The sequence below is a fragment of the Lampetra planeri genome, chromosome 13 (assembly GCF_965212315.1).
Source record: "Lampetra planeri chromosome 13, kcLamPlan1.2.h2, whole genome shotgun sequence".
Classification (NCBI taxonomy): domain Eukaryota; kingdom Metazoa; phylum Chordata; class Hyperoartia; order Petromyzontiformes; family Petromyzontidae; genus Lampetra; species Lampetra planeri.
The window spans coordinates 927,506-1,071,684 of NC_136119.1; the positions used below are offsets into that span (position 1 = coordinate 927,506).

The 144,179-nt window shown below is 54.3% G+C and overlaps 3 protein-coding genes across 5 annotated transcripts; 2 read left to right on the forward strand and 1 right to left on the reverse strand.

Annotated features, from left to right (window-relative positions):
* Positions 1-6,056: 6,056 nt before the first annotated feature.
* LOC144721879 (uncharacterized) lies at positions 6,057-25,745 on the forward strand. The gene is made up of 9 exons (XM_078599807.1): positions 6,057-6,228; positions 8,563-8,628; positions 9,584-9,782; positions 12,845-12,927; positions 15,321-15,555; positions 16,647-16,840; positions 18,050-18,243; positions 18,579-18,741; positions 23,645-25,745. Exons 2-9 carry the CDS (start codon positions 8,572-8,574, stop codon positions 23,897-23,899), a joined length of 1,380 nt encoding a protein of 459 aa, XP_078455933.1. The 5' UTR covers positions 6,057-6,228; positions 8,563-8,571; the 3' UTR covers positions 23,900-25,745.
* Positions 25,746-28,046: 2,301 nt separating this feature from the next.
* Positions 28,047-60,338, reverse strand: LOC144721877 (uncharacterized). 2 transcript variants are annotated; one of them, XM_078599805.1, is made up of 12 exons: positions 59,958-60,338; positions 49,601-49,648; positions 48,080-48,198; positions 45,761-45,924; positions 42,171-42,532; positions 41,453-41,577; positions 40,578-40,686; positions 39,063-40,437; positions 36,726-36,789; positions 36,226-36,460; positions 35,814-35,858; positions 28,047-34,612 (listed from the first exon to the last, which is right to left on the reverse strand). In XM_078599805.1, the coding sequence occupies exons 1-12, from the start codon at positions 60,165-60,167 to the stop codon at positions 34,511-34,513; spliced, it is 2,958 nt and encodes a 985-aa protein (XP_078455931.1). In that variant the 5' UTR covers positions 60,168-60,338; the 3' UTR covers positions 28,047-34,510. The 2 variants fall into 2 exon arrangements, with proteins under 2 accessions (XP_078455931.1, XP_078455932.1); XM_078599806.1 differs by having other exon boundaries at positions 36,289-36,460; positions 36,726-36,786; positions 59,958-60,337.
* Positions 60,339-105,691: 45,353 nt separating this feature from the next.
* On the forward strand, positions 105,692-123,914 carry LOC144721880 (uncharacterized). Of its 2 annotated transcripts, none has more exons than XM_078599808.1 (7): positions 105,692-105,845; positions 114,822-114,931; positions 116,243-118,042; positions 118,776-119,018; positions 119,599-119,790; positions 120,441-120,615; positions 122,249-123,914. In XM_078599808.1, exons 2-7 carry the CDS (start codon positions 114,866-114,868, stop codon positions 122,941-122,943), a joined length of 3,171 nt encoding a protein of 1,056 aa, XP_078455934.1. In that variant the 5' UTR covers positions 105,692-105,845; positions 114,822-114,865; the 3' UTR covers positions 122,944-123,914. The 2 variants fall into 2 exon arrangements, with proteins under 2 accessions (XP_078455934.1, XP_078455935.1); XM_078599809.1 differs by lacking the exon at positions 105,692-105,845 and adding an exon at positions 106,187-106,467.
* Positions 123,915-144,179: the final 20,265 nt, after the last annotated feature.

The window sequence follows — 144,179 nt, forward strand, 5'->3', positions numbered from 1 at the left end:
TTTACATTTAAAGCTTTTACATAAATAATTAAAACATTTAAATTACAAATTAACTCACAGCGGCCAAACGCCTACAGCTAGGCCTAAAGCCTAGAACTAGGCCTCACACTCTCCCTTCGTATCGTCCGATTCGGTGTAGCAACATCGCCCCCTACTGCAAACACTTGGCAGGACCCTACAAAAACCTTTACACTCAGTGGGGCTTTCCTGGCTAAACAAGTGTAATAATACATTATGTTTATATTCTTTGGTTATTCGTTCCTACCAGCCCACCCCGCAGGTTCCTGTTTATTTTATTATTTCATTTCTACGTGACTTTACCAAAAGAACCAATAATATCTCAACACCTGTTTTATTGGCAGGAAGGGGATAAACTATTCTTATTTTTTTCACACGACCTTGCTGATCTCGTCAAGGAACACAACCCATCACGCGAACCTCGATCATCCTCACAGAGACTTTTGGCTCAGCCATCGAACAAAGACGGTGGCCTTCGCATCGCGCGCTTTCAGATGCGCTTCTGCGGCCGTCTGGAACGCTCTGCCTTCCGAAATGAGAAAGCCACTGGGAGCTACGCACTTTTAAATCATCTCGATTGACGAACTTATTTCTTTAGAAAATGCGTTTGTGTTTAATTTGGTTGTCCTTCCCCCGCGCCTCCGAGTAGTGCGGTGCGAAAGAAGTTCAACAAAATACATAAACCACAGTCGTACTGTGGCCCGTGTTAATGGGGGGTGGCTATGTGACTTCATGGATATCCACGCGGGTGGTGTCACGACAGAGTGACGAGTGGGCGCCACCGCTCTAAAATATATATACAATATGAAATAATAATGGTTTTACCAAGTAAGGCCCACTGCGCTGTATAGTTCTCTTTCAGAAGCGACCTGGCTATTACGAATGACAGCTCAACGAAGTGGTTTATCGTCACGTGTAAATGTAGAGCAGTCAAATATTCTCAGCGCGTGATGTTGATTCTAAATGTGGAGGGGGGGGGGAGACCGTAGGAACCGGAGAAAAATCCACCCGGCCACGGAGAGTGAGAGAGGGTAGAGAGAAGGGGTAGAGAGAGAGGGAAGGGGTAAGAATGAGAGCAGAGCGTGAAGTATTTTGTGAAATTTTTCATTTAAAAGGGGGGGCACACAAAGCAAAGCATTGAAAAAATAAACAAACAAAACAATAAATGATGAACGAAGCAAAGTGCCGACTACACCGAGCATCTTCTTGTTTCCTCTGATCGTAAAATAAAAAAAGAGAGAGACATGCAAACTCCAAATATACAGCAGGCGGTCATGGATCGAACTCATGACCTCCTGTATACCAGGCGAGGTCGTTAACATCTCGCCACCGTGTGCTCGGTGTGGCACTTGGGGTCGAGAGGTCACGGGGAAAAACAACATGTGAGGACGCGAGCATAGATTGGGAAAGACGGGCCTTCATCCAGCAGTGGGTAGATCCTGGCAGATCTATCCAGCGGTGGATGGATCATCGACCCACCGATGGATGGATCAGATAGAGAGAGAGAGAGACTCAGATAGAGAGACAGGACGACTCAAAGAGAGAGAGGAGAACTCAGAGAGAGAGAGTGACTCGACAGAGAGAGAGCACGACTCAAAGAGAGAGGACGACTCAGAGAGGACGACTCGAGAGAGAGAGAACACGACTCAAAGAGAGAGGTCGACTCAGACAGAGAGACTTAGAGAGAAAGAGTGACTCATAAAGAGAAAGAACGACTCAGAGAGAGGACGACTCAGAGAGAGAGAGGACGGATCATGGACATAGAGGGCGACTTTGAGAGAGATAGAGGACGACTCATGGAGAGAGATAGAGAGAGGATGACTCAGAGAGAGAGAGGGGACGACTCAGTGAAAGGGCGACTCAGAGAGAGAGAGGACGACTCAGGGAGAGAGAGAAGACGACTGAGATAGAGGACGACTCAAAAGAGAGGACGACTCAGAGAGAGGACGACTCAGAGAGAGGACGACTCAGAGAGAGAGAACGACTCAGAGAGAGAGGGGACGACTCAGAGAGAGAGAGGACGACTCAGGGAGAGAGAGAGAGGACGACTCATAGGCGCCAGGAGGAGGAATCACAGACGAGCAGGAAAGCAGCAGCAGCCAATGGGTGAGTGGCCGGCACCACCAACAATTTCCCAACCTCTGCAGTCCTCTCTGTATGAAGGCGTTATCGATGTCGATACCCTGAACGGGGCCAAGGGGAAGGATGTTAGGAACGCCCCTCCCTTGCGGATTGTGTGACCATACCTCACCATTCTCGACAGTACGTGTTGGTTGCTGCAAGGACTGCTTCCGACGCGACCCGCCGCTCATTTTCAGCCGTGGCACGGAATCGAGGCCGTTCAGGACGCCATGTGGGCAAAACAAAGCGCAACGCGCTAACCACTGCGCCACCGCTCCTCCGCGAGAAGGCAGACGAGCAGATGTGATACAATTATAAACGAACAAGCGGGAGTCTGTTTCAATCGCCCACTCGGTCCGTATGAATCAAATAAAAATGTAACTCGTTGGCCAATCGGTCTACAGGGCATCCGGCCCAGCAGACGGCATTGATTTAAACCATTAGGTGGGAGCCCGCTGGCAAAACACATCCATCAGCTACTACCATGGTGACTGTTCCCGTGAACTTTACTCGCATCGCCACTTACACACATTGACCCACTCACTCAATCATTCACACACACAGACACTGACCCACTCACCCAATCATTCACACACTCACACTGACCCACTCACTCACTCAATCATTCACACACACACTGACTCACTCACCCGGTCATTCACACACACACTGGCCCACTCACTCACTCAATCATTCACACACTCACACACTGACTCACCCACTCACCCAATCATTCACACACTGACCCACCCACTCACTCAATCATTCACACACACACACTGACCCACTCACTCAATCATTCACACAAACCCACTCACTCAATCATTCACACACACACTGACCCACTCACTCAATCATTCACACACACACACACACTGACTCACTCACCCGGTCATTCTCACACACACACACACACACTGACTCACTCACTCAACCATTCACACACACACACTGACCCACTCACCCAATCATTCACACACACACTGGCCCACTCACTCAATCATTCACACACTCACACACTGACTCACCCACTCACCCAATCATTCACACACACACACACACTGATCCACTCACTCAATCATTCACACACACACACTGACCCACCCACTCACTCAATCATTCACACACACATTGACCTACTCACTCACTCAATCATTCACACACACACTGATCCACTCACGCATTCAATCATTCACACACACACACTGACTCACTCACCTAATCATTCACACACATACACACCCACTTATTCTCGAACCCAATCAGTGACACACACACATTGACACACAGCCACTCACACACACATTCCCACACAGCCACTCACACACACATTCACACACAGCCACTCACACACACACACATTCAAGCAAGAACCCAATCACTCACCACTCACTCACCACTCATTCACCCAATCGGCGCTCAGTCTTCCTCTCGCCCATCGCGCGGCGCCTTGCTAAGCAATCATCAGGCGCGATCAGCGTGCACAGAGACATTTCATTGTCGGCGGCGATCTCGGAGAGTGGGCTCGCAGTTTGGGTGATGTCGCGGAGGTTGTCACGGTGATCACAATGTTGCTGTTGTGTTGTTGTGTTGTTGTGGTTGTCAGGATAAACGGCCACGTGCTTGTGATTGATCGGGAATGTGTTTTTCGACAGATACGTCGGAATGGGGCGGGGGGAGGGACAGCGAACCAATTAACGTTAATGGGCAGCGTGTGTGGTGAGGCGGTTCACGTCACAAGGGGGGAGGTCAAAGCCCCCTCCTCACCATCCTCACCAAGGGGCCGTCCATAAATGACGTCACAAAGCTCTGCCCCCCCCCCCAAATAAAACATGCTTCAAATCGCTTTAAACTATTGTCATTGTAGTGCGTTTTTAATGTGGCGCTGTACTCCGATGTTGTAGGAGAAACATTTATTAAAAGTCTATTTAATGAAGTAGAACGTGTTGTCTATATTTATTTAAAGTTGCACATTTTGATGTGACGTCACATTTCTCAACCCCCCCTCCCCTCGTCACACATCGTCACAAATGTCTGACCCCCCCCTCCCCCAGGTGCCTGACGTCATTTATGGACGGCCCCCAATGTCTCAAGGTGTCCCGACCCAATGGGTCGCCGCTTTTCTATATCAGCACTGGGGGAGACAAAGGCGGCCGGGCGTGGAATGTGGATGTGGCCACACAACAGCACCACCGCCATCGTGAGCCATGTCCTGTCTTTGTAATAGGTGCTCGCTAACATCAGCTGCCCCCAACAGTCTGTTAAACACCATACGGGGGATCTTTGTCTTTGGGTCCGGTTCGCGTGTGTTCCCCCGTGTGTCGCAGTGTGTCTGTGTGTGTGCGTTTCCATGTGTGTGTCTGTGTCTCTGTGTGGCTCTGTCTCTATGTGTGTCTGTTATTTATCTGCGTCTGTGTGTATACGAGCCCGTCTCTATGTGTCTCAATCAGGGGCGGTTTCTTCATTAGGGCGATTGGGCGACGCACCACCAATGTCATTCAACCACAGAGTCACGCTAGCCGTCACTGTGCCTCTGGATATAGTCCAATCAGCGTCATGTCAGGTTCTGTGGAGTACCGCCTCTTTTTGGGCGATTTCCCTCCAGCTGAGAATCGCCCTGAGTGGTCCCATAGACTTACATTCAAAGATGTTTTTTTTCGAACGGGGGCGCTGCAATGCATTCTCTATGGCTTCCGGGAGGGCTCGCCCTAACGTGCTTACGTCATCATACGTGCTTACGTCATCATACGTAAGCACGTTTCATCCAACAATATAATTTGTCGCCACCTAGTGGAATCTTTAATAAAAGAAACTTGAGTGGTTTGTTTTAATAGTGAGTATAGAAACAAACAAGATGTATTGTAAGAGTCACTTTATTTTTCATTAATATTAAAGAAGTGAAGTTGCCTTTACATGCTTAAGCTGTTAATTTATTCATTGCATGGGTGGACCTTATCCTTATCAATCATCCAGACATTTGCCCCCCCTGAGAGATTTTGCAGGAGCCGCCACTGGTCTCAATGTGTATCTCTGTGTCTCTGTCTCTATGTGTGCCTGTGTCCGTGTCTCTATGTGTGTCTGTGTCTCTATGTGTGTCTCTGCGTGTGTGTCCGTGTCTCTATGTGTGTCTGTTATTTATCTGCGTCTGTGTGTATACGAGCCCGTCTCTATGTGTCTCAATGTGTATCTCTGTGTCTCTGTCTCTATGTGTGTCTGTGTCCGTGTCTCTATGTGTGTCTGTGTCTCTATGTGTGTCTCTGCGTGTGTCTCTGCGTCTCTGTGTGTGTCTCTGTGTCTCTATGTGTGTCTGTGTGTGTCTCTGCGTCTCTATGTGTGTCTCTGTGTGTGTCTGTGTGTCTGTTATTTATCTGTGTCTGTGTATACGAGCCCATCTCAATGTGTCTCAATGTGTATCTCTGTGTCTCTGTCTCTATGTGTGTCTGTGTCTGTGTCTCTATGCGTGTCCGTGTCTCTCTGTGTGTCTCTGTCTCTATGTGTGACTGTGTGTGTGTCCGTGTCTCTATGTGTGTCCGTGTCTCTATATGCGTCTGCGTGGGGAGCGGTAGTGCAGCAGTTAGCGCGCAGCACTATGAACTCTACGAGTTCGATTCCCGCTCATGGCCAACACCGGTCCTGGGCCTCCCCTAGGTCGACCCAGCCGCAAATGAGTACCTGGTGTGGTGTGTAAACATCGCCACTCTGGAGACAAAGGCGGCTGGGCGTGGTTGCGGCCACCCACCCCCTTGTGAGCCGTGCCGGCCTTCATAGGCGCTACCCCCCAACAGCACTTGCCCCAAGTCTGTTACAGGCTACACGGGGGATCTTTGTCTTTGTGTGTGTCTACGCGTGACCCTCACCGCCCCGCCTCCTCTCCCCCCGCCCCCGCCCCACCACGCCATCCCCTATATAGAGACCCCGTTGCGACAGGGGACCCGTTTCGCTGGGGACCTGCGGCGGGTTCCACACGGACACGGATCCCCTTTGAACTCCACCATCGGCGGGGTCAGGAAGCACCGCAGGAGGGGCCGAAGGGTTGCGCGGGGTCCCGAAGAGAGAGTCGCCCGTCTCCAGGTGGCGAGCCCAACAGAGGTGCGGCCGGTGCGAACACTTCCACCATCTCTCATCGTTCGTTTAGTTCGTATTTATACACACTAATCCCATCGTCATCACCAACATTATTATCACACCATCATCATCATCATCACCAACATCACCAACATTAAGCCCATCATCATCACCAACATTAATCCCACCACCACAATCATCACCAACATTAATCCCAACATCACCACAAAATCATCACTAACATTAATCCCACCACCACAATCATCAACATTAATCCCATCATCATCATCACCAACATCACCAACATTAATCCCATCATCATCACCAACATCACCAACATTCATCCCAAAATCATCACCAACAACCACATCTCATTCGACTCCACCACTCACCCGCTCCTCACCTCCGATTAGCACGGGTTGGCTACGTACGGTGCGAGCAGGAAGTTCAACATACATCATCAACATCGTTTTCATCACCACCAGGTATGTTCCATCCACTGCTGGATGACGTTCCTCCTTTCCCCCGCAAAGCCGTCGCCATCTCTCCGCGGCTCGATCCATGCGGCCGCTTGCACCGCGAGCTGATTCCATCCTCGCTCCATCTCCTCCGGAGCGGACGTCCGTCCTCTCGGACGCTGTCCGTTCCATTAGGGCGCCACGGTGGCTCGGAGATGTTCACTCCCTCGCTTGGTATACAGGAGGTTGTGGGTTCTATCCAGACCCTGGCGTGTCCCTTCCTCTCCCCGGTGGTCGTGTGGATTCTTCTGCGGGTCCTCCGGTTTTGTTCCCTCCACATTTAGAATGAACGTCACGCGTCTAGAACATCTGGCTGCTGTGAATTCCCACACGACGATACGCCGCTTCGTTGAGCAATCATTTGTGATCGCCAGGTCGCTTCTGAAAAAAAGAGCTACACAGCTCGGTGGGGCCTTATCTGGCAAAATAAAACAATAGATTCTCGCTTTATTTACCTGCCGCTCCGTCGTTAGTCTCGACCGCCGCTCGTCGGCGTCCCCTTTAAGCGTGGCGTCTCCTGCCGCCACCCACGCCCCACTCCACGAGACCCCACGTACAACAACAAAAATCCTCACGCAGTCCCATTGATCGACGTCTTGACCCCCCCCCCCCACCGCCGCCGTGTGGTTTCTCCACGTGCGCGCGTCTCTCGCGCTCTCTCTCGATTTCTCTCTCTCGATTTCTCTCTCGGTTGCAATTAACCGAGCGCGAGTCTGTCTCATCCACTCCTTCTCTGCGCGTGCATTCTCTTTGCGCGACCGATCCGATCCGTCCGATCCGTTTTCGTCACCTATCGGCGTCTCCTCCTAGCCATCGGGTCGATGTCGAGGGTTGTTACGCACCGATTCAAATCCAAAACAAACAAACAAACACACGCCGCATGTACAGAGAAAAGAAAATCTGCGACGAGGTGTCCGATTGTTTGTTTACGATTCCCAGATTTCGTACGGACCTTGGTTCACAAGCAAGGCGTTCTATGCGCGTTGCTGCTGCCCCAAACGTTTTGAAACCACCACGTGGCTTTTGTAACTCTTTTAAACGTCCAAAACGATTGAGGTCGAAACAAATTTCAAATGCGAATGTGAGTGATTGTTTTGGAAGATAATTTGGTTGTATTTACATAATATATTTTAAATGTATATATTTTATATCTTGGTTATTAACTCTGTCCGCTGGCAGAGTCACCCTCGAAAGAGAGCTGTCATACCTCAACGGGTTATTTACTCGGATATCAAACTGCTGATTTTGATTCAACGCTTTATTCTCTGGACACATCCCAATGTGTTTCTGACACAATGTCAAGTCCACCCTTCCAACCGCGCTCCAGCATCCACCGCGCTGTCGCCCACCTCTGGAATCCATCACTTTGATCCCTGTCTGCGTTCAACACCCGTCTGTAGGTACACAACCAGGGCACACGACAGGGTACCCCATAGGGTACACAACCAGGGTACACCACAGGGTACACAACCAGGGTACACCTTCCCTCGCCGTGCCTCCCGGTAGTGTCCCCGTGCCTCCCAACTTTGCTGTTGCTGCTGCGTCGGCAGTCGTGCACAAACAACAACAACAGCAGCAGCAGATATATACCATTCGTCAACAACAACAATGTGTGTGTGCGTCTTAGAGGAAAAAATAAATATATTAGGTGACGTTTCGGGCAATGGTCCTTCTTCACAGCGGGTGCTCCTCACCCGCTCCTCACCCATCTCAGACTCTCTCAACATCGTTGTTCACCAACCCACTCCTACCCCCCTCGCTCCCTCCAAACATCCACCTTTATCTCTCCTCTCTCTCTTCTCTCTCTCTCCTCTCTCTCTCTCTGTGTCGCGCTTCGCAGAAGGTGTACATGGAGTCGAGCACGGAAGGAGCGGTGATGCCGGCGGAGGAAGCTTTTAAGCCGAAGGTAAATCCCACCACCACCACCATCATCACCAACATCTCCAACATTAATCCCACCAACACCATCATCATCACCGTCGCCAACATTCATTCCACCATCATCACCAACATCACCAACATTAATTCCACCATCATCACCAACATTACCAACATTAATCCCACCATCATCATCACCAACCTTAATCCCACCATCATCATCACCAACATCATCAACATTAATCCCACCATCATCATCACCAACATTAATCCCACCACCATCATCACCATCATCAACAAACATTAATTCCACCATCATCACCAACATCACCAACATTAACCCCACCATCATCATCACCAACATCACCAACATTAATCCCACCATCATCATCACCAACATTAATCTCACCATCATCAATTGTCATCATTAAATAAGAATCATCATCACGATTCAATATTCATCATCGCAATCATAACATAATTTGTCATGAAAAAACATATATAGTTATAATCCAGGAACGTTCATAATCCATAATTATCATTCATGAAATCGATGCCCAAGTCCCTGGCTAACCCCCTTGGCGACCCCGCTGCCGGGTCCCCGTCTTCCCCCGTCGCGTGTCTCCTGTCCCTTCGTACACCCCACGGGGTACCCCTGGCGCGTGTCCCCTCGTCAGCCCCGTCCGTGTGCTCCCCGCTGACCCCAGTGTCCGAGTCCCCTGCGACACCCACGCGTGCATCGGCCAGCACCGGTGACGACGATGACGTTGACCCCCTGCGACCCCTCTACGACCCTCCGCGTACCCCCTCTGCGTGCAAAGGAACGCGCTGACCCGCGTGTCCTGACCGCCCCTGGTGGAGCCGGGGTCGCGCGTGCCGCTGGACCCCCTTCGTCTACCTGCGGCCGCCGCGACAATGTCCCCCTCTCAGCGTGTACCTCCTCCGTGTGCACCCTCTCCCTCCGTGTACCCCTCTGCGTGTAGGGGGACGCGCTGACCCGCGTGTCCCAGCTGCCCCTGGTGGAGCTGGGCTCGCGCGTGGCGTGGGACGCGTACGGGGACGCCAAGCGGAGGAACCGTGCCCTCTCCGCGCTCTGCGGCCTTGCCGAGCTGTGGCTCCGCGGGGTCGCGGCCCTCGCGAAGCGCACCGGGAGGCCGCTCGCCTCCCTCCTCGAGTCCCAGCGTGAGTACCCGGCCGTGCCCCACACCGAGCACCCGGCGGCAACCCACACAGAGCACTGGCATGCTCAATGCGAGTGCCGGGGTAAGCCAGCATGAGTGCCGTGGGGAATCCAGATCCTGGCAGCAGGGGTTCTGGATCGAGTCAAGGGGTCTCAGGACGAGTACCGCGATACCCGCAGAGAGTGCCGAGGATACCGCAGAAGTAGGGGGGGTGGAGTGGGGGGGACAGTCGATTATCAGGCGTCCTCTGTGACCGTGGCGGCCGGCGGAGGTTGGTCTCGATGTTTGGGCGGAGTGGGTTCACATTGGACACCGGCCGGCATCTCGGGGGTGCGGGATAGTGGGGGAGAGGGGGGGGGGGGGTCCTTTCTAACTGTGGGGGGCAAGGTGGGGGAGGGGGTCTCCGAATGTGGTGGACCGCGATGCTAACTGGAGAACTCGCGGCACGGCAAGTTGGTGACCAAGGGGCACACGGTAGACCGAGGGGTCTGCTGGGGATGAGTTAGAGGTTCTTCTGGGGGAGGGGGCGTTCTAAAGTGAGTGGAGGGGTCTCAGCACGGGGGGGGGGGTACAGGGGGTCTCGCGGCGTCATGTGACAGCTGCATCAGAGGCACGTGGCGGCACAGAGGGGTGAGCGCGCCCCCCCACACCAGGGGGGTACACAGAGGGAGTCAGGGGGGCACGCAAGTGGAACACAGGGGTCACAGGGAGACAAAGGGGATCCTGCGCCACCCCCACCCTCAACGCCACCACCACCACCCCCACCACGATGCCAACTCCACCACCACCCCAACTCCACCACCACCACTACGACCCCACCACCGCCACCCCAACTTCACCATTACCCAACTCCACCACCACCCAAACTCCACCACCACGATGCCAACTCCACCATCACCCCAACTCCACCACCACCCCAACTGCACCACCATCCCAACTCCACCACCGCCACCCCAATGCCACCACCATCCCAACTCCACCACCACCCCAACTTCACCATCACCCCAACTCCACCACCATCCCAACTCCACCACCATCCCAACTCCACCACCACCCCAACTCCACCACCACCACTACGATCCCACCACCGCCACCCCAACTCCACCACCACCCCAACTCCACCACCACCCCAACTCCACCACCACCCAAACTCCACCACCACCTCAACTGCACCGCTACCCCAACTCCACCACCGCTACTCCAACTCCACCACCACCCCCACCGCCGCCCCAACTCCACCACGACCACCGTTTGACCCGGTTACGAAAGTGGGGTGAGGCGGCGGCGCTGTTTGTGATTATTTTTTAATTCAATAAACGCGCCCCTCAATCTCCACCACGCCACGTGTGGTGGAATGTTGTAGGGGGGGAGGGGGGGGGGCACCCGTGTCGAGCTGGCAGCTGACGAGCTGGAAAGACGAGCCCCTGAGTCTCGAGCCAGGCACGCGAGTCTCGAACCAGTAGCACGAGGGAGCCTGCATTGTGTGGGGAGCGGTGGCGTAGCAGTTAGCGCGCTGCACTACGAACCCGGCGATCCGAGTTCAATTCCTGCTCAAGGCCACCAACACCGGTGACGATTATCTGAACCGGTCCTAGGCCTTCCCCTAGGTCGACTCAGCCTCAATTGAGAACTTGGTGCGATGTGTAAAAACAAAGGAGGCCTGGCGTGGTGCTGGCCACCCACCCTCTCGTGTACCGTTCCAGCCTTCATAGGCGCTCGCTAACAGCGCTTGCCCCTACAGTCTGTTTAGGCTACACGGGGGATCTTTGTCTTTTGTTGTGGGTAGACGGAGGGGTGACATGGATTGAACGTGCCGGGGATTTGTTTTGGATGAAGTTTCTGATCACCAATGTTGATGTTGTTGATGCAAATATAAAACAACAATACCCGTACAGATGTCACACGTGTCCCACCCATCACTACCTCCTCCTCATCATATTCGCTACCTCCAAGTTGCTTATCCTCCCCTTCGTCTCCATCCTCATAAGGCAACGTGCTCTTTATAAAATAGACGTTTTGGTCAATGGTGCCCTTCTCTTTATTCACCATACTTCTCTGGTCCCTCATTATGTGCCGTGAAGAAGGGCCATTGTCCGAAACGTCTATTATATGCGCATATATGTGAGCCGCGGTGGCGAGATGTTAACCACCTCGCCTGGTATACAGGAGGACATGGGTTCAATCCCGACCCTGACGTCTGCTGCTGTATATTTCGAGTTTGCGGTGTCTCTCTCCTCGTGGTCGTGGGGATTTTTCTCCGGGGTCCTCCGTTTTGTCCCTTCCACATTTAGAATCAATAACACCACGCGTTTCCAGTATTTGGCTGCTATAAATGTCCACTTGATAAGCCACTTCGTTAAGCTATCATTTGTGGCCAGGTCGCTTCTGAAAAAAGAGCTACATAGATCAGTGCGCCTTATCTGGTAAAATGATTTTTTTAAATAGCTGAATATAAAGAAAAACATAAATCCAGTTCCTTCCAACCAATCTATTGGTCCAAGCAGACCCAGCTCTGCTGAGTGTTGCTCGTGTTGAACCAATTGCTGCGGAGATTTTGCTCTACGAGAAGGAAGGCCGCGTGTGGCTGATGGGATGAGTCGAGAAACAAAACACGACGTTCACGATGGAGGAACTGATACGCGAGGGAGGCATATTGTCCGCTTGGGTATTCCGTTACCCGTCCAGTCAAATGCAATTTATGTCGGGACGCGCTGCACGCGCCTGATTATTGCCAACCCCGTTTTGCAATCTGCAGGTCACAAGTTTAAATCCGCGTTGTGGGGTCGACTTATAATCGTGTTCCTCTTTCTATGCAGATAACATGTTTACCACTTTGAGAATTGGGTTATTGTATGCACGTATGCATCTCCTCTTTCCCAGCGGAGATGCCTTCTTGGCAAGTGTGACCGTTTCAACCTAATGGGCATCTGTGAAGAAGAGCTTTATAGCTCGTCGGATTCCTCCAGTGTCTAAATAAACACTCCGATTCCGATCTTTCTCACTGCTGCACCCTCCCCCAACACCCCCGACTCATCCCGCCAATCACGACGCACCGCGCCGCAGTCGCCTTCGCCAATGACATCGCGTGCCTGGGCCTGGACGCCATCGAGGAGCGCGTGCCCATGCTGCACCAGACTCCTGACAAGGTGAGGGGGGCGGGGGGGCGGGGGGAGGGGATGAGGGGCGGGGGGAGGGCGAATGGGCCGAGGGTCGGGGGGGAGGGGGAAGGGGCGAGGGGAGGGGGCAGGGTGGAGGGGGCGGGGGGTGAGGGGCGGGGGGTGATGGGGAATGGGACGAGGGGCGGGGGGACGGAGGATGGGGGGCGGGGGGAGGGGCTGGGCAAGTGGCGTGGGCGATCCCATTCATCATTCTCAGCCATTGTCTATCTACTGCTGGATGAAGGCTTTCACCGCGCCGTCACTATCCACCGCTGCTACCATCTATTTTATATTTGACCTCGTAAGGCCCACTGAGCTATGTGGCTCTTTTTTTTCAGAAGCCACCTGGCCGCAGATGATAACTCAAAAAAATGGCTTATCATGTGGAAATGTATAGCAAGCAAATACTATAAACGCGTTTTTCTCAACGTGGAGGGGGAGAAACTGGAGGACCCGGAGAAAAATCCACGCGACCACAGGGAGAGAGACACGCAAACTCCAAAGACAGCAGGCATCGTCAGGGTCTGGATCGAACCCAAGCCCTCCTGTATACCAGGCGAGGTAGTTAACATCAATTTGGCTGTCATGCCGTCCCGAGTCTCGTCCATAGACCCCGTCCGACCATGTCCGTGCAATGTCCAAGTCACAAGTTTCCGCTCCTCACTCAAACCTCACTTATACTGGTAGGAACCTCCTGGTTACACCAGCCCGCAGGGGATTATTGTGTCCGTCCGTCCGTCGTGCAGGGAGGGGCTGGGTGGGGAGGGAGGGGCTGGGTGGGGAGGGGAGGGTGGGGAGGGGCTGGGTGGGGAGGGTGGGGCTGGGTGGGGAGGGGCTTGGTGGGGAGGGGCCGGGTGGGGCTGGGTGGGGGGTGGGAGAGGTGGGGCTGGGTGGGGAGGGGCTGGCCACCCCGTGGTGCCCTTATAAAACTCAACGTTTAACCTACTCACGCCGGCTTGTGCCCGCCCTCACAGTCGGGCATATTTGCGGAATACACCACGTTGACCCTGGCCATTGACCGAGCAACCCAACGTTCCTACCAGCTCCCTCCGCAGGAATGTGTTTCTTCCCTAGCCCACCCCACGACCCCCTTAATAACCCCCACTGTTCCCTCTTCATTCATCATCATCATGATCTACTCTCATCAATTTCGCTTTCACCGAATTCATAGATGTGCCCCCATTGCTTCCTCTCATCTGATTTCATTCACCTCATCTCCACAATGACATTCGCACGTAGCGCCGTCGTTAATTCGTTGCGACGGGGTTCGCGTTAGCGCCTTAACCCAGCGTCTTAACCAAGGCGCTACTATAGATCCCGTTGAGATGAAGAAGTCGCCCGTCTTGTCGATGCGACGTCCCTCCTCGATCCGTCGATGGTTGCGCGGCGGCAACAACCTGGGCAGCGCCTCCACCGAGCCGAGCCGACAAGAGCCCCCCCCCCCCCGTGTCTCCCCCCCCCCCGTGTCTCCCCCCCCCCCGTGTCTCCCCCCCCCCCCCCCGTGTGTGTGTTTGTGTGCGACCTTAAATAGGTAGTGGAGCAGTTAGCGCTACGAACCCGGCGACCCGAGTTCGATTCCCGCCCATGGCCAACACTTGTGACGATTATCTGAAACCGGTCCTGGGCCTCCCCTAGGTAGACTCGGCCTCAAATGAGTACCTGGTGCGGTGTGTAAACATCGGCATTGGGGAGACAAAGGCGGCCGGGTGTGGTGCTGGCCACCCAGCCCCCCGCGTGCCGTCCCGCCGGCCCTCATAGGTGTTCGCTAACAGCACTTTCCCAACAGTCTGTGAAAGGCTACGCGGGGGATCTTTGCTTCAAAATGACAAACATGTAAGAGGCGACGTTTCGGGCAATGGCGCTTATTCATAGCGCATCAGGGCTATTCAGAAGGGTCATTGTCCGAAATGTCACCTGTTGTATATTTTTGCTTTTTTTATGTTTCCATCTTGAGTGAGGAATGTGTTGGGGCCTGCTGTTATTTGTGCGCCACTGCCAATGTAGCAGCAGTATCGCCAATGAGTTTGTTCTCTATCAAGGCACTGAGTGATACCCTTACTCCAGTGACACACGAGTACTGCTACTACTACTACTAGAGTTAAACTGACCTACTTCGACTGGTCCTCAGCTGACAATTCTCATGTCCTTTCTCTCCACCAACCTTCTGCCTCACTCCTCTCTCAATCTCCTCCACCCATCTCCACCTACCTTCCCATCTCCTCCCATCTCCACATACCTCCCCATCTCCTCCCATCTCCCATCTCCACATACCTCCCCATCTCCTCCCATCTCCACATACCTCCCCATCTCCCATCTCCACCTACCTCTCCATCTCCTCCCATCTCCCCATCGTCCCATCTCCCCCCACCCCCCTCCCAAAGGTAATGGCACGCGCCATGGACGCGGGCTCCGTGGCCGTGGAGTCGGCGCGCGGCCTCGCCACGGCGGGCCTGAGCGCGCTGATGAGCACCAAGGTGGGCGAAGTAGCGCACGCGGTCGTGGAACTCACGCTGAGCCGTGCGGAGATGGCGCTCGAGTGCTACCTCCCCGACACGGGCGACGAGGAGGAAGCCGACGCGAGCAGCAGCAGCAGCCGCGCCATTGAGAGGCGGACAGGTGAAGGGGGAACGGGGGTGGTGGGGGAATGGAGGAGGTGATGGTGCAGGGAGGGGAGGGGGTGATGGTGCAGGGAGGGGAGGGGGTGATGGTGCAAGGAGGGGAGGGGAGGGGGTGATGGTGGAGGGAGGGGAGGGGGGTGATGGTGGAGGGAGGGGAGGGAGTGATGGTGCAGGGAGGGGAGGGGGTGATGGTGCAAGGAGGGGAGGGGAGGGGGTGATGGTGGAGGGAGGGGAGGGGGTGATGGTGGAGAGAGGGGAGGGGGTGATGGTGGAGGGGGGGGGGAGGGGGTGATGGTGGAGGGAGGGGAGGGAGTGATGGTGCAGGGAGGGGAGGGGGTGATGGTGGAGGGAGGGGGTGATGGTGGAGAGAGGGGAGGGGGGTGATGGTGGAGGGAGGGGAGGGGGGTGATGGTGCAAGGAGGGGAGGGGAGGGGGTGATGGTGGAGGAAGGGGAGTGGGTGATGGTGGAGAGAGGGGAGGGGGTGATGGTGGAGAGAGGGGAGGGGGGTGATGGTGCAGGGAGGGGAGGGGGTGATGGTGGAGAGAGGGGAGGGGGGTGATGGTGGAGAGAGGGGAGGGGGTGATGGTGGAGAGAGGGGAGGGGGTGATGGTGGAGAGAGGGGAGGGGGTGATGGTGGAGGGAGGGGAGGGGGTGATGGTGCAGGGAGGGGAGGGGGTGATGGTGGAGGGAGGGGAGGGGGTGATGGTGGAGAGAGAGGAGGGGGTGATGGTGCAGGGAGGGGAGGGGGTGATGGTGGAGGGAGGGGAGGGGGTGATGGTGGAGGGAGGGGAGTGGGTGATGGTGGAGGGGGGGGAGGGGTGATGGTGGAGAGAGGGGAGGGGGCTGAAGAGGGGGTTGGTTCATCACAACCAACTCAGATCGATCACGACCATTTGCACGGCCAGTCACGGTGCTTAGTCCACCATCACGTGACTGCTGGCAGCATGTATCTGTGTGTGTAAGGGGGCCTGGGATGGGGGTTGGTTACTTGTCGCATTCGGCGGCATGTGGAGATGCGTCCATCACCGTCGTAATTGGAGTCTCCTTCCTCATCTCCCCCCTTCCCCCGCGCGTCATTCCGTTCCCAGGGAAGGACGGGGTGGATGACTCAGGGGGGGGCCAGGAGGAGGGAGCGGCGCCGCCCCCGCGGCAGGAGGCGGGGCTCGGGGTGCGCGCCGCGGTGCTGCTCACGCGGGTGGCGCGGCGCGGCTCGCGGCGCGCGCGCGCCCTCGTCGTGCGGGGCGCGCGCGCGCCTCGCGCGCTGCTCACGTCCCTGGGGCTGGTACGTGCGCGTGCGTGTCGTGCGCGTGTGTGCGTTGCGCGTGCGAGTGTAGCGGTTAGAGCGCCGCGCTACGAACCTGGCGACCCGGGTTCGATTCCCGCTCACGACCAACACCCAGTGACGATTATCTGAAACGGTCCCGGGTCTCCGCTAGGTCGACTCAGTCTCAAATTGAGTACCTGGTGCGGTGTGTAAAGATCGCCGCTGGGGAGACAAAGGCGGCCGGGCGTGGTGTTGCCCACCCACCCTCTCGTGTGCCGTGCCGGCCTTCATAGGTGCTCGCAAACAGCACTTGCTCCTACAGTGTGTTCAGGCAATATGGGGGATCTTTGTCTTTGTTACATGCGTAGACAACAAAGACAAAGCTCACCCGTGTAGCCCACACAAGGATGCTGGGGCAAGTGCGGCACACACCACACCGGATTCTCGTTTCAGGCCGAGTCGTCCTAGGGGAGGCCCAGGACCAGTTCCCCACACGATACATACAAACGGGTACACGTGCACAGGGTTCGGCTACATTGGGATATCGCTGCATGATCCACCAACGCGCCGCATCACGGGTGCGCACCACCGCATCCACTACCACCGCCACCCTGCCGTGCTCGGTTCATAATGCGCTGCGAAGGGCTATTGCCCGAAACGTCGCCTCGTATATTGTCCTTTGAAGGCCACTGTGCTATTGGCACGGGAAGTGTTGAGTTGTTAACTGTGCATACTCTTTGGTTCTTTCGGTAAAGTCACGTACTGTAGGTGAAAAATAATAAATGAAAATAAGAATAAAAATAAAGAATACAAATAACTCAATTAAATTACGACGTTTCGGAGGCAACACAAGCTTCCGTCATTTATTTTCAACTACGTGACTTTACCGAAAGAACTAAAGAGTATGGATCCTTGCAGTCACGAAAACTTCAAATCCAGAATTTGTTAAATGTGCTTGTGCACCACTTGCAACGGTCTTCCTTACGATATTAGGAAGCCGCTGGAGCCATGAAATTTGAAATAATCGAGATTGAAAACTCATTTCTTTAGAACTGCTTCTTGTGTTCAGTTTGTTGTCCTTCCCCCGCACCTTCGATGGGCACGGTCGGCTACGTACGGTGCGAACGAGGCTCACCGCACGTGCAATTCAGCAGTAGCATCGCCCGAGAGAAGTGTTTCACAACAGCCACCTTGGCTCTCTCCACCCTCTCCCACCCCGGACCGCAGCACCCGGACCGCGGGGTGTGGCTGGTGTCTCGCCGCGCCGTGGGGGTCCTGCAGGCGGCGCTCGGCGTGGCGAAGGGGGCCGCGGGGGTCTGGCTGATTGCCACCGTCAAGACCTTCAACGCCTCCAAGGTGGTGCTGGGCATCTCCGTGGCCATTCCCCGCATGGCCCTGCGAGTTCAGATGGCGACTGTCAGGTCAGTCAGCAGTGGGGGTGGGGGGCACTCAGGAGGGTGGGGGGCACTAAGAAGGGTGGGGGCCACTAAGGAGGGTGGGGGGCACTCAGGAGGGTGGGGGGGTCACTAAGGAGGGTGGGGGGGGCCACTAAGGAGGGTGGGGAGCGTAATACAAAACGTGCCCATCAGTTACAACTGTCACGTGACAAACCTGACTAATTGCCTGTGCCGGGTGGTGGCGGGTTCAACGGCACATTTATATTCACGCGAGCTGACCCCCACAACAACTTGCCCCACGTACCTCACTCACGCTCCCCCCTTGCGTCTCTGCCCCGTGCCTCCCCCCCCGCCCGCAGGGTGTCGATGCGCGTGGCGCGCGTTTGGCTGCGCGGCGCCGGGATCGCGTGGGGCGCGACGCGGGGCGCCTTGGGTGCCGGCATGGGCGCCGCGCGCGTCGCCCGCCGCCTGGCGATCACCATCCCCGAGCACCTGGTGCACAACACCCCGCTCAGCTGGCTGGTAGGTCCGCAGTTCGGGCTGCGCAACGCCGCGGGGAGTCGCGGGGAGGCGCCCGGAGGAGGCGAGAGCCAAGCGCTCGCCTCGTGGGAGCGCGCCATGGAGCGAGACATCGCCATGCGCAGACGTTTCAGGGCAAACACCTTCTAGACCAGAGGGTGCGCCGGCGACAGCGGTGGCTAGGAGATGTTAACTACCTCGCCTGGTGTGCAGGAGGTCGTGGGCCGGATCCCGACCCTGTCGCCTGTTGTATATTTGGAGTTTGCATCTCTCCCCGTGGTCGTGTGGATTTTTCTCCGGGTCTTCCGGTTTTCCTCTCCACATTTTAGAATCAACATCACGCGTTTTAGAGTATTTGGCTGCTGGTATAAATGTCCACGTGATGGTGATGAGCTACTTTGTGGCCAGGTCACTTCTGAAAAACATTTGAGTGGACCTGATCTGGTAAAAAAAAAAGCTACGTTTTTAAGTTTGGTGTTCCATCCGTGATGACATGGGGGGGGGGGGGGGGCTGAGGGGCGGGCAGAAGGGGAGGGGGGTGTGTGGATGCGGCGTCGCGTTGACAGTCGTAAAGGTGACCCGGTGTGAACTTGTAACAAAATGAGCTGTCCCTCCACGTCTCGATCTGGAAATCAGCTCCACTCTGCCGCCCCCCCCCCCCCGTGTGCCACCGTTAAATCTAAAACTTCCATAGGGGGGCGGGCGGGCGGGCGGGCAGAATAAGAGGCCTGTTGGAAAGCACTTATGCGGCAGAATCCATGCGTACGCACGAATGTTCTTCCTTGTTGGAATGGATGTCAGCCTGGATGTTAACTGCATTGCCTGGTATACAACCCTGACGCCTGCTGTATATTTGAAGTTTGCGGTGTGTCTCTGCCCCCGCGGGTGCGTGGATTTTTCTCCGGGTCCTCCGGATTTTTCCCTCCACATCGAGATCGACATCACGCGTTCAGAGTATTTGGCTGCGATACATGTCCACGTGATAAGCCGCTTCTTTGAGCCGTAAAATAATGTCCAGGTCGCTTCTGAGAAAGAGCTACACAGCTCAGTGGGCCTTACCTGGTAAAATAAAACAGTTTAATAGTTACGTTCTAATAGTTTGGTGCAGTATAAACAGAGCACCATCAGCAGCAGCATCGTCATAATCGTTATCATTTGTAATCAAGAGCTAATGACAATCATAACACACGATAATTAGTCATATAATTATCAATAACTAGGTTCTAATTATCGCTAAGGCTACCACCACTGTATCTAATCAATGCAAATCACCATATCCACCACCAGATCGTGAAATCAATCCAAATCACCATACCCACCACCAGCTCGTGTAATCAATACAAATCACCATACCCACCACCAGCTCGTGTCATCAATACAAATCACCATACCCACCACCAGATCGTGTCATCAATACAAATCACCATACCCACCACCAGATCGTGTCATCAATACAAATCACCATACCCACCACCAGCTCGTGTAATCAATACAAATCACCATACCCACCACCAGCTCGTGTAATCAATACAAATCACCATACCCACCACCAGCTCGTGTAATCAATACAAATCACCATACCCACCACCAGCTCGTGTCATCAATACAAATCACCATACCCACCACCAGATCGTGTCATCAATACAAATCACCATACCCACCACCAGATCGTGTCATCAATACAAATCACCATACCCACCACCAGATCGTGTCATCAATACAAATCACCATACCCACCACCACCTCGTGTCATCAATCCAAATCACCATACCCACCACCACCTCGTGTCATCAATACAAATCACCATACCCACCACCACCTCGTGTAATCAATACAAATCACCATACCCACCACCAGCTCGTGTAATCAATACAAATCACCATACCCACCACCACCTCGTGAAATCAATACAAATCACCATACCCACCACCAGCTCGTGTCATCAATACAAATCACCATACCCACCACCAACTCGTGTAATCAATACAAATCACCATACCCACCACCAGCTCGTGTCATCAATACAAATCACCATACCCACCACCACCTCGTGTCATCAATACAAATCACCATACCCACCACCAGCTCGTGTCATCAATACAAATCACCATACCCACCACCAACTCGTGAAATCAATCCAAATCACCATACCCACCACCAGCTCGTGAAATCAATCCAAATCACCATACCCACCACCAGCTCGTGAAATCAATCCAAATCACCATACCCACCACCAACTCGTGAAATCAATCCAAATCACCATACCCACCACCAGCTCGTGAAATCAATCCAAATCACCATACCCACCACCAACTCGTGAAATCAATCCAAATCACCATACCCACCACCAGCTCGTGTCATCAATCCAAATCACCATACCCACCACCAGCTCGTGAAATCAATCCAAATCACCATACCCACCACCAGCTCGTGAAATCAATCCAAATCACCATACCCACCACCAGCTCGTGAAATCAATCCAAATCACCATACCCACCACCAACTCGTGAAATCAATCCAAATCACCATACCCACCACCAACTCGTGAAATCAATCCAAATCACCATACCCACCACCAGCTCGTGAAATCAATCCAAATCACCATACCCACCACCAGCTCGTGAAATCAATCCAAATCACCATACCCACCACCAGCTCGTGAAATCAATCCAAATCACCATACCCACCACCAACTCGTGAAATCAATCCAAATCACCATACCCACCACCAGCTCGTGAAATCAATCCAAATCACCATACCCACCACCAGCTCGTGAAATCAATCCAAATCACCATACCCACCACCAGCTCGTGTAATCAATACAAATCACCATAGCCACCACCAGCTCGTGAAATCAATCCAAATCACCATACCCACCACCAGCTCGTGAAATCAATCCAAATCACCATACCCACCACCAGCTCGTGAAATCAATCCAAATCACCATACCCACCACCAGCTCGTGTAATCAATACAAATCACCATACCCACCACCAGCTCGTGAAATCAATCCAAATCACCATACCCACCACCAGCTCGTGTAATCAATACAAATCACCATAGCCACCACCAACTCGTGAAATCAATACAAATCACCATACCCACCACCAGCTCGTGTCATCAATACAAATCACCATACCCACCACCAGCTCGTGTAATCAATACAAATCACCATACCCACCACCAGCTCGTGTCATCAATACAAATCAGCATACCCACCACCAGCTCGTGTCATCAATACAAATCAGCACCCCCGCGTGTAATCAACGCCGATGCCCCTCACCACGTGACACCCCCTCCTGGTGATGTCTGTGCTGTGGGTTCGCACGGGGGGGCGGCGGGGGAAGGGGGGGGGCGCTGCTCCTTCTGTCAGAATAAACCCCCCGCTTGCAAAACGCATCTCTCGCACCTGTCTCTCTTACTCCGCGAGGGGGTCCCGTGTGTGCGCAGGGGGTCCCGAGTGTGTGCAGTGGGTAGGAACCCGGGTTGAATGTCACACTCGGGATCCACGGAGTGAGTTTCACGGGGTGATGGATGAGCGATGATGACGCAGAGAGATTCGCTCGGTCGTTCCTCTGTCAATCAATCACGACACGCTTGAGAGCCTCACCTGAGAGCCTCACCTGAGAGCCTCACCTGAGAGCCTCACCTGAGAGCCTCACCTGAGAGCCTCACCTGAGAGCCTCACCTGAGAGCCTCACCTGAGAGCCTCACCTGAGAGCCTCACCTGAGAGCCTCACCTGAGAGCCTCACCTGAGAGCCTCACCTGAGAGCCTCACCTGAGAGCCTCACCTGAGAGCCTCACCTGAGAGCCTCACCTGAGAGCCTCACCTGAGAGCCTCACCTGAGCCAGACTCGAACCTGCAATACACTCACTCCCGACGCGTTCACACCGACTGTTACGTCGCCGGGTAGTGGTGGAGGAGGTGGTGGTGGTGGCTACGCGGCTGCACGTGGCTGCCTGTAACCCAGCGCCGCTGTCGAGGCAGTAGCGAGGGTTGGTGGATCACCGGATGAATGTTGTGAAACTCCCTTCCGTCGTGGGCGTCGCGAAGGAGCCACACATCTGGCTCGCGAGAAGGCGGTACAGCAAGTGTTTAGTTTGTTGTCCTTCCCCGCACCTCCGATTAGCCCGGTTGGCTACGTACGGTGCGAAAGAAGTTCAACATACATAAATCGCCATCTGTTTATTCCGTCTTGACGGGGATAGCGCGTTGCCCCTTCGCGCAAGGCGGTGGCGTTTCCTCCTCCTCCCACGTGAATAATAAACTAACACGACTCATCGTCGTTCATCGACTGAAAACATTCAAAAATAAAAACCTCAATTTAGTAGCAGCAGCAGCATCCTCCTGAAAAATAATCCGAAGATTCAGTGCGGCTTTCGTTGGGGGGGGAAGTAAATTATTAAATTACTTAATAATAATTATAAATTATATTGGACGTCTAAAGCAGTGCACGCTCACCCGGACGAGCGTCTCCGATGACCCCTCGCTCGGAGCGAGTCGTGCGACCCCAACCTGCGACCCTGGCCCGACTTGAAGCGCCCACGAGGCCTCCCCCGCGTGCTTGCCCCGGCGCGGTGCTGGCCACCACCACCACCCGCCCCGCTTCGTGTGCCGCGCCCGCCTCGATCGGCGCTACTCGCGAACGGCACTTGGCCCAACAATCTGCTTCGGCTATACGGGGGATCTTTGTCTGTGTGTGCTCATCCCCCCTCCCCCTCCATCCCCGTCTCCTGTCCGTGACTCCTCGTGTCTTGTCGCTTCCTCGCGTCCCCGTGCGCGCCCTCTCTCCCGTGCCTTGCCGTGCTTCCCCAATTCTTCCCGATGCGTCCCCGCGTCTCCCCTGTAACCCCCCCCCTCCACGTCTCCTCCTCCCCCCCTCCCTCTCCCCGTGTCTCCCGCAGCTCCCTCGCTTCATCGTCTCGCTGCTCACCAGCCCCGAGCGTCGCCTCGCCCTCGCCTCCCGCGAAGCTCGCGTCGCCCGCCGCAGGTCCCGCGTCTCCCGCCTCAGCGACTCCGAGCTCCCGGCCCTTGCCGAGTCCCAGCAGCAGCAGCCGCAGCCGTGGGGACCTCGAGTGGAGGGGGCCGAGGGGTCCCCGCGCCGGAGGGGGTCCTACGACTCCCCGACGCGCATGCTCATGCGCTCCTCCCGCGACTGACTCCCAGCTGGGTCCGGTCTCCTCGCCTCCACCGCTCGACCTCTGACCTTTCGCCTGCCTCTCCCGTCGATCGTGCTCTCCCTGGCCGAGTCGTCACCTTCCTGGGCGAACTCACTCCATCTCCGCCTGCCCGACCCCGTCTCGTACCTCTCCCCCCCACTCTCCCGCCTCTCGACGACGATCTCCTCCCGTCTTTACTCTCCCCTCTCGTGCTTCCCATCGTCGTCGTCTCTGTCGCGTATCCCCTTTCCGCTCTCCTGCTTCTCCTCCCCTCTCGCCTACATCGCATCCTTCTCTCCCCACCACGATCCGTCTCCAATACCTCAACCCGCCTCCTCTTCCTCGCATCTCCCCTCCTCTCCCTTGCCCATCTTTTCCTCGGTCTCCCATCTTCCCCCTTCCCATCCACCCAACATCTCCTCCCCTCCCTCCGATCTGCTCTCCCCACTCTCCCGGCTGTCCTCCGCTCTGCCCTATCTCCTGTCCCTGCTCTCTCGGCTCTCCCTCCTCTCCGCGCTCTCTCTCGGGAGCCGAAGCCAGTCCCCTGCACTCCGCGAGGTGGCTCTGCGCTGCGTGGGAGGCGATATAATCACCTACACATACCACGCGTAGTCACGGACAGCCGGAGGTGGTTAGTCACGTGCACCGACTGCACCGTCGCTTAATATTACAACAGTCACGTGCAGGAGGTGGCCATAGTTTGGGGGGGGAGGTGATCGGGCCCAGCGGCAGCGCGTTCGCCGCTTCCTGCGGCTCGAAGCGGCTGGCCGCACTGGTTAACACTGCGGTTGTATTAACGGCAAGATGCAACTTCTGCTACTACTGCGACGACGCGCCGTCTCCTTCGCAGCGGACGTTAACGATCGCGTGGCGGCCACTCGACTAGCGCAGGCCATTGTGTGCCGGCGTCACGGTCCGAATTCTAAAAATGACACTGCAAACATAACCCAAATTGGGATCACACAAACAGCAGCAGCAGCAGCAACATCATCGCCGCTACCGTGAAACTAACGCAGCGTCGTCGTAGTCTTGCGCTGTAGGAGCGCCAGCGCCCGGCGGCACGCGGACTCGACTCCAGTCACGCGCGCTCCGTTACGCATCGACGGCTAACACGCTCGCGATGGGATGTGGACCTCTGCGCCGTGAACTAATAATCGATTAATTCGCCATCGATCCGAGGTTCGAATCCCTCACCAATGAACGCTTTCTGTGAATGCAAATTTAATTCTGCCGATTCAGCTTTTTCTGCACTCGGCAGCCACCGAGTTGAGATTATTTTGAGCCTAATTCAATAATCACCACAATCTCGCACGTATCTATTACACGCTTGTTGCTGGCCGCTCTGCGTGTCGGGCCTTCGGGCGCTGTGGCTCAGCATGATTCAGTAAACCTCCTCGACTTACTAGCCGTGGAAATGGCCTCGATGAGTCTCAAGACATTTGTGCAGGAGGGCCATGCCAAGAAATCCACGAGTTTGGCTTCGTGTGGGGGTGGGGGGAACCCGCCAATCGTAAACTAGGGGTAACTTCAAACTCCACACAGATAGATTCAACGATTCACGACGAGGACATCGGACACGCGCAATACGAGAGTCGCCAACGCGCGCTGTGATCGGAGGAATTTGATGAACTCGAGACGTCCCCAGCGCGAGTTGTGTGTTGGTGCGCGGCGGAAGGCAACAGGGTGATGACATCATCACGGATGATAATGGCGGGTGAGGATGATGATGGAGGGGGAGGATGAAGATGATTTTATCAGAAACTGCACGTGTCGTGGAGCAGGGTGGGATTATGATGGGGATCGTAGTGATGCTGATGACTCATTAAAGCGATGATTATTATGACAAGGAGCGGGTGGAATTTTTCGTTCGGGATGCGATATGGGAGGGATGATGTTGTTGGCAATGATGATAATGTTGATGTACCTCGTATTCTCAGCATGCTCAAGTGCATAACAACTCATTCAATCATTGCGAGTTAAACGTGGTTGCCACCTATGTGCTATGATGGTGGACACTCCACATTATTATGGCGTGGATCAGGATATCCACAGGAAAAAAAAAACATCACCGATTCCTCAAAGTGGCGCTACCCACATTCATGTCAGCGATTTACACCAATTTCATCCCCGCCGTGCCACCAGCGACCCCGCATGGACCGGACGGAGAAGCCATTCAGACACCTCGGAAAGAATTGCGCCACCCGCGGAGGAGGGCATCTGAATTGCTTCAGAACACCTCCGATCCACACGAGCGACGCTGCATTTCCCCATGCGCTCTGCTACCGAGATCAATGTCGCGTCGACATGACCAAGCTACAGTCTACATTATAGACTGCCAGTACACTCACTCAGCTTAATAACCAGGCTACAATCTACATTATAGACTGTCAGTACGCTCACCGAGGTTAAGATCCAGGCTACAGTCTACATTATAGACTGCCAGTACACTCACCCAGCTTAACCATTGCTAGTCTACATTATAGACTGCCAGTACACTCACCAAACTTAATAACCAGGCTACAGTCTACATTATAGACTGCCAGTACACTCACCAAACTGAATAACCAGGCTACAGTCTACATTATAGACTGCCAGTACACTCACCAAACTGAATAACCAGGCTACAGTCTACATTATAGACTGCCAGTACACTCACTCAGATTAAGAACCAGGCTACAGTCTACATTAGTGGTTTGTTTTTTATTATTTGTATTCACTTGATTTATTTTCAATCTCCGTGACTTTACCGAAAGAACCAGAGAATTTGACCAGTCGGATCATCGTCATCAGAGGCACGTGGCTAAGGCCCTGTGACGTCACCCAGTGTCGCCTCGTCGCGGGAGATGGGCAACCTTCACGCGGCCCCACGCCGTCGTGAAAGCGATAAAATCACGACGAATGGCATCAAAGCGGCGACCGAACATTGACCGTCGAGCTCGGCCGTCTCCAGAGCGACGCCGCCGCGTTGGAGGGATGCAGCCTCGTGGCCTAAGGCTGGAACGGTGGCGTGACGGAGACGTTCTCGATCCCCTCTCCGCCCGTGTGGGTAGAAGCGCGGGAGAGTGTGCAGTGTGTGAAGTGTGTGTAGTGTGTGTGCAGTGTGTGTGTGTCGTGTGTGCAGTGCGTGTGCAGTGTGTGTGTAGTGTGTGCAGTGCGTGTGCAGTGTGTGTGTAGTGTGCAGTGTGTGTGTGCAGTGTGTGTGTAGTGTGCAGTGTGTGTGCAGTGTGTGTGTGCAGTGTGTGCGTCGTGTGTGCGCAGTGTGTGCAAGGGAGTCGTCCTCCGTTCTTGCGACCTGCCAAACAGGGCGGATGCGTCTCGAGCGATGTCATCGATGGGCAGGGAGACCGGGCTATCACCACAGCGATATTGGACTCGGTTTTTTTCTTCAGAATATCAGATATCACACGGGGCAGGCAATAGCACAGCAATATCACACAAAAGCCAATTCGTTGAGCTATCATTTATGGTCAGGTCACGTCTGAAAAAAGCGCTACATACCGCAGTGGGCCTTACCTGGTAAAACTTAAATAGCTTCGTTTTTAGTTTTAGTTAAGTTTGCAATCACGGATCGCGGAGCGGCCAAGACCTCAGCGGTGCCGGATCCACGACCTGACCTCCGAGTCACCCGAACCATCTCCTCTACCCAGAGCAAGGCAGTAGCCATGGAGTCAACATTGGGGGGGACCAAATCTTCCAGGGGGTCTGGGGATACCCCCCCCCCAGAAAAAAAAATAAATCTAAATTTGAAAACTAATTTCCTGCCATTTCCTGCCTATAATATAAAAAATCACTAACTCATGGGATGGACTTTTTATTTATTTTTTCAATAATGTCTAATAGTGTATCTTATTACATTGCTCTGCTTTTTTCTTCTTTACCTTTTCTTGTTTCATTGTATGTAATGGCAGAGATTAGGGATCAATAAAGTACAACCATAACCACAATCACATAAACAGAAATTAAATTTATAGCAATATATTGGGGGGGGGGGGGGGGGGACATTTTGAGCATATTTGAATATTGGGGGGGATATTGGGGGGGGATGCGTCCCCCCCAATATATAATAATTACGGCCTTGACCCAGTGTTGTATCCGGCACCACAGTGATGACGAATCATTTTACACGTGCGTGTTTTTTCCCCACGTGTGCAATTTGAATTTTTATTTCTTTGCTTTTGACGCGCGGCGGAAATGATCTCAGCACGCAACGCGACACCGAAAGACTTAACATAAACATCAAACAAAACGAGAACACAACAGCAGAACGACAATCATCGCGGTGACCAGTTTCCAGGGTCCACCCAGGCACATCGCAGTCCACCCCCCCTCCCCGCAAAGACAAAGATCCCCTGTATAGCCTTAACAGACTGTTGGGGCAAGTGATGTTAGCGAGCACCGCCTTCGTCTCCCCAGTGGCGATGTTTGCACACCGCACCAGGTACTCATTTGAGGCTGAGTCGACCTTGGAGAGGCCCAAGACCAGTGCAGATAATCGTCACCGGTGTTGGCCGTGAGCGGGAATCGAATTCGTGTCGACGGGTTTGTAGCGCAGCACGCTAACCGCTGCGCCACCGCTCCCCCCCCCCCCCCAACACGGCACGGGCAAAATGGGAGAAACAAAAGCGAGACAACAGTTGGTGGGAACGACTGCGGGAACAATGGAACTGAGCACAATGAGAATAACGGGACAATGGAGTCACCACGAGAACAAGATAGAAGCACAAGAACATAAGAGAAGATCAGTACCGTAACAAGGGAATCGGGGACAGAGGCGATAACGACAATGGAGATGGCAGGAACAATAAGACTGACAACAATGGGACAAAGAACAAAAAAAGCAGGAACAATGGGACAACTGAGAACAATGAAAACAAAGGGGCCAGGAACGATGGGGCCAATTTGGGACAAATAGGAAGAGAAAGAGAGGGAAATAAGAATAACACCTCGGGAATTGACACAGGTGGGAGAGGAGATGCCGTGGGTGAAGGCTCGTCACGTGTGGGGTTCACAGAGAGGACTCGACTCCGAGTCTCGCCATGGGAGAAGAATCCCATTGAGCAGCCGTGTGGGGAGGAGGCCTCGAGACGTCCCAAGCTCACGGCTCCCATTGAGCAGACGGACCCAGGAAATACATTTCATGTATCAGAACATTCACGCGGCAGTCACGATGACAATTACATCGTCGTCATCATCATCATCATCAGCGGCGGCAGCCCCACAATCAGCCACCAGGATAAATCCACTGCTGGATGAAGGCCTCCTCCACCCTAAGCCAGTTGCCGCCGCTTACCCTTCGTGGTGCAGTGATGGAGGAGTCAACATCCACCATTCGGATTGCGAAAACTCGATGCCGTGGGACATGATTACGAGGGACACGATTATGAGGCGGCGGCGAGGATTTGGAGACGGTGAAACTCATCCGTCGAATTGAAAATCCACGTTGGAAGACTCGTTGGTGAATATCAAATATCACAGCTCCTCCCATCGAAGGAGACTCCAATTCAGGAGGCCCCATTAAGAAGGAGCGATAGGCAGGCGCTTCAGTGACAGAACGTCAACTAGAGATAAATTCATGACAAGTCTGCCGAGATGACAGCTTGAGTTTGCCAAGATGCGCTACGATGGTGAAATGTTAACTACTTCGCCTGGTATACAGGAGGTCGTGGGTTTGATCCCGACCCTGATACTTGTATATTTGGAGTTTGCGTGTCTTTCTCTCCCTGTGGTCACGTGGATTTTTCTCCAGGTCCTCCGGTTTTTCCCTCCACATTTAGAATCAACATTACGCGTTTAAAGTATTTGGCTGCAATAAATATCCACGCGATAAGCCACTTCGTTGGGCTATCATTTGTGGGCAGGTCGCTTCTGAAAAAGAGCTACTATATAGCTCAGTGAGGGGCCTTACCTGGTAAAACAAAAATAGCTTCGTAAATAGTTTTAATTGAGCAATGCAATCAGAGTGCCACCAAGAACCTCTCAAAGATGCTAATTGTTCTTGCCCTCTCCCGAGAGCATTCTCACGAGAGGTGCTCTCTGGAGCTGCCTCTTGTTGTCAGGTGGTCTCTTTCCAAAAGTGGCGGTGGCACGCACGGGCAAAGTAGATTGCAGGGCCTCTTAAACCCGGCCCCCTCCTTCAAACCGAGCGGATTTCAAACGAAACGCCACCGGGCAAGGACACATCAATGAGGGAAAAACGGACGATTCGTTCATAAGTCACACCGAGAAGAGTCGACGGCAATCGTCCCACGGGAGAGAAGCGTGGGAGGACGACGACGACGACCAGCAATCCGTTACATCCGCACCGCTGCCACCAATAATGACGACGACGACGAGAACCGACGCGTACATTCGCCACTCTTCACATGCACGGCGATAGAGCCGAATCAAAAATATAATTATCTTAGTCGTCATCGCCGGCATCATCAGCATCACGATCTCCCACCCTCCAAACATTTTGTACAGCTTTTTTGTCGCAATTCCTCCCAAAAATAGACACGTACACGCTCACGCACACACACCACTCGTACAGCAATGAGCAGTTGTCTTTTCGTGTCCCTGCGAGGTCTAACACTGGGTGATGTTTTAAGCATCTTCTGCTGCTAACTGTTCCTCCTCCTCCTCCTTCAGGTCACCAATACCCTGGCCCCATCCCGCCACTAAGTGACGGTGCCGTGACCACAGCGCCTGTGTGCCAGGCCAGGTGCAACTTTGAGGCCACGTGAAAGTGTCGAAGGCTCGTCGACAGGTCATGGGACAGACAAAGATCCCCTGCACAGCCTTAACAGACTGTAGGGGCAAGTGCTGTTAGCGAGCACCTGTGAAGGCCAGAACGGCGTAAGAGGGGGTGGGTGGCTAGCACCACGCCCGACCGCCTTTGTCTCCCCAGTGGCGATGTTTAAACACCGCACCAGGTACTCATTTGAGGCATATTCGACCTCGGGGTGGCCCAGGACCGGTTCAAATGATCGTCACTGGTGGTGTTGGCCGTGAGCGGCAATCGAACTCGGGTGGCCGGGTTCGTAGTGCAGCGCGCTAACCGCTAAACTACTGCTCACCGGGCAGACACTCTCACACACACACACACGCATATATTTGTTACACTTTAGATCTCTTATTAAAGTTACACACAATCCCAACATCGAGGGACTCTTATCTTGTAGCTGCACATTTCCCTCGAGCTCCCCCCGTGCCCAAGCAAGCGCTGCGATGCTTCAATTATGAAACTCTCCACGTGCCGGCCCATTATCTTTCCTCAAACACGACCGTTGCCTTCCTTCCGCCTCTGTCCACGTTATCACTCACAAAGCGCTGCAGCAAGTCCTCCCAGAAGCAGCTGCACGACTTGTACCTATTGCAACCTTCCCCGTGGGAAAAAAAATTTAACTCATTACATTCATTCCCTCGTTCATTATTATTCATGAAACAAAGGCGATCCGCTGACGTCAGGGCTGACGTCAGGGCTGGGTCACCCCCCCCCCCCCCCGGGAACACACGCAGGGCTCGTGCGCAGCTACAAGGCGAAAGGGCTCGTCGCATTTCATGATTCGATTCGTATTCTTTAAATAAATCACACTCGCTCCGATCGCACAGTCGAAGTGGGGGGGGGGGGGATGGGGGGAAATTGGCACCCATTGAATTTTAGTTTAAACATTCAAACGTTCCACCGCCAACATCGGCAACTCTCTCCGACCGTCGCCGGGGGGCTACGACCTACGCGTGAGGGGGGGCAATGCAGTGGCTGTCCAGGGATCAGCGGGGGGGGGGGTCACACAGAGCCGGGCGGCTGCTGTGGCGCTGACTGTAGGAGCGGTGAAGGACCGGGTTTCCTGGGGGGGGGGGGGGGGTGGTTGAGTGAAGGGGGGCGACCCGGACCAAGTGAGGAGGACGAGGATAGGCAACCGGCTCTTGCGAGTCACCTCGCCCGGAGAATCCAACCGTGGCCCCCCAGAATTCGTGGGGGTCTCAGTTCCACCTCGCTGGAAAGTGCACCGTGCGAAGGCACCATTCGTTGTAGTCCAAAAAAGTTAATAAAATATATATATACTGTCTTTATGCATATATATATACTGTCGTAGGCGACGTAACACAGACTCGGATACAGTACTTGGTATGCTGTAGTTGTTCGCGTGCGCGTACGTACACGCGCAATGTTACATGTGTGCAAACGTGTGTGTGCGTGTATACACCTAAATAGGCGCTTGCTAACAGCACTTGCCCCAGCAGCCTGCTATCTGAAGGCTATACGGGGAATCTTTTGTCTTTGGACATGTACACGCACATGCAGTGTTATGTGTGTACGTATACACATGTACACACACTCTTAACATTGCGAGTGTGTGCACACGTGCGCACACATACACACGCGCACAGTGTTGCATATGTGCCCATGTACACACACACATGCAGTGTTACGCGTACACACACAGCATTGCGAGTGTGTGTGCACATACATACACATGCGCGCAGTGTTCAGAGCGTGTGTGTGTTGGCGTGCACGTGGCAGCAGGACGCGCGCGCTCTAGGTAGTAGTTTCATCAGGCAAATGCAGAAGCTTCTCTTGTGACACAAGTCTCTCTCGCAAGGCCGACCTCGTACAGTACACACGTCAAACGAGTGTCAGGTTGGCTCGAAACACAGAGTCATCGAAATAATAATTTAAAGCCCTTTGTTTATCCACTGCTGGTTGAATGCCGACCAACCCCCCACCCAACCCCCCCATCATGCGGCCGCCACCTCTTGCGACGGTCTCGCGATGGCAGACCGTGCAAGACGACCGTACTTCACCACGCGGGTCAGTGCCGGTTTGTGAAGGTCGTCAAGATGGGGGTGGGGGGTGGTGGAGGAGCGACGGTTCGAGCGGTGCTTGTTGCGGAGGTTGGCAGTTCGGCTCCAGCGGGCCACCCTGGTTATTACCGCGGTCGCGTTAATAATGACGGCGGGCGTTCGTTCTGGATCCACTCCCCCACCCGATGCCATCGTGCAACGGCACCGGGTGCTCCAAATTTGCCAAAATTCACACCGCTGCCAACACCCCACCTGCCCCTACAGTGAGAACGTGGACAGGAACCCGCTGAAAAAGAGTCGTGAGACTCGGTGACGCTTTCCTGTGTAAACAAAATAATAAAGTCATTGGCGCCGCCCGATTGGTTAATCGTGATTGAGCCAGCCGCGATGGTGGTGGTAAGCTTCTCTGTGGGGTGAGAGGTGAGTGGAGCAGCAGGGGGGGGTCGGTGGGGGGGGGGGAGCCGAGTGAGGAGGTACCATCACCACTCATCGATGCCCACACACCCTGCTCCCCCCCCCCACTTCCTTCCCTTCTACTCACTCCTCCTCCCCCTCAAGCCCCACCCTGGCTTGGCACTGACCACCCAACTGACCGCAAGAATCGGCGGAAACATTCTGCCAGCTCTCGAGGGCACGGCGAATACTTGCGATGGCCGCGGGAGATAACGCAGTGTAAACCGGTTTAAGTCGAACTTACAGGAGATATCTCGACTGATGAGCCTAAAAACTTTTGACACTTTTAACAGGGAAACGAAGGGAGCTGCCACGTTGGTGGTGTAATGGTCGGCAGCAATGCTGTGGCTCGCAACCCGGAAGTCGCCGGTCACATTCCACCTCCTGCGGCCTTGGCAGTCGAAAAGCAATGGCGTAAGTTTGATTTAAATCGGACGTGCCCCAGTATGGGCTGGGACGATTTCCAACGTTTCGCCTCCGGGCGCTGGGAACCTCTTCTTCTTCAGGGAGCGAAACGCTCAAGAAGGTGTGTGGAGCTTCGTGCCGAAATGGAGGGAGCCGAGCAGCACGACCCGCGAACTCATTTTCACGCTGCGGATTTCGCGCCGCGCGAAAAGGGGCCGAGCGACGGCCTGCCGAGTCGCCGGCCTGCCGCGTCGCCACCCCGTGACCGCTTCGATTGTTCTACAACCTCTTTTGTCGATCGCGCGGAAACAAAACGGCGATACCGCGTCGGGAAAAGAAAAACGCCGCCACTGGCGCACGCACGAAGGGGTTTGCGATAATGGCCGATGAGCAGGCGCTAATTACGCGGCTGCATCTGGCGAGAGTGATTGACAACAATACAGGGTAGACAAACACGTGTAAGGGTGTCTTTTCTTAGTGTAGTGGGACAAAAATATAGTTTGTGAAGCTTGCTCAAGAGTTGTCGGTTAATGGGAATGGCTAAGGTTTGCCGGTGAATGGCGGAGATTTAAGACTCGGCGGTTTGAGAGCGTGGGAGTCCCCTCCCTTACATACTCGCATTTGCACACACGCATACAATCGATTAAACACCACCACTCAGCTCGATGTTACTTGCAGGGACATCCGCACATCAGGTCGCGATATCTCATCGGCGCACACCACCACCGCATCTCCAATAAGCACGGTTCACTACGTACAGTTCAACATACATACGTAGGTAAGTGGCTGGTGTTGATGATGGCGCTGGTGGACACGTGGTTGTGTTTGTGGTGGTGGCCGTGTGGCTGACAGATTGGGGTTGATTGGTGGTGCTGTAGGTGAGGAGGAAGTGGTGGTGGTGGCGTGGTCGGTAGTCACTTGCTGGTGGCACGAGCAGGAGAGAGACGCTATCCGCGGGCGGTGGCTCGGCTACGAGGACTGGTCGTAGTCCGTGATGAGTTGCTTGATGTGCGCCAGCTTGGAGTGCAGGTACTCGCAGCGTCGCTTCTCTTGTTGGTATTCGGGGTTGGTCTGTGGTGAGAAAGAGAAAGAGGGTAAACGCATACCAAGACAAAGACCCCCCCCTGTGTAACCGACACAGAATGTCTAGTCAAGTGCTGTTAGCGAGCAGCCTCTACAAAGGCCTGCACGGTGCACGAGTTGGTGTGGCCGTACCCGGTGTCTGGCCGCATTTGTCTCCCGACATACACACGAACACACACGTGAACACACGTGTGGGCAAGAATGACAATACCAATACCCGCCATTCGGGCGCTCTGATGCTACGTGACGTGTCGAAGGCTCGCTGACAGGAGGTCACGGGGCTGACGGAGGTGCCATGGGTTGACTGAGATGACTGGTAGATGCAACAGCTGTGCCCTCTACTCTGCTAACTACCTGTGTGCATGTATGCACACAGGCACATGTACAATGGCAAATGTATACGCAAACAGACACACACGTACATGCGCAAGCACGCACGCATGCAAACCACCCGCTATGACTATGGATGGAAAAGCATGCCTGTCAACCCTTGATCAGTGCCTACCTTATTACAGACCAATTCAGACCTTATTGGTCACCCCATGCCCTTAAAAATCTCAAAGTTAATCCTACAGAGTCCCATCACAAGGGGGAAACACAAACAAAGACAAAATAAATGCCCGTTTTGAAACGGCTGTATGGACCTGAAAACTCAATTTCCCTCGACAAGAATACGGGCAAACAGTACGGGCTGACAGGTATGCTATAGTCGTCGCCGCACGGCATGCGCTCCTCGCTCTCGTAGGGGGAGAGAGAGGGGGCAACTAGGAGACAAAGAGATCGACTCAGAGGCACAAGGAGGAGGAACCAGAGACGAGCGGGAAGGCAGCGGCAGCAGCCACGCAGTGACAGGCTGGCACTCCCAGAAATTGCCCCGAGCTCTGCTCTCCTCTATATATTACGGTGTTATCGGCCAATTAAAGAACGCCTACATGTGGGTGAAACAGGAGCGCCCGGAGAAAACCCACACATGCGTGCAAGGGGGAAACACTTGATCCCACGCAGACGCGACAGTTGGGAGTCCACATCTTTTGGCTGTAGCGCCTTCTACTGGCGAGGCTGGGTTACGGCTCCTCCTGGACGCTCGTGAGAGCGAGCGAGAGGGAGTCTCACAGCGCCTGCTGCGCGATCCGCCAACCCCAGTGGGCGCAGACACAGCGGTGCCCCCGCCACGAGGGCGACGACTCACCTTCTTCACTTTGCTGTACTCCTGCACCACCTGCTTCCGGATGACCTGCGGGGGGACAGAGCAAAGATCGCATCACCGCCGCAGGCGCTGGGTCCACCTCCTCTTCCCCCCCCCCCACCCCCGTTTCCTCCCCCGTCATCCACGCACTGCGGGGTCGTCGGTTTAGGCGAAGTGCTCGGTGAGCTGTGGAGATCAGAGCTCGTGAAAGAGACGGGTTTGGACCCCCGCTCTCTTACCTGATGCTCTCCCTGTCCTCTCCCCTCTCTAAAACCCAGTGCTCCCTCACTCCACACACTCTCTCCTGTCTCACTCCGCCCCACACCACTCGCCCCACACCACTCGCCCCCCACCACTCGCCCCCCACCACGCGCCCCCCACCACGCGCCCCCCAGCACTCTTCCCTCTCCCTCACCGATGTCCCTCCTGTCTCGTTCCCTTCTCCTCCCCCTCTTCCTCCTCTCCCCTCCCCCCCCACCTGCTGCTCCCTCGAGTCCGGGGCGAGGGCGTGCATCTTGTGCTGCAGCTGCTCGAAGCGCCGCTTCACGGTGTCGATGCGCCGGTGCAGCCGCCGGTACTCGGAGAACTCGCTGCTGAAGTCGGCCTTGTAGCGCTCCCTCTGCTCCGGCGTCACGATCGGCACGTAATCCCTGCGAGCGAGCACGCCGCCGGTGAGCGCCGTCGTCGGCGAGTACTCGGAGCGGCAGGCGTTCTCACGGCGAGCGAGCACGATGCTAGCGAGCGTGCACCTCTTGCGGCGAGTACACGCGTGATAAGTACACGCGTGCTAAGTACACGCGTGGCGAGTACACGCGTGGCGAGTACACGCGTGGCGAGTACACTCGTGTTGAGTACTCTCATGTTGAGTACACGTGTGGTGAGTACACGTGTGGTGCTCTAGTGATGAGTACTCACAGTTTGTAGTCCGGGTTGCTCGCCGCGCTAGAGGCACGTTCTGGTATCAGCTCCGGTTTGTCTGCTGGCGGTGAGGAGAGGTTGCAGGGGACGAGGGGAGGGGCAGGCCGATGGGGTGGGGGCGGCGGGGAGGAGGAAGGGGGGGGGGACCGTAAGGGCGACACGAAGAGAAAAGTGAAACTATGAGCAGGCAGCACGAGCGTGTAAATGAATCACGTCTTCTGGACATCTGTGAAAAAGAGCTTTCAAGCTCATCGGATTCCTCCAGTGTCAATAACGATTTGGACTTATAACCTGCAGCCCCTTCCAAGCCCACTGCTGGATGAAGGCCTCCCCATAGATCACCGTTGCTCTACCATGCCGCTCAGGGCAGATGAGCGAGTGACTGACTGCGGCTCGCATAACGCACTGAAACAGGTGGACTTCTCCACAAATCTGGCTGTCGCCTGATGATGCTAGTTGTAATTTCAGGCGAAACGTCGTACTCAGATTGTAAATGTTGTGGCTTGGCTCTCCAACACACCGGTGTGCTGCACTAGTGATGAATGGGCATGTTCTGTTTACGTGACAACCCTTACTATTTGGCTGTGTTGGGTGGTGGCGGGTTTAACGGCACATTTATATATTTACGCGATCTCATCCTAAAAACCTGTATTAGGGACCACAACAGGTTCGGATGTCGTTCACCAACGATGTCAGCCTTTGCCGGGAATGGAACTCGGGTCGTCGAGTTCAGAGCGCAGCTGCGCTACCACTCCACCTCACCGCAAATCTACTCCCACGGATTGTTTCTTAAAGACATGACAAAAATCCCCAGTATAGCCAAAACAGACTTTTGTGGCAAGTGCTGTTAGTGAGCGCCTATGAAGGCCGGCACGGCACATGAAAGGGTGGGTGGCCAGCACCACGCCCAGATCCCTGTGTCTCCCTCGTGGCCATGTTTACACACCACACCAGCTACTCATTTGAAGCGACCTAGGGGAGGCCCAGGACCGGTTCAGATAATCCTCACTGGTGTTGGCCGTAAGGGGGAATCGAACTCGAGTGACCAGGTTCGTAGCGCGCTACCGCTCCCCACACACACTCACACACGACGACGTGTGCGCGTGCGTGTGAAAGCGAGTCCGAGAGAACCTTGGGCAGTGACGCCCGCGTTGATAAACGAACCAGAGGGAAGAAGGAATGCTCATTGCCAAATCTCCGAGCGACGATGCCAATTGCTCCATTCCCAACGGTCCGTCAGTCAATTGTGCAAGAGTCGATTACTCAACTGTGCACGCGGCCGACACGTGCACGTCCATACCCGTGCTGAACACACGCAGATCCTCCCACTCTACGGTTACAGAACGCCGGGGGGGGGGGGGGGGATGTTGCCATTTGATGAGCAGCTACGAAGGCCGGCACGGCGGCGAACCGACGATTGGGGGGGGGGGGGGTGTGGGCAATGCCACTGCGCCATCGGCCGCCTTTGTCTTGCCAAGTGCCAATGTTTACACACCGCACCGGGTGTTGTTGTTTCAGGTGGAGTTGACCGGTTCAGATATACATTGTGGGACTCACGTTAAGCCGTGGCCAGGAATCAAACTCAGGTTGACGGCTGCACTGGGTAATGTGCGCCCGCCGTTGCAAAATGGCTTCTGATGCACCTGGCTGAGAGCGCGATTTTCCTTCGGAAACCCCTCCCGCCGTGTCAGAGAACGGCCCCGTAGAAGCGAATTTCACAGAGCTACTTCTAAGGTGCCTTCTTCAAGTGGGACCATGCCGAAATCTTTGGCAAATTAAGCATAGAATCCAATTAGCAGTGTTGTGCAGTCACTGGGTAACCAGGCGGTGACCAGGCAGAGACCGTTAATGCACAACACTTGTGTACCCCGGGTTAATCACAAAATCATCATGGGCGTCTTTGTGGAGAATAAAGGTAATGAAATAACTTTGGACGGTAAGAACACATTCTCCTTCACATGACCGTCCCTCCACGCCTCCCATCAGCCACAAAGCTGGCTACGAATGTGTTTTTTTCAGCAGCATTGGTTTAACGCAAGCGCGGACGCTGGACTGGTTCGACATTCGACGTCTCACCAGCAGAATCAGGCTTCATTCAACCAACGCTGGCGACCGGCAGTTCTTTACAAGCCATAGGCCCTCTCTGTGTTGGCTTGCGCGGGCACACAAAGACAAAGATCCCTCCGAGAGCCTTAACGGACTATTGGGGCAAGTGCTGTTCGCGAGCACCTATGAAGGCTGGCACGGCACACGAGGGGGTGGGTGGCCAGCACCACACACACTACACCGCGTGCACACACACACGCACACTCACACTACACCGCGTGCACACACCTTCTCTGGCGTCCATTTTGAACTTCTTGTACTGCATCTCTTCCTCAGACACTCCTTGCGAATCCACTTCCATCTCCTCTGCAGGCTCCGTCACGGCTTTTGAGTTTTCTTGCTCCCTCCTCTTTTCCATCTCCGCCTGCCTCTCTCGCTCTTGCTGCTTGTCTCTCTCCTCCTGCCTCTCCCTCTCTTGCTGTTTGTCTCTCTCCTCCTGCCTCTCCCGCTCTTGCTGCTTGTCTCTCTCCTCCTGCCTCTCCCTCTCTTGCTGTTTGTCTCTCTCCGCCTGCCTCTCCCTCTCTTGCTGCTTGTCTCTCTCCGCCTGCCTCTCCCTCTCTTGCTGCTTGTCTCTCTCCGCCTGCCTCTCCCTATCCCTCTCTCTCTGCTTGTCTCTCTCCGCCTGCCTCTCCCTCTCTCGCTGCTTGTCTCTCTCCTCCTGCCTCTCCCTCTCTTGCTGTTTGTTTTTCTCCTCCTGCCTCGCCCTCTCCCGGTCCCTCTCCCTCTGTTTGTCTCTCTCCAAGTCGCGGAGTCTCTGCCGCTGCCTCTCTTGATCCCTGTCTCTCTGTCTCTCCCTGTTCCGTTCTCTCTCCCGGTCACTCTCCCTCTGTGCCTCTCTATCTTTCTGTGTTTCCCCTTCCCTGTGTGCCACGGTTTCCCTCTGGGTCTCCATGTCCCTCTGTCTATCTCTGTCCCTCTGTGTCTCCTGGTCTCGATTTGTCTCTATGTTTCTCTGTGTTTCCACGTCTTTACTTGTCTCCCTCTCTCTCTGGGTCTCCGTGACCCTCTTTGTCAGCAGCTCCTTGTCTCTCTGCGCCGCCCTCATCATCTGCATTTCTTTTTCGATCTGCGCATCCTTGTCCCTTTGCACCTCTTTGTCCCTCTGCATATCCCTGTGTCCCTGTGTCTCTCTGTCTTTCTGCATCCCCCTGTCCCTCTGCATGCCCCTGTCCACCTGCATCCCTGTGTCCATCTGCCTCTCTCTGCCCCTCTGCGTGATCCTATCCTCCGATGTCCCCGCGTCTCCCTGCTTCATCCCCGCGTCTCCCTGCGTCGTCGCCGCGCCCCCCGGCATCTCCTTGCCTGCTGGCATCTCCCTCTCCCGCTCCTTCTCCCTGCGCTTCTTCATCTTCCTCCGCGCAGTGTCGGGCACGGGCTGGCACGGTGGCGCCGCCGCCACCGCCACCGCCGTTGCCGCCGCCGCCACTCCCTCGTCCTTCTCCCGCCGCGGCGGTTCCGGGCGATCGCAGGGGGTGGGAGGAACGCGGCTCGTCAGGTGGGACACGCGCGGCTTCTTGGTGCCGTTCTGCGACATTTTCTGCTGCTGCTGCTGCCCCCCCAGCGACGGCTCCGCGTCCTCCTCGACGGAGGCGTTTGGTCGTTTCTGCGGCAACAGCAGACGAAGCACCCGGGTAGAGTGACAAGTGACGTGACCATCTGAGTAGTGTGAGAGGTGACATGACTATCCGAGCAGTGACAGGTGAAGTGATACCTGTGTAGAGTGACAGGCGCCACCGTGATTACCTGGGCTGTGTGGTTGGGTGGTCGGCTGGCCTCCGCGGCAGGACTAAGCCGAGGTTGCGGTGCATTGTGGGGTAGGCCTAAGGGGGGCGGATGCTGCTGCGTCCCTCTCCTGTGCAGACACGACACGACACACAGGGCAGGCTGGGTCACGGCGAGGCCAAGCGGAGACGCAGGGGTGACGGTGGTGGAAGCAACGGCGACGGAAAGACCTTCCATCCTTACGTGGAACATCCAAGTCGGCGTTCAGTTCATTGCTTGTGCTAGGCCTCAGGTCATGAGATTAGGGTTTGGCCTGGGTCAGGGTTAAGACTAGGGTTATGTTTTGGTTTTGGGTGATGATTAGGGTTAGGATCAGGGTTCGGGCTATGTGTGTGACTCGGGTTGTGTGTAGGGCTGGGTGTAGGGCTAGGGTTCTGTGTAGGTCTAAGGTTATGTGTAGGACTAGGGTTGTGTGTAGGGTTGTGCGTTGGGCTAGGCTTTTGTGCAGGACCAGGGTTAGGTGTAGGCCTAGGGTTGTGTGTAGGGTTGTGTGTAGGACTCTGGTAGTGTAGGGCTGTGTGCAGGGCTATGGTTACGTGTAGGCTTGTGTATAGGGCTAGGATTGTGTGTAGGACTAGGGTTATGTCTAGGGCAGATGTTGTGTGTAGGACAATGGAAGTGTGTAGGCTTTTGTGCAGGACCAGGGTTATGTGTAGCGTTGTGTAGGACTAGGGTAGTGTGTAAGGCTTTGGTTGTGTGTAGGACTAGGGCTGTATGTCGGGCTAAGGTTGTGTGTGTAGGCTTCTATGCAGGACTAGGGTTATGTGTAGGATTACGTTTATGACTGGGGTCGCGTGCGGGGTCGTGTGGTGCAAGGTTTGGAGGGCCGGCCTGACCGAGAGAGCAGGGCCTGCACGGCGCGCCGCTCCTCCGGCGAGTAACCCGGCCAGTCCGGCCGCACCTCCGCATAGGCCGCCTCCTTCAGTTGCTGCCGGCCATCCTGGCCCCTTGGCGCCGCCACCTCCACGGGCAGCCGGCAGAGGGGGTTCATGGAGGCGGGGTGGTGGGGGAGGGGGGGAAAGGGGCAGCGGGGTGGTGGGTGGGGTGTAGCAGACCACACCATTAGCACAGCAGTGACAAACTAGAAACAGGACGGAGGGGTTTTAAAAACCCACCTGCTCTCCCGCAGTCTCATGGCAACCAACGCATTTAATCCAGTGGCTTTGGGAGCGTCACAAAATCTGCACGTCATCCACCAACCCCTGCCTCCAAGGTGATTTTTTTGCCACCACTGTGCCCGGCTCACAATTGCCTGGCGAAGGTGGCCACGCTGGCCAACTGGAACCCATTGCCCAAGAAAATGTATTTGGGGTAAAAAAAAACGTGATATATAGTATGGAGTTTGAGAAAATATAGGAAGTGGGCCTATAAGACTTGCGTGTACGCAAAAATATTTGCCCGCGGGCGACACTGCCCATGGTGGATACGAGTCGCATTCTCCACCAGCAGTGGCAGTGGGAGGCTCCTCTTGGCTCACGAGCGAGTGTCGTCATATTCTAGTGCCAGATGCTTCCATGAAACGGGCAAAAATAACTTCTCAAAACACCGCCTCACCTGCTCCAGGATAGCGAACACTTGCGAACGGTCACACTGCCCACCACCACCAACGCCACCAGCGTCCCTCTCTAGCCGTGCCACCAGCTCGGCTTTTTTGCAGGGCCGCAGCGCCAGGAAGTGCACCACACGCTCGCGCATGGGGCGCCGCAGGGCCTCCGCAGGGCCCGAGGAGGCGGCGGCGGCAGCGGCCGCAGGGGACGCCGGACGGAGCGCAGCGGCGGTTGTGGCGGCGGCAGCGCTGTTAGTGCCGGCGAGTGGGGCCTTGCGCAGGGTGTTAGCTGGGTTGAGTGGCGCCGACCGCTTGCGCCCTGGGGCGAGGTCCATCAACTCGGGCGGCAACCTCCGAACGGTTCTCTTGCCTGGGATGGTGGCGGCGGCAGGGAGGGAGGAGGGCGAGGGGTGGCGGTAACGGTGAGATGGTTGGAGTAGGAAAAACACGGCTGTTGTGAAGGGCCCCTTAATCGCGTGGGCCCTCCACCACCGACTTTCCGGGTGAGTGAGAGGATCAGTGAGTGGGTGAGCGAGTGGATGAGCGAGTGAGTGGGTGGGCGAGTGAATAAGTGGGCGAGTGAGTGAGCGAGTGAATAAGTGAGTGAGTGAGTGAATGAGTGGGTGGGTGAATGAGTGGGTGGCTAAATGTGTGTGAATAATTGTGTTCTTGATTGGGTGAGTGGGTGAATGAGTGGGTGAGTGGGTGAATGAGTGGGTGTGTGTGTGTGAATGGCGAGTCTTTAAACACTTGTGCACTGGGTTACAATTAAATTTGTTTGGCTGCGTCGGGGTGTTCAAGTCAATTAAATACGCGGCCTAACATAAAAAAATATAATCCATTGTGAATCTTAATACCGGTTGCGAAAAACCACCTACTCGTCAAGTCAACGGCGGTCATTTCCCTTCGTCGTCGTTAGGAGTAATTCCTCTACGGCCGTGAAATAAAGGCAGTAAAAAAAACGAACACGAGAGGCGGTGTCAGCCAAGTGACGCGCAGCCTGGGAACAAATAATTGCCTCCCCGGGGGAGGACGCGGCGTGCCAGCGTTAACGAGCGAGGATCCGTTACAACACCAGAGCTCGACCTTTGGCCCCCCCGCTCTTAATTCGTGTCGCGGGGGTTTAAATTTGGGGCGTAATCGTTGGTCACGCGTCGGACGACGCTCGGGAACGCCGCGAGACGCCTGCGGAAACGTGCCCCGTCGCGCTCCCGGGCAATTGCTCAAATATTTTGAGGGCAGATGGCGATCCGTCAACGATGCGGACACGCGCCCGCCGCCGCTGACGCTCACACTAATCCCTCGTGCGAGACACCGGACGAGAGCTGGGCGTGGTGGCACGCACGTTCGCGTGTGTGGTGGCGTGGTAGTAATGGTGTGTGGTGGTGTGCGTGTAAAGTTGTGGCATGTTGACGTTGTGGTGGCGTAGCGGTTAGCGCGATGCGCTAAGAACCCGGAAACCTGGGTTCGATTCCCGCTCACGGTCGACGCCAGTGACAATTATCTGAACCGGTTTGGGCCCTCCTAGATCGACTCAGCCTCAAACGAGTACCGGTGTGGTGTGGGTTGACAAGGGCGAGTGGGCATGGTCTTAGCCACACACCCCCTCGTGTGCTGCGCCGGCCTTCATAGGTGCTCGCTAACAGCAGTTGCCCCAAGAGCCTGTTAAGGCTATATGTGGGATCTTTGTCTTTGTTCCAGACATGCGTGGTGGTGAGGGTGGTGTCTGTTGTGTGGAGAGTGGAAGTGTAGTGGTTAGTCGTCCTCTCTGATAGCGAGTGAGTACTGTGCAGGCAGTGGCGCGTTCCAAGTTGAAACTATGCCCATTATCACCGTTGTGTTTTACAAATGTAGAGTAGAGATGTACGCAGTGCGCGCAGTTGAGCGGGTGCAATTGAGGACGAGCAGGTGTGTGCGCTGGGGCAGGAGGTTGGCGCCAGGGAGACGGGAGATGGGGGCGATGATTAGGGATGAAAGAGTGCGAGAGGTACATGAGGACTCGGAATGAGGAGGGGTATATAAGCGGGAGTGTGCGTGAGCAAAGGGAGTTGTTCGGGGACCAAGAGAGAAGACATCTCGCCGCTGCTGCTCGAGCCGTCAACGGGACCGCGCCCCTCACGCCGTCGCCGGGCGGGTGTTGGCCGAAGCCCCCGCCCGGGACAGACGGGTGAGTGGGTATGGGGCAGCATAGGAGAGGGCAGCGGCGAGATAGGAGAGAGTCGGTGAGGTGCAGAGTAGGTGAGATGCAGAATAGGTGAGATGCAGAATAGGTGAGAGCGGGTAGTAGGAGAAGCAGAGTGTGTGGTGACAGTGGAAGGCAGTCATAGGAGTGCCTACATCGGGTGCGAGAATAGGATGAATAAAGTGTAACAAGTGACCTGTTATTATTTGGTTCTTTCGGTAAAGTCACGTATAAAGATAAAATAATAAATTTAAAAATAGCATACTACGACGTTTCGATTGCAACACAAGCAATCATCATCAGGTATAAAAAAAATAGCAAAAAAAATCTAACCAGAAAACTATAGACAGACATATAAGCAGACAGACATCATAAAGATACACAGAGAGAGAACACGTATCGGCACAAAGAGAGAGGTCGTCTCTGTGACGGGGCCTTAAATATAGAGAGGGGGCGGAGAGAGGGAGGGGGCAGAGAAAAAATTAGCATTTCAATGAGTGGACAACGACGTGGTACGGTACGCAAGCTTGAAAATTAGGAGAAAGACACACTAAAATTAAATAACCTAGTCAAATATCGAAATGTAATGTAATGCAACACAGAGAGTCGGTCAAGAGACAACCTCTCTCTTTGTGCCGATACGTGTTCTCTCTCTGTGTATCTTTACGATGTCTGTCTGCTTATATGTCTGTCTGTAGTTTTCTGGTTAGATTTTTGTTGCTATTTCTTTTATACCTGATGATTGCTTGTGTTGCAATCGAAACGTCGTAGTATGCTATTATTTAATTTATTATTTTATCTTTATACGTGACTTTACCGAAAGAACCAAATAATAATTCCTGCAGTCACGAAAGCTCCAAAATTAAGAAGGTGACCTGTTACTCCGTGTCAGTGTGAGTAGTTGCAAGTTGCAAAATTAAAACCTCACTATGAGGGTGTTATTGTAGCAAGACGCAAATTGGCCTACAAGGTGGCCAGGAGATGGCAGGACAGTCAGAAAGTTGCCAGTGGGGAGCACAGGTGGTGCATCTGCCAGTCATCTCAGTTAGTCAACCCATGGCACGTGAGTCTGCCATATTACCTCGTGCCAGAAGCAAGTCTTTGACACTTCACGTGGCCTCAAAGTGCATCGAGCCTGGCACAAGCACTGTTGGCGATGTCATCCCTACTTGGGCATGGTGTTGGCTACTCACCCCCTCGTGTGCGGTGCCAGTCTTCATAGGTGCACTTGCCCCAACAGCCTGTTAAGGCTATACGGGGGATTTTTGTCACTGCGTGCGTCTAGGTTGACAACACTGGGGAGACAGACGTGGCCGGACAAGGTGCTGGCCACCCTTCCCAGTCACCGGTGCGCCTCGCTAACAGTCGGTGAAGGCTACGCGGGGGACCTTTGCCCTTTGTGTGGTGCAGCATCACCGTTGAAGGGGCCGCCGGGTTTGATGACGATGGCGCCGCGGCTGCGCGTCTCCTCCTCGGCCTGCGCCATGCGCTCGCGCGTCGTCTGGTACGAGTCGTCCGTGGCGCAGATCGTCAGCTTCTCCTGCACGGTGCCCACACAGTCCAGCCGCGGCACGCCCAGCCTGCACACGCGCACACAGGCGAAGAAGCCGCCCCCCCAGGTAGCCTTTAACAGACCGTTGGGGCAAGTGCCGTTAGCGAGCGGCAGCGCATGTGAAGGGCGGCACGGTGTGCTAGGGGCTGGGTGGTCGGCACTTCCGCCACGACCGGCTGCCTGTTTTTCTGCCCAGTGCTGAAGTTAACACACGGCAGCGGGGATGCGCTGTACGCATTTAAGGCTGCATCGACCTAGGGGAGACCCTGGACCGGTTCTGATATTCTCATCACTGCATCACTGGTGTTGGCCACGAGCAGAAATCGAACTCGGGTAACCGGGTTCGTAGTGCGCGAACTAAATCGCCACCACCCTGCCCCCATACAAACACACACAGGTATACATACACGCATACACAAGTGCTAATGCCCACGCATGCACAGGCTGCAACACATACATGCCCACACGAGTACACTCACACTCACACAAGGTTATAAAGATAGGAGCAGGTACTAACAAGCACACAGGGGTATAAACACATGCAAATATGTATGCGCAAGTATCAACACACATAAAGACACACATGCATGTATGTGCATGCCTAGGCACAGGCCGGAATGTACAGGCATAGTCACACATACCGAAATTGTTGCATCAGTATCAGCAGCATTACCATTACGCTAATGCACGCAGGCACCTTCCACTAATGTCTCAAGGCTCCTAATAAGAATAAGGAAAGGCCAAGAGAGAAGAAGCCAAATAGAATAAACGGATTTTATTTTTCGATTTAAAGCTTTCGTGACTGCAGGTATTCATCTTCTTGGTTCTTTCGGTAAAGTCACGTAGAAGGGAAATAATAAAATAAAACATAATAAAATACAATTCTCACGACGTTTCGGCCACAAAGCAAGCAGCCGTCCTCAGGTGAAGAACAGGGCTGTCGGAAAGACAGCGTCCGAATGAAAGACAGCGTATTTTTTTTTGTCATCGGTGGGTGAGCAACACGAGACAATCGTCAAATCGCTACGCTTGAGAGCGCGGTTTAATTGCAGGCGGTAGGCTGAAACCTGGAATCGAACCCACTCGGCATCTGCGACCTCTTGAGCCAGCCCTTGAATTCCTCTCCGTTTGCAGAAAGCGTTCGGCCCGTATTCTTAGTCGGGGGTTGTCTCAGCCTCGGGCCTGGCTCAGGGCGAGCTGCTGGCTCAAAGCCAATGCTCACCCTGAGCAACGCTGTGAGCACGGTCCGTGTCCACGTCCGTCCAGTGCTTGCCGAGCTGCATCGGCTTCCGTTTGCCGAAGGAATGCGTTATGAGGTCGCGCTCACTACCCACAAGGTGCTTGCCACAAATGAACCACAATGCATTGCTGATCTCGTCGAGTAACATAAGCCATCATCACGCAAACTCCGGTCATCCTCGGAGCGGATTTTGGCTGGCCGTCACAGACGGTGGTCACCGCATCGCACGTGTTTAGATGCGCTTCTGCAGCCGTCTGAAACGATCTTCGTTCCGATTTCAGGAAGCCACTGGAGCAATGCACTTTCACATCATCATCTAGATTGAAAACTAATTTCTTTAGAAATACTTCTTGTGATAATTGGTTTTTTACCCTTTTATCTGGCAACAAAACTGACACCTTTTTTACAAGGAGTCATTTTTGCATAGACCACAATACCTGCGGTCATAATGCAAACAAAAAAACATAACTCTGATAATGTATGCACTGTCCTTGAAGTTGATTGGTCCACACCCGAGACAGCTTTCCTTAGAGCCTAGTCTCACATGGTGTTGGACCAGATGACGCCAAAAGGCGCACGTGCGCATTATCAGAGTTATGTTTTTTTGTTTGCATTATGACTGCAGGTATTGTGGTCTATGCAAACATGACTCCTTGTAATAAAGGTGTCAGTTTTGTTGCCAGATAAAAGGGAATAAAACCAATTATCATATTTTTTACTGGCAAATGAGGTTCCAATGGTGTAAACTACTTTTTGTGTTTAGTTTGTTGTCCTTCCCCCGCACCTCCGATTAGCACGGTTGGCTACGTACGGTGCGAAAGACGTTCAACATACATATACATACATTCCCACAAGGCAGAGCCAAGAGGCGAGCCGCAGTTACGAACGAGAGTGGTTCGGTTGCGAGCTCACCCCTCCGTGCGCACGGCCGGCGGGGACTCACCGGTCCACGTGCTGGTGCACACAGTCAAAGCTGCCCTGAGCGCCGTCCCGCGAGCGGTAGATGGAGAAGGTGCGGAAGCCGCTGGGGCTTTCGGACAGCGGCACAGGGATCTTCATGTACTGCAGGAAATTCATAAAAACTCTTAACCGGGGGGTGGCACGGCCCGGTGACATCTGTGCCATCGAGTCGGTGCCAACCACACAGGGTGGTGCCTGCTGAGCGGTGGTGGAGTGGGGTTGGCATGGCTTGAAGTGGGGTCCCCAGTCCAAGTTAACCCCCCTTCCACCACCCCCTACCCCCCCTCTTCTCCGTACCTCGGCGCCCGCGGTGCAAGTGTACCGCTTGCGCACTCGGGAGCTACGCCATTGGCACCAACCCAGCGGTCAGGTAGCAATGAGCACACTGCCGAGTATATTTATAACCACGGCTGGCACTAACACCATGGACCAGTTGGCCGCTAGTGATGCCAGAGCGCATCGTGGCTTTGGCTCGAACGACCCTGGTCATAGGGCGAGTGCCGTGCAAATCAGCTGGCAGTGAAGGTCTACCCTCCTCCTCCCCTGCTGGCCGCCCAGGCAGAAGTTTCCAGTGGGACTGGTTTGGCAACAAAATAGTTTTGCATCTCTAGTTGTTGTTGTAGTCATCATCACCACCACCACCACCCCTCGGGCCACCCCCCTCTAAACACACCCAACACCTCCACCCCACCCCCCCTAGGAGGTCTAACAGCTGTGAGCAGACCACCCCCCACACACCCAGGTCTCCTTTGTGATGTATGTTATGTATTTATCTAGGAGAGCCACACCGAGTCACAGGACTCTTGGTGCTGCTGCTGCTGCCACATTGAGGTTTTTATTTTTTAGATGTCAAATAACGATGAATTGCGTTCATTATGCACGTGGCGAGAAAACTGGCGCACCCGGAGAAAACCAAGGCTTTGTGTGAGAGGGGGAACACTCTCATCCAGTGCCACGAGTTAACATTATGAAGCCACTGGAGCCATGCACTTTGAAATCTAGACTGAAAACTAAGTTCTGTAGAACTGCTTCTTGTTGTGTTTAGTTTGTTGTCCTTCCCCCCGCACCTCTGATTAGCGCGGTTGGCGACGTACAGTGCGAAATAAGTTCAACATCGCACATACTACTTTACACGCCACTATAAACTACACTACTCTACACCACTCGCTATACACTCCACTACGATACACTACACTACATTGAATCATCATTTCTTTAGAATAGTTTTTTGTGTTTAGTTTGTTGTACCTCCCCCACACCTGCGATTAGCATGGTTGGCTACGTACGGTGCGAGAGAAGTTCAACATACGTACGACCAAAACCCCCCCCACCGCCCCCCAATGACCAGTGTGGTGAAGTATGGTCAAACAAACTCCAGGGCAGGCAAACAGATGGACAAGGCACTCTGAATTATGGTGATTGTTATTTTTAGCGACGTTCTGGCGGCCACCAACGGCTGAGTGGGGCGTCCATGTGAGATGGAGGTGGTAATGGAGGTCCTTACCCCCTTGTCTCCTCCCAGACAGATCTTTGGCTGTGGGGATGAGGTTCCCTGTGGTGGAGAAAAGAGGAGAGGAGGGATTGGGAGGGAGCAGACACAGGGGGGGAGGGGGTAGTGTTTGGACATTCATTATTCATTGATTAATTAACTTCACTTAAATTCCTTTCAATAATTGTGTTTAGTCTTTCGAGTCCTGATTATCAGCATCACAAGACGAAGAATCTATTCGGAATGTGCACAGCAGGGCGGATCCCCTTCTTGTTAAGAGAATGGCCGGCAGAAGTGGACATCATAGAGCTATTTCTGAGCGACCTCTGATCCAACAGAGCGGAGGGCAGCACTTTCCCATCCTGCCCTGCCAACCAAGAGCAACGTTCGTCACATGACGAACATCAAACTGATATTTTAAATTCTCGGGAGGTGGAATTAAGACAATTTAAGAAGCCTAATTTAACACGATTATACCGGCCTGAGACCGTAAAACTCGCTTGACTTGAGAAGGCCGAATTAATCACAGACGTTTCTGCCCACCCCCCACTGACCCACAGCTGCGTTCATCACCAAGATGATGTGCAAACAAAGACAAGCTCCCCCGTATAGCCTTAACAGACTGTTGGGGCAAGTGCTGCCTGCGAATACCTATGTAGGCCGGCACGGCACACGAAGGGGGTGGGTGGCCAACAACCAAGCCTCGCCGCCTTTGTCTCCCTCATGGCAATGTTTAACACATCGCACAAGGTACTCATTTGAGGATGATTAGACCTATGGGAGGCCCAGGACCAGTTCAGATAATCCTCACTGGTGGTGGCCGTGAGCGCGATGCGCAAACACGCACTCTTGCACACGCACGCTGTTCCCATGCCGTCAGCCAATTCCATCAGCCAATACACAAACACAGGGAAGAAAACCCCATGAATATGCACGGTGGGATTTTGTTAAATGCTTTCCGATGTGCGTCTCGTCCTTGGAACGGATTTAATCGGCGGAGATCGAGTCGTGGAGGCGCACCACGAGATGGCGATCAACGTGGTGGTGTGACGTGGTCACCCGGCCAAAAAGGCTTCGCTTTGGCGAGCCAATCCGTGAAATTGTCAAATTTTTATCGAATGACAACAACACCAAGGATCGATGTAAAAACGTTATTTTTTCCTTGCGTATTTGTTTTGTTTTGTTACGACAGTTATTGTGGTCCACTGCATTTTGATGGACGGTGCTTATGCAGAAAATGTAAAATAATTCAATTTAGTCCGAAGAAAAATGTAACCGCCGGGTGATTTAACACCCACAACCAAAATAACCTCGGACGCGCTTGATTTGGTCTATTACTATTAAACTATATATTTTATTTTACCAGGTAAGGCCCACTGAGCTGTATAGCTCTTTTGAGGAAGCGACCTGGCTATGGCATGGCGATGGGGAGGCCGTCATTCAGCAGTGAATTGACATTAAAGGGTTGTTGCATGCACACTCGGTCAAGCAGACAGATTGTTTAGTCTCGTCCACTCTGTGCTCATACCGCTACCAACACACTGTGCAGGTCAAAACAACACCCACCCACCCACTTACTCACCGACTTACCTACTCGCTCACTCACCCACCCACTCACTCACCCACTCACTCACAAAGCCACTCACCACACTGCAAGCACAATAAGATGCTCACCCACCCACTCAATCACTCACTCATTCACTCACTCACTCACCGAGCCACTCACCCACCCATCACAGTGCAGGTCACAACACTTCTATTTTTCTGCTTCTACCCTCACAATGCTCCACTGTGGAATTCCCTCCTCCCATCATCGTCGTCTTTCCCCCCAAAGCTCTCACAACATTAACCTTCCTCAACTCAAGAATACACGTGTTCAAAACTATTATCTCTTACAACTTTGATAATACTGTAAAAAGCCGTTTAGTGACGGTCCTTGGATCTTTTTGAGCCTTTGCTCTGCAACGTTATTCAGAAAAAGGAAAAAAGTGGTCCAACATTTCAGGCAACAGCCCAACTTCAGAGCACAGAGAAGAAGAGGGGGGGGGGGGCAGAGTGAAACTCGCCGAGCTTGTGGCTGGCAATGCGCGCGCTAGCTTTACAGCGTGGGGAGGGAGATTTTCTCTACCTCCTATAAAAGTGCCGAGTCTGTGTTTCCCCGAGGCCGCGTGGCCAAGGTCCACGGGCCCACGTCACAGGGTGCAGATGGAGGCAGCTGCGCTGGGCGCAGTCCCCGAAACCGCTCGCGTCAGCTGATGCCGGATGGCGCCTCTACGCTCGAGCGAACCCAAAAAAGAGGGGTGCTTTGGACTTAACTTGGGGTTTGACAGTGGCTCTGAGATGCTAAATGCCTCGCTTGGTATTCAGGAGGTCGTGGGTTAGATCCCGACCCGGACGCCTGTATCTTTGGAGTTTGCGTGTCTCTCTATCTCCCCGTGGTCACGTGGACTTTTCTCCGGGTCCTCCGGTTTTTCCCTTCACATTTAGAATCAACATCACGCCTTTAGAGTATTTGGCTGCTATAAATGTCCAGATGATAAGCCACTTTGTTGAGGTATCATTTGTGGCCAGGTCACTCCTGAATAAAGCTATGCAGCTCAGTGGGCATTACCTGGTAAAAATAAAGTTAAAATAGTTGAGCTAACTCTGCCACATTGACCGGACGTGCTGTAAGAAGTTGGCAGTACCCACACTTTACCCCACCACGGGCAATCACAGCCAAACTGCGGTGAACCCATTCGTGCTGTTGGGTGGACAGAGGCGGAGGGCGTTGTGGGGGGAGGGAAAGGATTTGGGAAACTTGCCCCGTTGTGACAACTGCCGCGCCTGGAGGTCGTCTCGGACCTGCGACCTCTGGATTGCAAGTCCGGTGCGCTGCTAACGATTAACGTCGCAGCGGCAGCTTAGTCATATATGTTAATTGATTAAATGACAAGTAATTAGGGCCTCTATACACAACGCAGTGGGCTAACTGGCTGACGAATACGAGCATTACTGTACAGGTGGCGTGTCAAGCTCAGAAAAAATATAATTATTGGCCAGTCAACCCATTACCGACAGCTCGTTAGCCGCACAATGAGTCATGCCCCCCACCTCCCCCCCGTGACTCCATAAATTATGCCCATTGGAAGCCCAGGCGATAATTCTAATCAGTAGTCGATTCTCCTTTTGTCACTCATCTCATCCACACTGTTCAACCACCACGACTGCATGTCACAGCAGCACACCCGCCCGCATAATCGCACACTCTCTCACTCGCGCGCCCACTCACCAGAACCTACTCACTCTCCCGCTCATACACCCACTGACTCACCAACTCATTCACCAACCCACTGACTCACCAACTCAGTCACCAACCCACTGACTCACCAACTCATTCACCAACCCACTGACTCACCAACTCAGTCACCAACCCACTGACTCACCAACTCAGTCACCAACCCACTGACTCACCAACTCAGTCACCAACCCACTGACTCACCAACTCAGTCACCAACCCACTGACTCACCAACTCAGTCACCAACACACTGACTCACCAACTCAGTCACCAACCCACTGACTCACCAACTCAGTCACCAACCCACTGACTCCCCAACTCAGTCACCAACCCACTGACTCACCAACTCAGTCACCAACCAACTCAGTCACCAACCCACTGACTCACCAACTCAGTCACCAACTCGCCCACCGACCCAGTCACGAGCCACACTACAGGGCACAACACTTCTCTCTTTCTGCTTCGTCCCTCGCCACTGCTCCACTGTGGAAATCCTCCCCCCCCTCCCCATCGTCTCTTCCCCCCCCCACCAAAGACATTGCAATCACCGTGCAAATTCCCCAAATTATTACCGATTACAACTTTGACAGTGCTGTTTGCTAGTGGCCGTTTGATGTTTTTGGGCCTTTGGGCCTGTGCTCAGCAACAGTCTAAAACAAATACAGTCGACCCTTGTGCATCATCGCCACTTTCCCCATCGCAGTTTCGATATGTCGCGAGGTCGGCAGAAGAAATTAAATGGGAATATTTTGGGAGTTTTTGGGAGTTTTGCGAAGGCCATCAGACGACACGCGAAAAGTTGAGTAACTCAGAAATGCATAAAGTACATTATTGTATAATATTAATGTATTTTATATTTAATACCATAAATATAAACAATTTTTTGGAAGTTAAATTTCGTAAAAATTTAAAGCAAAGGCTGCAAATGTAGAGACAACTTAAAAAGTTTAGTAACTGGAGGTGCTCGCTTCGCTCGCCAAGGGGACCAAAACATTTCACGTCGATTTTCCAGACCGTGGGGGGGGGCCTGCCCCCCTAACCCCCCGCGATGTGTAAGGTTCGACTGTAAAGAACCCTTGCAGACATCACAGGTGCAGAAGCACGCATTCATTCATTCACTGCGGCACAACAGAGAAAGTGTCAAGGCTGTGTCAGAGCCCACAGACGAGGTGACAATGAGGCGTTACAGGCGATGAAGAGGTCGCAATACCAGAGGTGGTGGTGGTGCTGTGTCAGAGACCAGAGGTGGTGGTGCTGTGTCAGAGATCAGAGGTGGTGGTGCTGTGTCAGAGACCAGAGGTGGTGGTGCTGTGTCAGAGACCAGAGGTGGTGGTGCTGCTGTGTCAGAGACCAGAGGTGGTGGTGCTGTGTCAGAGACCAGAGGTGGTGGTGCTGTGTCAGAGACCAGAGGTGGTGGTGCTGTGTCAGAGACCAGTGGTGGTGGTGCTGTGTCAGAGACCAGAGGTGGTGGTGCTGCTGTGTCAGAGACCAGAGGTGGTGGTGCTGTGTCAGAGACCAGAGGCGGTAGTGGTGCTGTGTCACAGACCAGAGGTGGTGCTGTGTCAGAGACCAGAGGTGGTGCTGTGTCAGAGACCAGAGGTGGTGGTGCTGTGTCAGAGACCAGAGGCGGTAGTGGTGCTGTGTCAGAGACCAGTGGTGGTGGTGCTGTGCCAGAGACCAGAGGTGGTGGTGGTGCTGTGTCAGAGACCAGAGGCGGTAGTGGTGCTGTGTCAGAGACCAGAGGTGGTGGTGCTGCTGTGTCAGTGGCTCGAGGGGGGTGCTGGTGCTGTGTCAGAGATTGACAGTTATAGCCATCCTGTGAAAGCACCCCCCCCACCCCCAGCCCCAACAGCTGCAGGCAGACACAGGATGGATATTTTATTCTATTCTGAGAGACTCGTCGAATTCCTCAACTTTCCCCTGGGGGGCGGGCACAATTGCATGGGATTTTAGCTTGACGAATAAAGCAGTCCCCCCCCCCCTTAGCTTCACGACGCAAGGCGTCGCGTGCGTAGCAATTGATGCTTTTCAATTTGCGGAGTTGCGACGGCCGTCGACGTTATCGCTCGCGGACGCGATTTGCCGTTCACCGCTATGTCGACGACGACAGCAGAAACCACACCGGATCGATTCCACTGTTGGAGAGTGCAATTTTGGATGAATTCGCGAAGCGTCGTGACAATTCACCGACATCTCCGGATGGGGAATGTTCACCATCATCATCGTCATCGTCACCATCAGCCGCGATCAATCCACTGCTGGATGAAGGCTTCCGAGCCGCCACTGAACATCACCAATGCACGAATTGACCTCATCGCTCCATCTCCTCCGCGATGGTGGATGTCCTCTCCCTGGCTGCCACTCTCCCCTAAACTATTCTCGACCATCTGCCATCGTCCCCCTTCTAGCCGTGACGTGTGCCCTGCCCAAGCACTCCGCTGACTTTTCTGAACACTTTAGGGACGGGACGGTAAGCATCATCTAATAAGAGCGTCAGGGTGATGCCGCTGACGATGAGAACAAAGTGTCTTTCAAAACGTCAGCAGGAAAGAGAAGTCAAGGTAAAGGTGCAGCCCTGCAACGTATTGCTCACGCGCCACCGCTGGCAGAAGGAACGACGTTTAAAGCGAGACCTCCCACCGCCGCCATTTGACCATACTTCATCGGCTGGGTGCGGGCTGGTAAAGCAGGAGGGCACCCAGGACTGTTGCAGGAATCATTCGCCACTAATGGCAATCGAATTTGGCTCACCGGGTTGCATGTTAACTGCCTCGCCTGGTATTCAGGAGGTCGTGGTTTCGATCCTGACGCCTGCTGCTGTACATTTGGAGTTGGTGTCCCTCTCTCTCTCTCTCCCCATGGGTGCATGGATTTGTCTCCAAGTCCTCTGGTTTTCCATCCACATTTAGAATCAACATCACGCATTTCAGAGTATTTGGCTGCGATACATTTCCACGTGATAAGCCACTTCGTTGAGCTGTGTCATTCGCTTCTGAAACATAGCTATACAGCACGGTGGGCCTAACCTGGTAAAATAGAATTTAAACCACAGTGCCAATGGGTTGATGTGGGGTGGGAGGTATTCCTACCCATACTCTCTCCCCCTAAACGACAGTTTAAGTCTTAAACACCCTTCTCGTCACCGTGATGAGACAGAGTATTACAACCACACACGCGCGCTAAACCCAGGTCTCTTTTCTTAACTGGAGCTGGATCATCGCTCATTCGACGTGTCCACCCGCATCACCAATTGCAGCAATTAGGCAGAGCAAGCAGCAATTTATCGTGAATTCATCTGACCGTCAGTTTTTACGCCAACGCCGCCGCGATTCGAAGGCCATTTAAGTGGCTTTCAAAATGATCTAAAACGAGCGGGGGACGAGAGATAAGGCGATGCAAATAGTATTGCGGTTTCTGTTCGGTTGGCTGCGAATTTTCCCAACGCTCGAGAGTGATGTCACTTGTTGCGTTACACCGCCACAGGCGCGCGTGTGCGCACGCTCGCACACGCGCGCACGTACACACACGCGCACGCGTGCGTACACACACGCGTGCGCGTGTGTGTACGCACACTCAGCAGAAATGTGGAAATGTAAGAGAAGGGTTTTCAGGGGGATCGCTTTTGGCAGCTATCTCACCGCTGCGGTCACGTACACAGGAAGGTGACCGGCCGTACACACACACACAGAGGCTCAACCTCGGCTATTAATGCGTTAACAACGGACCGACGGACACAAATACAAAGATCCCCCTGAATAGCCTTTAACAGACTGCTGGGGCAAGTGCTGCGAGAGAGCGCTTATGAAGGCCGGCACTGTGGCACACGAGGGGGTGGGTGGCCAGCACCACGCCCGGCCACCTTTATCTCCCCAGTGGTGATGTTTACACACCACCCAAAACTGAGTCGACCTCGGGGAAGATCAGGACCAGTTCACATGATCGTCACCGGTGTTGGCCATGAGCGGGAATCGAACTCGGGTCGTCGGGTTCGTAGCGCAGCGCGATAACCACTACACTCCCGCTCCCCGACGGAATCACACACACTTCACGACACGACTACTACGATCGTGGCTACAGTGTACGGGTACAAAGGTTCCACATTGCAGGATTGTATTTTATACGTCCGGCCAGATGGTGTATTCTTGTGTCGAATGTTTCATCCTATTTTAAACCAATCATCGTCAGCCCTGATCGATTGGTCCATTCCGAGTGATCGCCCCCCCCCCCCGCTGTGCCGTGTCCTGCCCAAGCTCCACTCTTCTCAATCGTTTGGACGTCACGAACCTGCGTGTTCTCCGATCAGCGTGTGCTCCTAATGTTTGTCTCTCGATGCTATTTTGAGACCCATCTCTCTCTCCGCGCTTCTGGGAGAGAACTTTGCGGGGTTTTTGTTCTGCGTTTTTTTTCTTCGCAAAGGGCCGCACCAACAACGCGGTACGGTTCCATTACGGTAGAAGGCGTCACGATGGCACTCCAGTGACGTCACCGTGACATCACTGCCGACGCTTTTTAAATTAAACGCCCGTTCACGTGACATCACTTAAGCGCAGTGGCCGAGTGATAATGACGTTAAAAGTAGTTGTTTTACTTTTCTACGAAACCTCAAATAATGTGATACCCCCACGACATAATTCTTTGGCAAGCATCAGCAGCATAAGGGCTGTTTGAATTTTGTGTTGCGTCCCCAGAAGTTAAATTATCGCGCACAATTGGCACTAGTCGGAGCGGCGTCTGTTTTCACAGGGGGTGGGGAAGAGGGGAGGGATTCAGACTGGGCGAGGGACACACAGAGGTCACGTGATTTACGCGAGGCTTGAGCCGATTAGGATATGCAGATGGTTATTCGAGTCGAGGTCGTCTGAAGATACAAAAAGACGTCCTTCTATAATTTGGTTGACTGAATCTCGGGGCAGAAGAGATGCGCAAACACGCGGGCAGCCCAGAGAGACGCAGAGTAACACCGAGACAGGAAGACCAGGAACACATTGGCACACACGGACACACAATTATAAAAGTCATAGACATGAAAAAATATATAAACAGAATAGACAAGTCTACACAGTAAGAATAAACATGTGAACAGTCAGGCTAAAGTGCAGTAAGACGCATTATTATCAGACACACAGATGGATACGTACATAAGATCCTGTACACACAAAGACACAGTCATACAGTAAGGGAGATAACACACTAACACAGACACTCAAACATGTAGACATACATACAACACAAACTCACTCAAACATGCAGACATACATACAACACAAACTCACTCAGACATGCAGACATACATACAACACAAACTCACTCAAACATGCAGACATACATACAACACAAACTCACCCAGACAAAGCCTACCGTACACATTAAACCAACCCACAACATCCGCCATTCGCGACGAAGTCACGGTGACGTCACCACAGAATTTGTACCAGTCTAGGTGCACTTACAGAGTACAAAGGGGCAAGTGCTGTTAGCGAGCGGCACCTATTTAGGTCGGCACGGCACACGAGGGGATGGGTGGCCAACACCACGCCCGGCCGCCTTTGTCTCCCCAGTGAGGATATTGACACACGCGCACTAGATACTCATTTGAGGCTGAGTCGACCTAGGGGAGGCCCAGGACCGGTTCATAAAATCGTCACTGGTGTTGGCAGTCAGTCAGCGCAGCACCCTAACCCCTACACGACCGCTCCCCCTTTAGAGCACACACAGAGAGCACACACAGAGAGTACACACACACATAGACCCACAAAAACACCACATACGCACACTTACGTACACACAAAAACTGTTTAACACGAATAAAACATCCCCCGTATAGCCTCAACAGACTGTCAGGGCAAGTGCTGTTATAGCGAGCACCTATTAAGGGCAGTACGGCAGTGGCCACACCCGACCGCCTTTATCTCCCTAGTGGTGATGTTTACACAGCACTGGGGAGACAAAGACGGCCGGGTGTGGTACAGTATTGGCCACTGTCGTACTGCCCTTCATAGGTGCTCGCTAACAGCCCTTTTCCGAGTAGACCAAGGGGAGGTCCCTAGCACAGACACAATCTCACACACACAGACACTCACCGACACAGACACACACGGACACGCACACACGGACACACACGAAGACACACGGACACACACGAGCGAACAGACACACACACACGGACACACACACAAACACACACGGACAGACACACAGACACACACGAACAGACACATTCACACAGACACACGGACACACTCTCACACACACGGACAGACACACACACAACAACACACACGGACAGACACACACTCACACACACGGACAGACACACAGACACACGGACAGACATACACTCACACACACGGACAGACACACACTCACACACACGGACAGACACACACTCACACACACGGACAGACACACAGACACACGGACAGACATACACTCACACACACGGACAGACACACACTCACACACGGACAGACACACGGACACGCACACTCACACACGCACACTCACACAGAGACACTCCAACCCTCCTCAACAGCCGCCATTCCTCACTACTCTCCATGACCGCGACGACGCAAGGGAGTTTGTACCAGGCTTGGTGGCACATCGAGACGACAAAGACGCATACAAAGACATTCACACATACAGCCAGACACTCAATCAATCCACAATCCACAACAGCACTCGCCATTACGTAACGGTGACGCGCTTGTGCCAGGCTAGGTGCGCTTCCGTAGCCGCAATCAAACAACCGCTCTCCGCCACACACACTACACATCTACACACACACGGATACAACACACACACACGGATACAACACACACGGATACAACACCCTCGCCCACAGACACAGTCAACACCCCAATCCACAACAACAGCCGACATTCACCTCCGCGACGGTGACGTCACCAGAGCGACTTGTGCCAGGCTAAGTGCACCTCTACAATACAACACACGTACCCAACAACAACAGCAGCCACCGTTCGCCACTAACACGACGACGTCACCACCAGAGCGCCTTGTGCCAGGCTAGGTTCACACACACACACAACTTCCAAGCGAGTCGCTTCTCCTCCCCCGCCACTCACTCACTCACTCACCCGCTGTCCGGGCGGCGTCTCCAGGGCCCGCAGCGCCGAGTCCGTGAGTTTGACGAGCAGCACGGAGCGCCTGGAGCCAGGGCCCACGGGACGCAGGGCCCCCCTTGCGCCCGGGAGCAAAGCGGCACCCCCCCCGTGCCGCGTCGTCCACTCGTCCTCGGCCACCGCCGTCTCGTTCCCCTGCTGCTTGGCCCTGCGCGGCGCCGCCATCGTCCCCCTCGTCCCTCGTCGTCGTTGTTGTTGCTGATCGTCCGCGGTGACGCGACCGCTCCACTCACCACTCGCTCACCTCACTCCACTCGCACTGCCCTCTGCGGACCCCCACCCCTCGCACGGAGAGGGGAGTGATGGAGCAGATGACGTTGTCACGGCTGAATTACATGACGTCACTCGCCTCACTCACTACTTCCCTCTTTCGCAATCCATCACTCACTCACATGAAGTGATGGGGAAGATGACGTAGGCCAGAGTTTATTACATGACGTCACTCGCCTCGCTCACCTTGCCTCACTCTCCCAATTCCTCACTCACACGAAATGATAACGATGATGACGTAGGCTAGAGTTTATTACATGACGTCACTCGCCTCACTCACTACTTTTCTCTTTCGCAATCCATCACTCACTCACATGAAGTGATGGGGAAGATAACGTAAGCCAGAATTTATTACATGACGTCACTCGCCTCGCTCACCTTGCATCACTCTCCCAATTCCTCACTCACACGAAGTGATGGGGAAGATGACGTAAGCCAGATTTTATTACATGACGTCACTCGTCTCGTCGGTTGACGTTCGTCATTCACACATAAGCCCCCCCAGCTCCGCCCCACCGATATATATGACGTCACTAGCAAAGTCTTAAGTTAATTGCGTCATCCCCCCCCAGCAGCGACGTGCCTTCACAGAATCCCATAGAGATCGGAAATGACGTCACGGCAGTCATCTTGGTAAAAGTAACGAATGACGTATGGGAATTTTGTGCTAAAAGGCGGAGTGCCAATCTTGATTTGAAGCTTTCGTGACTTTACCGAAAGAACCAAAGAGTATAGGCGTAATGCCGTCGACCGCTGGAAGGCATCATGTCAATCCGCAAAACGCCGTGCAAATCCGAACGCTGGATGGCGTCAAAATCAACGGAATTGAAGTTCGTGACGTCACGTCAACGCTTTGATGTGTCGTTACACTGCGTGAAAATTGCGTCATGCCAACGAATGCTTCCGGATGACGTCACAACAGGGCGTGTCATGGGACTGCGCTGCAGAACGTTAGCGGTGCTGGTGCACAAACAACATTAAACTAAAATAACTCAACATAATAACAGCTGATGTGCTATGAATAAGGGTCATTGCCCTAAACGTCGCCTATTATATATATTTCCCCTTTTAAGACCACACACACGGTGTTGTTTATTGACTAATGTGTTGTAATTGTTTTTCTCTCTAAATGATGCGGTGATGAATGGTCGAAGCCGCTTCAGAGTTTTTTTTTACTTGTGTTAAACCAATACTGTAATATTTTAATTATTCACTCAGAGAATCCGGTGTATGTGAAAATTACTTTTGTTTTATTTGGATTGGCAGATGTTTGAAGGAGACAGATTGGCTGCTTTTCTTTGCGGTAATTGAAGCACATCAGGCGATGACGTCATTCGATGACGTCAATCGAGGTAAATTTGAGTATAAATAAGTGCGGACGTCACCATGAACTCCGAGAGGGACCTGTTGCCACGATGCCCCGAGTCGTACCACTCGGTTAAGAAAAATGGGGGTAAATATTGACTGCCATTTACAATTACTCAAATGAATCCTTTAATGAAAGTACTAATATTTTCTTCTTAACTGATACATCTATACTAATGTTTATATAAAAAAAAAACTGTTTAAAATATTTCAGTATTTATGTTATCATGGCAAAGTGTTTTTGGTTTCGCCCTCCCGTCGGCTGCGCTAATGGACTCGCCCATTCCACTGCTCCAGCTGGAGATGACGTCACAGTGACGACGGGGTTTTAAAGGGAAGCGCGGTTGCCTAGCAACGTCCACGCGTCTCTTTAAATGGAAATGTGACGAAGCTGACGATTTTCCGCCCTCCTGCCCTTGATCCGCCCCCCCCCCCTAAAACATACTGAAGTATTTTTTTAAACACATCCCATCAGAAACAAGACCTTCTGCGAAGTGCGTCATTTCCGCAGCATTTGTTCATTCAAATTCATTCATTGGGCATTTGTCTAATGGAAAACTAGACCGGTTTCGACATTAAGTGTCTCATCAGCAGGCAATTCAGGCAGGCAGTGCTCAGTAAATACTACTCAGTCAATACGAATCTATAAAACTACTTTGTCAGTACAGTAGATAACAGTACGCAATCTTTACAGCCTACGCAGTCAATACAGTATATAAACAGTACTCTGTAAATTACAGTACCCAGTCTATACAGATTATACTTTGCCAGTGAATAGACCATGTCAATCGTCCTCCCTCTGTAAAGTCAGTCTATAAATAGCTCTCGGTTCATACAGTCTATACACGGCACTCAGCCCATACAGTCTATAATCAGTGCTCGGTCTATAGAGTTTACAATAATCGATCCATACAATATATAGACAGGACAGTACCCGGTCCGTACAGTCTATAATGGTACTCGGCCCATACAGTCTATAACAGTAATATGTCCATAAGGGGCCGTCCATAAATGACGTCAAGCACTTAGGGGGGGGGGGGGCAGACATTTGTGACGAGGTGTGACGAGGGGGGGGGGGGGGGTTGAGAAATGTGACGTCACATCACAATAGTTTAAAGCGATTTGAAGCATGTTTAATTTTGGGGGGGGGGGGGGGGGGGTGCAGAGCTTTGTGACGTCATATTTGAGGGGGGGTCTGACTTTTTGTGACGCCGTGTGACGAAGGGGGGGGGGGTCAAAAATCGTCAAAAATCGCGTGACGTCATTTTTGGACGCCCCCTAAGTATATAAATAGTGCTCGGTCCATATAATCGATAAACAGATTTGCAGCGCAAAGCGCTAACCACTGCGCCACCAACGCCACGAACACACACACACAAAGCCAAATATCCCCTGCATAGCCTTAACAGACTGTAGGGGCAAGTGCTGTTATCGAGCAGCTGAAGGCCGACACGGCACACGAGGGGCTGGGTCGCCAGCACCACGCCCGACCACCTTTGTCTCCCCAGTGGCGATCTTTTTACACACCGGACCAGGTACTCATTTGAGGCTGAGTCGACCTAAGGGAGGCCGAGGACCGGTTGCTGTCATCTCCCTGGCCACCGCGTCTGAAGAGGGGGCGCAACGGCCTTGGTTTGGCGTGTGAGGCAAAGCTGCGTGTTCCACTGCATTAGGCAGTCCCTCCAGAAAAACGCGGAGTTTTTTGATGATTGTTGCGGGCAAAAATCGTTGATTATGCGGCACGTTTTCTTAAAAAATGCGATGGAATATGCGGGATATTTATGCAATTTTATGCGATTAAATTGCGGGAACTTGCAAAAATTGCGGGAACTTGCAAAAACTGCAGTTTGATGAAAAAGAGAAAAAAAAGTGATTCCCCCAACACCCTATTCACTAGGCTACTACTTTAATGTAAAGAGTCATTTCTTATTACTTCCTATGATAAGCAAGCATACTACATCACAGAAAGTGCTGGGAATATTTAAGTTCTCATCTTGTTTTATTTCAGACCTTAACAAACAGATGGCTCAAACTTACAAAACATTGAGTCGAACAAGTTCTGTAGCTTTACAAAATGAATATGCTACAACTTCTGTAAAAATGAATAAATAAAATATTAAAAAATAAAATGTGTGCTTCCTGTTTTACAGAGGTAGCTATGCAAAATAATTTGCCCCCACTGTCATGTAACACACTGGGGAACTGCTTTGTGCGGTCTTTTGCGCTTATGTTTGTTGGCAAATGAGAAAGATTTGCGGGCTTCATCATGGTTTCATTGGCATCGCGGGGTTTGCAGCTTTTCAATGATGTCGCGTAATGAGTGACGTCACTTCATAACGTTCCCATGGCAACAGGGGAAATGGCTGCGCTTGTGTGAAGTAAACGCAACATTTTTCAACTTTCTGCTAAGATATATGTGACTTTTTGCAACGAAAATGCGGGGGATTATGAAATCATGCAAGCCCGCATATTTTGCGCGCGGAAATCTGCAATTTATGCGGCGAAAGTGCGGCGTATTTGAAAAAACGCGCCCCCCGCATAAATTTGCGGACTTTGGCTGATTTTGCATGAAATCTTGCGATCGCATAATCGCGTTTTTCTGGAGGGACTGATTAGGGATCATCATTGAGTCGAAGTCGGCAGCCCGCTGAGCTAACGGTATCGTTTAAATAGACAACCCCTTTTGTCAATGCCGTGGGGGCTATATAGCCATACCTCGCCACGCTGGTCAACGCGGGGCGGTGAGCACGATGACCATAGTACAGGTACACCACCACTTCATTGCGCTGCACTCTGCTGGCCCGCCACGTAGCCATGTAGCAGCCTGGTGATGGTCACTCTTCCGAACACGATCCAGGTCTCCACCTTGCTCAGCTCTCGAGGGACCTGGAGATCGGACGCATTTCGAGGTGATTTGGTCACCTAGACGTGATATTATATGGGTCCTCATATTCATTGGGGTTCATCAGTTATCCACGCTAAATACTGTACTGCCAAACATATCCCAGAGTGTTCCCTAATCCGCGCAATTGTTAGGAATCATCAGTGCGCCATATCGAGACAGTTCAGATTGTTATGAATGTCAACACAGCCCAGAATGGTAAATGAATCCTCATCTTCATTGTAAACTGCCAATAGACTACAGCTGAAAGTTGGAGTGAGAGTGACAGCCTCATCATTTGTCTCCTCCTCTTCCTCCACGCATGGCCTCCTCCTCCTTCCGCCGCCCCGCTCTCATCTCCCTCCTCTCCTCATCCACAACCGTATGCAAGCAGCGAGAGAAACCCGCACTGGAGTTTCGATATGTTGAGCCTGGAGACTGGAGCGCGGATCCTGGAGCCGCCGAGATAGATTCGTCTGAAGGCTAAGTAGTCGGTCGTGTCGTCAAAAGTATGGATTCTGGAGTGGGGATCTAGATCCTGATTTTGAAATATGGATTCTGGATCCCTAATCCTTGATTGCGGGTGCCGAAACGTGCAGCCTCGAGAGTGTGGGGAGCGGTGACGCAGTGGTTAGCGCGTTGCGCTACGAACCCAACGACCCCAGTTCAGCTCCCGCTTACGGCCACCAACACCTAATGGCGCATATCTGAACCCGGGTCTTGGGCGTCTTCTATGTCGACTTAGCCTTAAATTAGTACCTGGTGCGGGATATCTTTATCCTCGTGTATGAAATAAGTACAGTATATGTGTACTGTCTATGTATGTACTGTGTATGGTCTGTGTATGTTGCATTGATTTACTTTGTGTGTATGATGTTTGTATGCCATATATGTGTATGCATGTTATATTCATGTAGTGTGTACTTACTATGTGTATATGTAGTCTGTTTGGTGTATGTAGTGTTTGCGTTGTGCATGTAACATGTATGCAATGTGTATGTAGTATGCTTGTTGTGTGTGTTGTATGTAGTATGTATATTGTGTTTGCTATGAATGTAGTGTGCATGTAGTATGCATGTTGTATGCATGTTAGTGTGGAGGTTATACGCATGTAGTATGCATGTTGTGTGCTATATGTATGCAGTGTGCATGTTATATGTAATAAGCACGTGTGATGTATGTAGCGTGTATGTTGCATGTGTGTAGTATGCACATTGTGTTGGATGCTGTGTTGTACCATAGTGCATATGTTGTATGTATGTAGTATTCATGTTGTATGTATGTAGTATGCATGTTTCATGCATGTAGTGTGTATGTTGTCTGTGCACTGTGGATGTAGAGTTTGGAGGTACATCAATTACAGAACCGCCTTCACCTTGGCTTCAGTCCAACATCCTCCCTCCTCCTCCCCTCCCCCACTCCCCCTCCCCTGCCTCTTAATCTCTCCTCACCCTTCTTCTCTCATCACCGCTCTTATCTGCTCCATCTACCCCCGTCAGTCACCCCGTCTCCTCCATCTCTTTCCAATCCCAGTTCCCTCCCTCTGTGCTCTCTCCCCTCCCCCAACCTCTTTCTCCTCCCGCCTTCCTCCCCTCTCGCTTCCTCCCTTTTCGTTCCCACTCTCCCTCCCTCCCATTCGCTCTCCCTCCCACTCACCTCTCTCCCTCCATCTCATTCGCTCTCCCTTCTTCTTTGCATCACCCCTCCCCCTCCCTTCCTTTCCCTCCTTCCTTTCCTCCCTGCCTCCCTTCCTCTCCACCCCTATGCGCCTCCCTTTCTTTCTCCCTCGCTCTCACAGTCGTATATCGTGTTACGTTAACCGAGTTTCCAGCAAGAAGCCAGACAGACAATACAAACGAGATAGAACTAACGAGACGGACAATACAGATGTAGTGGGTTCAATTGAGGTGCACACTAGATCTTATAGGCAACACGTTTTATTAACTAACTCCACTGGTAACTCCTACTTACCGGGATAACGACTAAGGGTGGTGACGACCATTAGTAACTATATACACTTGGAGGGATGACTATTTACATGCTGGATGGGACAACTACTAAATCGGACCAAGACAGCCAACACGCTGCCTGGTCCACGTGCGCAAAGACCGGAAACTGAAGACCCACGAAGACGGAGGATTTCTTCCCAGAGATGAACAACCACGATCCCCGCAAGATTTGCTTTTATCTTCTGCGGCGTGGCCATGCCCCGCCCTTGGCCACGCCCCTTTTCCATATCCTTCTCGACGACTCAGGACCCACATCACGTGTTCCTCTCACCTCCCTGGTCCCCGTTACCACCTCATCCGGTCACGTGCCCCCTTGGGTTCACCCAGACTGTCATGACCTCACCCGACCTGTTCCGTGGTCTTCTCACTCAGGTGCCAGGGAGAGGCTCCACACATACAGTACCACTCATTCGGTACTGTCGCTACACTATAGGGCCATCATCTATGACACTACAGTTATTTCCGGATTTTTTTGTCTGTCTCCTTAGTTCTGTCCAGGTTGTATTGTCTTTCTTGTTAGTTCCATCTCCTCTGTATTGTCTGTCTCGTTAGTTATGTCTCGTCTGTATTGTCTGTCTTGTTAGTTGTCCCGTCTGTATTGTCTGTCTCGTTAGTTCTGTCCCATCTGGATTGTCTGTATCGTTAGTTCCGTCCAGTCTGTATTGTCTATCTCGTTCATTCTGTCTCATCTGTATTATCTGTCTCGTCAGTTATGTCTCGTCTGTATTGTCTGTCTTATTGGAGCCATCTCGCATTACTGTCTGTCTCGTTAGTTCTGTCTCGTCTGCGTAGTGTCATAGTTGATGGCACTATAGTGTAGCGAGAGTACTGAGTGAGTGCTACTGTATGTGTGGAGCCTCTCCCTGGCACCTGAGTGAGAAGACCAGGGAACAGGTCGGGTGAGGTCATGACAGTCTGGGTGAACCCGAGGGGGCACGTGACCGGATGAGGTGGTAACGGGGACCATGGAGGAGGTGAGAGGAACATGTGATGTGGGTCCTGAGTCGTCGAGAAGGATCTGGAAAGGGGGCGTGGCCAAGGGCGGGGCATGGCCACGCCGCAGCAGATAAAAGCCAGTCTCGGTGGGGATCGTGGTTGTTCATCTCTGGGGAGAAATCGTCTATTTTCGTGGTTCTTCGGTCTCCGGTCTTCGCGCACGTGGACCAGACAGAGTGTTGGCTGTCCTGGTCCGATTTCAGAGTTGTCCCATCCAGTATGTAAATAGTCATCCCTCCAAGTGTATACAGTTACTCATGGTGGTCACCACCCTTAGTCGTTATCCCGTTAAGTAGGAGTTACCTGTAGAGTTAGTTAACAAAACATGCTGCCTCCAAGATCAAGTGTGCGCCTCAATTGAACCCACTACAACTGGTGCCAGAAGTGGCAACATTTTCTAACAGATTATCCCTAAAGTAGGTGAAATGTTCGCGCGTCGGAGACAACTTACCAAGACGTCTTCGGACGACGAAGATGATGAGAGAATTATCTCACAGAGAGCTCCGGGGATAGCAGCCCCGGAGAGAGGGAGCAAAGCCGCGCTACCGGCGGAGCAGTGCGATGACCACCACACCGCCACTTCGCCGCTGTCGGGGAGAGAGCGCCGGTCATTCCGCACCCACCTCACCGAGCTGCTGGAATCTACGGCTGCGCTGGTCGCCGAGCTTGATCGGGAGGAGCCTGCGACGGAGGTTGGAGCATCGAAGCCACGAGGTGTTGAACCTGCCGCTGTCGTTTCCCGCGTACGGTAAACTCCGGCCACACAGCCCGCGCATGCGGCCGCCATTTTGGTGGACGGGTGGGAAGAGGAGCCCGCCAAATTGGAATTCCCGCCTAAACCGCAGGTGGAGATCCCATCACCCAAGCACCGGCTCCCGTTTGTGAAGGAATTCACAGCTGCAGGAGGAGATTGGGAGGCATTTAGGCGGCACTTTACTGCTAACTGCGAGTTGGCCGGCTGGACAGAGGCTGAGGCGCTAAGGGTGCTTCCCACTGCCTTGGACGACGACGCCTTGGCGACGTTCTACGCCGTCCCGCCGGCGGTGAGGGCCACGCTGCTGCTGGCCTTCGCACAGATGGCGGCCATCTATGATCCGTCGTCTAATGTTCGTCACAAGTTTACCGCACGGAGGCGGAGGGAGGCCGAGACCCCTCTCGCCTTCTGCAGCGCACTGTTGTCGCTGGCAAAAAAGCAGCATTTCTCAAGATGGAGCAAGCAAGGGTTGACTCGTTGATGTTGGAGCTTATGCTGGTCTTGGCGAAAGAACCTAACATCGCCATGCCAGCAACGGAAGATGACAATTTATCGTCCCTCAAAATTGCTCGGTGCATTCAAGCACATTTCAATTTGAAACAGCGTACGCAAGTTGTGGCATGCACCGCACCCTCCAAGGTGGTCGGTGCAACCGAAGAAGATGAGCTCGCTCAAGCCTGCGCTTCAGTCGACGACGGAGGTTGGCGGACAGGTAACACGGAGCGGTGAGGAGGACACAACCGACGGTGGGGGACCTCTTCTCGCATGGGGATCAGCTCTGTCCTTTGCTACAATTGCAGGCTGTCGGGACACATCTCGACAGGGTACTGCGCTGCAAGAAAAAGACCTTCCGGGCCATCGCCATTATCCACACGGACATCAACTCTACTTGGTCCTAAGGCGAGCCGCTGCACACCACACACTCGGCCCGGACAACCACCTCACTCATCGCTTTAGGTCGTCGGTTCGCGCTCACGCATGGAACGCTCTCGTCGGGTTGCGGAGCGGGAGAGTTCGGTTTTGCTGGGAGATGGCTGGCCACACCGTCCTGGTCAGTGGTCGGAATTGGCTCACCGTGTGGTCACCACGGCGGCGGGATCATCAGCCGCTATTGGCACGGTACAGGGGGTAGAGGTACGGGTGCTTATCAACACCGGAGATTCCGCTATCATCATTTCGGAATTGATTTTTAACATCTTACCCAAAACATCTCGGAACCTTCGTCCTGTCACAGCCCCATGCTTTGCTGCAAATGGTGGTTCGCTCGGAATTTTCGGTCAAATATCGGCAACGGTGTGCATCGGTGACATTCAATTGACAGGACCGGTTTTAGTTTCAACATCCCTAGCCGTGCCATGTCTGCTGGGTACCGATTTCTTGGGGAAAATGCCCCTTAAAATGTTAGTGGACCAGGGATGCCTTGAATTGCCATCGGGCCGTCACATGACGTTTTTGTCTTCCCCCACTCAATTGCGGACGGTTAACACCACGGTTCGGGCGCTAGCGACTAAAACTTTCATGATTCCACCCGGCGCACAAATGTTGATTCCCTTGCGGCTGCGGAACTACCTTGATAAAGAAGCGACCGCCGACTGGTTCCTGCTGACACCCTCGAATAAAGCGGTTCGGGGCCTATCGCTAGTGGGGGCACAAACGCTGGTGTCCAATGAACCCTTCATTCAGGTTCTGACTGCGGGGTTGAACACGTCCGTTGTTCAGGCGGGCACTGTGTTAGCCCACGCGTCCGCTGCGGGTTGCGCCAGTGACTTTGTTGGGGAGGTGGGGGTCGTGTCACCCACAGAGTAGAGGTTGAAAGGCGATGATTAATGGATTGACGCACTCTGCTCGGAGAACCCCGATTTGTCAGATGGCCAGAGGTCTGAGTTGTGCTTACTTTTAATGGAATTTGCCAACGTTTTTAGCAAAGGAAAATATGATATCGGCCGCACCACTCTGAAGCCACCACATCGACACGGGAAACACTGCCCCCATTCGTCAGGATCCTTACAGGTTAAGTCCCACAGAAAAGGACCACGTGCGTCAGGCGGTCGATGAGATGTTGGCCGCCGATATTTTCTCGATCTAACAGTCCGTGGGGTGCTCCCATAGTTCTTATCAAAAGCAGGATGGGAGTCTGCGGTTTTGCGTCGATTTCCGCAAATTAAATAAAATCTCCATGGATGACGCGTACCCCTTCCCGCGAATGGATGATTCATTGGATGCTTTGGCAGGGGCAAGTTATTTTTCCACTCTTGACCTGCTGTCGGGGTTCTAGCAATTGCTTCTGGATGAGCTGCTGATGCACCTTGCAGAGCACAAAACACTCGCAACCCTCAAACTTAACTGTTTTTGGCCCGGGATGGCGGGGGAAATTGTCAATGTGCTGAAGGGGTGTGCAATGTGCTCGTCCCAAACCCCTGCCTAAATTGTGCTGTCCGCACTTGCAATCTATTCGAGTTTCCGGTATAAATGAACTTGTCGTGCCGTTTTGCTGCTTGTCGCACTTCTTCGACAGTTGGGTCATTGGCTAAACCTGGCCCTTCTCGTGCTTAGGGGTGTTGCCACATACGCAGGGCAGGGACGTTCTTTTGGGGTGGGGGGGGGGGGGTAACTGGGGTCGTGTACATTGCTGACGTTTTTTTGTGTTATTGTTGTCCTATCTTTCCTCTATCTCTCCTTTACCCCTTCTCAGTAACTGTACATTTTGTATATATTGTATTTATTGCACGGTTGCCGGTTGTTTATTGATGTTATCGTTTAGGAGGCACACCCTTGCGTTCGGGTTTGTTGACAGCCGGGACGGCTGTGTTTTATAAAGGGGGGGGGGGTGATGTAGTGTCATAGATTATGGCACTATAGTGTTGCGACAGTACCGAGTGAGTGGTACTGTATATGCCTCACCCTGGCACCTGAGTAGACCAGGGAACAGGTCGGGTGAGGTCATGACAGTCTGGGTGAACCCGAGGGGGCACATGACCGGATGAGGTGGTAACGGAGACCAGGGAGGAGGTGAGAGGAATACGTGATGTGGGTCCTGAGTCATCGGATAAAAGCCGAGTCCCGGTGGGGATCGTGGTTGTTCATCTCTCGGAAGAAATCCTCCATCTTCGTGGGTCTTCGGTCTCGGTCTTTGCGCACGTGGACCAGGCAGCGTGTTGGCTGTCCTGGTCCGATTTAGTAGTTGTCCCATTCAGTATGTAAATAGTCATCCCTCCAAGTGTATATAGTTACTAATGGTCATCACCACCCTTAGTCGTTATTCCGTTAAGTAGGAGTTACCAGTGGAGTTAGTTAATAAAACGTGTTGCCTATAAGATCTAGTGTGCACCTCAATTGAACCCACTACATAACTAACGAGTCAGACAATACAAATGAGACAGATATAACGATACAGATGAGACAAAACTAACGAGACGGACAATATAGACGGGACAGAACTAAGGAGACAGACAAAACAACCTAGACATAACTGATGAGACAGAAAATACAGACGGGACAGAAATAACGAGAAAGACAATACAGACGGGATCAAACTAACGAGACAGACAATACAGATGAGACAGAGTTAACGAGACAGACAATAGAATCAGAAAATAGCTAACGAGTCAGACAATAGAAACGAGCCAGAACTAACGAGACAGACGAGGCAGACAATACAGACGGGACGGAACTAACGAGACAGACAATACAGATGGGACAGAACTAACGATAAAACACATTCCTGCGGAGGGAGCTGGTAGGAACGTTGGGTTGCTCGGTCAATGGCCAGGGTCAACGGCGGCATGGTGTATTCTGCAAATATGCCCGACTGTGAGGGCGGGCACAAGCCGGCGTGAGTAGGTTAAACGTTGAGTTTTATAAGGGCACCACGGGGTGACCAGCCCCTCCCCCACCCAGCCCCACCCCTCCCACCCAGCCCCACCCTCCCCACCCAGCCCCACCCTCCCCACCCAGCCCCTCCCCGCCCTCCTCACCCAGCCCCTCCCCACCCTCCCCTCCCCCACCCAGCCCCTCCCCACCCTCCCCTCCCCACCCAGCCCCTCCCCACCCTCCCCTCCCCACCCAGCCCCTCCCTCTCGCCCAGCCCAACCCTGCACGACGGACACAATAATCCCCTGTGGGCTGGTGTAACCAGGAGGTTCCTACCAGTAAAAGGGACCTGACTAACGAGACAGACCATACAGACAAAACAGCCTGGACAGAACTAACGAGACACAATACAAACAGGACAGAACTAACAAAAGAATCAGAAAATAACTAACAAGTCAGACAATACACAGAGACAGATCTAACGATTCAGACGAGACGAAACTAACGAGACAGACAAAACAGACAGGACAGAACTAACAAAATAGACATTACAAACAGGATGAAACTAATAAGACAGACAATACAGATGGGGTGAAACTATTGAGAGAGACAATACAAACGAGACAGAACTAACGAGACAGACGGGATGGAATACGCGAGACAATGGAAAGGGGTTGAGGGGAGGGGATTGAGGGGAGTGGGTGTGGGGGGTGTTGTTTTTGATTGGAGGAGGAGGGAGAGATGCTACACAACAGGAAGACCACAGAACTCTTGAACGAGCGGTGAAGGCAGCAAACAGGAGGTTGATGTCCATACGAGGTTTTTTTCAACGGTTTTACTTAACTTGACTCCTATGTTTGTCGAGGTCAAATCTTGTAATCAATGTTAGTCTACTTCCTGTTGTCCAATCAATTCCAAATTTTGCACACGCACTCGGATCCGGTGACAACGCATGCGTGTATCAAAATCGGCATCAATTAATCAATTAATTCGCTATTTTAAAGCAATTGACATTTTGTATGGACGCTTTATTATATATATATTTGTGTGGGTAAAAAACGCCGTGGTCCCCAAACTCTCAAAATGCCTCGCCCAACCGTGTGAACGAATTACGGAAGTAATCTATTTATTCAAGTAAGCGTTCATGTGGGAGCAGGCGCGCGTCATTGACGTACTTCTCGACTGTGAGTTTAACGAGGTTGTTAATAAAACCGTTGTTTAAATAAAAAAACCTTTTTTTTAAGGAGTTTATTTTGGGTTCGATCGCTAAAATATAAATGTTGTTAAACCCACTACCACCCGACACAGCCATTTAGTACGGTTTGTCACTTAAACAAAACATGCAATTTCCTTACTAGCACAACAACCGGTGTATTGGAGAGTAAATCCACAATATTTACAATTCGAGTGCGACGTTTCGCTCGTAACTACAACCAGCATCATCAGGCGACAGCCAGACTTGTGAAGAAATCCCCAGCCTGTTTCGTTCTTAGATAGAGGAATGAAGGGAGGTTGATGGTTGGTCGCAGACAAGGTGGACCCGTAGATGAAATACTGTTGAGTTACGGTTGAATCCGATTTAAGTTATAGATATATAAATATATATTCTCTATAAAACACCGTTCCGTGTGGGAATCTTTGGCACTGCGTAGCCACTCCGCGTGATGCCAATGCAAACGTTGTTTTAACCGAGTGGGCGAACTTGACTCCGCTATTATTTGGAAGTGTTGTCAATTGTTACACGAAGACAAAGATCCCCCCGTATAGCCTCAACAAATTGTTAGGGCAAGTGCTGTTCGCGAGCGGCACCGATGAAGGTCGGCACGGCACACGAGGGGGTGGGTGGCCAGCACCACGCCCGGCCGCCTTCGTCTCCCCAGTGAGGATGTTGACACACGCGCACTAGGTACTCATTTCAGGCTGAGTCGACCTAGGGGAGCCCTAGGACCGATTCAGATAATCGTCGCTCGTGTTGGTGGCCCAGAGCGGGAATCGAGCTCGGGCCGTAGGCGAGTTCACAGCGCAGCGTGCTATCCACTGCGCCACCGCTCCCCGATACAGACACACACACGTGCTGTGCGTGTACACTCGCATCATCATCATCATCACCATTATCACCATCATCATCAGCCATGATCAATCCACTGCTGGATGAAAGCCGTGGCCATCTCTCACGCCCGATCCTGGGATCCGCGACAATCCCACCGCCTCTCGCTCCCGTCGGAGTAGGAGCCGATTTGAGCGCTCCATCTCCTCACCGAGAGTACCCCACCCGGCCGCGTACTCGGCACACACACACTCGCACGAGTAGTATATAGATATGTGTGTGTGTCGCCATGGTTACTGTGTGCCTTATACAGTATAATGTGTGTGTGTGTGTTCTGCCTCTCCTCTTCTCCGCGTGTTCTGTCTTTCCGAGAAAAGGGCTGAATATTCGCCCCCCCCAGACTCCCCCACTCCCAGCACCATTCTATCACCATCACCACCACCACCTCGTCTCCCTGCCCCCACCACCACGTTCCTCTGATGTCTTTTCCTATCTGCCCACCCCCACCGCCTCTCTCTGCACCTCCTCCTCTCACTCCCTCTTAACTCTCCCTCCCTCCTCCCCCACTCTCCCTCCCGCCTCCCCCACTCTCCCTCCCGCCTCCCCCACTCCCCCTCCCCCACTCTCCCTCCTTCCCCAGCTCTCCCTCCCTCCTCCCCCACTCTTCCTCCTCCCCCACTCTCCCTCCCTCCTCCCCCCACTCTCCCTCCCTCCTCCCCCACTCTCCCTCCTCCTCCCCCCACTCTCCCTCCCTCCTCCCCCACTCTTCCTCCTCGCCCACTCTCCCTCCTCCCCCCACTCTCCCTCCTCCCCCACTCTCCCTCCCTCCATCCTCTCCCACTTTTTTTACGATCAGAGGAAACAAGAAGATGCTCGGTGTAGTCGGCACTTTGCTTCGTTCATCATTTCGTTTTTTTATGCTTTGCTTTATGTTAACCCCCCCCCACTCCTTTTTAAATGAAAGATTTCACAAAAGATTTCACGTTCTGCTTTCCTTACCCCTTCCCTCTCTCTCTACCCCTCTCTCTCTACCCCCCTCTCCCTACTCCATGTCTATGTTCCCCCTATGTTTTCTATGTAATATTTGTAATATTATAAAAAAAAAATTACTACGACAAGTGCTGCATCTGCACCCACTCTCCCTCCCTCCTCTCCCACTCTCCCTCCTGCCATAATCTCCTCCATCTCCAACCCTGTCCGGCTCTGCTCCTTTCTCTCCCTTCCCTCCCCCATCTCTCTCCCATCTCTCTCCCCCTTGACTCTCTTTTTTTTCAATGCTTTGCTTTATGTGCCCCCCCCCCCTTTTTAAATGAAAGATTTCACAAACGATTTCACCCTCTGCTCTCCTCCTTCTTACCCCTTCTCTCTCTCTACCCCCTCTCTCTACCCCCCCCCCCCCTTTCTCTCTACCCCCCCCCTCTCTCTCTACTCTCTGTCTATGTTCCCCCTGTTTTCTATGTAATTTTTTTTGACTACGACAAGTGCTGCATCTGTACCCAGCCCTTCTCGCAGTCCTACGGCCTCCGACGGGTAGCTCATAACTGCATGCAGAGCTCCCGCTCTTCTGCCACCGAGCACACGGCCTCCTCCAGCGCCCACTGCTCCTTGAAGGCCGGCACGGCGTGGGTCAGCCGCGCATGGCGGAACTCCGGCCCACATACCCTGGCACCGACCAGGGCGTGGAATATGCTCAGGCTGCTGGCCGGACGTTTCCCCTCCACGGCCACCTTCCTCGCTCTATATATGGTGAGCTTGGCATAGCCGACGAGTACGTTAACTAGCCTCTGAAGATGTTGGGATCCATCGCCCTTCGGGTGTCCAAAGATGAGGACCGTCGGAGAGAAGTGGAGGCTGAACCTTAGGAGGATGTTTCTCAGGACCTTGAATAGCGAGTCCAAGCTCTTGCACTCCACGTATTGGTGCGCCACCGTCTCCACTTTACCGCAGAACCGGCACTCCGGGGACGTGTTGGTGAAGCGCGCCAGGGAGGCGTTGGTGGTGATGGTGCCGTGGGCGATGCTCCAGGTCGCCGATGTGGTTGTACGTCGAGCTGGAGTAGAGTTGCCTCCAGAGAGGCCTCTCTGGAGAGATGCAGGGCAGGGCTTTCCTCCAGGCATGGTTCTTGTGGCTTCTCAGGGTGTCCTGTTGGTGAAACCGGACCATGTAGGAGTAGAAGGCCACCTCCGGTAGGTCTTCCAGCCGGCACAGGTTGTGATCCACCTTCGTTTGTCGGCATTGGCGATGCAGTGGCACGAGCTCCGGTTGGAGGGGGACCGAGAGGGGCCTCGTCATCCCCAATGCCGATGGGGGGCGTTCTCCCCGCTTCCGCTGAGAAGGCCCCCTTGGCTTCGGCCAGGATCCGGGCAGCCTCCCGGAGCGACTAGAGCCCTGTCTTTGCGGCCATTTCTGCTGGTCCGAGCCTCCAGCCCCGTGTTCCAGGCTCCACCAGATCTCCCATCCTGGTGAGCCACGCGTTGTCGAGGTGCCTCTCTATGCCAGGGGTGGTGGTGGTGGATGGCAGCTTTGTTTGTGGGTTCCTGAGGATCGGTTCGAAGACCAAATCCTCGGCCGATCGCGGCTGGTTCAGCCTCCTGACGGCGAGGGAGCTCCATGTCTGCAGGACGCTCCTGTAGAAAGGTGGCAGCTGTCCCAGTGGGAGGCCCTGCAGGTCCATGTAGAATAGTTGTTTGGAGCACTGCAGACCCGCCAGCTGTTTCAGGAGGAAGGAGGCCGTGACGCTCCAGGCCGGTGCAGGGGCGGCGTGCAGGAACTTTTGCGCGGCCTGCAGTCGGAAGGTGGCCAGCTGACTCCGCACGCACACCAGCCTGTGACCGCCCTCGTCCAGTGGCAGGGCCAGGACCCCAGCCGCGACCCAGTGTCCTCCGCCCGACCAGAAGAAGTCGAGGACTCGCTTCTGAAGCGCGTTGACGAGGCTCATGGGGTGGTGCAGGGAGAAGAGTCGGTGCCACAGCATGGACGTCACCAGCTGGTTCGCCACCAACGTCTTTGTTCTGAAGGTGAGGAACTTGCACAGGCGACTCCAGGTGCCCAGCCGCTCCTTCACCTTCCCCTCCAGCTCGACCCAGTTCCTCTGCGGTGGTTCCTCCTCTTATCGCAGGAACACCCCCAGGTGGTGCAGCGATGTTGCACTCCAATTTATGGCTTTTGCCTTCTGGGGACACTCGGTCATGTCCCACACTCCAACCAGCAGCCCGCTGCACTATTGCCTGTTCATTTTTGACGAGGAGGCCTTTGAAAAGACCTCCTGGCACTTGTGCAGCAGGGCGACATCATCCAGGGAGCGCAGGATGAGGAGGACGTCGTCGGCGTGTGCCGTCAGGACCAACTTGACGCTTGGTTCTCTGAGCACCAGGCCGCTGAGTCTCTGCCTTATGAGACTCAGGAAAGGCTCTAAAGCCAGGGTATAAAGTTGTCCCGACAATGGGCATCCCCATCTCACTCCTCGCTCGATTTTGACCAGGGCAGTGAGGGCGCCGTTGACCTTGATCATGCACTCCACCTTGGTGTAGAGTAGGCGGATCGTTCGGACAAAGCCATCCCCAAAACCATAGGTCTTTAGGGTTCCCAGCAGGTATTTGTGGTCCACTCTGTCAAAAGATTTTTCCTTGTCAAGGGCCAGAAACGCGACTGGGATGCCCAACCTCTGGGACACCGCGATTAGGTCCCTGACCAGGAAGATGCCGTCATGGATGGTTCATCCGGGGATGGTGTAGGACTGGTCCCTGTTTACGACTTGTGCAATCACCCCTTTCAGTCGCAGGGAGAAAGCCTTCGTCAATATTTTGTAGTCTGTGTTCAAGAGGGACACCGGACGCCAGTTTTGTAGGTGCCTCAGGTCTCCGTTCTTGGGAAGCAGAGTGAGCACCGCCCTCCTCCAAGACTGAGGCATCACCCCGGTCACAGAGGCTTCCTCCAGCACCTCTCTGTAGTCCTCCCATAGGGATGGCCAAAAAGGGCGTAAAACTCCCCTGTTAGCCCGTCTAACCCTAGGGATTTATTTGGGGCCAGTCCTCTTACAGCTGCATCAAGGTCATTCCTGGTGAGCTTTTGCTCCAGCAGCTCTTTCCCGTCTTCCCCCAGGGTGGGTAGACCACTCCATGCCTCCGCCTGGGCCGCTCCCGATGTTTCTTCAGGGAGAACAGGCTGCCGTAGAAGTCTCTGATGATGGTCGACTTCTGCTGGAGTTCGTGTGCCAGGACACCGTCACCATCAAAGAGGCACTCCATGGATTTGCGTCTCCCGTTCTGCCTCCCGAGGGAGTAGAAAGCGGGGATCCCGTGTCGAGGTCGGTGATGAGCTTCACCAGGGATCGCACAAACGCCCCCCTCGTCTGCTCCTACTGTAGCCCTTTGAGACGCTCCCTCTTCTCATATTCTCGGAGAAGAGCAGGGTCGCTGTCTTCAGCGAGCCGACCCTACAAATCGAGGACTCGGGCTTCCATGTCGGTGATGTCCGCGTTCTTCTGTCTGGTGCTCTCCCAGGTGTATTGTTGGCACAGCAGCCTGGTAATTTGTTTGCGGAAATATCTCCGCTTTGCCCTCTCCTTGCCCAGGGGCTCGAGTCCCTGCTTGGCGAAGAGTCTCTCAGCTTGAGTCATAGAGGCCTTTATTGCTTTGATGTCCTTTCATCGAGCCAAGGCAATGCACGCTCTGTCCTTCTTCAGGTTGGTTTCGTCGAGGAAGTGCCAGAGATCTTCAGGGGAGACCAGGCAAGTCTGTGGGTCAAGGAGTGTCGACCCCTGGCTGCTCTCGCTCCCCTCGCTGAAGCAGTCGTCCCGATCTGAGTCGATCTCCCCACCATCCGGCTCAGCTGGAAGAGCTGCAGCGGCTGGGCTGGCGCATGGCCCAGCGGCGTCTTCTCCCCCAGTGTCAGGGATGGCCTGGGATGGCTCCTGCTTGACTTGATCTCTACTCTATCTCCTCTCTCTCCTCTCACATCTCTCTCCCTTTCTTTATAAGTTCTCTCTCTCTACTCACTCCATCCACTCACTCCTCTCTTCCCCATACCTATCCATTTGTCTTTTCTTTTCTCTCTCCCTTTATTTCTTAATTTCCCTCTCCCTTCTCCCTCTAGTTTTCTCTCGTTCCTTACCCACTTTTTTCTCTTTCTGTTCATGCAAATTCCCCTCCCTCCCTCCATCCCTCCATCCTCCTCCCCCCATTGTTCCCCTCATCCCCCCTCTCACTCCCCTCAATCTCTCCTTTATTCATAAAATCTCCCACTCTTCCCTACAACACTTCTCTCCCATCTCCCCTCTCTCCCTTGCTCAACATTTGTTGCCTCTCCCCAGCACTTCTTATCTCTACCCGAATCTCTCTCCATATCTCTACGCTCCCTCTCCTCCGCACCCGCTCCAAATCTCATTCTCTATCATTGCTCTGTTACCCCCCCTCTCTCCCTACCCCCAACCACCATCATTTCTTCATCTCTCCTCCCTCTCCCCTCCCCCACCCTTTCTCTCTCATTCCTATTATCTCTTCCCTCTCTCTCTCTCTGCAATTGCCCCATTTCTCTCTCGCACAAACCCTTGCTCACACACCATATCTCTTTACCACACACCATCTCTCTCTACCACACACACCATCTCCCTACTACACACCATCTCTCTCTCTACCACACACGCAATCTCTCTCCCACACGCCATCTCCCCTCTTTTTTTTTTCTTTCTCCCTCTCAGACACACAAGACAAAGCTCCCCCGTATAGCCTATTGGGGCAAGTGTTGGTAGCGAACACCTATGATGGCCGACGCGGCACCCGAGGGGGTGGGTGGCTAGCACCACGCCCGGCCGCCTTTGTATCCCAAGTAGCTACATGTACACATCGCACCAGGTACTCATTTGAGGCTGAGTCGACCTAGGCGAGGCCCAGCACCAGTCCAGGTAATCGTCACTGGTGGTAGCCGTGAGCGGGAATCGAACTCGGGTCGCTGGGTTCGTGGCGTAGGGCGCTTAGCCACTGCGCCACCGCTCCCCACACTATCTCACTCACACACCATCTCACTCACACACCATCTCTCTCACACACCATCTCACTCACTCACCATCTCAATCACACACCATCTCTCTCACACACCATCTCTCACACACAATCTCACACACACCATCTCACACACCATCTCTCTCATACATACAAACCATCTCACTCACAGCATCTGCCTGACGCACACACACACACGCCCTCTCTTGTACACATGCAATCTCTCTCTCACACACACGCGGTCTCTCTCCCACACACACCCAAGCTCTCTCAAGTACAAAGACAAAGATGCCCCGTATAGCCTTACCAGACTGTTGGGGCAAGTGCTGATAGCGAGCACCTATGAAGGCCGGAACCTCACATTAAGGGGTGGGTGGCCAGCATCACGCCCGGACGCCTTTGTCTCCCCAGTAGAGATGTTTACACATCGGACCGGGTAATAATTTGAGGCTAAGTCGACCTAAGGGAGGCCCAGGACCGGTTGAGACAATCGTCACTGGCCGTGGGCTGGAATCGAACTTGGGTCGCCGGGTTCGTAGCGCAGCGCGCTAACTATTGGACTACCGCTCCCACAATCACAAAGATACACACACTTTTCTCACAATCTAACAACCACACAATCTCTCTCACACAATTATACCCACACACACACACCCCTCTATCACACGAACACACGCCATCCCACTCCCTCGTAAACACGCATCATCCCATGCACGCACACACGCAGACATACATTCTCCGTTTTTCATTTATTGGCGGTGACGTCGCCACGGCACTTGTGCCAGGCTAGGTGAATATTGAGGCTACGTGAAGTATCGAAGGCTCGCTTCTGACAGGATGTCATGGAACAGACCCAGGTGTCATGGGTTGACTAACTGAGATGATTGGCAGGTGCACCACCTGTTCTCCCTATGCTAACTCGCTACATCTCAACCGCCCGGCGCTCCGCTCGTTGTTGTGAGCATCGCTCCTCCGCACTCCGCTGTTGTTGGAGGGTGACTCCCTCCAACTGCCCAGTAGCGTCCTTCACGAGCCTCCTCCGCAGAGAGCGATCTTTACAGCGCTGGTACCAGTCATCGGCGAGTCCACTCAGCTGTACTACATCACTCCATCTCCTCGCTAGCCTGTGCCGCGACCGTTCATACTTCTCTATCCGGCCAAACAGAAGCTTCTTGGACATGCGGTGGCGAGGCGAGCGAGCGACATGGCCCAGCCAACGGAGCTTCACCTGTCGGAGGAGTTCACCGATGAGACTGTGTCCAGATCTTTCAAAGATCTTTGAGCTCCTCACACAACCCAGCCTGGTTAAACCCAGGATGGATCGTAGGCCATTCACTCTGATGCACGTCGCCTATCTCAAACACTAAATAAACATACATTAACTATTTAATATACACTCGAACACACAAAGACGAAGATCCCCCGTATCGCCTTTGCAGGGTGTTGGGACAAGTGCGATTGGCGAGCACCTATGATGAGCCAGGATTACGGGGTGGTGGTCAGAAATTGCTGACGTTTACAGACCGCTCCATGTATTGTACTAATTTAAGGCTGAGTCGACCTAGGGGGAGGGAGGCCCATGACCGGTTTTGGATATCACTCGCCACTGATGGTCACCGTGGGCAGAAATCGAATGCACGCTACTGTATTTGCAGCGCAGTGCGCTAACCACTTTCCCACCGCTCCACACACGCGCACACACGAGCACTCTATCACGCACATACACACATGGGCACACATTATCACGCACACGCTCACACACACTTCCAGACACACACTCCATCATTCACACCACATCTCTCACACTCCCACTCTATCCATTTCATATCTGTAGATGTTTTTTTATTTGTCTCAGTGTCTCTCTGTCTCTTGTGTATATCTGTCTGTTCCTTTATAGCGGGGAGCGGTGGGGTAGTGGTTAGGGCGGTGCACCACGAATCCGGCCCCCCCGAGTTAATTTCCCGTTCACGGCCACCAATAGAATTGCGGTCCTAGTCCTCCTCTAGGTCGACTCAGCCTTAACTTAGTTCCTTGGTGCGATGAAAAAAAATCGCCATGTACGTACGTTGAACTTCTTTCGCATCGTACGTTAGCCAACCGCGCTACGAGGGAGACAAAGCGGTCCGGGCGTGGTGCTGGCCACCCCACCCCAGTCGCGTGCCGCTTGCCGGCCTTCATAAGGTACTGCTCGATAACAGCACTTGCCCCCTACACGCTCTGTGGGGTGGGGAAGAGGACCCTTTGTCTTTGTTCCCAAATATATAAAAAAAATCCTCGCCACCACTAAACCCAGGCTCACAACAAGCTCTTTCATGTCTGGGATGTCGCTAGCGCAGAGGACCCTGATTCCACACATTGCCCTCTTTGTCTCTCTCGTGAATAGAGGCGGACAGTGTGGGGGGCCGCGAGGTGGCCCAGCGGTGCAGTGGAGTCGCCGTTGGTTGCAGGAGACGTGAAGGTCGCGGTTGGAGTCCGGCGGGCCGACCTGGTTATTCCCGTGTAGTGTCGATCGCGAACATTTTAATTTGCAATTGTATCGAGTGTTGTCTTGGTGTAGTCAGGGGACTGGATTGTTGTTGGTGTTTTGCTGCCTTTCCCAAGCTTCCGTTTAGTGTGGAAAATGAAACATCGGTGGGAATGTCTGCACTTACACAATTCGTGCAGATGTATTTATGTATTATTGACTCTCTTACATGTGTGTTGTTACTTGCTGACCCGCCCCTTGCTGGACATCTGTGAAAAAGAGCTTCGCGGCTCATCGGATTCCTCCTCATGCAGTCTAAATAAACATTCTGCTCCCCGCGGTGGCGGGGTGTGCACGATTCACCGCACGACCACTCCCAACCGCGCACCGCCTGCTCCACTCGGAATGGAGCAGGTAAATGTCGCGTGACGTCACTCGGAGTGGAGCAGGTAAATGTCGCGTGACGTCACTCGGAATGGAGCAGGTAAATGTCGCGTGACGTCACTCGGAATGGAGCAGGTAAATGTCGCGTGACGTCACTCGGAGTGGAGCAGGTAAATGTCGCGTGACGTCACTCGGAGTGGAGCAGGTAAATGTCGCGTGACGTCACTCGGAATGGAGCAGGTAAATGTCGCGTGACGTCACTCGGAATGGAGCAGGTAAATGTCGCGTGACGTCACTCGGAGTGGAGCAGGTAAATGTCGCGTGACGTCACTCGAGACGAGTCGGCCATCGTTGTGCCGGTGTCGCGACCCAAAATGGCCACATTCAAAACATCACGCCGCTATAACAACAGCAGCAGCAGCAGACGCCAACGTCACCACGCTCGCTTTGGATGACACAGCAGCAGCAGCAGCAACAACATCGCCCGCTACTGTGAAGCTAGCGCACGGCAGCAGAACCTTCCTCCGTGATGATCTCATCTGTGCCACATAGGGACAGCTGCCATTAGGGGGGCCCCGAGGCCAGACCACAGAGCAGCAATCGGCGGAGGGATTTCTTCAAGGTAAAGACAGAATGTTGGGGCCAAGTGCTGTTAGCGAGCACCTATGAAGGCCGGAACGGCACACGAGAGTGTGGGTGACCAGCATAGCCGGCTTTGTCACCTTAGTGGCGATGTTTTTACACGGCACCAGGTACTCATTTCAGATTGAGTGGATCTAGGGGAGGCCCAAGAATAGTTCAGATAATCGTCACTGGTATTGACCGTGAGCGGGAATCAATCTCGGTTGGCCGGGTTCGCGCGATAACCGCTACACAACCGCTCCCCACACACTCACGCACTCACACACTCACGCACCCACACACCCACACACTCACACACACCCACCCACACACTCACACACACCCACACACTCACACACCCACACACTCACACACCCACACACACACCCACACACTCACACACCCACACACTCACACACCCACACACTCACATCCACACACACCCACACACTCACACACTCAACAACAACCGCCATTCGCCACTAAGTGGCGGTGACGTCATCACGACGCTTGTGCCAGGCCATGTGCACCTTGAGGCCACGTGAGGTGTCGAACGCCCGCTGGCAGGAGGTCACGGGGCAGACCAAGGTGCCACGGGTCGACTGACTGAAATGACCGAAATGACTGGCTGATGCACCACCTGTGCCCCCTACTGTGCCAACTTGCTGTGCTTTAACCACCCGGCGCTCCGCTCGTTGTTGTGAGCGTCGCTCCTCCGCCCTCCGTTGTTGTTGGAGGGCGACTGCCTCCAACTGCCCAGTAGCGTCCTTCACGAGCCTCCTCCACAGAGGCCGATCTTGACACCGCTGGTACCAGTCATCGGCAAGTCCACTCAGCTCCACGTCCTCCTGCACCACATCACACACTCACACACCCACACACTCACGCGTACCTGGCTCATTGGTCTCGGGGTATGATTGTCGTTTATGGAGCCATCCATTTAGTACGTACGGGGGAGGTGGGGGGTAACCCAAATGCGTACGCTTGCGTATGGGGGGGGGGGGTCTACTGACAGTGTACGTAAGCATTGGAAACTGGGGGGGGGGGGGTGTGAAGCCTCGATGATAATTTGTCTACATCGGCCTTCAAATGAGTTAGATAGTCCGGCGGTTGACTACCTGTTTGCTTAAACACGCTAATATTATTCATCCTTGATCGTTTCTGCGTCGATTAAATATCGGCCGTTCTATAGGATTCGGGGGGGGGGGGGGTGCGTCAGGCGTACGTACGCAGGTGAGGGGGGGGGGGTGTAAAAAGTCCGCGTGCGTACAGGGAGGGGGGGAGGGGTCGAGTTTTGACAGATTTTTGCGGACCTACTCAATGGATGCCCCCTATGGTGTGGGAGGTCCCGGGTTCAAATCCCGGACGATCCCTAAAATGATTTATTGTATTTATATTAACGTTATAAGTTCTGGATTTTAAATGTGCGCATCCGTGTTGCCTATTATTCTCTATTTTGTCATTTACTTGTATGTATTGTATATATGTTTATATATCATATATATCGACTCAAGCTTCCCGTAAAACGAATGACTTCTGTGTGATGCCCCCCACTCTGAACCCCTCCAATCTAGCCACCCCCTGTGAAAACAGACGCTGCTCTGTTCGAGCAGAAGCGCCGATGCCCTTAACGTGTTCCAACAGAACGCATTGTGCGGTGCTGATGCTGCTGCTACTACTGCTGCGTTGGCAGTGTATACGCACAAACAACACATTCGTCAACACGTGAGTCAATAAATATAACACACACACGTCTGTGTGTGTGGCCTTACAATGACACGCATATATATATTAGGCGACGTTTCAGATTGTGGCCCTTCTTCATGGCACACGCTTTGTATAGATAGATGTCTGATTTGCATCGCGGTTTGAATATATTCCCCACAATGCATATGATGCTTTGACGTCATTAGCAAGAGTTGTTCACAGTGTACCGGCCTTCCAACTTTGGCAAATAAAATATCTAAATATTACACCGCAAATTACCGATTGGGAATCATATTCACGCGAGCAACAATACTAATATATAAACAACTAGCTCTGTCATTCTGTGACTGATTCTGTGATTGACACGGCACGGATTGGTTGAAGTGCGTCACGTGACCGCGAGCAAGCAGCCAACCAGAGGTGCGCCCCTACCAAATATGTACGCCCCCGGATTGGTTGAAGTTACCAGTATGTTGGGGGCCGCCAGGCTGTGGTTGTTCGGGGGCGCCATACACACACCACGTGTACACACACACACCACGTGTACACACACACCACGTGTACACACACACACACCACCACGTGTTACCAGGTACACACACACACCACGTGTACACACACACCACGTGTTACCAGGTACACACACACCACGTGTACCAGGCACACCACGTGCACACCCACACTACGTGTACACATACAGCACGTGTACACACACACCACGTGTAGCAGGTACACACACATCATGTGTAGCAGGTACACGTGGTGTGTGTGTATTCGCTTCATCACAGCCGAGTTGAAATGTGAATTCGCGGAGCTCAGCTCAACACGAGGTCTCTTTGCCAGCGCGTGTCTGTGTTCTACCTCCTCCTAATGAGCTGCACTGCTCCACACAGCCACGCGTACTCATTGTACACGTGCCAGCGTCTGCGTGTGTGTGTGTCTGTGGTGTTGGCCACCCACCCCCTCGTGCGCCGTGTCGGCCTTCATCGTTGCTATTCACTGACAGCACTTGCCCCAACGGTCCGTTAAGGCTATACGGGGGATCTTTGCCTTTGTGTGTCGGTACGTGTCTTTGCGTAGTCACACGGGGAGCGGTGGCGCAGTGGTTAGCGCACTGCGCGCCCAAGACGACGGCTACCCGAGTCGGAATCCCGATCAGCGGCCAACATCAGTGACAGCGAATATCTGACATCTGAAGCCGGGCCTCGCGAAGGTCAACTCAGCCTTAAAGCAGTACGTGGCGCAGTGTTCATGAAGTTCGGCACTTGGGTGACAAAGGCGGCAGGCCGTTGTTGTTGTTATCACCGTGCCGGCCTTAATAGGTGCTCGCTAACAAGCACGCGTCCATTAACTCCGAAGCAAGGCTTTCCCACACCTCAGTCCTCGCGACCCTCCACCGCCCCACCGCCGGCTTTCTGCGTTTGCCGATTTACTGCTCCCCATTCAAATGAACACGCTTCGCGCTGCACGCGCCTGATGATTGTTACACACGTCCCACGTGACCCGCGAAGCAATGAACGCCGACTGTGTTAACAGGGCCGATTCAAATTCAGATTGCGATCTCGGTGTGCGTGGTGCGTTCACGTTTTGCGGGGAGCGGTGGCGCAGCGGTTAGCACGCAGCGTTTATGAGCCTGGCGGCCCGAGTTCGATTCCCGCTCACGGGCCACCGCCGGTGACGATTATCTGAACTGGTCCAGGGTTTCCCCTTAGGTCGACTCAGCTTCAAGTGAGTACCTGGTTCGGTGAGCAAAATCGCCACTGGGGAGACAAAGGCGCTCGGGCGTGGTGCTGGCCACCCTTCCCCTCGTGTGCCGTGCCGGCCTTCATAGGTGCTCGCTAACAGCACTTTCCTCTAGAGCCTGTTAAGGCTATACGGGGGACCTTTGTATTTACATGCGTGTTCCACGTGTGTGTGTGCGTGTGCACGTACACACACACATCCTCTCGCTCCCATTTCCCATTGCTTCTCTTCTTCCCATCATTTATTTATTTATCTTCTTCCCTCTTCCGTTCCTTTCTCCCCCACCCCCAGCACCACGGATCGCGTCCGTGCCAGTGTCGTGCCACCGGGCCACGACGTCGCTCGTCGAAGTGCTCGCCCCCCTCCCCCCCCCGACAGTCCGCGTGGCCTATTCGGGACACCTTTGTCTTTGTCCGTACACGTGGGTGTCAGTCGGATTGTGCGGGGTGCGCTGGTTGTCGATTCCCGGCCACGGATACCATCAGTGGCGATTGAGATCTGAACCGCTCCTGAGCTCTCCCCGCATGAAGCTCCCCATCCCTTCCACCCCCCCCCCAATTGACCAGCGTGGTGAAGTATGCTCAAATGGGGAGGTACATTATATATTTATGTAAGGTCGGTACACTCACAGACTCTTCATATCACTGAAAACGCCCCGTGTAGCCTTAACAGGATGTTGGGGCAAGTTCTGCTAGCGAGCGCGTATGAAGACCGGCACGGCACACGAGGGGGTGGGTGGCCAACGCACTACGGCACGGCCGTCTTTGTCTCCTCAGTAGCGATAGTTACACACCGCATTTAAAGGCCGAGTCGACCTAGGGGAAGCCCAGGATCGGGTGGAAGGTATTCGTCACTGATGTTGACCGTGAGCGGGAATCCATCTCGTGTCGCCGGGCTCGTAGCGCCGTGGGCTAACCGCTTCACCACCGCTGCCCACACAAGACAAAGATCCCCCGTATAGCCTTAATAGACTGTTGGGGCAAGTGCTGTGAGCTAGCACCTAGGAAGGCCGGCACGGCGCACGAGGGGGTGGGTGGCCAGCACCACGCCCGGCCGCCATTGTCTCCCCAGTGGCGATGTTAACACACCGCATCAGTTATTCATTTGAGGCTGAGATGACCTAGGGTAGGCCCACACACTGACACACACACCCACGCGCCTTCACACGCTGTTTGCACACAGAGCTCGGCACCACGCACATACAGGGGCAGAGAGGGCGGAGAGAGGAGGAGATGAGAGAGAGAGGGGGGGAGGGAGAGGGTGGGGGAGACAGGGAGAGATGAGAGAGAGGGAGGGGGTAGGGCTAGGGAGAGAGAGGAGAGGGGGGGGCGAGAGAGGGGGACGGAGAGGGGGGGCGAGAGAGGGGGACGGCTCCAGAGAGGACGGAAAGAGAAGAGGGGGGGGGAGAAAGAGGAGAGGGGATTGACCAGAGGGCGTGATGAGAGAGAGGGACAGGAAAGAGGAGAGCAACGGAGAATGTGGGGGGGGGGAGAGCGGCTCAGAGTTGGGGTTGGTGACTGAGCATGAGAGAAGGGAGAGATGAGATAATGTTGTAGTAATAGTAATAATTTATGTATTTTTCCAGGAGAACCACTCTGAGTCTTATGACTCTTTTTCAGACGGGTCCTGCTGCTGCTACTAAATTGAGGTTTTTTGTTCTTTCGGTAAAGTCACGTACAGTGAGGGAAAAACATATTTGATCCCCTGCTGATTTTGTACGTTTGCCCACTGACAAAAAAATTATCAGTCTATAATTTTAATGGTAGGTTTATTTGAACAGTGAGAGACAGAATAACAACAAAAAAATCCAGAAAAACGCATGTCAAAAATGGTATAAATTGATTTGCATTTTAATGAGGGAAATAAGTATTTGACCCCCTCTCAATCAGAAAGATTTCTGGCTCCCAGGTGTCTTTTATACAGGTAACGAGCTGAGATTAAGAGCACACTTTTAAAGGGAGTGCTCCTAATCTCAGCTTGTTACCTGTATAAAAGACACCTGTTCACAGAAGCAATCAATCAATCAGATTCCAAACTCTCCACCATGGCCAAGACCAAAGAGCTCTACAAGGATGTCAGGGAACAAGATTGTAGACCTACACAAGGCTGGAATGGACTACAAGACCATCGCCAAGCAGCTTGGTGAGAAGGTGACAACAGTTGGTGCGATTATTCGCAAATGGAAGAAACACAAAAGAGCTATCAATCTCCCTCGGCCTGGGGCTCCATGCAAGATCTTACCTCGTGGAGTTGCAATGATCATGAGAACGGTGAGGAATCAGCCCAGAACTACACGGGAGGATCTTGTCAATGATCTCAAGGCAGCTGGGATCATAGTCACCAAGAAAACAGTTGGTAACAAACTACGCCGTGAAGGACTGAAATCCTGCAGCGCCCGCAAGGTCCCCCTGCTCAAGAAAGCACATATACATGCCCGTCTGAAGTTTGCCAATGAACATCTGAATGAATCAGAGGACAACTGGGTAAAATTGTTGTGGTCAGATGAGACCAAAATGGAGCTCTTTGGCATCAACTCAACTCGCCGTGTTTGGAGGAGGAGGAGGAATGCTGCCTATGACCCCAAGAACACCATCCCCACCGTCAAACATGGAGGTGGAAACATGCTTTGGGGGTGTTTTTCTGCTAAGGGGACAAGACAACTTCACCGCATCAAATGGACGATGGACGGGGCCATGTACCGTCAAATCTTGGGTGTTAACCTCCTTCCCTCAGCCAGGGCATTGAAAATGGGTCGTGGATGGGTATCCCAGCATGACAATGACCCAAAACACACGGCCAAGGCAACAAAGGAGTGGCTCAAGAAGAAGCACATTAAGGTCCTGAAGTGGCCTAACCAGTCTCCAGACCTTAATCCCATAGAAAATCTGTGGAGGGAGCTGAAGGTTCGAGTTGCCAAACGTCAGCCTCGAAACCTTAATGACTTAGAGAAGATCTGCAAAGAGGAGTGGGACAAAATCCCTCCTGAGATGTGTGCAAACCTGGTGGCCAACTACAAGAAACGTCTGACCTCTGTGATTTCCAACAAGGGTTTTGCCACCAAGTACTAAGTCATGTTTTGCAGAGGGGTCAAATACTTATTTCCCTCATTAAAATGCAAATCAATTTATAACATTTTTGACTTGCGTTTTTCTGGATTTTGTTGTTGTTATTCTGTCTCTCACTGTTCAAATAAACCTACCATTAAAATGATAGACTGATCATTTCTTTGTCAGTGGGCAAACGTACAAAATCAGCAGGGGATCAAATACTTCTTTCCCTCACTGTAGGTATAAAAGAAAATAAATCAGGTGGGAAAACCACAGCAAGAAATGTTTTTTTGCTGAAGTGGGAGAGAGAGTTGCCGTGGTAAGAGGTTATATGGGTAAGAAAGGGGGAAGGGGAGCGCTGTGTGGACGCTTGGAGAGAGACGTGAGGCTGGGAGGGGGGGGGGCAAGTGGGTGGGGGGGAAGTTAACTCGGAAAAATAGACCAGTACCCTGCAGATATGATCGACAACAACCACTATAAAGCAGTTAGGGTTTTACCTGGTTAATGACATCCTTAAAATGATTGCTCAATTTGTATCCATCTTCTCGGTTCAAGTTATGTCTATGTTTATATATCTGGATGGCTTCATGAACAAACCTTTGATAGTAGCCCGAAGGTTTGCAGAGTACCTTGGTCTCGGAAAAAAACAATATCATGCGAGCCCACAGCGTTATAGCAATGGTCAGCTACGGCAGAGGTATTGGTTCTGCCGTGTTTCAGATCTGTCTTGTGTTCGCGGACACGGTCCGAGACATGTCGATTCAGTTCCCTGATGTAACTGCTGCCGCAGGTACAACTCAGTTTGTAAACTCCAGGATATTGCATGTCAGGAATGACATCCTTCACAGATTGGATTAGATCACGGATTTTGTGTACTGTATTGAATCGGACCTGGATCTTGTGTTTGTTTAGGATTTTGGAAATCTTTTTGGTAATACCTGCTATGTATGGTAACGCGATGGTTTTGATTGGCTTCTCAGGGGGTTGTTTTTCCATGGTTGGAGAAACAGCTTTGCGAATAATGCGGTCCGAGTGCCAATTGATCTTGAGGGCCTGGTGTACGTGTTCCAGTTCACTGGCTATGTGGTGTTGGTCGGAAATGCAGTGGGCCCTATGGTGTAGTGTTTTGATAAGGGAATTATTCTGTGCCGGATGGTGGTGGGAATCAGGTTTCAGATGGGAATCTGTGTGGGTGGATTTCCTGTAGACAGAGTGTTCCAACGAGCCGTCAGGTCTCTTCTCAAAAAACACATCCAGGAAAGGTAGCTCACCATCCTTCTCCACTTCCATGGTGAATTTGATGGATGGGTGTATGGAATTGATGTGGTTGAGAAATTGGTTCAAAGCTGACAGGCCATGTGGCCAAATGACGAAAGTGTCATTCACATATCTCTTCCACAAGGAAGGACGTAGGGTGGATGTCTGGATGGCATCTGTTTCAAAATTTTCCATGAAAATATTCGCTATCACTGGTGATAAGGGGGGACCCATGGGGGTACCTTCATTTTGTTTGTAGAAAGTACCATTCCAGGTGAAGTAAGTGTTGGTAAGGCAGTGCCTAGCCAGAGTTGGTACATCAGGATTCAGTCCATGTTGGACTAAGTCCTCAATGATTGCTAAGGTGTCAGGTACAGGAACCTTGGTGAACAGAGAAACTACATCAAAGCTGACGAGCAAATCATCTGGGGACAGTGAAATGCCCTTGATTAGAGAGACCAAGTGAGCTGAGTTACGTACTGCTGAGGTAGTCTTGCCCGTGAATGGAAGCAAAGTGTCAGACAGAAAACGGGCCAGTTTGTAGGTAGGTGAATTGATAGTGGAAACTATGGGCCGAAACGGAGTACCTTCTTTATAGATTTTAGGAAGACCATAGGATCTGGGAGGTCTCGTCGCAGAAGGTTTTAGGGAGAGCCATTTGAGTGTTTCGATTAAAGAAGTCGAACTGGTAATGATATTGTTGGTTTTTGTAGCCAGGCGGTTAGTTAAGTTCATATTCTTGGTTCTTTCGGTAAAGTAAAGTAGAAGGGAAATAATAAAATAACAAAAATATAAAACAATAAAATAAAATTCTCAAGAAACAGAGCTGTCGGAAAGACAGTATCCTCTCCGACAGCTCTGTTTCTTCACCTGAGGACGGCTGCTTGCGTTGTGGCCGAAACGTCGTGAGAATTGTATTTTATTACGTTTTATTTTATTATTTTATTATTTCCCTTCTACGTGACTTTACCGAAAGAACCAAGAATATGAATCTCTGCAGTCACGAAAGCTTTAAATCGAAGGTTAGTATGATTTTTGTTGATTTTGGTGTAGCTGCCATCATTAAGAAGGTTCTGGATGTTGTTGTTGTATGTGGTTTTATCCATGATGACAGTAGCATTGTCCTTGTCGGCCGAGAGGATGACTATGTCATCTCTCTTTTTCAATTTGACGAGTTCAGAGCGCTCGTCGCACAGGCGAAGTTGGCGAGATCATGGCGCTTGAGAGACTTTGACTTTTAAACAACTTTTATTGCTGCCAGCAGCAACAGCACTGGAGGCGATTCCGATATGAAATACACAGTCACCAGCAAACAAATAAGCAAACACTATAAATCCACGCGCTGTGGCGCTAAATGCACCGCGCACAACACGAAAGAAAAGTCACGTGGTGATGGTGGTGGTGGTCATCGCGCACGCCACAGTGACGAGCGAGCGCTTCAGAAGGTGAACACGAGGGTGCCGTCCACGCTGGTACAGAGGGCTTTGTCGGCTCCCCAGCGTTCGAAGAAGACGTGTACATGACCGACATGTGTGTGGTATGCGTGCTCCAGTCAGAGCCGCGCCTTAAGCAGGTCCCTCAACACTGAAAGCACAGAGCAGCCGTCAGTGTCACCTTCCAGCATCTTTTTCCTCGTTCTGTACACCGCCATCTTAACCTGAGCACAGGCGATGTTGGCGAGGACATCTTCAGTTTCGCCATGGTGATGAGCGAGCGCTTCAGAAGGTGAACATGAGGGTGCCGCTGAAGATGTCCCCCAAAAGGCGGAACATTGGTTTGAGCCGCTGGCAGCGTAAGTACCGGTGGGGCAGATCCTCCCTGGCACCGCAGGAAATGCACAAGTCTGTTACCCCTGGTGAGATTCGGCTGAGCCACACGGCCGATGGCAACGTGCAGTGTGCCAATCTTCACTGGAGGTCACCACAGCGTTTGGCTACGGGAGACTTGTACATTTGTTTCCACTGAGGGGCGGCCGCAATGGCGCTTGAGAGAGGGAGGAGAGAAATAGGGAGAGAAGCAGGGAATTGGCGAGGCAGCCTTCCGCATCTCCCCCATCAATAAATCCCGCGAGCAGAGGCGGATCTGCAAACGTCTTGGCGACGGGAGGAGGTGGGGAGTGTGGTCCTGAATAAGAGCCTCCAACATTTACAAAATATTTGATAAAAGTTTTGCTGGCTGGCAGCGCGATGTCACGTCTAGAGGGAGGGACGGACGGACGCTGATCGTGTACAATAACAACAACAATCATCCAAGACGAATATTCACTTTCAAGTGTAAACGTAATAAAATTCACGACAATAAATAGAAGTACAAGAACAGCAGTGTTGGGTCTGTGCAGGAGCAGGGGGAGGGTCGCCCCCAGTTGCACCCCCGCACCACTTCGCGAGCACCACCCCAGGAGTGTGGGAGGCCCTCCACCACCCGACACAGCTCATTGGATCGCCATGTGGTGTACTAGCTGTTTATTGCTGTTGTATGTACCGTATGTTTCATTTATTTCGCACCGTATGTAGCCAACCACACTAATCGGAGGTGTGTGGGAAGGATAACAAACTAAACATTAAAAGCAGTTCTAAAGAAATTAGTTTTCAATTTAGTATCGTGGTGTAGTGTATAGTGTAGTGTGTAATCGTGTAGTGTATAGTGTGTGGTGCAGTAGTGTAGCGTATAGTAGTGGAGTGTATTGTAGAATGTATATATGTTGAACTTTTTCGCACCATACATAGATAACTGTGCTAATTGGAGGTGCGGGGGGAAGAGCAACAACATAAACCACAAAGCAGTTCTAAAGAAATGAGTTCTCAATTTAGGTGATTTAAAAGTGCATAGCTCCAGTGGCTTCCTAATGTCGGAAGGAAGAACGTTCCAGACGGCCGCAGAAGTGCATTCGAAAGTGTGCGGCGTTGCGGTGTTGTTTCAGTTCGCTCACCGACAAAGTTAAAGAACAAATTCTGAGCACCTAAATGTATACCATTGGACATCCTGGCTTTCTCGAAAATCCAACGAAACTATAAACTAATGCATGATTTACCGGTAAAAGCCCACTCACTGAGCTATTGGCTCCTGTTTAGAGGCGAGCTGTCCACACGTGATGATAGCTCATCATCATCATCGCAGGGGCTGAAATCATCGCCATCATTACACGCGGGCATTAATATTTGCAGTCAAATAACACTGGTCAATAAAAAAATAAAAATTTCTGGCCTGGACTTTTGCAGCTGTTTTAGACTAATTTCAGGGTGCCGATTCCAAATCTGATCTCAGATTTGCTCTATCACATCTCATTTTTATGCTATCGGCATACCCCATTTTCATTGATTTTACCCGAAATTAACTCTGTCACTTATGATTGCAAGTTGTTGCGAGTCAGTGACTGCTTTAGTGTTAAAATATGGTGCTGTATTTTTAGGATAGTGTGTTTATAATATCATTTTATGTAGATATCCAAATTTATTTAATATTTTTCTTCTGCAGTTTTGATTGAAAATGCAATATTTGATATCTCAAAAACCTGATGTGATAGACAAAAACGGATGCCAGATTTGGAATCAGCACCCCAAAATTACATGGAAATCGTTGGAATGCCTTATGCCAGAAAAAGTGTGTTGTTTTTAAACGCGGAAGAGGAGGTGGGCTGAACTCGGAGAACTAATCCACGCTACGACCACCACGGCGAGAGAGAGAGAGGACACGCAGACTCCAAATACGAGGTGCTTCAAAAAAATGAGAATTTGCAACAATGCCACGAGAAATGTGCATCCGGGCTCTGGAGATCACCTGGAGAAGATTCCAGGCAGCCACCGCACGCCCGGCCGCTGCCCTGCTGGCTTTCCGACGCTGTGACAGCAGGTTGGCGTGGAGGAGCCGCGCAGCCTGGAGGGAACTCATCTCCGTGTCCTCCTGTGCAACGACGGCGATGTCCAGGTCGTCTGCCAGCAGGAGGATTTTTTCTGTGACCATGGTGTCCACGCCGTCGTCGTCCATTCGAGGGAAGGCCGTCTTCGCCAGTGCCAGGAGACTCGTCCTGTACGCCAGGGGCGACTCCTTTGCACCCCGCTGGCGATCGTAAAACTGCTGCCTGCATTCCGCTGAAGGTCCGTAGACCCCGGCCAGCAACTGCAGCGCCATCTGTAGCGTGGAGCGCTTCTCCCTCGGCGCCGATGTAAGGGCGGCGAGTGCGTCGCTGTCGAGGAGCGCCGGCAGCGCGCAGAGAGCCTCAGCATCCGACCACCGTGCCATTCCTTGGTGGGCGAGGAAGCGTCGCTGGAAGCCGCCCCAGTCGCCCTCCGCGCCAACAAATTCTTTGAGCGGCGGCAGCCGTTGGTGCAGCGCAGCGGTCGCCATGGAAGCTCGCAGGCTGCTGTCCCCGTAACTCGGCTGCGCTTCGGCGCGAACGGCAGATGGTATCGCCTGTCGCAGCCGTGATGACGCTCCCTCCGCTGGCGGTGACGCGGCAGCCCCAGCGAGAGCGATGTTGGACCCGAGGTTCAGGCCGGCCACGCCCTCAGCAGCTGCTGCGGCGATGGCGGGAGATTCAAAGTTTGAATCCGTTGAGATGGCGGGAAGGCGCATCGGACGTCGGTTCTCCTCGCCCCGTGGTGGTCCACCAGCCCCCAGCCGCGTGATGTGTTCGAGTGTGGCGGCAGCGGCATAAAGCAGCTCCACCAGCCTCGCGTGAGCCAGCCTCAGCCCTTCTGATGGCGGCTCCTCTTCATCCTGATGCCCCGGTAAGAATGCGTCCGGCCCCGGCTGCACGATGTCTTGTTGAGCCGTCTCGGGCTCGACAATTTCAGCGGTGTCCTCCACCTGCGGTACTCCGGCTCGAGCTGTCCGGCGCGTGTCCATGTTCGTAGTTGTTCTGACACCAGATGAAGTACCGTTGATGACTCTTGGACACCGTTGGTGAGGCACGCGTATTTATTCCGTACAAGTAGTCACAACTGTGGACATACAATACTAGAGGGGGTATCGGCCCCCTCACCCGGCTAGCTGGGAATACACTGCTAGCTATCTCTGACCTACCTCCTAGTCCTCCACTAACGGGCTAGGGGAGGCTGTCTGGCCCGACACTGGTAAGTCGGGCTACGGTACCCGGAGTCCCAGAGCACTAGCTCTGGTTCTCGGGACCACGCCGCTGGCTCGGTCCTGCGCGGCCCTGACAAGGGCGGCGTCCCAGGGGAGTCCAGGGCTCTAGCTAGACGATCTTCGGTCTTCACTGGTTTAGCTTTAACATTCTGCCCCGAGCCCTCTGACACATCCCCCTTTATACTCCACCCCCGCTGAGGGGTGGGGCCCCGGGCTGCCTGGTGCGGACGTCGTTGAGAGCACCCCCCCCGTGCACTCACGTAGCCCCGCCCACTGTGTTTGTTTCCCATAAGCTGCCATGCATAACGGCTCTCTCTCTAACACCCCTACATCACCCCCCCCCCCGCATAGCTTGCAGCCGTCCCGGCTGCCAACATACAAAAAAAACGACAATAAAAGCGCATTTACCCCCTGACCGCGCGTGTGCCTCACTATTTTTTAACATAACGCGAAGAGAACAACAACAAGAACCAGAAAACCCCGAAGGGAAAACAACCCGACGCACCCCCCCCGAATAAATACGAATTCCGTAAAAGCAACGTATATACAAATCGCAAGGAACCCCCAACACACACACAACACAACACAATGTGCCAGGAGCACACCACCGACGCAGCGCACAGTAACCATACACGTGAAAATAAAAAATTTTCTTCTTTTTGTGCATCACAAGAGTCTGCGCATTCTTGCGCGCGTCCTTGCCGCAGGCCCGTCACACGGGGCAACCCCGGATGGCGGACCATCCGGTGGCAGCTGTCCATTTCGAAGTGAGTCTGCGCTTGATGTCGCGAGACCCTCGGCATCCCCCGTAGGGGTTGTTGGGCGGGAGCCCGTCATTCCTGGTGCACCTGGGGGCGGGACAGCCGGCAACACGTCAGGCGAGAGCAGCAGAGACGGACCCTTTGAGTCGGCCGACCCCCCACATGTTTGGCCATGCGTGTGTGGAGTGGGGCCTCGCACCGCAACGAAGGGTTTCAGCCTAGAGGGGTGCACAAACCACTGGCGCTTCCCCCATTTGATGCGAACGCACTGAGGCCGCAAAACCTCGACCACCTCGACGGGGCCCCGCCACGTTCGCACCAGTTTTGAGGAGGTCGCGAGTGGTACCTGGGGGACAGTGCAGCCATGCCCTGTCCCCCGGCTTCCACTGTAGCACGTGCGCGCGACCCAGTCTGAGGCGCTCATTCGCTTTCTGACGCCTGTCGGAATTTAGCATGGCAGCATCCCGTGCCTCAGTCAATTTCGCAAGGTTAAATTTAACATGGTCGGCCAATTTAGTTTTTCCCAGCGGCGCGGGGATCTGCAGCTGTGCCCGAACAGGTGGGTCAGGTTCACGGCCATACATGAGGAAGAAGGGTGAAAATCCCGTCGCAGCATGGGGGGCCAATCTGTATGCTGCCAGGACCCCTTGAATTTGCAAGTCCCAATCGGTCTGTGAGTCCGAAACCTGCTGCGACAACATAGACGTGATGGTTCGATGCAGACGCTTGACCATCCCGTCAGTTTGCGGGTGATAGGGAGAGGCACGAATTTTTTTCGTTCCCAGGAGCTCACAGACCTGTTGGAGGTGTTTGCTGGAAATTTTTTTTCCCTGGTCGGTCAGCAGCCGCTCCGGAGCACCTTTGTCCATGATGTAACCTTGGACAAAGGCCTCCACGATGGCTGCTGCCGACTGGTTGGCCAGGGGCCAGGCCATAGGCCAGCGCGTAAAGTATTCCACCCCGGTCAACAAATATCTATTGCCCCTAGGGGTGGCGGGAAATGGCCCCAGAATATCCAGCGCGACAAGTTCGTTCACTCTGGAGACTCTGATAGACTGCAAAGGCGGGTTTGACTCCCGTGCTGGTGGTTTTCGCTGCGCACACCGAGGGCATGATGCCAACAGATCTGCGACATCCCTTGTCATGCCTGGCCAAAAAAAATCAAGCTGGAGCAAGGCGAGGGTCTTTTGGGTACCCAGGTGGAGGAGGCGCTCATGAGCAGCCCACACCACCCTACCCCGTAACCCAGAAGGGACCACCAGCCGGTGTCGATGGGATTTCCCGTCCCAATGCATCAGCAACCCCGCGTGCATTTCCCATGCGTCGGCATTACCCGTCCCCCGCCCCGCCTCCCCGGCGCGACGACGCGACGCGAGGAGGGAGGTATCCTCCATCTGGAGGCGCCCCCATTCATTTACGGGCAAACCCAGCAGGGAATCTTTTCCCTGTTGTGGGATAGAATTTGGAAGCAATGTTTCGTCGTCGGCGGCGGCCGCCAGGACCGGAACCGGCATGTCCCCTGCTGGCTTGCAACGTCCCGACCCCAGGAGGCATGCACATTCGGAGGTGGTTGGCATGCGCGACAGAGCGTCCGCGTTGGTGGATTTGACATGGTCCTTTTCGGCGGGACTTAACCGAAACAGATTCTGGCGTATTGGCGCGCTGTCACCCGTGTCAATATGGTGACGCAGCAGATGAGTGCAACCCAAATCGTATTTGTCCCGACTGAAAACGTCGGAAAATTCCCGCAGTAGCGTTCTAAGCTGTTGGCGCTCTGAATTTGACAGGTTCGTCGATCCCGCACAAAGCGCATCGAGCCACCCTCCATCGCTGTCCGAATGTGGGTGCGGCCGGGGAGCAGTGCCGACGTGATTCGCAACAGGTTCCTCGCAGGGCACCGGCGTCGCGTGAGCAAGCACCGTCCCTTGAGGAACTACCACTGTCTGCGACCCCACATTGAGGACCGCGATGAAAGGGTCCCCGTCCCCTCTTACGACGGTCTGGGCCGGAATCAAATGAGGTCCACTAACCCCGGCCCTAGATGGTCCCAGCAGAATTCCCTGGTCCCCAATGCCCTCAGCGAAGGGCCGACGAAGTTTTAGAGGCACCAACATTTGAGCTCCCGGCGGCACACGAACTGTTTTAACGACGAACGCTGGTACTGTTACGAACGCCGTCCGAACCGCAGTAGGGGAAGGCAGGAACGCCATGCGTCGTCCCGACGGGAGCTCAATGCATCCCTGGTCTATTAAAATACGAATCGGCATTTTGCCCAAGAAGTCCGTCCCCAGCAGGCACGGAATCGCCAGCGAGGAGGAAACAAAAATCGGGCCCGACAATTTGATATCCCCAATACAAATTTGCGCTCGAATCTGTCCAATGATGCCAAGAGAGCCCCCGTTAGCAGCATAGAATGGGACTTTAACCGGCAGTAAAGGACGGCTCTGGACAGGTAGAATATTGTAAATGAGTTCGGAAATGATGGTCGCCGATGCCCCCGTATCGACCAGGATGCGTACCTCCACCCCGTCAATGTGTCCCACCACGGCCGACGACCCCGACGACGCGGCCACAACGCGATGGGCCAACACGGACCACTGCCTGGGTTCGATTTGAGTCCCCATAGTGGTGCCTGTTGGCCCGTCGCAGCGCAATGTCGGCTCCCCGTTCGTTGCGGTGTGCGAGTGTGTGACGAGTGTGTGCTTGGGCCAAACATGAGGGGTGCCGCGACTCGCCGGATTATGTTGATGGAGCTTGGGAGGAGGAGGGCCGGTGTCCTGTCGAGGCGTCGTCCCGCGCTGCCGAAGAGAGCGGCACCCCGAGGCGACATGGCCCCGGACGCCGCAGTTGAAGCAACGCGGGGAGCGCCGGCGGCGATGACGGACGGTCAAAGCGGCTCGACCCATCCCGGCCCGACCGTGCTCCCGTCCCCTGCTGCCGTCGACGGTCGACGGCGTAAACCTCCTCCGCCGGGAGGGTGGCCGCAGCCACCGCACGCCCGGCCGCTGCCCTGCTGGCTTTCCGACGCTGTGACAGCAGGTTGGCATGGAGGAGCCGCGCAGCCTGGAGGGAACTCATCTCCGTGTCCTCCTGTGCAACGACGGCGATGTCCAGGTCGTCTGCCAGCAGGAGGATTTTTTCTGTGACCATGGCGTCCACGCCGTCGTCGTCCATTCGAGGGAAGGCCGTCTTCGCCAGTGCCAGGAGACTCGTCCTGTACGCCAGGGGCGACTCCTTTGCACCCCGCTGGCGATCGTAAAACTGCTGCCTGCATTCCGCTGAAGGTCCGTAGACCCCGGCCAGCAACTGCAGCGCCATCTGTAGCGTGGAGCGCTTCTCCCTCAGTGCCGATGTAAGGGCGGCGAGTGCGTCGCTGTCGAGGAGCGCCGGCAGCGCGCAGAGAGCCTCAGCATCCGACCACCGTGCCATTTCTTGGTGGGCGAGGAAGCGTCGCTGGAAGCCGCCCCAGTCGCCCTCCGCGCCAACAAACTCTTTGAGCGGAGGCAGCCGTTGGTGCAGCGCAGCGGTCGCCATGGAAGCTCGCAGGCTGCTGTCCCCGTAACTCGGCTGCGCTTCGGCGCGAATGGCAGATGGTATCGCCTGTCGCAGCCGTGATGACGCTCCCTCCGCTGGCGGTGACGCGGCAGCCCCAGCGAGAGCGATGTTGGACCCGAGGTTCAGGCCGGCCATGCCCTCAGCAGCTGCTGCGGCGATGGCGGGAGATTCAAAGTTTGAATCCGTTGAGATGGCGGGAAGGCGCATCGGACGTCGGTTTTCCTCGCCCCGTGGTGGTCCACCAGCCCCCAGCCGCGTGATGTGTTCGAGTGTGGCGGCAGCGGCGTAAAGCAGCTCTGCCAGCCTCGTGTGAGCCAGCCTCAGCCCTTCTGATGGCGGCTCCTCTTCATCCTGATGCCCCGGTAAGAATGCGTCCGGCCCCGGCTGCACGATGTCTTGTTGAGCCGTCTCGGGCTCGACAATTTCAGCGGTGTCCTCCACCTGTGGTACTCCGGCTCGAGCTGTCCGGCGCGTGTCCATGTTCGTAGTTGTTCTGACACCAGATGAAGTACCGTTGATGACTCTTGGACACCGTTGGTGAGGCATGCGTATTTATTCCGTACAAGTAGTCACAACTGTGGACATACAATACTAGAGGGGGTATCGGCCCCCTCACCCGGCTAGCTGGGAATACACTGCTAGCTATCTCTGACCTACCTCCTAGTCCTCCACTAACGGGCTAGGGGAGGCTGTCTGGCCCGACACTGGTAAGTCGAGCTACGGTACCCGGAGTCCCAGAGCACTAGCTCTGGTTCTCGGGACCACGCCGCTGGCTCGGTCCAGCGCGGCCCTGACAAGGGCGGCGTCCCAGGGGAGTCCAGGGCTCTAGCTAGACGATCTTCGGTCTTCACTGGTTTAGCTTTAACATTCTGCCCCGAGCCCTCTGACACATCCCCCTTTATACTCCACCCCCGCTGAGGGGTGGGGCCCCGGGCTGCCTGGTGCGGACGTCGTTGAGAGCACCCCCCCCCCCGTGCACTCACGTAGCCCCGCCCACTGTGTTTGTTTCCCATAAGCTGCCATGCATAACGGCTCTCTCTCTAACACCCCTACACATGCAAGGGGTGCCACGGTGGCTAGGAGATGTTAACTACCTCGCCTGGTTACAGAAGCTCGTGGGTTCGATACCGACCCTGACGCCTGCTGTATATTTTAAGTCTGCGTCTCTCTCCCCGTGGTCTTTCTCCGGTTTTTTCCCTCCACATTTAGAAGCATGCGTTTAGAGTATTTGGCTGCTATAAATGTCCACCCTGATAAGCCACTTCGTTGAGCTGTGATTTGTGACCAGGTCGCTGATGACAAAGAGATACATAGCTCAATGGGCCTGACCTGGTAAAATGAAATAAAAAATTGTTTCGTATTTTATACAACAGCAGGCATCGTTAGGGTCCGGGATCAAACCTAGGGGCTCCTGCGTGGCGGGCGAGGGAGAGATTGCATCTCAAGCTCGCCACGGGTCCGCTCCGCGTGTCTCGCGGTGCAGGGAAGTGAGAAATGGAAGCGATGATTAACGGACCCGAGTAAAAAAAAACTGAGTTTCAATATAAAAAAACACTCAAGACAGCCAAAGTTGTGTCTGGTCGGCAAAATTAAGGGAGAGACATCAGAGAGAGAGAACGATGAGAGCTACCCGTCGGAGGCCGTCGGACTGCAAGAAGGGCTGCGTGCAGAACGAGAGAGAGAGAGCGAGAGAGTGAGCGAGAGAGTGACCGAGAGAGTGAGCGAGAGAGTGACCGAGAGAGTGAGCGAGAGAGTGAGCGAGAGAGTGAGCGAGAGGTGGGGGTTTTACATAAAGCAAAGTAAAAAAAATACGAAATGATTAACGAAGCAAAGTGCCGAATACACCGAGCATCTTCTTGTTGCCACTGATCGTAAAAAAAAAACGATGAAAGAGGTGGAGACGAGATAGGAGAGAGCGCATCACAAGAATGCAGGTTTCTGTGTAGACGCTAATACACTGTTGGGTAGGGCTCAGGTGCTGTTAGCGAGCAGCTATTAAGGCTGAGACGGTGGCAGGCGAGCAGCTTGGTGAGTGCACTGCACCACGCCCGGCCGCCTTCGTCTCTCCCAGTGGTGATGTCTCCATGCGCCGCGCAAAGTGCTCGTTTATGGCTGAGGGGGAATCGAACTTGGGTGGCAGGGTTCATCGCGCAATGCGCTAACCACTTCGCCACGACTCCCCACTGTCGGACACACACACACAACCGCACACACACACCTGCACACACACACCCGCACGCACACACTCGCACGCACACACTCACTCGCACACACTCACTCGCACACACTCACCCGCACGCACTCACTCGCACGGACTCACTCGCACGGACTCACTCGCACGCATACACCCGCACGCACACACTAACCCACACACTCACTAGCACACACTCACTTGCACACAGCCGCACAACCCACAACCCAGTGGAGAGAGAGAGGGAGAGAGAACAGGAGAGAGGGAATAGATGAGAGAGGGTGAGTGGGTGGGAGAGAAAGGGGGACTGGGTCGAGAGAGTGCGCAGAGGAGGAGATTCAACAACGGCGGGAGAAATAAATCACGACGATGAGGGAGAGGCAATGAGGAGGGAGAGAGTGAAATATTTTGTGAAATCTTTCATTTAAAAAAGGGGGGGGGGGGGTTACATAAAGCAAAGCATAAAAAACTAAATGATGAACGAAGCAAAGTGCCGACTACACCGAGCATCTTCTTGTTTCCTCTGATCGTTAAAAAAGAGAGAGAGAGTGAGAGAGTAGAGACAGGAGACGAGAGAGGAGTGGAGCAAAGGAGAGAGGGTGGTACCGTCATAAGCCGTAGGACTGCGAGAAGGGCTGCGTGCAGATGCAGCACTTGTAGTAAAAAATAAAATTGTATAAATATTACATAGAAAACAGGGGGAACATGGACATAGAGTAGGGAGACAGAGGGTAGAGAGATGGGGTAGAGAGAGAGAGGGAAGGGGTAAGGAGAGCCGAGCGTGAAATTTATTGTGAAATCTTTCATTTAAAAAGGGGGGGGATACATAAAGCAAAGCATTAAAAAACACAAAAAACAAAAATGTTGAACGAAGCAAAGTGGCGACTACACTGAGCATCTTCTTGTTTCCTCTGATCGTAAAAAAAGAGAGAGAGGGAGGTGGTAAGAAGGAGGAGAGCAGAGTGTGACATCTTTTTTGAAATCTTTCATTTGAAAAGGAGGGGGGGGGGACATAAAGCAAAGCATTGAAAAAAAAACCCAAATGATGAACGAAGCAAAGTGCCGACTACACCGAGCATCTTCTTGTTTCCTCTGATCGTAAAAAAGGGAGAGGGTGGGAGGGAGGGGTTGAGAGAGAGAGAGCCGAGAGAAGTTGGTGAGCGAGGGAGCAAAAGGAGAGAGGCAAGGGGCAAATGCAGTAATAAAACAGAGTGGGTTACCCAGGAGAGAGAGAAAATGAGGGAGAGAGGAGAAGAGGGGCAGAATGTGGACATAGAAAACAGGGGGGACATAGACATAGAGTAGGGAGAGGGGGTAGAGAGAGAGAGGGGTAAGAAGGAGCAGAGCTTGAAATCTTTCGTAAAATCTTTCATTTAAACGGGGGGGGGGGGAGCACATAAAGCAAAGCATTGAAAAAAACCCGAAATGATGAACGAAGCAAAGTGCCGACTACACCGAGCATCTTCTTGTTTCCTCTGCTCGTAAAAAAAGAGGGAGGGCAGAGAGAGGGGCGGGGTGGAGGGGCGGTAGAGAGGGAGAAGAGGAGAGAGGGAGGGAGAGTGACAGCATCCACAGTGGGGGCGGAGAGAAGCGACAGGGTGGTAGAGAAGGGAGAGGAAAGGGTGAATAAAAAGAGAGAGGATGAGAGAGGAGAGAGGCAGTAGGAGAGGGGGAGAGCGAGAGGAGAGGGGGGAATTCAAGAGGGGAAATACATATGGGGAGAAGCAAGGAGGGGAGAGGGAGAGGGAGGGAGGAGAGAGGGGCAGAGCCACGTGATTAAGAGAAAAGAGATGGGGGGAGAGAGGAAGAGTGTGCAATAAAAAAAGAGACGGGGGAGGGAGAGTGGGAGATAGATGTTGTGAAAGAGAGGGAGAGAGCAGGAACGGGCTTGGGCCAGAGAGCGCACGGAGAGTGCAGGGGAGAGCGCGGGGGTGGAGGGGAGAGGGTGAGAAGGGGAGGGTGGGAGAGAGAGGCCAGGCAGGGGGCGGAGAGAGGGGAGAGTGGGTGGAGAGAGAGTGGGAGAGGAGAGGAGACTGAGGAGAAAGGAGGGGAAGAGAGGAGAGAGAGAGGGGGGGAGAGCAGCGAGACACAGGCGGAGCGTGAGAGGAGAGCGGAGTTCAGGGGGAGAGAGGAAGATATGGGGGAGGGATAGAGAGAGCGTGGAATAAAAGAGAGCGTGTTTGGTAGAGAGACAGGCAGAAGAGACCGTGAAGAGGGAGACGAGGAGAGTGGCAGAGAGAGGGGAGTGGAGAGGAGTGGAGAGGGGAGACGGATAGAGGGGAGATGCAAGAGTGGCGAAAACAGAAGCGAGAGAGAGAGTGTGGTAAGACGAGAGGAGTGAAGGGGGAGAGAGTGAGTGAGTGTGTGGAATAAGAGAGAGGGTGAGAGGAAAGGAGTGGGTGAGAAAGAGAGGGAGAGTGTGAGGGAGATAGGAGAGAGAGAGAAAAAAAGAGAGAGGGCGGAGAGCGAGAGAGGGGAGCGGAAAAATAGGAGAAGACAGGAGAGGGCACACGGAGAGAGCAAAAAGAGAGGCGAGGGGAACGAGACACAGCACAGAGAGAGAGCGAGTGTGAGAACAGAGGGGGGGGGAGGAAAAGAGAGGGCGGAGAGAGGGAGTGTGGAATTCAGGAGAGGGTGAGAGAGGAGAGACAAAGAGGTGGGTGACAGAAAGAGGGGAGAGAGCGCTCGTAGGAAACGCGAAGAGGCGAGAGGCGGTGGAGAGACGGAGCGGAGGAGAGCGCCAGAGAGAAGAGAGAGGGCAGAGGGAGCTTTAAGGGGGAGGAGGGGGGGGGAGAGTGAAATAAGAGATCTGCTCATCAGAGCAGAGAGACAGAGGAGGAGGGCGACACAGGGAGAGCGGAGAGAGAGTCCCGCGTGGAGAGTTCACCCTTCTCGAGGTGAGTGTGGAGAGAGCGTGGAGAGTGTGCAGATAGAGAGTGTGGGGAGAGAGTGGAGAATGAGTTTGGAAATAGAGTGTGTGGATAGAGAGGGAGAGTGTGGAGAGAGTGTGTGGGGAGCGAGGCAGAGTGTGGAGAGAGTGTGTGGGGAGCGAGGCAGAGTGTGGAGAGAGAGTGTGGGGAGCGAGGTAGAGTGTGGAGAGAGAGTGTGGGGAGCGAGGGAGAGTGTGGAGAGAGAGTGTGGGGAGCGAGGGAGAGTGTGGAGACAGTGTGTGGGGAGAGGGAGTGTGGAGAGAGTGTGGGGAGAGTTTGGAGAGAGAGTGTGGGGAGAGGGAGAGTGTGGAGGAGAGAGAGTGTGGGGAGCGAGGGAGAGTGGGGGAGAGAGTGTGCGAGTGGCTACACTGACGAGTTGCCCAAGTCTTGGTGAGACTCCGGGTGTTGGTGACGTCGCGTTAATGGCATGAATGCATGGATTACAGTGATCATCATCAGCAGCAACATCATCATCATCCGTGCCGTGTGATTTCACTTGCGAGTTCACCTGTACCGCCTGCGGCGTGGTCACCTGTTGCGCCCCGTCCCGGGGTCATCTGCGGTGACCTCTGGCCCTGATCATCACTGGGTGAGGAGGGGGGGGAGCGGTGGTGCAGTGGTTAGCGCGATGCTCACGCTAGGACCTGGGCGAATCGAGTTCCATTCCCAGCCACGGCTCACGTAAGTGGCGACTGATTTCGGAACCAGCCCTCGGCCAAGCGTGGTCAAACAACTCCCCCCCCCCACTCCCGGCCCCCCATATCCGACACGGAGTGGAGGAGGGACGCCTGCCCTCATCCAGCAGTGGATCGACCAAGGGTTGGTTCTTTTTTTCAGGAGGGTCCGGACCACATTGGAATGTTTGGTCAAATTTACGCTTTTTTAAAGAGCCAGAGTCTGCATTCGAATGTAGTGTAGTGTATAGTGTAGCGTACAATGTAGTGCATCGTGTAGTGTATAGTGTAGTGCAGTGGTTCTTAACCTTTACTGCAGCCTTGTACCGCTTTGGTTCTTAATCGTAAACAAACACATGTATGATGGTAATGACCACGTAGGGTTTGGTGAAACAAAGTAAGTGCACGTGCATTGCCCGTGCAAACGTTGTCTTCCGATGATTTACCTTTTCAAAAAATCTGGCCAAGCCTCGCACCCCAGGTTAAGAACCACTGGTGCAGTGTATAGTAATTAGTATGTATCGTGTAGTGTAAAGTGTAGTGTATAGTAGTATGTATGTTGAACTTCTTTCGCACCGTACGTAGCCAATTGGAGGTGCGGGGTAACAGAGACAACCCCGGACAGCTCCCGGATGAGCCGCTGCGCGGGGCAGGTCACAGGCGAGCGCGCAACCTACTTGCTCCACCGCCTCGAATTTGGATTGCACGCCGGGAGGTAGACTCCTGTGTGATCTCCCCAAGCTCCTCTCAACCCACCAACCCCGATTCGAGAACGCTCGCGAGCTGTTAGCGAGCGCCTATTTAGGTAGGTAGCAGGAGGTGGGCACGAGTTGTCGGTACGGTGCTACGAAAGGACCGCCTTTGTCTCCCCCAGTGCCGATGTTTGCACGCCGCAACCCAGGTACCTTGTTTAAGGCTGAGTCGACCTGAAGGCGCCGGTTTAGACATCGCTTGCTACTGACGTTAGCCGTGGGCGGGAATCGAACTTCCGGTTCGCGAACCACCGCGCCCATGCAAACTCTCACACACGTACATCGACCAAGGGTACAAAGACAAAGATCCCCCGTGTAGTCCACTCAGACTGTTGAAGCAAGTGCTGTAAGCGAGCACCTATTAATCGCCCGTAACGGCATTTGAGGGGGTGGTGTGGTCAGAACCACGCCCGGCCGCCTTTGTCTTCCGAGTGGCGATTTTTACGCATCACACCAGGTACTCATTTGAGGCCGAGTCAACCTAGGGGAGACCCAGGACCGGTTCAGATAATCGTCACCGGTGTTGGCCGTGAGCGAGAGTCGGAGTCGGGTCGTTGGGTTCGTAGCGCAGCGCCGCGCTAACCGCTACACCACCGCTCCCCACACAAGACAAAGATCTCCGTATAGCCTTAACAGACTGTCGGGGCAAGTGCTGTTAGCGAGCACCTCGGAAGTCCGCCACGGTACAGGAGGGGGTGGGTGGCCAGCACCACGCCCGGCCGCCTTTGTCTCCCTAGTGGCGATGTTTACACACCGCACCAGGTACTCATTTGAGGCCGAGTCGACCTAGGGGAGGACCATGACAGGTTCAGATAATGGTCACGAGTATTGGCCCTGAGCGGGAATCGATCACGGGTCGCCGGGTTCGTACCCCAGGGCACGAACCACGACACTACCGCTTCCCACACGCGATGTAAATACACACACACAGTAAATACGCACACACAGTAAATACACACACACGCATGTAAATACACACACTGTTTGGGAGTGCCTATTGAGCCGGTAAACACACACACAGACACACACATCCAAGCAATCATTCATCCATATACACAGACACCCACATATACACAAAGATCCCCCGTATAGCCTCAACGGACTGTGAGGGTGTGAGTAGCGAGTAGCGCGTCGCGCCTGTGAAGGCCGGCACGGCACACGAGGGGGATGGGAGGCCAACATCGACGCCCGGCCGCCTTTGTCTCCCCAGTGGTGATGTTTACACACCGCACCGGGTGGTCAGTTAAGGCGAAGTCGACCTCGGGGAGGCTCATACACAGAGACAGAGACTCATACACAGAGACATACACACAACACACACAACATACACACAACAGACACACACACACGTAGAGACATACACACAACACACACAACAGACACACACACACATAGAGAGATACACACAACAGACCCACACACACGTAGAGACACACACAACAAACACAACTGACACACACACACATAGAGACATACACACAGAGACACACACACACACATAGAGACATACACACAACAGACACACACACACATTGAGACATACACACAGAGAGACACACACACACAGACATACACACAGAGACACACACACACATAGAGACATACACACAACAGACACACACACACAGAGACATACACACACCCACCCGACGAACACTATGCTCCTAAAATGTGCTTTAATCTTCCTCCCTCTCCATATCTCCCCTCTACTCCCTCCCTCTCCCTCCCTCCCTCACTCTCCCTCCCTCTCTCTCTCCCTCCCTCCCTCCCTTATCCCTCTCCGCATATTTTCTCCTCTATAAGTTGAGGCTCTCCCTCTTCTCCCCTCTAGAGCTCTCTCGCTCTCTCTCTCCATTCCTTCCCGTTGCCCCATCTCCTCCCTCTCACCACTGCCGTCATTCCGTCTCCCCCTCTCCCTCCCACCCTCTCTGCCTCCCTCCCTCTCCTTTTTCTCTCCCCTCCACCCCTGATCCCTTCCTCTCTCCTCCATGTACGCCCCCCCCTCGTCTCTCTACCCCCCCACCCTCTCTCCATTCCTTCCATTCGATTCCTTCGTCTCACCCCATCGATAACCCTCCTCCCTCCTCTCCATCCCTCCCTCTCTGCCCCCTCCCTCTCTGCCCCCCTCCCCTCCCTGACTCCCACCCCTCCCTGACTCCCACCCCTCCCTGACTCCCACCCCTCCCTGGCTCCCACCCCTCCCTGGCTCCCACCGCCTAAGCCTCGTTCCCTTCCTCCCTTTCACGCTAACTCCCCCTGCCTTCTCTCTCCCCCACCACCTCCCCCGTGTCATCCACCTCCTTCCATTACCCCTCCTCCCCCTCTCCCCCCCTCCACCACCCCTCCCCTCCTCCGCCCCTCTCCCTCCTCCACCCCTCCCCCCTTCACCACCCCTCCCTCCTTTCCTCCTCCACTCCCCCCTCCCCCACCGCTCACAGCCTCCCTCCCTCAAGTCCCCCCCCCGCATCTCCATCCATCTCCCTCCCTCTTGTTCCTGCCATCACTCCCCCTCCTTCCTCTCCCCCCTTCTCTTCCACTCTCCCCGCTTTCATTTTCACTCTACGAGCTTTCTGTCTCTCCCCACGGCTCTCATTCCCTCGCTTTCTCACACCACCCCACACACACACACCCCCACACACACACCCCACCACACACCCCCCCACACACCCCCCCCCCACACACCCCCACACACCCCACACCCCCCCACACCCCCCCACACATACACACTAACACACACCCTCACACACACACACCCCACACACACACACACCCACCCCCACACCCCACACGACACACACCCCACACAGACCCCACACTCCACACACGTCCCTCACACACACCCCAGACACACACCCCACACACACACCCACACACACACCCCACACACCCCTCCCACACACGCCTCACACACATCCCCCACTCACCCCACACCCCCCACACACATCCCACACCACATACACACCCCACACACACCCACACACCCTCCCCACCACACACGCATCCAACACCTCCCCACACACACACACCTCACACACACCCCCTCCACACAAACACACACCCCCACCCCCTCAACACCCTCCCCACCACAATACATCCAACCCCCCCCACACACACGACACATATCCCACACATACACCCCTCACACAACCCACACATCCCACAAACGCCCCCCCGCACACCCCCTACACACGTCTCACACACCTCTCCCACACCCCACATACACCCCCCACACATCCCCAAACTCCCCCCCACACCCCACACCCCCCCCCCCCACGTACCCTCACACACCCCACACATGCCCCCTCCCACACACTCCCCACACACATCCTCACACACCCCTCCCCCACACACCCCAACACACCCCTACACACAAACCCCATACACATCCCAAACCACATACACCCCCCCACACCCCCCAGATCTTCCCCACCACACACATCCAACACCACACACACCTCACACCACACACACCGCAGACACACTCCTCACACTCACCATCCCCCAAACATATACCCCACACACCTCACACACCCCTCACACACACCCCACACACACCCCACACACACCTCACACACACCCTCATACACACATCCCACACACACACCCCAAACACACCACACACACCACCCCACACACCCGCCCTACACACACACTTCACACCCACACACCTCACACACCCCAACCACATACAAACCTCACACACACTCCCCACCGAACACATCCAAAACACACACCACACACCCCCCACACACCCCCCACACACCCCCCCCCACACAAACCCCACACACACCCACACACCCCCACCCCCTCCCCACACACACACACACCCGACACGCATCCCCCCCACACACCCGACACCCATACCACACACACACACCCCACACACACACACCTCACACACACTCCCCCCCACACCCCCCCCACTCACCCCACACCCCAACACACAAACCCCACCACTCCCACATCACATATACATCCCACCACACCCACACGCCCCTACACCCTCCCCACCACACACACATCCAACACCTCCCCACACACCCCCTCCATACACACATACACCCCACACACACCCTCACACCCCCCCCACACCACACCCCCCCCCACACCACACACACTCCACACACACATACCCCTCACATCCCCCCACACACCACACCCGACACACATTCCACACACACACCCCACCACACAAACACCCCACAAACATCCCACACTACACACACCCCACAGCACACCCCACACACTCACACCCCAAAGACACCCCTAGAGACACACCCCCCCACACACACCCAGACACACCGCGCACACACCCCACACACACCTTCCCCACCACACACACACCCCACACCCTCCCCCACACACCCCCCCACACACACCCCACACACCCACACACACATCCCCCCCCCCACCCAAACCCCCCCCACACACACACCCCCCACATACACACCCCACACACACACACACCCCACACACCCCACACACACACCCCACACACCACCTCACACATACACCTCACACACACACACCCACACACATCCCCCCCACCACATAAACACCCCACACACATTCCACCACCACACACACCTCACACACGACCCACACACACACCCCCCCCCCCCACACATACACACCCCACACACACAAAATCCCCCGTATAGCCTCAACACACCGTTGGTGCAAGTGCTGCCAGCGAGCAATTCTAAAGGCCGGCACGGCACACGAGGGGGTCGGCTGATCAACACCGCGCCCAGCCGCCTTTGTCTCCCCAGTGGCCATTATTACACTTCGCAGCGGGTTACTCTTTTCTAAGGCTGAGTCGACCTAGGGGAGGTCGGGTAATTACCAGTGATGTTCGTCGCGGCCCGGAATCGAACTCGGGCGGTCGGGGTTCGTAGAGCTGTTGCGCTAACCACGACGGTCGCGTTTCTCATAGAAACACAGCCACTGATCAATATCCCCCGTATAGCCTTGAGCAGGCTGCAGGGGCAAGTGCTCTTGACGGGGAGCTTTGCAGGCCGGCACGGCACACGAGGGGGGGGGGGTGGGCGGCTAACATCGCGATACTGGCGTTTACACACCGCCACCAAGTTACTCATTTAAGGCAGAGCCGACCTAGGGGACGCCCGCCGGATTGGTTCAGATGATCTCGTTGGCCGTGATCGGGAATCGAACTCGAGTGGCCGGGTTCGAAGCGCGGCGCGCTCACCGCTGCACCACCGCTCCCCACACACGCGCACACTCGCACACACCACACACCCACGCACTCTCTCTCGCCTTGCGTTCTCCCTTTATCTATCATCCTCCCTCTCGCTCGGTCCATCTCCCATTCTGCCCTCCCCCGCTCCATCACTCCCACATTTTCTCTCCATTGCTCTAATTTCTTCCCCACATACCTCTCCCGACGTCCCTTCTCCCCCATCTCCCACCGCACAGTGCTCGTCCTCTCTCCCACTCTCACACACTCTCCTGACTCTCCCACTCTCACTCTCACACACTCTCCTTTCTCTCCCTCCCACTCGCCCTGCCACACTCACACACTCTCCTCTCTCCCTCCCAGTCCCACTCTCACTCTCCACTCTCTCCCACTCTCACTCTCACACACTCTTCTCTCTCTCCCACTGTCAAACACTCTCCTCTCTCTCTACCACTCTCACACACTCTCCCCTTTTTCTCACACTCTCCCTGCCACACTCACACACTCTCCTCTCTCCCTCCCACTCTCCCTGCCACACTCACACACTCTCCCCTCTTTCTCACACTCTCACACTCTCCCCTCCCCCTTCTCTTACCCTGCAATCTCCCTCCCTCCTACTCTCACACTCTCCCCACTGTCTCCCACTCTCACACACTCCCCCTCCCACTCTCACACACTCTCCCTTCTTTTTTTACGATCAGAGGGAACAAGAAGATGCTCGGTGTAGTCGGCACTTTGCTTCGTTCATCATTTCGTTTTTTTTATGCTTTGCTTTATGTGAAACCCCCCCCCCCTTTTAAATGAAAGATTTCACAAAAGATGTCACACTCTGCTCTCCTTACCCCTTCCCTCTCTCTCTACCACCCCCTCTCTCTCTACTCTATGTTGCCCTTATGTTTTCCATGTAATATTTGTAATATTATTATTATTTTTATATATAAAAATGTTTACGACAAGTGCTGCATCTGCACCCAGCCATTCTCGCAGTCCTACGGCCTCCGACGGGTAGCTCTTATCAGCATGCAGAGCTCTCCGTCTTCTGCCACCGAGAACACGGCCTCCTCCAGCGCCCGACACGGCGTGGGTCAGCCGCGCATGGCGGATCTCCAGCCCACACACCCTGGCTCCGACCAGAGCGCTCCCTTCTCTCTCCCTCTACAGTTGCTCAGTCTACCTTCCCCCACCCTGCACACCACGCGTCCCACCCATCGCTACCTCCTTACATGTGCAACTCTCTCCTGGCACGAGCCGTCACGAACTCCCCAACGTTACCCTTACCCGGGGAGGCCTCGCCTAGTTCAGTAACGAAGCATTCATTTTTTACACATCCCATCAGCCACACGGCCTTCTGGGAGCAGGATTGGTTCAACACAAACCATTAAACTCTTACAATTTTTATTTATTTACCAGCTAAGACCCAATAATCTATATGTCTCTTGCTCAGAAGTGACCTGCCCAACAAAATTATAGCTCAACGAAGTGGCTCATAATGCGCGAATTTCTAGCAGCCTAAATACTCTAAACGCGTGTTTCTGAGTGTGGAGGGAAATAGCGGAGGATCCGGAGAAAAATCCACGCCACCACGGGGAGAGAGACACGCACACTCGCAAATGTACAGCAGGCGTCAGGGTAGGGATCGAACCCACGCCCGCCTGTATACCAGACGCGGTAGTTAACAGCTAGCCACGGCGGTTTTGACATTCAGTTCCTCATCAGCAGTCAGGCTTGCTTGGGCCATGGGTGGTGACCTGCCAGATGTTCATAGACAAGGGCCCTCTGTGTATGTGTGTGTTTAGATGTGGGTCCTGTGTACACAACACACAATACAGGGCGATCACTGGTGTCGCTGTGGAGAGTCTCACTCTCAAGGTACCCGCTGCCACAATTGGCGGTGGTTGCAGTCGGCATACTGAACTCCGCGGTGCAGAAGACGACGCAGGTTCGATTCCATCTCCCGGCTGCGGCAGTTGAACGATGGCGGCAGGGTCTTCTCAAATGACCCGCACACCATCACCCTCACCACCACCACCCTCACTCCCGCCTCTGTCCACCCAGCTGGTTTAATGGGTTCACCACCACGCTTAGTCGACCGGCAGGTTGCGTGACGGTGAGGCGAAGTGTGGGTATGCCCTCCGCTCGTCTGCTCCAACGTGGCAGGCCAAACGCCCTTTCTCGTACAGGTCACTCGAGTGCAGAGGGCCTGCCCGGCTTCTGCCAGCGGTGGGGCGACCACGCAAGTTGCAGGGCTGCGCCTTTACCACCCGCCCCGCGTCACTAACCGTGCCACCACCGCTCCTCCTGTTCCCCCCGCCCCTCCCAGCGGCCGCCGTGTGCCAGGTGACCCCGGGGGGGGGGGGGGTCACGATGGCCATGCGAGTCGACGCCTCTACACAGACGGTCGGCCTCTTCTGCTTCTGGGACCTCGACGAGGTGAGCGTCGACGTCTGACCACCCCCCCCTCCCCATTCCACGTTCTCATACCGGGCCCCAGTCCATCCACTGGAAGAAAGACTTACTAACTGTTGTACGCTCCAAGTCAACGCTCAGTTCTCTAATCTCCCAGAACTAAACTATTTTATTTTACCAGGTAAGGCCCACTGGCTACCATCAATGATAGCTCAACGAAGTGGCTTATCACGTGGATACATTTGTAGCGGGGCGAACACTCGAAACACGTGACGTCGCTTCTAAATGTGGAGGACCCGGAGAAAAATCCAAATATACAGCAGCAGCAGGCGTCAGGGTCAGGATCAAACCCACAACCTCCTGTATACCAGGCGAGATGGTTAACATTCATCAGAACTCTGAAGACTGTCACGAGCGCGCTTTAGTCTGGCTCTCTGAGCCTCGATCATCACCAGCACGGACCATCATGAATCTGATGCGTGTGCCTTGATTCTGGCTGTCTGGGAACGACTGCATCCATTGACGAGCCCGTACAACATGCAGTGGCAGTGTAGGGAGGGTCTATGGAGCTGTGGGACCGTGGCGAGGGGAGTCGAGAGTGTGTGGCGCAAAGAGGGCACAAGACCGAAGGGGGTGGGGGGCTGGGGAGGGGGGGCAGCACGGAGAGCAGGGAAGGGAAGCCGTTACGGGAGTCCCCTGGATCAGCATTCTTCACTCATTTTCAAAGGCGGGGGGCTGGACAGCAGCACGATGATGATGATGATGGGGGATGTTGTCACTCTTTGTGTATTGTCGGGGGTGGGGGGATGTCGGGGGCCGCACCAAGGCCCACCAGAGGCCCCGCGGTGGCCTTGCGATGAAGAACGCTGCACATAGACAAGGAGGAGGAGGAGGGCACGGCTCAAGATGAGCAGCAGGGACAGAGGAAGGAGGAGGAGGAGGAAGGAGGAAGACAGGGAGAAGGACCGGGCCAAGATGTCGGGGATGAGAGGGCGATGGTGATGATGATGATGAGAGGGGCGGAGGGAGGGAAGAGAGAAGGAGCGAGCAGAAGTGAGCTGCGTGCAGGCGGAGTGGAGTGTGCTTTCGTAGCGGGCGGCAGCGGGGAGAGGGATTTCGGAGTGGGGGTGGCCACACAGAAACCACGTGATTTACGTGAGGCTCGAGCTGATTTAGAAATGAGTGCAATAACATGATTCAGAATCAGCATCGTTATTTATCCTGGAGAAATCCGATGAGTTTGAAGCTGTTTTTCACAGATTCCCAGGGTAATCGGAGTCTAAAAACAGAGGTCCTTGATAGAATTCCCTCCGTGTGTTCCCTTCTCTCGTCCAGGATTTCTTCCGCAGGAAATTCGCTCCCAAGACGTTCCGTGAGATGGGGACACAGTCGGACGCAGAGGCCGCGTGGCCCCACCGGGCCCCGTCGCCGGCGGGCCCCGCGCCCACGGAGTCCGCGCCCTCTCCCCCCGCGCGCTCCGCTCGCCACGGCGCCGCCGCCACCATCGCCGCCGCAGAATCTCACCGCGAGCCCTGGCCGCTGCCATCGGACCTCGAGCCGTCGCTCCCGGCTGCCGGCTACGGCTCGAGGAAGCGCAAGTGCCAACCCACCCGGCGCGTCCTCCCGGACAGCGGCGGCATCGGCGACGGCGGCGGCGGTGCCGACGGTGCCGACGTCCGTGCGCCAGCTCGGCTGCCGACCGCGGCGTCCACCCCGCGTGGCCCTTCCGGCACGAGGGAGCCCGCGGACGGCTGGCGCTCCGCACCATCGGCCGCCACCGTAGCAACCGCCACCGCGGACGCCGCCGCCGCCGCCGCCGCGTCGCCGCCGCCGCAGGGCCCGAGGTGCCGGCGCGCGCCGTGCGCCTGGGGCGACCTCGCGGGCGGCGCCGACGGCAGCGACCGAAAGTTCCGGGCCGAGGGCGATGGGGCCGGGGTGACGGGCGGTGGGCCCTGCGTCGGTGCGGGCACGGCGGAGAGGCTTAGCGCTGGCGGTACCGCCGACGCGATGGAATCTTCTGCGTCGTCGTCATCAGCGGCGGCTGCCGACGGCGCCATCGCAGGCGCCGCTGGCGCCGCGAACAATGACCACGAGGCTGAGGAGGAGGAGGAGCAGGAGGAGGATAGGGACGACGACGACGACAATCGTGACGAAGACGATGGCGGTGGCGAGCGATCGCCGTCGGCCGCCGCGGCGGAGGCGGAGGTCGAGACGAAGCGGCTGGACCGCATGGACGTGAGCGTCTGCATCGACGACTCCTACTGCGTCGCGGCGGCGGCGGCGGGCGGCGGCGCGGCGGCGGCGGCGGGTGGTTCCGGCGGGGGGGGGCGGCGCTGGCAGTGCCGCCAGTGCGAGCGCTCCTACGCCTCCAAGTACAACCTGGTGACCCACATCCTGGGCCACAGCGGCGCCAAGCCGCACGCGTGCCCCCAGTGCGGCAAGCTCTTCCGCCAGCTGAGCCACCTGCAGACGCACCGGCTGACGCACGCAGGCGCGCGCCCCCACCCGTGCCACGTGTGCGGCCGCGCGTTCACGCAGACGAGCCACCTCAAGCGCCACCTGATGCGCCACGGCGCCGTGCGCTGCCACCCGTGCGGGCAGTGCGGCCGAGGGTTCGCCTACCCCAGCGAGCTGCGGGCGCACGAGCGCAGCCGCCACCCGCAGTCGGGTGGCGGCGGTCGCGACGGTGCTGCCGGCGGCGATGGCGGCGACGACGACGACGATGGCGGCGATCGTGACGGCGGGGGTCGTGGCGGTTGCGATGGCGGCGATTGCGGTGGTGATGGTGGCGCCAACGTCAGTAACAACAGCAGCAGCAGCGCCATCGCCGGTGTGGGCAGAGGCGCGGGTGGTGATGGTGGCGATGGTGTGGACGATGAAGAAGAAGAGGAGGAAGAGGATGTGGGTGAACACCACAATGGCGGCGGCGGTGGTGAAGACGACGAGGATGATGATGATGATCATGACGGCGACATCGACGATGGCGATGAGGACGATGGGGGGGAGGGAGCGAAGGGCCAGGAGGCGGAGGGTGCGGGGGACCTGGTGGCCGTGACCCCGGTGACCCCGGAGCCGGGACGCCACTGTGAGCAGTGCGACGCGGCCGGAGCCGTCCCCGACTCCGCCGAGCTCAAGGTGATTCCACGTTCACATGACCGTGTCCCCAAACATCACCGGCTGCTCGAGTAGCGAGTAGCGAGTGGGCCGCTGGGCGAGACTGATGACGGTGAGTGGCAGGCAAAACAGGGAGCGCGGATGGGAGGGGGGAGGCTGTTAGGCGTCGGGAGATGGAGCGGTGAATTTCAGAGTGGGGAGGAGGGGTGGGGCAGGGGGGAGGGGGGGTGCTAGGTGGACTGTCGCAGGATTGTGCGACACGGCGGAGGCTCGCTGGAGGAGTTCATCCGGCAGTGGGTAGAAATAGCGATGATGATGGTCTTCACCATCATCGTCATGATGGTGACGATGATGATGGTAATGATGGCGGTGATGAGTGATGGCGATGATGACGATGGTGGTGGTGATGATTATTGTGATGATGGGTGACTAAGATGGTGAAGATGATGATGGTGGTAATGATGGTGATGATGGCGATGATGACGATGATGATGGTGGTGATGATTATTGTGATGATGGGTGACAAAGATGGTGAAGATGATGATGGTGGTAATGATGGTGGTGGTGATGAGTGATGATGATGGCGATGATGACGATGATGGTGGTGATGATTATTGTGATGATGGGTGACAAAGATGGTGAAGATGATGATCTTTCCCAAGAATCTCACCTCAATTCCCCGCCCGCGTTGTCCGTGGCAATTCCTCATTTCCTTTTCTTTTCCCGTGCGGGTGTGTGGGGTCCCCGCCGTCAGTGGGGCCATGCGGCGGCAGCAGCAGCAGCATCAGGGCAGCAGCAGGAGCAGCAGCAGCAGCAGGAAGGAGGCGGAGGAGCGGGCGAGTTCCAGTGCGGGGAGTGCGTGCGCCGCTTCCGCTACCGCAGCCAGCTGGAGAACCATGCGCAGCGCCACCGCGGAGAGCGTCCGCACGTGTGCGCCGAGTGCGGCACCGAGTTCGCTCAGCTGCACCACCTCAAGCAGCACGCGCTCACCCACAAGGTGAGGGGAGCGGGGGGGGGTCACAAATATAAAGACACAGATCCCCCCGTATAGCCTTAACAGACTGTTGGGGCAAGTGCTGTTAGCGAGCACCTATGAAGGCCGGAACGGCACACGAGGGGGTGGGTGGCCAGCACCGCGCCCGGTCGCCTTTGTCTCCCCAGTGGCGATGTTTACACACTGCTCCAGGTACTCATTTGAGGCTGATTCGACCTAGGGGGAGGCCCAGGACCGGTTCAGATAATCTTCACTGGCCGTGTTGGCCGCGAGCGGCAATAGAACTTGGGTCTCCAGGTTTGTGCGCCAACCGCCGCACGACCGGTGGTGGGCGCATCGCTTACGCAGCAAGGCGAGGGGGGAGAGAGGGACAGGGAGAGGTGGAGAGGGGGGGGAGGGGGGGAGAGCGCGGGTGGGGAGAGAGGGACAGAGAGAGGTGGAGAGGGGGGGAGGGGGGAGGTGGAGAGGGGGGGGAGAGCGCGAGTGGGGAGAGAGGGACAGAGAGAGGTGGAGAGGTGGAGAGGGGGGAGGGAGGCCAGTGTGCGCTCGCCCCTTTCTCAACCCACCGTGTGCCCGTGCGCAGGGCGTCAAGGAGCACGAGTGCGGCGTGTGCGGCCGCGGCTTCACGCTGCACGCCAACATGAAGCGGCACCTGCTGACGCACAGCAGCGAGCGCGCCCACCAGTGCCACGTGTGCCTCAAGGCGTTCGCACAGAAGCAGACGCTCAAGGCGCACATGGTGGTGCACTCGGACAGCAAGCCCTTCCACTGCAAGGTGAGCGAGAGGCGGAGGAGGTGGTGGTGGAGGAGGTGGTGGACACGGAGGGACCTCTCGGTCGTCCACCACCTCAGCACCATCACGACAGATCAGATCATCGCCGGTCCAACATCATCACCACCACCACCACCACCCTCGCAGAGAGTCCTTCCGTTGAGAGGTCAGCGAGAGGTGGAGGAGGAGATGGAGGAGGGATCTCCCCAATTGTCCACCACCTAGTCCAAGGTCATCAGCACCAGCAGCCCCGCCATAAGAATGTGTAATTTCCACCACATGCTCAGCTGCAGGGCTGTAAACAGGCGATGAGTACCGATGCCTCAACGCTCATTAAAGCCGCAGGAAACCACCTCCATTGCTTCCATCACCTCCATCACCTCCATCGCCTCCATCATCTCAATCACCTCCATCACCTCCATTGCTTCCATCACCTCCATCACCTCCATCGCCTCCATCATCTCAATCACCTCCATCACCTCCATTGCTTCCATCACCTCCATCACCTCCATCGCCTCCATCGCCTAACCCACTCCCCCGTCCTTGTGTCCATCACCGCTAACGAGACCGATTACGCGAGGTGGACAGACGGACGCAACAAACCGCCTCTCACCCGCCCTCCCTCCCATCTCCTCCCCCCCCTCTTGCGCCAGGTGTGCGGCAAGGAATTCAACCGCCTGCACAACCTCATGGGCCACATGCACGTGCACGCGGCACGCAAGCCCTTCACGTGCCCGCGCTGCCCCAGCCGCTTCACCCTCAAGGGCAACCTGACGCGCCACGCCAAGCTCAAGCACGGCCTGCACTCGGGCGACGCGCTGGCGACCGGTGCGCTAATGGGGGGGGGGGGGGGGGACACACAAAAAAGACAAAGATCGCCTCGTGTAGCCTGTCACAGACGGTTGGGGCGAGCGCTGTTAGCGAGCGGCAGCACCTACGAAGGGCGGCACTGCGGCACACGAGGGGGTGTGGCGGTCGGCACCACGCCCGGCCGCAGTTGCCTCCTGAAAGCACACCGCTACTAAACAAGGTACTCGTTTGAGGCCGAGTCGACCTAGGGGAGGCCCAGGACCGGTTCAGAGAACCGTCACCGGCATTGGTCGTGGGCGGGAATCGAACTCGAGGCCGCCAGATTCGTAGCGCGGCGCGCTAACCGCTGCACTTGCCCGGCCACACACAACAAACACCCACAACCCCACAGTTCGCCACGAAGCGACGGTGCCAGGCCAGGTGCACTTTGAGGCAACCACGTGAAGTGCCGGAGGCTCGCCGCTGGCAAGGAGGTCACGGGACAGACCCAGCAGGTGCCATGGGTTGGCTGACTGAGATGACCGGCAGATGCAGACAGCTGCAGCTCCCTCCTGTGCCAACTCACGCACACACGCACGCGCTCACGCACGCGCTCACGCGCTCACGCACGCGCGCACACACGCAATCGACGGCAGAGCGCGAGATTGTTGTTCCATGTGGCCGGCCAGGTGTCCCCGGGAGATAATCGAGGTGGGCAGAGGTGGTGGTGGGGGGGGGGGTGGTGCCAACACAGACACAGCGCAAGCCGTGACGGTAGAGCGGAGCGCTCAGTGCAGTCTGCGATCCTTCAACGGAGGAGGATGAGCAAAACTTTACAAACTCTCTCCTGAAGCCCTCTCATAATCTTTATCAGACCGCGTCATTGGCATCTAACTCAACATTGCTGCCATCATGCACGAGAATGGAATGTCTGGGTTTTGGGTCTTAAATCATTGTACAATTGGTGTGTCCTTTAAGGAAAATTCTTGGGATGTCATCTCTCCATTTCTCTCTCTACCTCTCCTCACTCCCTCCAAACGACCTGTTATCTTCTGGCTCCCTGCCTCTCTCCCCATCCCCTCTCCCAGCGTCCGTCTCTCTCTGTCACTCACACTTTCCTCCTGCAGCATCCTTGACCACTCGTCCCACCAATCACAAAGCCCTCGTCACGATCGCATCTCCATCTATCTCCTGATGATATCCGTGCACATCGGGTGGGGGGTGGTGGTGGTGACACTGGGTCATAACGCCCTCAAGCGCAATTTCACTCTTCAAAATAAAACGTGTACACTGTGTATATATATAGGTGTTAAGTCCACGTGCGGTCTTCACACGACGCTATAACGCAGTGCATCCATTCCGGGCACACGGAACGACTTTCTCGAGCAGTGTGATACGGCACGTGGGAGCGTTACCCTCGGTGGTCAAACGTTTCGCCTGCTTTATGGGGGGGGGGGGGGGGGGGGGTGAAGAATTATTTTAAAGTTTTCACTTCATGCGGCACTTTTCATGAACACATCTACCACGTTAAACGAGGCCTTGCTGTGCGTGCGTGCATGTAGACGTAGACGTTACGCACAGCGGGTAAGAGAGGTCGTCTGCAATGATCGGTGTGAGAAGAGGGACGAATTCGAGTGGATGCGCTAACCTCGCTGCGCTCTCCGGCACGCAGACTCCGCCTCGGAGGAGGCGATGGAGTGGAGGCCGGACGCGACCCCCTACGACCTCATGGGCTTCTCGGGCCGGACGAGCTCGGGCCCTGCCGAGGGCTCCGGGGGCCACGAGGAAGGCGGCGGGCCCAGCGTGCGCGGGGCCGCGGCAGCGGGTGTAGGTGGAGGAGGTGGAGGGTGCGCACGGGGGAGCTACGGCGGAGACGCGGCGAGAGGCGGGGAAGCGGGGGAGCAGACGCCGGCCCTCGGAGCGGAGAAGGGCTTCTTCCGCGTCGACGGTGGCAGCGAGCGCGCCAGGAGCCTCTCCGCGGGCCCCAGCCCGAGCGTGGGCGGCCCGGGCCTCCACGTGAGCCAGAGCCTGAGCGTAGGGCCGAGCTTTCCCGCGGGGCAAGGCCTCCACGTGGTGCAAGGCGTCCCGACGGGTCACGGCATCGCGGTGGGACAGGGCCTGCCGATAGGCCAAGGCCTGCCCGTGGGCTCGGCCCTGCCCGGGGGCCGAAGCATCCCGACGACGGGCCACGGTCTCCCCGCTGTGGGCCAAGGCCTCCCCGTAGGCCCCGGTGTGCCGCCGGGCCAATGTGGCCACCAGGCTGGTGGCGGCGCGGGCTGCGACGGCGCGGGCTGCCCGGCGTTCACGTACGACGCTAAGGGGGCCCTGCGCAACATCAAGCTCTACTTCAGCAGTGCGTGCCACTAGCGGCGCTCGTGACACACGGGCTGGCACGGCCTGGCGCAGCTTGACACGCCTGGCACGGCCTGGCACGTGCCGGTGGATGGTTGAGGTGGGTTGGGTGGCCAGGGCTGACGGCGGCCGGCCTGTCGGGGCTATGATCCAGACACAGTTCAGGAATTGACATATTCGTGTGCGTGTGTTTTGGGCAGCACGAATTGATTTGTAGCAAAGATCTGATGGGGAAAATCTGTGGACGAGGTGGCAACCCTAGCCCTAACCCACACGCCCATTCACTCGCCAAACCCATATTTTTCAAGTCGGCACGAGCTCCATCATCGCAGCTGTGCTTGCAGATAGACTGCGATGAAGTTCAACACAAGACCCATGTGAGCGGTTAGATCTGTGTTACCAATCGGTGGTTTTCCGCCCGGACGCAGGTGGCTTATTTCCCCGGACTGTCCTGGCCAAACCCGGACTTGATGGCAACTGCCTGCTGTGAGGTTCGATGGCCGGTTGACATTCGCTGTCCATTCCTGCTTGACGTAATGAGACGGAATAAGCAAATTACCCGGCGATTAAAAAAAAAGCCACAGGGAGAAATTGGCACTCGTTGGCATCAGCAGGAGGCCTCCGGCAAGAACGCTGCCGGCTCACGACCCGTGTTCGATTCCCGATCACGGCCATCAACACCAGTGACGGCGAATATCTGATGAACCGGTCGTGGGCTTCCCCTAGGTCGACTCGGCCTCAAATGAGTACCCGGTGCGGTGTGTGATAACATAAGCACTGGTAAGGAGACAAAGGCGGCCGGGCGTGGTGCTGGCAAACCCCACCCCCTCGTGCGCCGTGCCGGCCTTCATAGGTGCTGCTCGTGGACAGCACTTGCCCCGGCGGTTACAGGCCATACGGGGGGGGGATCTCTTCTGTCTTTGTGTGTGAGTTGAAATCCCACCGCACTAATCTCGCGTCGCGTCCCATTAAACTCGCAGCTCTCTCATTGTCCACGTCTCAGTCTTTCAGTCTTTGCCCCCCACGGTCCCATCCTGCACCCACCACCCCCCTCCCCCCACACACACTTCCAGTTCGGAATGAAATGGGAAGGAACCGGAAAGAGACGAAGACTTCACAGAGAATTGCTTGACGACATCAGAGATTGGTGCCCAGAAAGATGTGGCAAGCGCTTGAGCTTATTGGCACTACAAGATAGAGGAGCGTGGAAACAACTGACGAAAGATGCAGTGGACACCCACGGGGCTATCTGACCCCATGGATCACGATAACGATGCCCCGGGGGCTTAAGCGTTAGGGTCAGCTGCCACTGTCTTGTAGGAACAGAAAGCTAGGGGGTTGGTACAGGCGGTTCATCGGCAGTAGCTGTGGCACGCAGAGATGTTTCTAGGGGAACGACGAATCTGGGCGACCGCCCCGGGCCCCGCGCTTTGGGGGGCGGGGGGGGGGGGCTGGTCCACGTGGTGTGTGGGTTGCCCCGGGCCCCGCACGCACCCACCCCCACCCCATGGACGGCCCTTGCTGGCACGTGCCTGGTACAATGGGGTTGCTAAACGGGATTCCCGATTCCCAATCATCGCCCCCCTTCTCACATCCCTGCGTGTGGGCCCCTGTGCAATTGTACCGCCTGCGCACTCGATAGCTGACACCTCCGCATAGCAACTCTTGTACAGACAGCAGGTGTAGTAGAGACAGCAGGTGTAGTAGAGACAGCAGGTGCAGTAGACACAGCAGGTGTAGTAGAGACAGCAGGTGTAGTAGACGCAGCAGGTGCAGTAGACACAGCAGCTGTAGTAGAGGCAGCAGGTGTAGTAGACACAGCAGGTGTAGTGGAGACAGCAAGTGTAGTAGACATAGCAGGTGTAGTAGAGACAGCAGGTGTAATAGAGACAGCAGGTGCAGTAGACACAGCAGGTGTATTAGAGACAGCAGGTGTAGTAGACATAGCAGGTGTAGTAGAGACAGCAGGTGTAATAGAGACAGCAGGTGCAGTAGACACAGCAGGTGTATTAGAGACAGCAGGTGTAGTAGAGACAGCACGTGTAGCAGACACAGCAGGTGTAGTAGAGACAGCAGCTGTAGTAGACACAGCAGGTGTAGTAGAGGCAGCAGGTGTAGTAGAGACAGCAGGTGTAGTAGAAACAGCAGGTGTAGTAGACACAGCAGGTGTAGTAGACACAGCAGGTGTAGTAGAGACAGCACGTGTAGCAGACACAGCAGGTGTAGTAGACGCAGCAGGTGCAGTAGACACAGCAGCTGTAGTAGAGACAGCAGGTGTAGTAGAGACAGCAGCTGTCGTAGAGACAGCATGTGTAGTAGAGACAGCAGGTGTAGTAGAAACAGCAGGTGTAGTAGAGACAGCAGCTGTAGTAGAGGCAGCAGGTGTAGTAGACACAGCAGGTGTAGTAGAGACAGCAGGTGTAGTAGAGGCAGCAGGTGTAGTAGAGACAGCAGGTGTAATAGAGACAGCAGGTGTAGTAGAGACAGCAGGTGTAGCAGACACAGCAGGTGTAGTAGAGACAGCAACTGTAGTAGACACAGCAGGTGTAGTAGAGGCAGCAGGTGTAGTAGAGACAGCAGGTGTAGTAGACACCGGCGGTGTAGTAGAGACAGCAGGTGTAGTAGAGACAGCAGGTGTAGTAGACACAGCAGGTGTAGTAGACACAGCAGGTGTAGTAGAGACAGCACGTGTAGCAGACACAGCAGGTGTAGTAGACGCAGCAGGTGTAGTAGAGACAGCAGGTGTAGTAGAGACAGCAGTTGTAGTAGACGCAGCAGGTGCAGTAGACACAGCAGCTGTAGTAGAGACAGCAGGTGTAGTAGAGACAGCAGCTGTCGTAGAGACAGCATGTGTAGTAGAGACAGCAAGTGTAGTAGAAACAGCAGGTGTAGTAGAGACAGCAGCTGTAGTAGAGGCAGCAGGTGTAGTAGACACAGCAGGTGTAGTCGAGACAGCAGGTGTAGTAGAGGCAGCAGGTGCAGTAGAGACAGCAGGTGTAATAGAGACAGCAGGTGTAGTAGAGACAGCAGGTGTAGCAGACACAGCAGGTGTAGTAGAGACAGCAACTGTAGTAGACACAGCAGGTGTAGTAGAGGCAGCAGGTGTAGTAGAGACAGCAGGTGTAGTAGACACCTGTGGTGTAGTAGAGACAGCAGGTGTAGTAGAGACAGCAGGTGTAGTAGAGACAGCAGGTGTAGTAGACACAGCAGGTGTAGTAGACACCGGCGGTGTAGTAGAGACAGCAGGTGTAGTAGAGACAGCAGGTGTAGTAGAGACAGCAGGTGTAGTAGAGACAGCAGGTGTAGTAGACACAGCAGGTGTAGTAGAGACAGCAGGTGTAGTAGACAGCAGGTGTAGTAGAGACAGCAGGTGTAGTAGAGACAGCAGGTGTAGTAGACATAGCAGGTGTAGTAGACACATCAGGTGTAGTAGAGACAGCAGGTGTAGTAGACACAGCAGGTGTAGTAGACACCGGCGGTGTAGTAGAGACAGCAGGTGTAGTAGAGACAGCAGGTGTAGTAGACATAGCAGGTGTAGTAGACACATCAGGTGTAGTAGAAACAGCAGGTGTAGTAGACACAGCAGGTGTAGTAGACACCGGCGGTGTAGTAGAGACAGCAGGTGTAGTAGACACAGCAGGTGTAGTAGACACCGGCGGTGTAGTAGAGACAGCAGGTGTAGTAGAGACAGCAGGTGTAGTAGACACAGCAGGTGTAGTAGAGACAGCAGGTGTAGGAGACAGCAGGTGTAGTAGAGACAGCAGGTGCAGTAGAGACAGCAGTTGTAGTAGACACAGTAGGTGTACACACAGCAGGTGTAGTAGACAGCAGGTGTAGTAGAGACAGCAGCTGTAGTAGACACAGCAGGTGTAGACACAGCAGGTGTAGTAGACAGCAGGTGTAGTAGACACAGCCGTTGTAGTAGACACAGCCGGTGTAGTAGAGACAGCAGGTGTAGTAGACACAGCAGGTGTAGTAGAGACAGCAGGTGTAGTAGAGACAGCAGGTGTAGCAGACACAGCAGGTGTAGACACAGCAGGTGTAGTAGACAGCAGGTGTAGTAGACAGCAGGTGTAGTAGACACAGCAGGTGTAGCAGACACAGCAGGTGTAGTAGACACAGCAGGTGTAGTAGAGACAGCAGGTGTAATAGAGACAGCAGCTGTAGTAGACACAGCAGCTGTAGTAGACACAGCAGGTGTAGTAGACAGCAGGTGTAGTAGAGACAGCAGGTGTAATAGACACAGCAGGTGTAGTAGACACAGCAGGTGTAGTAGAGACAACAGCTGTAGTAGAGACAGCAGGTGTAGTAGAGACAACAGGTGTAGTAGACACAGCAGGTGTAATAGAGACAGCAGGTGTAGTAGACACAGCAGCTGTAGTAGAGACAGCAGGTGTAGTAGAGACAGCAGGTGTAGTAGAGACAGCAGCTGTAGTAGACACAGCAGCTGTAGTAGACAGCAGTTGTAGTAGACACAGCGGATGTAGTAGAGACAGCAGCTGTAGTAGAGACAGCAGGTGTAGTAGAGACAGCAGGTGCAGTAGACAGCAGGTGTAGTAGAGACATCAGGTTTAGTAGACACAGCAGGTGTAGTAGACACAGCAGCTATAGTAGAGACAGCAGGTGTAGTAGACAGCAGGTGTAGTAGAGACAGCAGGTGTAGTAGACACAGCAGCTGTAGTAGAGACAGCAGGTGTAGTAGAAACAGCAGCTGTAGTAGAGACAACAGGTGTAACAGACACAGCAGGTGTAGTAGAGACAGCAGGTGTAATATAGACAGCAGGTGCAGTAGACACAGCAGGTGTATTAGAGACAGCAGGTGTAGTAGAGACAGCACGTGTAGCAGACACAGCAGGTGTAGTAGAGACAGCAGGTGTAGTAGACACAGCAGGTGTAGTAGAGGCAGCAGGTGTAGTAGAGACAGCAGGTGTAGTAGACACAGCAGGTGTAGTAGAGACAGCAGGTGTAGTAGACACAGCAGGTGTAGTAGATACAGCAGGTGTAGTAGCGACAGCAGCTGTAGTAGACACAGCAGCTGTAGTAGAGACAGCAGGTTTAGTAGAGACAGCAGCTGTAGTAGACACAGCAGGTGTAGTAGACACAGCAGGTGTAGTAGAGACAGCAGGTTTAGTAGAGACAGCAGCTGTAGTAGACACAGCAGGTGAAGTAGACACAGCAGGTGTAGTAGAGACAGCAGGTGTAGTAGACACAGCAGGTGTAGTAGAGACAGCAGCTGTAGTAGACACAGCAGCTGTAGTAGAGACAGCAGGTGTAGTAGAGACAGCAGCTGTAGTAGAGACAACAGGTGTAGTAGACACAGCAGGTGTAGTAGAGACAGCAGCTGTAGTAGAGACAACAGGTGTAGTAGACACAGCAGGTGTAGTAGACACAGCAGGTGTAGTAGAGACAACAGGTGTAATAGACACAGAAGGTGTAGTAGACACATCAGGTGTAGTAGAGACAGCAGGTGTAGTAGCGACAGCAGCTGTAGTAGACACAGCAGCTGTAGTAGAGACAGCAGGTTTAGTAGAGACAGCAGCTGTAGTAGACACAGCAGGTGTAGTAGAGACAGCAGGTGTAGTAGACACAACAGGTGTAGTAGAGACAGCAGGTGTAGTAGACACAGCAGGTGTAGTAGACACAGCAGGTGTAGTAGACACAGCAGGTGTAGTAGAGACAGCAGCTGTAGTAGAGACAGCAGGTGTAGTAGAGACAGCAGGTGTAGTAGAGACAGCAGCTGTAGTAGAAACAGCAGGTGTAGTAGAGACAGCAGGTGTAGTAGAGACAGCAGCTGTAGTAGACACAGCAGGTGTAGTAGAGACAGCAGGTGTAGTAGAGACAGCACGTGTAGTAGACGCAGCAGGTGCAGTAGACACAGCAGCTGTAGTAGAGACAGCAGGTGTAAAGCATATCTGAATGACAGCAGCTCAAGTTTAAAGAAAACTGCCTTCCTCAACATTCGCAGGATTGTCCAGCAGAGACTCAGAGTCATGCAAGACGCCTGGCTGTGCGCAAAAGCTGAGGAGATTCAATCCTACGCTGACAGTAACAACACCAAGTGCCTCTATTATGCACTCAAGCAGGTATATGGTCCGCAACACTCAGGAACTTCACCTCTCCTGAATTCAGATGGAACCACACTCCTCACGGAGAAGGACAAAATACTTGCAAGGTGGGTCGAACACTACAGCGCGGTCCTCAACCGGCCATCATGCATAATTGAGGAGGCAATTGCGAGACTGCCTCAAGTTGAAATAAACCAGTCCCTGGCTGTTCTACCATCCATTGAGGAAACCAGCAAAGCCATAACACTCCTCTCATCAGGCAAAGCTCCAGGGTCCGATGCCATTCCAGCAGAAATCTACAAGGCTGGAGGGCCTCGCTTAGTCGAGAAACTGACCGACCTCTTCCAGTCTCTGTGGAAATTAGAAGCCGTTCCCAAGGAGTTCAAGGATACTACTATAATCAATCTATATAAAAGGAAAGGCAATCGGCAGGACTGCGACAACTATAGAGGCATCTTCATACTATCAGTCGCTAGCAAAATCTTGGCAAGAATCCTTCTGAACCGCCTAATTGTCCACCTAGACCAGGGTCTGCTACCTGAGAGTCAGTGTGGTTTCAGAAAAGACTGCGGAACCACTGACATGGTACTGCCCGTCAGCTACAGAAGAAATGCCAAGAACAAAATGTTGATCTATATATGGCTTTCGTTGATTCAACAAAAGCATTTGACACAGTCAGCCGGGAGGGCCTATGGAAAATCATGGCCAAGTATGGGTGTCCAGACAAGTTCATTGGCATCGTGCGCAATCTCCATGATGGCATGATGGCCGGCGTCAGAGACCAGCAAGAACTCTCTGATCCGTTCCCAATCACAAACGGGGTGAAGCAAGGCTGCGTTTTAGCGCCAACGCTCTTCAGCATGGTATTTTCTGCCATGCTGCAAGACTCATTCCAGAATCACAACACTGGGATTAACTTCATCTACCGTTTTGACGGTGGGCTATTCAATCTGCGGAGGATGCAAGCCAAAACTAGAGTGGAGAAAGTCACTGTTCGATAACTTTTGTTTGCTGATGACTGTGCTCTGGCTGCTGGCTCAAATAAAGATCTACAGGACAGTATGGACCACCTCTCCTCAGCTTGCAACAACTTTGGCCTAAGAATCAGCACAAAGAAGACTGAAGTCCTATACCAACCTGCTCCTGGGAAACCCTACACTGAGCCAACCATCTTTGTGAATGGGCAAAAGCTTTCAGCCGTTGACAAGTTTATTTACCTTGGTAGTACACTGTCTCGCGCTGTGCACATAGATGATGAAGTTAACATCAGGATTGTCAAGGCCAGTGCAGTCTTTGGACGTCTACGTGACTCGGTATGGGAAAGGACTGGCATCAAGCAGGAGACAAAACTGAAGGTCTACCGGGCTGTTGTCTTACCAACTCTTCTGTATGGGTGCGAAGCCTGGACAGTTTACCAGCGCCATGCCAAGAAATTGAATCATCTCCACTTGAGCTGTCTGAGGAAACTGCTGAGGAACAAGTGGCAAGACAGAATCCCTGACACGGAAGTCCTCAGCAAGGCAAATATCCCCAGCATCTACACCTTGCTTGCGAAGGAACAGCTTAGATGGACTGGCCACGTGACCAGAATGCCCTACGCGAGACTTCCAAAACAAGTCTTCTTTGGCGAGCTGAAGAATGGCAAGCGAGCACAAGGTGGCCCCAAAAAGCGCTACAAGGACACCCTTAAAGCTTCCTTGAAGAGCTTTGGATTCGACCTGAAAAGCTGGGAATCCCTAGCACAGGACCGACCTGCCTGGAGAAGAAAAGTACAGGACGGTGCAGTCCTCTGTGAGAGTAGGAGAAGCTCCTGTGCTATCTTGAAGAGCCAGCAGCGCAAATCTACCAAGGAAGGATGTGTGGCTGCACCTCAGAGCTCTACATCCTCCCTGACCTGTCCAGTGTGCCATAGAGAATTCCGGGCTCGGAGTGGCCTCTTCAGCCATCTGCGCACTCATCAAAACCCAACAAGATGACAAACGTGCCATGGTCATCATCAACTTTGATGGACGAACAAGAAGAAGACGTAGAGACAGCAGGTGTAGTAGAGACAGCAGGTGTAGCAGAGACAGCAGGTGTAGTAGAGACAGCAGGTGTAGTAGAGACAGCAGGTGTAGTAGAGACAGCAGGTGTAGCAGACACAGCAGGTGTAGTAGAGACAGCAGGTGTAGTAGAGACAGCAGGTGTAGTAGAGACAGCAGGTGTAGTAGAGACAGCAGGTGTAGCAGACACAGCAGGTGTAGTAGAGACAGCAGGTGTAGTAGAGACAGCAGGTGTAGTAAACACAGCAGGTGTAGCAGAGACAGCAGGTGTAGTAGAGACAGCAGGTGTAGTAGACACAGCAGGTGTAGTAGAGACAGCAGGTGTAGCAGAGACAGCAGATGTAGTAGAGACAGCAGGTGTAGTAGAGACAGCAGATGTAGTAGACACAGCAGGTGTAGTAGAGACAGCAGGTGTAGTAGAGACAGCAGGTGTAGTAGAGACAGCAGGTGTAGTAGAGACAGCAGGTGTAGTAGAGACAGCTGTAGTACTCCTATTGAACAGCAGGCGGCAATGTATTCTCGTGTTTGACTCCAAGCAAGGAGAAAGAGGAAACGAATATTTACTATTCTGTGATATCGTTATGATAATAGTTTATTAAATATGTGGGAATAGTCTTCATTGTGAATATAAAACGGCCACTCTTGCGATTGAGACTCATCCTTGCCTCTTAAATGCTCATCTGGTTAAATAAAAATAAGGTAAAAAAACGTACCAGTTAAATACCCCAGTTTGGGTCAATTCATATAGTTATATAAATTATCAGGTGGATTAATCATCAGTACCTGCCGCAGTGGCGATATGTTAACTACCTCGCCTGGTATGCAGGAGGTCGTGGGTTCGATCCCGACCCTGACGCCTGCTGCTGTATATTTGGAGTTTGCGTGTCTCTCTCCCCGTGGTCGCGTGGATTTTTCTCCGGTTCCTCCGGTGTTTCCCTCCACATTTATAATCAAAATCATGCGTTTAGAGTATTCGCCTGCTGACATTTGTGATAGCTATTATAGGTCAGTGAGCCTTACCTGGTAAAATAAAAAAAAATGTGTTAATAAGATCCATCATCATCTGCAGTATACATATTCCACGGCATTTCCTGCTGAATCATCCTCTGTATCATTATCTGCACCATCAATGAACGATTCCAATAATGAAGTGCATCTACGATATCACAATCATGATTATGCGCAGTACTCCAACCTCTATTATCAGAAAATCATCAGCGTCCACGTCGTCATCATCGTTACCTTGATCATTATCATAATCCCGACGTGGTGGTGGTCGTTGAAACAGGTACCGTCTGGTGTAAAGTGTGGTGCACGTGCTGCGTTTTACAACCCACTGGTTGACTGTGTTTCAAACAGACACAGACAAACTCATATGCACGACATATGAGGGGTGTGGCTGGCCAGCACCACGTCCATCCGCCGTTGTCTCCCCACTTCTGCTGTACGTATGTTGAACTTCTTTCGCATCGTACACAGACAATCGTGCGAGTCGGAGTTGTGGGGGAAGGACAACAAACTAAACCACGAAGAACATTGTTTACTCATTGCACCAGGTACTCGCTTAAGGCCAAGTCGACCTAACGGAGGCCCAGCACCGGTTCAGATATTCGTCTCTTACGTTGGCCGGGAGAGCGGGAATCGAACTCGGGCTGCCAAGTTCGTGGCGTTGTGCGATAATACACGCCGGCACAAACAGTGCGCTAAGCACAGCGCCACCGCTCCCCCCGGACAGACACGGTGGGACAGATAGAGAGTGACAGACGGAGAGACAAACGGTCGGACAGATGGACGCGGACAGGCGAGAGACAGGGACCGAGGTGGACGACGACGTCACTAAGATGTGTTCGCTGAGATGAATCAAGGACGCGGGCGACAGCTCGATTCGCGTGCCGGGATGTTTGACGACTCTTCACGGATTGCGTCCGGTGATGTCTGGTGGAGCGTTAAAAACAACCACCGCCGCTCGCCGCTAACGTGGCGGTGACGTCAGCACGTCGCTTGTGCCAGGCTAGGTGCACTTTGAGGCCAAGTGAAGCCTCGAAGGCTCGCTGCTGACAGGAGGTAACAGGTCCCAGGTGTCATGGGTTGACTGAGATGACTGACAGATCCACCAACTTTGCATCCTCTACTGTGCCAGTAGGGGTTTTAACCGCCCGGTGCTCCACTCGTTGTTGTGAGCGTCGCTCCTTCCGTTGTTGTTGTTGGAGGGCGACTGCCTTCAACTGAACAGTCGCGTCCTTCACGAACCTCCTCCAGAGAGGCTGATCTTGACACCGCTGGTACCAGTCTTCGGCAAGTCCAATCAGCTATACGTCCTCCTGTACTTTTTTTTTTATTATTTTATTACTTCCCTTCTACGTGACTTTACCGAAAGAACCAAGAAGATGAATCCCTGCAGTCACGAAAGCTTTAAATCGAAATATTAGTCTCTTTGTTAACGTGACACATTTTTTTGGCCGTATCGGGTGGTAAAGGGTTACGGCACATTAATAAATAACGCGATCTAACCCAAAAACCGTTATTATGAAAGAGACTGACTTGGCCGTGGGCGGAAATCGAACCGAGGTCGCCGGGTTCGTAGTGCAGAGAGCCGACCACCACGTGACTATCGCTCTCCCACTCCCAACAATGCAGAGACCAAGGTTCCCCGTATAGCCTGTAACATACCATTGGGGCAAGTGTAGTGTGGTTCAAGGAGGCTTGGACGACGTAGTCGGAGGCACACTTATTTATTAAACACAGTTGTATCTACAGGCCGAGATATACAACACTTTGAGGGGTATCGGCCCCTCCACCCGTCTAACTGGGAGATCGACAACCTATGTCACAGCTAGCCTATTCCTAGGTCCTCCACTATCGGGCTAGGGGAGGCTAGCTAACCCAGCCCTGGTTAAGCTGGGATTACGGCACCCTGAGTTCCCAGACCGGCTCTTACAAGAGCATCGGCTCTGGGCTCTTGGGGCCACGCCACTGGCTGGCCTTGGTCGGTCCTGAGAAGGACAGCGATCCAAGGGAGTCCCAGGGGCTATCTAGCAGGTCTTCTTGCTTCTCTGGTTAAAGCTGAACACTCAACCCCGAGCCCTCTGGCTCACCGCCTTATATAGCAACTCCCCCCGAGGGGTGGGGCCCTGGGGGATCCCAGCGCCGTATTAGCCCCCCAGGCTAAACGGCGCAGACGTCGATGTATCACCTGCTCGCGTACAGACATAGCCACGCCCAGTGTGTTTGTTTTCCATCCGTATCAACTCTATAACACCCCCTCCGTAACACCTCTACATTACCCCCCACCTGAACAGCCCGCAGCCGTCCCGGCTGCAACAAAATCACACTAAAGATGCATGCCCCCTAAATCCGTGTGTGCCTCACGAAACTTTCAACAATAACAACAATAACAACAACAACAAAAACAACCCGACGCACCCCCCCCCGAATAAATACCCCATCCCGTAAAACCAACATGTATATACAAGTGCCCAGGACGCCCCCCCGCAAGGGCCCCCCAACGGCCGACCTCACAAAAGTCTGCGCGTTTTGGCGCGCGTTCTTGCGGCAGGCCCGTCACAAGGGGCAGCCCCGGCTTGTCCAGTGGCGGGTGTCAACAGTCCGGGTGTGAGAGTGTCTGGCTTCGCTGCTGAGCGACCCCCGACCCCCCCTGAAGGGGTTGGCGGTCGTGAGCACGTCATTCCTGGTGCACCTGGAGGTTGAACAGTCGGTGTCAAGTCAGGCGAAAGCAGCGAAGTCGGACTCCGGGAGTCGGTGGACCCCTCACATGTTTGGCCACGCGTGTGTGAAGTAGGAACATGGGCCGCAACGAACGGTTTCAATCTGGAGGGGTGCACGAACCACCAACGCTTCCCCCATTTGACACGCACACATTGTGGCCGCAAAACCTGCACCACTTCCACGGGCCCCCGCCACGGCCGCACCAGCTTAGACGAGGTCGCCAGTGGTACTTGGGGACAGTGCAACCACGCCTTGTCACCCGGTTTCCACTGAAGCACATGCGTCCGACCCAGCCTGAGCCTCTCATTAGCCTTCTGGCGGAGTTCCGAATTCTGCATGGCCGCCTCCCGTGCCTCTGTCAATTTAGCGATGTTGAATTTAACATGTTCGGTCAATTTAGATTTACCATGCGGCGTGGAGATCTGCAGCTGAGTCGGAACAGGTGGGTTAGGCTCGCGGCCGTACATTAGGAAGAAGGGCGAAAATCCGGTCGCCGCATTGGGAGCCATTCTGTATGCCGCCAAAACCCCCGGAATCTGAAGGTCCCAATCGGTCTGGGATTCGGAGACCTATTGGGACAGCATGGACGTGATAGTCCGATGCAGACACTCCACCATCCCGTCAGTTTGCGGATGATATGGGGAGGTACGAATCTTTTTCGTTCCCAGGAGCTCGCATACTTCGTGGAAAAGTTTTCCCGAAAATGTTTTACCCTGGTCGGTCAGCAGCCGCTCCGGAGCACCTTTGTCGAGGACGTAGCCCTGGACAAAGGCCTCCGCGATGGCTGCTGCTGACTGGTTGGCGAGGGGCCAGGCCATAGGCCATTGCGTAAAATATTCTACTCCAGTTAACAGGTATATATTTCCCCTAGGTGTAGCGGGAAATGGGCCCAGAATATCCAATGCGACGAGCTCATTAACCCGGGAAACTGTGATAGACTGTAACGGTGGGTTAGATCCCCTCGCTGGTGGCTTCCTTTGTGCGCACTGAGTACATGAACCTAAAAGATCATCCACATCCCTTGCCATGCTCCAGCCCAGGTGAAGGAGTCGTTCGTGCGCAGCCCACACCACTCTACCCCTCAATGCGGAAGGCACCACCAGCCGGTGTCGACGGGATTTCCCGTCCCAGTGCATCAAAAGACCCTGGACCAACCCCCACGAGTCGACATTTCCCCCCCCCCCGCACAACTGCCCCGATACGACGGCGCAAAGCGAGGAGAGAGGTGTCCTCCATTTGGAGGCGTCCCCACTCCGCAACAGATAACCCCAGCAAGGAATCCCTCCCTTGTTGCTCAATAGGGCCCGCAGTCGAAGGCGCGTCAGCGGCGGCCGCAAGGACCGGATCAGATATCACATTCGGAGGCCTGCAACGCCCCGAACCCAGGAGGCATGCGCACTCGGAGGTGGTTGGTAACCGTGACAGAGCGTCTGCATTCGTGTGGCGAACGCCTTTACGATACGTAGTGTCAAAATCGAAATCCTGGAGAATCTTCAACCATCGAGACAATTGTCCCGATGGCTGTTGAACTCGCATGGCGTACTGCAGTGCCGCATGATCTGTGCGGACGGTGAAATGACGACCGTACAGATATGGGAGATACTGTTGAATGAAGTTAACGATTGCCAATAGTTCCCGACGGGTAACACAGTATCTTTGTTCTGCTTGAGACAACACCCGACTGCCGTATGCTACCACACGTTCTACGCCGTCAACAACCTGCGAAAGCACGCCCCCAATGCCCGTGTTGCTTGCGTCCGTATCGAGCAAAAAGGGTTTTGTGAAGTCAGGATAATTCAATGGCGGAGCCCCCACTAGAGCGTCCCGGAGGGAGCGAAAAGCAGCCTCTTCCTCCTGTCCCCAGTGCAACCTGACCCCCTTCGATGTTAAGGCATGTAAGGGCTTTGCAATTGTCGTGAAATCAGTGACAAAGCGTCGGTAGTATGACGCGAATCCAACGAAACTCCTGACCTCCCCCACGGAGGTGGGAGTCGGCCAGGAGCTGACACATTGCGTTTTGGCGGGAACAGTAGCAATACCTGAGCGTCCGACAATGTGGCCCAAATACCGCACCGATTCGCGTAGCAAATTACATTTCTGGGGTTTAAATTTCAAATTAGCAGCCCACATTTGGAGGAAAACCGCACGCAACCTCTGGAGGTGTTCATCGAATGTTTTACTGAAGACGATAACATCGTCTAAATAAATCAAACATGAATCCCATTGCAACCCAGCCAAGACCAATTCCATTAATCGCTGAAAAGTTGCCGGTGCTGAGTGGAGCCCCATCGGCAAGCGGTTAAATCGGAAAAGGCCGTGCGGCGTACGGAAAGCAGTTTTAGGTTTAGATTCGTCATCCAGAGGGAGCTGCCAGAATCCTGAAAGCAAATCCAATGTGGAGAAGAATCGCGCCCCTGCCAAGGCATCAAGCGATTCATCCATCTGAGGAAGCGGGTATGCGTCGGCTACAGAAATTTTGTTCAGCCGACGAAAATCGACACAAAAGCGCAATGAGCCATCGTGTTTTTTAACTAAGACAATCGGCGCACCCCAAGGGCTGGTAGAAGATGATATAATATCGGCGGCTAACATGTCATCAACGGCCGATTTGACATGGTCCTTTTCGGCGGGACTCAACCAAAAAGGATTTTGGCGTATTGACGCACTGTCACCCGTGTCAATATGGTGTCGCAGCAGTTTAGTACAACCCAGATCGTATTTGTGTTGACTAAAACCGTCGAAAAACTCGCGCAGGAGGATTCGAAGCCTCTCACGCTGTGAGTCGGACAGGTCCGATGATCCCGCACAAAGCGCATCGAGCCACCCTTCATCACGGTCCGCATGTGGATGCGACGGAGGAGCAGTGCTCACGTGACTAATGACGGGTTCCTCACAGGGTACTGGCGTCGCGTGCGCAAGCACGGTCCCTTGAGGAACCACAGTCGTACGTGATCCCACATTGAGGACCGCGATGAAAGGGTCCCCGTCCCCTTTCACAATGGTCTGGGCCGTTATTAAGTCAGGTCCGTTAACCCCGGCTCTAAATGGTCCCAACAGAACCCCCTGGTCCCCAATCCCCTTAGCAAATGGTCGACGCAGCCTAAGAGGCACGAGCATCTGAGCTCCCGGCGGTACGCATACCGTCCTCGCAACCAGCGCCGGTACCCTCGCAAATGCCGTCCGACCTGTAGAGGGGGAGGGCAGGAACGTAACACGTCGGCCCGACGGGAGTTCAATGCAACCCTGGTCGACTAGGATACGAATCGGCATTTTTGCCAAGAAATCCATCCCCAACAGGCACGGAACCACCAGCGAGGAGGAGACCAATATCGGGCCGGAAAATTTGATGTCCCCAATACAAATTTGCGCGCGGATCTGTCCAATAATGCCCAGTGAACCCCCGTTAGCAGCATAGCATGGAACATCAACGGGGAACAAGGGACGGCTTTGAACGGGGAGAATGTTATAAATCAATTTGGAAACAATAGTTGCCGATGCTCCCGTATCAACTAGGATCCGCACCTCAACCCCGTGAATATGCCCCACAACGACCGACGACCCCGACGACGCGGCAACAACGCGATGGGCCAACTCGGATCACTGGCCCGGTTGGAATGCACTCCCCACAGTGGCACGTTTCGGCGTGACGACAGGCAATTTATGACCCCCGTCCGTTGCGGTGCGTGAGTGTGTGACAGGTGTGTACGTAGGCCAAACATGTGGGGTGCCACGACTCGCCGGAGTTTGCTGGTGAAGCTTGGGTAGAGGTGCGACGTCCTGCTGAGGCGTCGCCCCGCGCTGTCGAGGAGCCCGGCATCCTGAAGCCACATGGCCCCGGAGGCCACAATTGTAGCAGCGCGTGAGTGCTCCAGATGACTTGGGCTGATCCTGGCGGCTCGGTCCGTCCCAAGCTGGTCGTACTCCGGATCTCCACTCCGTCGGGCGATCGACGGCGCAGATTTCTTCCGATGGGAGGGTGGTTGCAGCCACGGTATGGCTGGCCGCCGCCTTGCTGGCCTTGCGACGCTGGGACAGCAAGTTCGCGTGGATGTGTCGCACCGCCCGCAGGGAACACATCTCCGTGTCGTCTTGCGCCAAGACGACAATGTCCAACTCGTCCGCCAACAGCAGGATTTTCTCTGTCACCATGGCGTCCACCCCTTCCTCATCCATCCGCGGGAAAGCCGTTTTCGCCAGGGCCAGGAGAGCTGTACGGTATGCCAGGGGCGACTCCTTGGCGCCCCGCTGGCGATCGTAGAACAGCTGCCTGCAGTCCGAAGGTGGTCCATAGACTGCAGCCAGGAGTTGAAGCACCATCTGCAGCGTGGCGCACTTCGCTCTCGGCGCCGAGGGAGGGTAGCGAGGGCATCACTGTCGAGCATCGCCGGCAGCGCGCGGAGTGCTTCGTCATCCGTCCATTGTGCCATCTCTTGGTGAGCGATAAAGCGTCTCTGGAAGCCACCCCAGTCAACGTCTTCGCCCACGAACTCCTTGAGAGGTGGTAAGCGCTGTTGTAACGCGGCGTCCGCAGTCGAGGATCGCTCTCTGTCGTTCCCGTCACTCCAAACGGTTTTGGCGGGAAGGGAGTGTGGCATCGGCGGTCGCTCTGTTGGTGACGCGCTGGCCGCTCCTGACGACGTGGCGGCTTCTGTTTGCCGAACGTCGGTCACGTGACGTAGCCCGGCCCCGCCCTCAGCATTCACTGTACCCATGGCGGAAAATTCGAATTCGGGCCCCGTGGAAATGGCGGGAACCGGCGCTGCATGTCGGCTGTCATCGTCCCGTGCAGCTCCTCCAGCCCCCAGCCGAGTAATTTCTTCCAATGTGGCGGCTCCTGCGTAAAGTAGTTCCGCCAGTCGTGTATGAGCCAGCCGCAGTCCGTCAGCCGACGGTCCCCATCCGTCCTGACGTTGCGGTGTGGGTGGATTTGGCCCTGGCTGCTCGGAGTCGCCTTCAGCCATCTCGGGCCCAAAGTCGGTCGTGGTTTCCTCCGCCCCCGGTTCCCTGGTACGAGCCGTTCGTCTCGTGTCCATCCTTTTAGAAGACCACTTCTGACGCCAGATGTAGTGTGGTTCAAGGAGGCTTGGACGACGTAGTCGGAGGCACACTTATTTATTAAACACAGTTGTATCTACAGGCCGAGATATACAACACTTTGAGGAGTATCGGCCCCTCCACCCGTTTAACTGGGAGATCGACAACCTATGTCACAGCTAGCCTATTCCTAGGTCCTCCACTATCGGGCTAGGGGAGGCTAGCTAACCCAGCCCTGGTTAAGCTGGGATTACGGCACCCTGAGTTCCCAGACCGGCTCTTACAAGAGCATCGGCTCTGGGCTCTTGGGGCCACGCCACTGGCTGGCCTTAGTCGGTCCTGAGAAGGACAGCGATCCAAGGGAGTCCCAGGGCCTATCTAGCAGGTCTTCTTGCTTCTCTGGTTAAAGCTGAACACTCAACCCCGAGCCCTCTGGCTCACCGCCTTATATAGCAATTCCCCCCTAAGGGGTGGGGCCGTGGGGGATCCCAGCGCCGTATTAGCCCCCCAGGCTAAACGGCGTGGACGTCGATGTAAGCACCTGCTCGCGTACAGACATAGCCACGCCCAGTGTGTTTGTTTTCCATCCGTATCAACTCTATAACACCCCCTCCGTAACACCTCTACACAAGTGCTGTTATTAGCGAACACCTATGAACTCCGGCAGGATACACGTGGGGGTGGGTGGCCGATACGCACCACGCCTGCCCGCCTTTGTCTCCCAAGTGGCCATGTTTGCACACCGCACCAGGTACTCATCTGAGGCTGAGTCGACCTAGGGGAGGACCGGTTCAGGTAATCGTCACTGGCGTTAGCCGTGAGCGGGAATAGAAACCGGGTCGCCGGGTTCATAGCGCACACACAGACGACACACACACACAGACGATACACACACAGACGACACACACACAGACGACACACACACAGACACACACAGACGACACACACACAGACGACACACACACAGACACACAGACGACACAACAACAACAACAACAACCGCCATTCGCCACTAAGTGGCGGTGACGTCACCACGACGCTTGTGCCAGGCCAAGTGCACCTTGAGGCCACGTGAAGTGTTGAACGCCCGCTGGCAGGAGGTCACGGGGCAGACCCAGCAGGTGCCACGGGTCGATTGACCGAGATGACCGAGATGACTGGCTGATGCACCACCTGTGCCCCCTACCGTACCAACTTGCTGTGCTTTAGCCACCCGGCGCTCCGCTCGTTGTTGTGAGCGTCGCTCCTCCGCCCTCCGTGGTTGTTGGAGGGCGACGGCCTCCAACTGCCCAGTAGCGTCCTTCACGAGCCTCCTCCACTGAGGCCGATCTTGACACCGCTGGTACCAGTCATTGGCAAGTCCACTCAGCTCCACGTCCTCCTGTACCACATCACGCCATCTTTTCTCAAGCCCGTGCCGCGCCCGTTTAGCCCCCTCGATCCGGCCGAACAAAAGCTGTTTAGGCATGCGGTAGCTGGGCATGCGGGCTACATGACCCAGCCAACGCAGCCTTGCCTGCCGGAGGAGCTCACCGATGGGACTTTGCCCAGATCTTTCAAGGATTTGTGAGCTCCTCACACAATCCAGCCTGGTTAAACCCAGGATGGATCGTAGGCAGGCCAGCCTAAATGTTTCCAACCGGCGAAGATGCTCCATTAGGGGGGTCCACGTTTCGCAAGCGTATAGAAGGGAGGGAATGACCGTGGCCGAGAAGACCTGAAGCTTCGTGCGGAGCGACAGACCAGGTAGCTTCCACACAGCGTTACACAACCGATGAAAAGATAATGCCGCTCGACTGATTCGGAGTGAGACCTCTGCTGATAAACTGGAGCCGGTCATAAGCACACTGCCCAGGTATGGGAAACTCTCCACTCTCTTCACAACTGCCCCATCACCGATTGGGAGTTGTGGGGGTGGAGTGTCCGATGGTACAAAATACCTAGGCAGGTGCTTAGTTTTGGTGGGGCTGATGGTAAGGCCCCACCTCTTAGTGGCACGCTCCAGTCTCAGCAGCAGCATCTCCAACTCCTCTTCTGAATGAGCAGCTATTACCAAATCATCGGCATACATAACGTGGTTGACCAATAAGGAGCCATCCCTTGATCGCACCCGGGCGTCGATCAGCCTCCCATTATATCTGTACCAAATGGAAATTCCCCCGGTACAGCTATTGAAGGCTTCACGAACTACGCAGTCGAAATAGATGTTAAATAATGTGGGAGCCAGAGGACATCCCTGTCGCACCCCAAGGTGTACAGGGAAAGGCTCCGACTCCCGGCCACGTAGTTTTACACGGGCCCGCTCACCATCATGAAGGTCCTTAATGATCATGAGCAGAGGGTCAGGGACTCCGAAAGCATGAAGAACAACCCAGAGCCCAGGCCTACTGATGGTATCATAGGCCTTGACCAGGTCAATAAAGCAGAGATGTAGGTCTTGTTGGAATTCCCTACACCTCTGCTGTAGCAGACGGACAGAAAATATGGCATCTGTACAGGACCGCCCTTTCCTGAAACCGCATTGGGGTTCCGCAAGCCTCTCCTCAGCGTGCCTAGCAAGGCGATGTTGAATAATCCTGGCCAGGACCTTTCCCAGCACACTGAGGAGTGAGATGCCCCTGTAGTTGTTACAGTCTGTGCGGTCCCCCTTCTTAAAGAGGGGGACCACCAGGGCATCCTTCCAGTCCTGCGGAACCCGTCCAGTGGTCCAGACTGTTGTTATGATGTCATATAGGGCAGTCTGTGCACACGCGCCACCCTCCCTCAGCATTTTGCTTGGGAGATCATCTCTGCCCGGTGCCTTTCCTGGTCTCAGACTCCGGATCGCCTTCAGTACTTCCTCAACAGATGGCACCTCAGCCAGCCACTCACAGGGGGTGACCTCCTCTAATATTTAAGGCACCGCAGCCTCAGCAGGGTTATCCCCACTTTGTGCTATGATGTTTTCCTGGCTGAGAGATTTTCCCTCCCCCAGGACCTCACAGAAATGCTCAGCAAATCTGCAAACCTGTTCCTGGGGGTCGGAGATTGGATCACCGTTTTTTCCCCTAATGATGGTAATAGGTGTGGCGCTGCAGGTTACTTTTTTGATGGAGTTAAATAGTGATTTGTGATCGCGGGCCACTGAGGCAGATTCCATCTCCTCAGCAACCCGCGACCACCACCCATCCTTGCGAAGGCTGCGGTAAACCTCCTCATTCTCTGACGTGGGATGCTGTAGCCGATGAGAGTGGGCCTGTCGCTTTTTCTCAATTAACCTGAACACCTCCTCTGTCAGCCAGGGTTTCTGGGGAGGTCTGGACCGCGTACCCAAAGCAGCCCATTGCAGCTGCATGAGTCACAGTCTTAAACCTCGCCCATTTACCCTCGACATCAGGTGGAGTGGGGGACGATGCCAACCCCAGCTGCAAGCGATGATGAAATTCCGCTTGCAACTTTCATCAGCTAACTGAAACCAGGCCACTTTGGTTGGAATGGGATTCTGGGTGTACACCCACCACCGGAGTGGAAGAATGGCAGGCGCATCTTACAGATGACTAGTCGATGGTCAGAGGGCAGATCAGCTCCACGGTAGGTCCTGGTGTCAAGGACATGGGCTCGCATCCGCTGGTCCGTCACTATGTAGTCCAGCAGATGTTCTTGCTTGGACCCGGCATGTATCCATGATGTTGTGTGGATGCGCCGATGCCGGAAGAGCGTGTTGGTAATTACAAGCCCATGGGCTGCACAAAAATCTAGCAGCCTCCTACCGTTGTTATTGAGCTGATCTGGCCCATGCCTTCCAATCACTCCAGACCAGGTGCCAGCATCATGACCAACTCGGGCATTGAAGTCACCCAACAAGATGACTCTGTCCCGAGTGGCCACTTTAGCCAGCACCTGTGACAGGAGGTCATAGAAAGCGTCTGACTCATCGGCTTTGCCTGCATCCCTCCACGGATGTTCGTCTTCGGTGGGGGCATAAGTAACCACGACCACCACTCCTCGCCTCCGGTTGATGGGAAGGCGAGCCCAAAGTATCCTGGGGCTTACAGCTTCCCACACGTCGCCGCCACGCTCCCACGCCCCCTTCATTCTTTTGTTCAGACGAAGAGCCACACCCTGTTGTTTGGCAGTCTCCTGCCCCGAGTTGAGGACTGTCCACCCCTCATGGTGGCAGGAGCCAGAACCGGTCCACCGGACCTCCTGAATGCCACAGAGATCCAGGCGGTACCGGTCCAGCTCCCGACAAAGGAGTGGCAGCATCTCCTCCGCAGTGACGACACACACACACAGACACACACACAGACACACACAGACAACACACACACATTCTAGATTTGAAGCTTTCGTGACTGCAAGGATTCATATTTTTGGGTTTTTTCGGTAAAGTCACGTAGGTACA

Excerpts from the sequence above, each read along its gene's own strand:
- LOC144721879 (XM_078599807.1), top strand. The coding sequence starts at position 8,572 with ATGGAGTCGAGCACGGAAGGAGCGGTGATGCCGGCGGAGGAAGCTTTT. Across the intron at positions 15,556-16,646 it reads CGCCATTGAGAGGCGGACAG|GGAAGGACGGGGTGGATGAC; the intron begins GTGAAGGGGGAA and ends TTCCGTTCCCAG. Across the intron at positions 18,244-18,578 it reads GTTCAGATGGCGACTGTCAG|GGTGTCGATGCGCGTGGCGC; the intron begins GTCAGTCAGCAG and ends CCCCGCCCGCAG.
- LOC144721877 (XM_078599805.1), bottom strand. The coding sequence starts at position 60,167 with ATGGCGGCGCCGCGCAGGGCCAAGCAGCAGGGGAACGAGACGGCGGTG. Across the intron at positions 36,461-36,725 it reads AGCAACCCGGACTACAAACT|GGATTACGTGCCGATCGTGA; the intron begins GTGAGTACTCAT and ends GCTCGCTCGCAG. Across the intron at positions 35,859-36,225 it reads ACGAGACAGGAGGGACATCG|GTCATCCGGAAGCAGGTGGT; the intron begins GTGAGGGAGAGG and ends GTCCCCCCGCAG.
- LOC144721880 (XM_078599808.1), top strand. The coding sequence starts at position 114,866 with ATGGCCATGCGAGTCGACGCCTCTACACAGACGGTCGGCCTCTTCTGC. Across the intron at positions 118,043-118,775 it reads CCGACTCCGCCGAGCTCAAG|TGGGGCCATGCGGCGGCAGC; the intron begins GTGATTCCACGT and ends CCCCGCCGTCAG. Across the intron at positions 119,019-119,598 it reads AGCACGCGCTCACCCACAAG|GGCGTCAAGGAGCACGAGTG; the intron begins GTGAGGGGAGCG and ends GCCCGTGCGCAG.